General features: G+C 41.8%; 1 protein-coding gene across 1 annotated transcript; it reads left to right on the top strand.

Annotated features, from left to right (window-relative positions):
- Positions 1 to 39435: 39435 nt before the first annotated feature.
- col7a1 (collagen, type VII, alpha 1) lies at positions 39436 to 137859 on the top strand (the record flags this gene model as incomplete). The annotated part of the gene is made up of 118 exons (XM_079578439.1): positions 39436 to 39468; positions 39612 to 39684; positions 39759 to 39939; positions 40923 to 41079; positions 41626 to 41719; positions 42109 to 42267; positions 42494 to 42651; positions 43888 to 44017; positions 44083 to 44202; positions 45581 to 45736; positions 46133 to 46252; positions 46554 to 46703; positions 49082 to 49198; positions 50234 to 50380; positions 50475 to 50600; positions 51579 to 51725; positions 53118 to 53240; positions 53634 to 53900; positions 54127 to 54270; positions 54474 to 54602; positions 54707 to 54853; positions 54944 to 55072; positions 56932 to 57081; positions 57168 to 57304; positions 57658 to 57784; positions 57982 to 58125; positions 58232 to 58395; positions 58470 to 58511; positions 58847 to 58873; positions 58956 to 59000; positions 59398 to 59517; positions 59601 to 59672; positions 59745 to 59780; positions 59870 to 59923; positions 60000 to 60074; positions 60273 to 60386; positions 61625 to 61651; positions 61762 to 61815; positions 62837 to 62908; positions 63005 to 63064; positions 63589 to 63624; positions 63707 to 63751; positions 65515 to 65550; positions 65630 to 65674; positions 66077 to 66112; positions 66240 to 66275; positions 66406 to 66438; positions 67401 to 67463; positions 67544 to 67603; positions 68064 to 68099; positions 68351 to 68431; positions 71643 to 71678; positions 71821 to 71865; positions 73166 to 73237; positions 73341 to 73385; positions 73465 to 73500; positions 75119 to 75160; positions 75262 to 75342; positions 75643 to 75678; positions 75773 to 75808; positions 75877 to 75957; positions 76035 to 76070; positions 80510 to 80581; positions 80662 to 80706; positions 80885 to 80920; positions 81336 to 81371; positions 84153 to 84257; positions 84403 to 84468; positions 86852 to 86974; positions 88595 to 88622; positions 88714 to 88880; positions 89084 to 89209; positions 90185 to 90394; positions 90643 to 90678; positions 90756 to 90800; positions 90987 to 91103; positions 91180 to 91251; positions 91366 to 91410; positions 92004 to 92039; positions 96269 to 96304; positions 96381 to 96425; positions 96571 to 96603; positions 98673 to 98735; positions 98838 to 98873; positions 99239 to 99319; positions 99515 to 99583; positions 106943 to 106978; positions 107128 to 107187; positions 109731 to 109775; positions 110674 to 110709; positions 112802 to 112837; positions 113677 to 113736; positions 113838 to 113963; positions 114515 to 114586; positions 114666 to 114701; positions 117393 to 117452; positions 117519 to 117563; positions 117899 to 117934; positions 118090 to 118125; positions 119663 to 119719; positions 119852 to 119923; positions 120438 to 120509; positions 120631 to 120666; positions 121860 to 121940; positions 123547 to 123600; positions 124650 to 124703; positions 124768 to 124830; positions 124904 to 124966; positions 125343 to 125459; positions 130440 to 130517; positions 131240 to 131293; positions 131551 to 131599; positions 132501 to 132509; positions 134413 to 134475; positions 135385 to 135510; positions 136754 to 136906; positions 137552 to 137728; positions 137831 to 137859. The coding sequence occupies exons 2-118, from the start codon at positions 39612 to 39614 to the stop codon at positions 137857 to 137859; spliced, it is 9366 nt and encodes a 3121-aa protein (XP_079434565.1). The 5' UTR covers positions 39436 to 39468.
- Between the last annotated feature and the right edge of the window lie 6320 nt (positions 137860 to 144179).

The raw sequence follows: 144179 nt of genomic DNA, 5'->3' as shown, positions 1-144179 counted from the left end.
GTTCACGAAGCTGGTAGCTCGTTTGAGTAGCGGGATCTGCGGTGATGCCAAGGTGGTACTTTGTTGTGGGATGAAGATTTAGAACAAAAAGTGTTTTAAAGTGGAGATCTTCCTCCATCTCAAGTTCATTTGAACTAAAGTAGGCATCGCGCAGTCTGCAGTAATAAGCCTGTGGAGACTCTTGTCGAGTCTGCTTCACATTTAAGGTTGCAGTTAGGCCAGTAGTCAGGTAGTTTGAGAACTCTTTTGTGAGTGCTTGGCAAAGGCGACCATAGTCTGCCTTTGTGTGACGCGCCTGTCTATCAATGAAACTTCCCACATTTCTACTTGAAGTAAACCTGATTAGGTAAATTCTATCTTCTGTCGTAGAGTCTGGAAATCTACGCAGGTAAAAGTCAATGTCATTTAAGTAGGTGCTTGTGTCGTTAGCACCATCAGACTTGGGATCAAAGCGAATGACATGTTGTGCAATTTTGTCAAGATCTTTGATTGGAACACGATATCCACGCTCAAACTCACCAGTGGAGATCTTGACGGGATCGTTTGTTTCCTGTGAAGCATAACATTGATCAGGTGGCTCAGAGATGAGCTTGTCCAACCGCTGCAGGTGCGGTGGCTTGGGGTTCAATGTTAAGGCAGGTGGGGGAGAAAAGTCCCTGAAGAACTTGTTTGTTTTCTCCTGAAGTGTTCCCAGGGGATACACTTGAGATCTCACTCCTTGTTCAGGAGGATCTTCTTGCTCTCTTTTAAAGCTCTTTTCTTCCTCACTGATCGTGCGCTGTAGCGTCGTGTGATCTATTTTAATCTGAGCTGCTGTAAGCTGGCTCTGAATGTGAGTTAGTTTTGTTTTGTCCTTTTCTTGGTTTTCTTGGAGAATCAAAATTTCCGATTTTAAATCTCTTACCTCTAGGGTGGCTTTATTGAGAAGGCACTCAGACCTGTTAAGGTTGTGAGTCGTCCTGTCTAGCTCAGCATGGGCTGTCACTAGTTCCACTTCTCGTTCCGAGAGCGTTCTGCTAGTTTTGTCAAGTTCTGAATCTGCAAATTTCAGTTCTTGCTCTTGCTCGAAGAGTTTTTGTCCAACCTCTTGTTGTTGGTTTTCTAGATGTTTAGTTTCCTTGTCACTCATAAGCTTTGCATTCTCTTCTTGGAGAGAGGCATTTTGTGATGTAAGTTCATCATTTTGTCTCCTTGTGTCAGTTAATGCTTCTTGTGTTTGTTTAAGTTGTAAATGCATTGCAATTGCCATTTTAGCTAACAATGTCAGATTCTCCTCTTGTTTTCTTGTAAGTGATGTTATACTTACTAAAGATGTAATTATGGATTCAAGTTCAGAGGGATCTGTTCCCTGCATTTTGTCTACACAGTCAAGGACGTCTCCCTGGCCTGGTCTGTAGACAGCGGCTGTAGACAGGTTCTTTAAGTTTCCTGGAGGCATGTTGCTTTATCAAAGGTCTGACAACTTTAAAGTCTGACTTGACCTTCTGTGGGTCACAATGAAACAAACCAGTTTTAATTGTGCTTAACTAAAACCAGGGTTGATAGATGGAATGAAGCAAGACATGAAAGGGGAATGAGACAAAAATGAATGAGAAGAAAGGACATGGACATGGAGAGTGATTATTGAATTAAAATCAAATTAATTAATTAAATTCAATATCAAAATTTGACTTAACTGATTGGTGACTGTCCAGCAGTCAGTCAGTTAAAATTGATTTCAAGAGGTGGATGAAAATTCACTAAGTTTTACTTAGAGAGGGTAAATTTGAATTGAGCCCTTTAGCTTAAAAATTGTAAAATTTTATGCGTTACAATTTGAGATTGCAATTTAAATTGCAAGGCTGAGCATTGGTCTAGATAAAGGCAAATAAGAGCTTGTAGTGTGGCCACAAAACAAGTCATTAAGTTAGACCCAATCAGAAAAGACCAGTTAAAGCCGAAGACAAGTGTTAGTCTTGAGAAGGAAGAACAGTACAGTAACTGTTAAAGATGGAAAAGGACAATGTTTTGGCTTTATTTTCAATAAAACAACAGTAAACTAAGGTACAACTGAATGTGTTTATAGTTTAAGTTTTCTTGTCTAAGTTACTCAAGTAAAGCTTACTTACTTGGAAGAGAGCGTTGTGATCAAAGCTCACTTAAAAATCACTTCTGCCTCTGTCTCCTCCTTCACGGTAGGGGGCAGAGATAGTGGCACAGCCTTCGGTAGGCGGGCTCTAAGGAAGTGATGTCATTAAGACCGGCCCACTCTGGGGGGATGATTGACTCATTCTGGCGCCAAGGGCCAGGGGTGAATCATCTCCTTGACCAGAGCTGTAAGGAGGGGGGTCTTAGGGGTGTTATCTGAGCTCCTGCAGGAGGGGAGAACAGTTTTAACACCAATGCAGTGTAAAGTTACAATTTCTGGAAAACTCGCAGACAAATTATATTACTTACTGCAACATACAGGTAATTTTTAATACTGGAAAATTCGCAGCTATTAAAATTTGGTTACCTTAAGGCCTTTGAGAATTGTGCTTTTGATAGCACAAAGAGAACATGCATGTTTGAAAGTCACATTTAAAATAATGTGCTGCGACCTGTAAACGGTAGCATTGAGAGAGAGTTGCGCAGAGAGTTTTGTTTTCAATGGACACCTTTAAAATGCATTTTTCATTCTTTTTCAACAACTTTTTGATAAGATTGAACCTCAAAGTTTGCTTTGGAATGATCAGTGATCATTAATAACAGATAGAGTTTATGACGCCTCACACGGGGCACCAAAAATATGTAGGGTATGAGGGTTTATTAATCAATTAACAGACGGCATTAAATATTAAAGTGCAAACAGAATAACCTAGAAGGCTAACAGGATGAATAATCAGATAAAATGTTCTAAAATTGTATCTGAAAGTCAGTAAGGTGGTTATGTGAGTCTTATTGAGCTAGGTCTGTGAGATACGCTTACGACCGTGAGAAAGGTTTTCCACGCCAACTGTGGTCCGGCGATCCAAAGTTCTGGTGTCCGACGGCCTGTTTGGTCGTGGTCTCTCGGGTGGCAATTCTCAAGTTGATGCAGGCGAGGGGGTCTCTCTCCAGCTCCTCGGGGCCTTGGGGTTTGGATTGACCAGCTAGACTCAAATTGGTTTCGCTGAAAGCTCAGCGATCAAAAATGTTGTTGTCTTGTAGGAAAAATGCAAATGTTCTTAAAAAGAAGTAACTGGTAGTTACAAAATCACGTCAACTGACGGGCTCAAACTTAAAGTTCTTGTGGTCCATCTGAGACAAAGGAGAGGTCAGAGTTCAGCGGGGGATGTTAGCCATGTGCTCATCCTGCCGTCTCTTTCTCCTCCTCCTTCCAACTCAACTCAGAAGCGGTTTCAGAAAAGAAAAGCAAGGGTAAGGGAAGTTTCTGGCTATTTCTCCTTCCTTTATACCAAGGGGGCGGCCCCTTTTTCTCCGTGGATTCGACCAATCGACATTCAGTCCGTAACTCGATATGACGATCCCAAGTGGGAATGTCTTTGGGAGAGAATTCAAGAAATACATTTCTATTGCGATAAACACATTAACAACTTCACAACTTTCCAAACAACATTTCGACAGTATGTTTGTACATTGCGTCTTTGTTGACCTGGGGAAGAATTCATCATTAGAACAGATTGGTTGAGTTCATTCTCACTGTCCGTGAATTAAAGAATTGGATTATTACTCAAATCAGAAGTTTGAGATTCAGTCTTTAGTCCAATTCGAAGGTCAATAGAGAGTTCTCCTCTCTGGTTTTGAAGGTTAAAGGATAGATCGTCACAGTCTTAATTTCCTGAACTGTATTCGATCTTATCAGCCATTCACAAGACAGGAAGTGACGACGTCCCAAAAGTCATAAAATGGCCTAGGAGTTTTGGAGTGGGGGTTGAGCTGCTCTCTGGAATGCGTTAACAATGGCGAAAGGCAATAGGCGAACCTTCACACGCTACAAAAAGTAACTGAATTGATATTTTGTAATCATGCCTGAAGTCCTTCTTGACAGTTTCGACAGTAAATAATAGCGTTCGTACTTAGAGCAGCCGCTCTGAAGGTAGATGCTTCTATTCAAAATGCTTTTTAATACTTGAGCTGGTAAACATTCACTGTTTCTAAAAATAAAAAAGCTTTTAGACTCCTTTGCATTGAATAACACAAAACACTGTCCACTTTACTCCTTTATAATTAATTATCATAATTATTTCTATTATATTATTATAAGCCAGAATCTAGTCTAGGTTTAATGTTATCTAAACGTATGCTGTCCTGCTTAATTATTTGTCAGATGTTTTGATGAACAGACTGAGAAACGTGTTTCTAAAGTAACAGGACTCATGTTTGTGCTTTCACTTTCCCTTCTGTCACGCTGAGCAGAGTGGAGGCAGGTGTTTCATTTGGACAAAGTTTATTAGGAACTAGAAATGCAATGGCTGCGCCATTGCGATTGACTGCGGAATTGCGGGAAGCAAATGCATAAATTGCATAAACTCTTCAAATTGCATAAATTGCTTAATTTGCATAAACTAATTTGCATAAAGTGGTAAAATGCATAAAATGTCATGTTGCATAAACTGTATAAACTGCATAAAGTGGTAAAATACATGAATGGGTTAATTTACATAAATTATGTAAATTGCACAAGCTCTTTAAAATTCATAAATCCTAAATGGCATAAACTCTTAAGTTGCAGAAACGCTTTAAAATGCATTAACTGGTTAAATTCCATAAAGTTTCCCCATTGGCTGGATTCGCACATACACACCAATGCAAAAATTTCAAACTCCCGTATAAAAAAACTGGAAATCTGCAGGAGGCCAATTTTTTCTCAAAACCCACAAGTTGCAGAAGCTGAACATGCACAAAGTGCAGAAATTGCATAAAATTCAGAAAAAAGTGCAGAAAAGCATGGATTTGCGGCAGCCCCATTATAAGTCAATGGGAAAAATCTCCGACATTTTGGCCGATTGCGGAAAAACCGTAAGTTGCAGAAGTCCCAAAAGTAATAGCACCCTTCTCCTCAACATGCGGAACGTTTTGATGCATAACTTGCATAAATTGCACAAAGCATGAAGGTGCTGAAAGCTCTAGAAAATCGGGAAAAAGATGGAAGAGGAATAATAATAAAGAACATGAAAACCAATAATTGACTGCGGAAGAATTCCGCAGTCAATCAATTATGCAGTTCATTACCTTGACTTGGATGTTTACAGCGAAGGATTACCTCCACGTTGTTTCATATTCAAGGTATCAGCACCTTTTGCTGCAACTTTCCCACGACAGTATTAGCATGACGGAGGTCCATCAGCGACAACAACGCCTTGGTCATGTTTTGGATTCCTGAAGTGGTCCCACACTGCTGACTTCAGTCGTTTTTGGGGGGGCCGATGAAGCTCTGGGGAGAGCTTCCTTCTGCCTCGCTCAACTATCGGTGAGTTTAAATGCTGTTTGAGGCCTGCAGCAGCCAGTACGTCAGTGTGGAAAAAGGAGCTGTCGCATTATGATTATGTGTCAAAACATCCCCCTATTCCTCCTCTTCACTGCTGTCAGTGCCATGGCAACCAAGAGCATGGTGTTACACACAAGTGCAGAAGAAGAGAGAGCGGTAGATGAGCTTGTCTGAGACTAACATGAGAGCAACAAGAAAACACCACAGATGAAACAGATATTAGCTTTAAGCACTTTTACATGGTGCTTTTCGTCCCCAGTTTAAATGACAGACACACAAACACATACATGGTGAAAAAGGTGACAGTTCAGGGGCCGTGGCGGAGCGCAAACATTTCTGCTGGCCCGTTGCTGGACTAATTGTGCGGTTATATGAAAATAATGCACACCAGTCAGCCTTAGACTTCTCACTGACTTTGGTATAAAGCGGTATAACTTTCTCTCATGAGTCTCATCGCTCTCCATGCTGTGTTTGCTGGAGCAGGGTTCGTGAGCTGACAGACAGCCGGTGGATGCAGGTCGTCTCATTATCTGTTCAGGGGTTGGAATCCCCTCTCCTGCAGGTGCACACTGTCATTGTATCCTTGGGCAAGACACTTCACCCACCTTGCCTCCAGAGCCTGTGTACATAGGTGTATGAATGAGAGTGTGAATGAGTGAGTGGTTCTTTGCTATAAAGAACTTTGAATAAAAGCCCTATATAAAATTAGATCATTTAGTTTAGCTCATCTACCGCCCACGTACTGCCCATGTGGGGCCCAACAACGAGGCCCACTCTAAGCCCATGCCCACCCAAAACCCAACTAGCCCAAGTGAGGCCATATGGGCCCAACAGTACGTGTTTGCGGCCTGGTAGCTTCCCCGCCACATCAGCCACTGCTCCAGAATGCGTCAAACATGGAGAGAGGGCGAGATCTTAAAGCATTTAGGATCACGGCCCTGCTGGAAAGTTTTCATCACTTCCATTTACCCCTATTTTATTTCATTTCTTAAATTCTCTATAAATGCTCGGCTACGTAGAAGAGTCACTGCCGTGGTAACGACTCTTTAAACAACGACTTGACAGGATTTATCATTTCACTGACACGAGTGGCAACGTGAGGTATGTATCTTCATTTCTCATTAAGTCTATGTCGATTATTGGTCAAATATACATTCATACCTTTCTCAGGTATGATAATAATTGAAAGTTTAGACTAGTTAGTTATTTAGGTCACTGTATTTGTTTGTATTTGTATTTGTTTAAGTTAACGTTCATTAATGTCAGTTTGAGTGGTACAGACGGGTGCAGTAGTCATGTTTTTTCATGGTTCAGTACATATAACTACTATGACTCAGTATGTTTACGAAGATTATGTAGTTGTGCCGCATTTACGCAGAAACACACGATATCTGTAGTTTCATCAAAAGGATTTACTCAAAAACAAACAGTTGCTATGCACGTTCGAAAGATGTTGGTCTTCAAAATAAAGTTGTCTTGTGGCTCATTTTACCCCAGGATCAGGGTAAATTGAACCAGTTCTTGGGGTAAATTGAACCACCATATTTAAAGGTGAAATTGACACTAAACATCATAAAGACTTATTTATTACATTTTACTGTTTCCCATTACCAATTTTATTATTTTCAAAATATAAGGGTGGTTCGACTTACCCCACTCTCCGCCACCACCGAAAGCAGCCCAAAGTTGTACCCATGCCTCAGAGAACTGATCTGACCTGCCTTTGTTTTAGCACGTGCATTTGACACTGGGGTTTACACTTGGGGCGGAGGAGGCAATTGTAAAGATAAGTTATACCAAAGGCCTAAAGAGTGGTTGGAGTCCCGGAGATGGAGATGAACCGCTGACTAAGGGCTGCTATATGTTGGCATAACAACTTTTGTCTGCAATAATCTGCTGTCCACATGTAGCGGTTGACAAAATAATATGTGTGAGTTTCAGTTTCCTGCTGTGAAATACTGGAAAGGTGCGATGTCGAAAAAGAAGGCAAAAGAAGGAAAGAAGGCGATGACGGAGGAAGAGAAGGCGCTGAATCTCCAGGCCCAAGAGGACGTGGACCGTAAAAAGGAGCAGACGGTCACTCAGTTCCTTAAGGTTAAACACTCTCCTTTGATAACATAATAATACTGATGAGTTTTCTTATCATAAAGACAACTGGATTTCCAGGACAAAGTTGAGGAGGATGAGAGCAGTTCAGTGCTCAGGATGCGGAAGCTAAATGAAGGCTGGAGGATACTGTCCCGCGTAAGTGAAAATGAAGACCAGAGGAGACAAATAGATGAACTGAAGCAGTCAATGGAAAGGAAGCTGGGTGGCATAGACGACTGCATTCAGGCAAGTAGATCTCATGTATTCATGTAGAGTCACACACACATACAGAGGAAACATCACCAGATCTTTTCTGACAGCAGACACACTTAAAAAAGCCTGATGTTCTTTGTCTACTCTATTAAAGTAAAAAATAAAACAAAACATGTGTGTTATCTGATTTGTTCCAGAATATGACAGAGGAGCTGAGGGAGAAAGAGCAACACTCGGCTCAGGTTCACCAACATCATTTGATGCACATCTCTCAGCTGAACGAACTACAGAAGAAAAGAACGGGTTTACTTCAGCAGGAACGGGAGAGCGCCATGACCAGGATAAACCAATGCTACAGACTTAAGAGGTGAAAATGAAAAAGAAAAACATCTATATTTCACTCTCCACACAAAGCCTGCATTTGTGTTGCAATCATGAAAAAAAAAAAAAAAAGAGGAACTTAAACATGCTTTCATGAGTTGTCTCAAATGATTCAGTGAACGGAGACACTCGTATTCATGTCATTTAAAAGCAGCATTTGATGTGATCGCTGTAATATCACTTTGTGATTTCAGGGAGCAGATGTCATTCGAGGACACGTTCCAGTCACTAAACCTGGAGGCCAATGTCTCAGATATTCAGGACCATTATGAAGAGCTTTTAAGAGATACTGCGTCCACCTGCAGCTCAATAATGGACCTCCATGACAGAAGCGTCCAAGAAAACGTTTGTTGAACTGTGTTATTCTAAATTGTGTTCAGTGTCACACTCACAGAAGTTAAAATTCCTTCCATAAAACCTCTTTAGTTACTTTTATGATATATACATTGACAAAAATATGGTTAATGATACAAACATTATAAGAATTGTAAGAATATGGTTCCACGAACACACTTTAAAACTCGGGGAGACCGCTCCTTCAAAGCCGTAGCGCCCCGACTTTGGAATAAACTTTCTCTTGACTTGCGCTCATTGGAGTCAGCAGCTACCTTTAAAAAGCACCTAAAAACCCATCTGTTTGAGAAAGCATTTGAGTCCGGCTGATGCAATACTGACACCACTTGTATAATGAATGCTGAATTTTGAATTATTGCAATGAATATGCTGTTTTATAATTATGTTTTAACACTGTGAAGCGCTTTGTGACTCTGTGTCTGTAAAAGGCGCTATACAAATAAAGTTTACTTACTTACTTACTTAATAATCCCCAGTTTGCTCCGTTCCCCGTTCCCTCTGACAGACATTCTGATTCCATTCATTACAGGAGATAAAACAACGCACAAAATGCCTGAAGAAGCTGCAGCTGGACTTGCACATTAAAACTCTGCAACTGCAGGAGGTGACTGATGAAAATCAGAAATGCAGAGATAGATTGATCTCACGAAGAAAGGAAATGGAGAATGACGAGGTCAGTGCATTTTAGAAAATGATGCAAAACTGTAAGTTCTTCCAGGATTGCGAGGATGCCATGAGCCATGATGAGTCAATAATCAATAGTTATTCTTTCTACACTTCTCATTTTGTCTCAGAAAAAAATTGCAGCACTGAAATCCGAGGACTTATTGCAAGAGATCAACGACTCCAAAGTGGAGGCACAGCTCGTTGATTCTGCAAAAACAAATCAAACGCTCAAGGCCAAGGTTGAGCGGAGCAGAGCCAGATCAAGGAAGCGTCTGACAAAGCTTACCGTTCAGAGTGACAAAGCAGAGAGACGTGTAAAGAGTGTTATTGCACAGGTGAGGTCTGAGTTTGCTTTATTTTTTAAGCACAATACACAACATGTTCTAATCAGGTAATTGGCAGCACCTCAGAGTTTAGGGGCACTTGGAGTAGAAATGAAAGACTCAAGGAGTACGCAAGACAAGAAAGGTTGGGGACCACTTGTTTCACACTTTTGTAACCGTGTCTCTTTTTTGTCGTAGGGTGAGGAGGTTCTTCGAATGGCTGCGCTCTGTCAGAAAAAGGAGGACACACTGAACATGACTGAGGATCTTCTGGAGAACTGTGAGGAGGATCAACAAGCAGTTGATATTGCGGAGCAGGAGGTAGGATCCCATCAGCTTCTTCCCATGATGAAAGTGATTGTGATTTCTGATATAATTCTTGTCTCTTTAGAAGTGTGACTTCCCAGAGCTGGGTCTCCTCGCCCGTCGGAGGAGCAAGGCCATAGCACAGCGCGATGCTCTCCGACGACAGCGCGACCGCCTTTACTGCCAGAACAAGCAGCTGCGGCACCAGAAGAAGGAGATGCAGAGCTCGCATCACAACATGGAGATCAGGGGAGGCTGTAAACCCCAAAACACACCTTTAAATACTGCAAGTAGCAAAGGAGAGGGAAAGCACGCTGCAGCATCGAAAAGGGGAACACAAAAGAAGGCATCTTAATTTTCTTTAAAATACCACTGATGCCCTCTACTCTCTTACTGTGCAATGATAAAGCTATTTCGCTTCTAGGATGATGAAAAGTATGTAAATGTTGTGCTTCTTTATATGATATGCTATGTATGTGCTTGGTAATAATAAATACCATGCTTTTATTACAGGTACTGAATGTTGTGTGTATTTTGTTGTACCAAGAAACTTCTTTTATTTGAACACACAGTATTTAATACAGGTGTCTTTGAGTACCAAGTGGAGTATTTCTCCCTAAATCTTCTTCTTCTCTTTTAGTAATGTTACAGAGAATGCGATTACAATGTTTTGTAGAGGCACTTGCATTTACTTGAAGTTTTGGTTCAAGTTCTGTTGCTTCAGTTGCCAATAGTGTAAATCACATCTACACATTGATGCTCATTCATTTATGTGTTTTTTGTTGCTGTGCAATTCTAAAAACGTGACATTAAAATGTAATTCTCCTTTAGCCTTCTCTTTCGTTATTCTGTTAATTTTATAAAGAAGGATGTATTTTTTGTTGCATATTTCTAGGAATAAAAAATGGAATGAAAATAATAATTTGAGGATATGTGAAGAGTAAAATGAAATGATTTATATTTATGAATTCATTACTTTGTAAATCGTATTTAATTTTTAAGGCCAAACATTGTTACTGCTACATACAGTGCTATGTCATACACGTCATCACATCTGGTTCATCCTTGGGTGTAATTTCAAGACACTTGATGGTCCAGGTTCATTGGTTAATATGAGCAGCCATCACACCGCATTCTTTCCATGAATGCATGTTCTGTGTCCCAGAGATGAACATGCTGTGTCTGAAATGAATATCAACCCAAGAACAAAATGTAAAAGACCTGCTGAAGATGCTGAACCTGTAAAAGTCTGTCATTATCCAGAGTGAAATAAGTCCTGCTGACATGGGCTGAGAGGAAGAAGCCCTTACTCCAAAAGAAACACAAACAAGTTTGGGTTTGCAAATAAATTAAAAAAATGATAACAACTTTAATTTTTAGAGACATATCCTGTGGCCTGATAGAAAAAATAAAAAATTGGCCATAATGACTATGGTCACGTTTGGGTCTCTGTAAGGTCATTGGTGAATCTTTGTCCATGCACACAGATTGATTTCAGATGCCTTGTCCAGCATAGACACACTTCAGTCTAGTGACAGCGGCACAGAGAGTAGAGCGGGTCCTCTTGTGACCGGAGGATCGTCGGTTCGAATCCCTCAGGGGCACACTGTTGTTGTGTCCTTGGACAAGACACTTCACCTGCCTTGCCCCAAGTGTCTGCGTACACTGGGGGCGAACCGGGGGCATACACTGGTGTATGAGTGAGAGTGTGAGTGGATCCTTGCTGTACAGTGTGCTCCCCACCCCCCTCCCCTCACCTGGCTTTCCCCCGTCACCCACACCCCTCACTCCCCTCCACACCATAGACCACATCAGCATAAATATGATACAGCAAAGCAAACTTTTTGAGACTCACATTAACACACAAAAGTCTCTCTTTTTTTTTTAAATGGCATTTTAAACATAACAATTCCATTTAAAACTAAGTTTACAACACAGAACTTTTTTCCCCCCACAACTCTTGAACGCCTCACACTCACAGCCTCTAGTCTTTTCAAGCGAGTGTATTTCAAAATACGCTGTGGCGCTACAAATATCATGGAAAATGGTCTGTATTATTGGCACTCTTCAGCTAAATCCCCAAAACAGCGCGGCACTCGATGTGTTCATTTCAAAAGAAACCTTAGAAAAAATATCAGTCTCATTAAATTTACATCAACCAAGCTAGGACCTCTATCTTGTCTTAGACTCTCTATCTGGTTGGGAATCACCAGGTTATAAAAAGCAATAGTAGCGCATGCAGATCTTCTTTGTGCCGATGACAAATAGCTTTCTAATGGAGTCCAGATTCCCCTTTCCCACTTGTGCATATATGTCCTTCAACAGTCCAGACGGAGGAACATTAGCTGCTGTCATTGCTCCATATGAGAAAAAGCTGCTGCGACTTCTTTTGCACGTGATTTATGGACTAACGTGACCCAGGTGAGTATCAGTCTGGGCACAAAAGGTCGCCAAAGGTCACGGTGCAGGGGTCGTCTACCACAGGGGGTGCACGCAACTACAGGAGTCCGTTTTCAATTAGCCTGCTGTCGCTAGAATACATATGGCCACTTCAGACCAATCCATCTTTCCATTAGAGCGCGAAGAATCAAAGAGAAATCATATCTTCATCCAATACGAGCGCTGACATCTGTAACACTTTGTCACTCAGGGCCATGTGGTTTCTGTCTCCAGCGTTTCCACAGTCGATTTTCTGCTTTATATGACTTTGCAATGATGTGTGGAGAATATACGGCTATTATCTTAAAGATGAACTTGCTGTTGAACTTCTGGATGATACATTTGAAATATAATGGGAGACCTCTATGGAAAGATAGGAACACTTTATTAATGGTTTTAATATGGTGCAGTCAGGTATAATGAAAACAGTGGCGTAGATAATGAATATGGAAGTGAAAGTGTTTTAGTTGAGTTCCCCTCCCAGGATTTTGCCCATTCTGCAGGTTCACTTTGAGCTAACGGTATGCTAGCAACTTGATGGCGCACTTTAAACACACTTTCAGTTTCATGTTCTCTCTATGATAGAACAAAATCCTGGAAAAAATAAACATTGTAGAGAACCGGCTGAACAAAAAACAAGCATAGTGAAGGGGTTACCCCAAAATTGCGTGAATGTAACGCAATGCCATTCCAGGAGAGGTTTTTGACGAGGAAGTCGATTTACTCATATGTCTCGCCTTAAAGGAACAGGCCATCGTTTTTCCAATAGGGGAAATGTGGAAGAGCTTGGTCGCTTCTAACTTCCCCCGGTTTGGCCCCATAGAAGAGAGGAGGAGAGGCTGAATGCTAACAACATCTTTGGTCTTTTTGTGTGACTGAGCGCACGCACAAAGACCAGACAGGTACACATCAACTTGTCTAAGCTGTAAGAACATATCTCAGTATGGAAAAACGGTGGCCTGTTCCTTTAAATATACAGCACCAGATTTCTGATAGTAGTTTGGACAGCATTGGGTTGAGCATTTGCCTTCCAACTGAGGAATTTGTAGTTCAATTCTCACTCAAACTGCTGTCCCACCCTCCTGAATTAAAGCCGCAATCAGGCTGTAATGCACTGGCTCAGGGTGGGGATGAAACCTTCGACCCTTTAGTTGATAAGTGCTTAACCCCTTGAGCCACTGTTGCCCCTAAAAGCAGTAGTCCTTACAAACTTGATGAAGTGGGATTATCTTGATTTACTGAAGTGGATCTGGCGTCTGCATCTGTGCTGAACATGTGGAGAGCGAGGAGAGGAGTGTGGGACTGTTTGAGTTCTGTTTCCGGCTGGACGTCCCCTGTGTTTAATGTGAACGTGGGGCCCCGGGGCCAGAGCCTGCTTCCTGTGTGTGATGTGTCCCAGAACAGAGCACCCTGACACTGAGAAAACCAGACCAGAGACCCAAGAAAGGACTGGTGATTGGGTTGTAATATGCTAAAGCTTTTTAACCCTAATGAAAAGATACCTACAAACGTTTTATTGTTTCAGGCATGTTGGAGAAATTCAATGTCTTTACATTTTCAACTCAGCTTTTCAACTCAAGTTACAGCTATTTTATGTGATCAGAAATGAGTGCTGATTTACATATATTTGTGTAGGCTCCCATTTGTCCAGGAATGTTCAAATATTGATGACTGGACTGGGTTGATTGAGGATTTCCAGCTTCAATACAGAGATTGTGAAGAAGCTTTTGAAGATGGAAGCAACAATATTTGAAGATCTCTGCATAGGCTACATTTACATAAAAAATGTCATTCACCAAGAAACCGCTCTTGCACTGTGATTACTACCGCACTTCTGTCCGACAGCCCCAAGGCAGCTGTGGCTGAAGCTACCCTGAGGATATTTCAGGAAAATGCGGTTCATTGCTGGACTGGCTTTGGAGAAAGTACCCTGGACCCCCCAAGGGGAGGACTGACCCCCAGATGGAGCTCTCATCAGGGCAGTCTAATGTCCAGCTCCCCCAAACTGTTTACAGTGTGTTGTGCTCTGGAGAGGAAGAGTCCGTCTGCTCTGTCTGTCCTCTGCAGCATTTCAAACACTGGCTCCCAGGCCTGGGGCAAAGATCCAACACACTGGACTAAACAAATGCACATATGTATTTATTGCAATAACCGTCTTTTAAATTGTTTCATTCACACATGTTTGAGTGATCCTCATTGTTCATCGTGTCTAGAGCTCAGACTCCAAATCCAAACCATGTCAATTCTGTGTGGAGTTTACATCTTCTCCGAGAGTCTGCAGAGGTTTTCTTCAGGTGTTTAAATAAAGGTCAAGCAAAATGACCAACGAGGATCAGTAGCAATGATGTATTTATTTTTATTCCTCAAGCTGGTGTGTCAAGAATCCATCTGCAAATGAAGAAAATAATTGAGGAATAGCCTGGTTTTGAAAACAGAGCGGTAAGAGCAAACAACCCCATTGCATTTAAACAGAGGAACTGGCCACACTTAAAGGAACAGGCCACCGTTTGTCCATACTGAGATATGTTCTTACCTGAGCTTAGACGAGTTGATGCGTACCAGTCTGGTCTTCTCTTTTAAGTGTGTACTCAGTCACGCAAAAGATGTTGTTAGCATAAGCCTCTCCCAGCATAGGTATAGCTCCAAACGGGAGTGAAGCTAGAAGCTGCCAAGCTCTTCCACGTTTTCTGCTTCAAAAAATAGACATGTTTAATTTTGTGTGACTACCTGGATCATGTAACTACTCATGTAACCGGGGGGGAGAGGCTAAATGCTAACCACGTCTTTTTGCGTGACTGAGCGCACACACAAAGACCAGACAGTTACGCATCAACTCGTCTAAGCTCAGGTAAGAACATATCTCGGTGTGGAAAAACAGTGGCCTGTTTCCTTTAAACACTGGGAGAGAAAGGCGCACTCCTATTTAGACACATTTATCTCAGCTCTTTAGTGCCATTTTGACTTAACAGTATTCTTACATTATTGAAACATCTCTCTTTCCACTTTTGAGCAAATCTAGCAGTGACTAAAGGCTCAGTTTATAAATATGAAAGATTAAAGAGCTAATTTGGCCTTATTGGATGTCTACATTTTACACAATCCCCTTGATAACTATTTTTATCCGCTTTGCTCTCTCCACCTCTGCAGCGACAGCAGAGACTGCAGGGGCAGGTCTGGATTTGCTCCTGAGGTCGGGACAAGCTCAGACACAGCACTGAAACTGTGACGTACCGAGACACTGTGGTCACAACTGAGCATGTGTGGTACCAAATAAAACTGAACATGAAAAAGAAAAAGGCTGTTTTACTTGTTTAAAGGGGGGGTATTATGCAAAATCAACTTTTTAGAGCTGTTTACCATGTTACTGCATTGTTCTCTCATCAAAAACATATAAGCCGTGTTTCAAGTTGTTAATCTTCTCCGGTGGTCCTATATATCCAGAAAACGCTTTCCTCTTCTCTCTTTCTTGCTAAGCAAAGTGAAAACACTCGCCACAGCTTCACTACAGCCATAGGGCACAGACTTTGTTATCTGAAACAGTTGCACAGGGAAAGGGAGCAAGAGGAGGGGGTGGGAGGAGTTAATGGGGAGATTGCCTGAAAACCAGGAAGTGAAACAACTCGATTTTTAGTTTGGGCTGTTTTAGATCAATAGTGAAGACAGTGATAGAAGATGTGTTTGTGATTATGATCAAATCACAGCAAAAGCTACACAATGCTCGTAGCAGTTTCTCAATCAATATGAAAATGTAAAGAATGGGACAACACACTATTTCCAAATGCATTCTCTAATTTCACTCTATTTTGATTTGTCACGATGTATTAAAAACAACTTGATCACAGTAAAACATGCCAGTGCTAGCAGTTTGATGTAAAAAGTAAAAAGTCAGTCCAGACTCAGCCTGGAGCCCCTCTCCACATGATGCTGAAGACACTCACGTTACGTCACAAAGCGTCCTCAAAAACAAGGAGCACTGTCAAGCTTCCTAGAAAGTTATGATACCATTGGCGGCTGAGGCGCATGTTACGAAGCCTCCTCAACACAAACAGATGAAGGTGGGCGATAACGAATTCTGACTAAATGTGATGTAACGGCTGTACGAAAAGCCATTATTATCCGATCTGGGAAAGGCCCATCCTTTTCAGATAGATTTCCATGCACTTGTGTTACTTGGGCTTGTTTTGGGCTTGCTGCTTGTGTACAGCCATGAAAAACATAAATAAAGAAGTCCAGTCCACTCGCTTGCAGACTTCATTTACAGTGCCTCTCGAAAGTATTCATACACCTTGAACTTTTGCACATCTTGTCATGTTTACAACCCTAAACATAAAGATTTTATTTTTATTTTTTTACTGAACGTTCACACACAAGTAACAGACAACTGTGAAGTGAAAGCAAAATGATACATGATTCTGTTATTTTTCAAAAAATAGAAAAGTGAAAAGTGGGGCTTGCATAAGTATTCATACAGCATGCATGAATACTTTGTGGAACCCCCTTTTGCTGTAATAACAGCAGAAAGTCTTTTGGGGTTTGACTCTACAAGATTAGCACATGTAGAGACTGACATTTTAGCCCATTCATCTTTAAAAAACAACTCAAGCTCTGTCACATTAGAAGGAGAGCGTTTGTGAACAGCAGTTTTCACATTATTCCACAGATTTTTAATAGGATTTAGGTCAGGACTTTGACTGGGCCATTCTAACACATTAATATGTTTTTATTGAACCATTCCATTGTAGATTTATATTTGTGTTTAGGGTCATTGTCCTGCTGAAGGTGAATCTCCGCCCCAGCCTCAGTTCTCTTGTGACTCCAGCATGTTTTCCTCCAAAATGTCTCTGTATTTGGCTCCATCCATCTTCCCAACTATTCTTACAATCTCCTCAGTCCCCGCTGAGGAAAAGCAGCCCCACAGCATGATGCCCCCCCCTGTATATCTGACACTGGGGATGGTGCACTCATACATAACGTTTTGCATTTGGGCCAAAATGTTCAATTTTTGTCTCATCTGACCAAAGCTCCTTCTTCCACATGGAGCTGTGTCCTCCATATGACTTCTAGCAAACTTCAAACGGGATTTCTTATGGCCTCCTTTCAATAATGGCTTTCTTCTTCCACTCGTCCATGAAGGCCAGATTTGTGTAGATACGACTTATAGTTGTCCCATGTACAGATTCCCCCAGCTCAGTGGCAGGACTTCACAGCTCCTCCAGAGTTATCTTGGGGCACTTGGTTGCATTTCTCACCAGTGTCTCCTTGTTCAGTTTGTTAGTTTACGTGAACGGCCGTGTCTTGGTAAGTCTGCAGTGGTGCTATACTCTTTCCATTTCTGAATGATGGATTGAACAGTTGCTCCTGGAGATGTTTAAATCTTGGGAAATCTTTGTATAACTTAATGCTGCTTTAAACTTCTCCACAGCTTTATCCCTGACCTCTCTGGTGCTCCTGGACCTTCATGATGTTGTTTAGTGACCAATACACTCTGACCACAGCTCTGAGGGCCTAAAAGAACAGCTGAAATTATACTGAGAGTAGATTACACACAGGTGCCTCTATTTAACCGTTAGGCCAAGGTGTGAACATTCTGGAGTCGTTAGGAATGTTTTAAAGGCAATTTAATGCACTCAGAAAATGCTGTATGAATACTTATGCACGCCCCACTTTTCACTTTTCTATTTTTTGAAAAATAACAGAATCATGTATCATTTTGCTTTCACTTCACAGCTGTCTGTTACTTGTGTGTGAACGTTCAGTAAAAAAATCAAAATAAAATCTTTATGTTTAGGGTTGTAAACATGACAAAATGTGCAAAAGCTCAAGGTGTATGAATACTTACGAGAGGCACTGCATCATTAATCATGAATTTTGCAACTAGTGTTTTTACTTTGTAGTTGATATTATTTGGGGAAACTTTATAATTTGAATTCTAAAGACTACTGCTATTATATTTTGGGTCAATAGCGTCACTCTTTAAACACGATAGACCAGCTATTCACATGGTGGTGAATTCTAAGAGCCCTTAGAACACAAATATCAAAGGCAAATCTCTCTATTGCCCCCAATGCATTTCCCTCATGGGCCAAGAAAAGACAGTCATTTATGGGCTACAGCATGTGTGCCTGTGTCCGAGGGCTGAGGGCTTTTAAAGAGCAAATCATGTGACTGTGTTATAAAGCCCTCGCTGGAGTCCATTGAACGGGACAGAAAAGACCTCTCAGTGACAACAACAAATCCCCCAAGCCCTTTTCCATTATGGTTGCAAGCGATTTACTGAAAGAGTGATTTATCAGAGAGACATAAAGGCAAGCAGTGAGCGTGAATGAGAAAACTGACTGTCTTTGATACAGACTGACAACATGTATGAAAGTATACAGCCCAGCAGTGGCTTAAAGCGTCCAGCTGGCTCCATGCATCATATTAGTCAGTGGAGGCGGGTAGAAGCCAACATGGATTTATTTAGTCAAGCAAGAGCATTTTAAAGCAACACTTGTTCGTAGTCCCTCAAGTGTTAATGGGATGATTGGGGGGTCTTTCTCTGTCTCTGGTGTCTCTGGCCAGAAAACCACAATTGCAACTTCGATGCCACCGGGCCGGAGTCACCAATGCACATTAATGGAATCACGAAGAAGAAGCTAACAGGCTAATGTGCAAAGCTAACTGCCAAGTTTGAGTGAAAAAAATGATCTCCATTGTGTAATTGGATGTACAGTATCCCTCTCTCCCTTAGTCTTTTCTGTCAGTGTAGTATTTACTCTCACGGATTATTAATTCATTAATTTTCACCTACAAAACCACCTGAAATCATATGAATGCTTGTATTTTGATATATTTATTTTGTGAAATGTTACACAGTGTGGATTTAGGTTCTGGGTGAGTGAATGAGTGTTTGAAAATGAGAATAGGAATAAGTTTCCTTTCTATGTAGTGGTTGTGAAATGATATTGAAAAAGCTTTTGAAAGAACTAAGACACTAACAAACAACTAGACTGAACAATGTAAAGATTTACCTTTGACCTTTATTTAAGCAGAAAAGTCCGTTCCTGTTAATGTTAATTAATAATAAAATAAGATTAAAAAACAAACAAAAAACAAGGTGCAATTTCTTCCAAAAGCTATTCAATAAATATAACTGTCTACTTTCCACCTCTGTTAGTCATTTATAGACAATATTACACCATTGAGAAGCTAAACATAGACTAGACATAAGACATGCCCTGCCTCACCTGCTCCACCTCTGACAGTGTCATTAAAGGGACAGGTCTCGACATGAGGGGGGAAGTACCAAACAGGTAAACAAAACAAATAGAAACCAGGCCACAGATGACAGACATTTGCATACGGCAGAAATCGCACGTGATTGAAATGTTATGCCAACACATTCTATTTGTCTATGAAAAAATGTGTCAAGCAGAGGAGATTTTCTGGCTCAGCAATAATGTCTCTGCTGAATCAACTTTAAAAAACAAAACAAAACAAAACAAAACTTTTGTGTCGTTCTTGGATATATATATTTTTTTATTATCTCAAGAGTTAGGGCTCTAAATACTTGATTCCACCTCCATCAAATGTTTTCCATATTTCTACACCTTCCACCCATAATTATGACATTCAACTTGACACAGATGTCATTCAAAGAGAGAAATCAGAGATTTCCTGTTCCCAATTTCACAAGCGGAGAAAGGTCAACTCCACTCTTCTGAAAGGTCAACATTGAATCTCTACTGCCCTCTTGAGGTCGGAATAAAAGTATTTGGGGGTCTCTGAACCAACCGACAGACCGATAGCACTTTATTTGTATTTGTATGTGTTGATATTTGATGGATTTATTTTCTGCCTTCTTGTGATTTTACATAACTGTGAAGCACTTTGAACTACCTTGTGTATGAACTGTGCTGAAATAATACATTTTCTATTGCTGGATTATCTGTTGCACGTCATTTTGCCAAGCGGTCTGCAAATCCACGAGTCTGTCTGGCATCTGGTCTCTCTGCCTTTGTCCTTTGGCTCCCTCTGCTGGTGAAGGTTGAGTCTGTCTGGCATCTGGTCTCTCTGCCTTTGTCCTTTGGCTCCCTCTGCTGGTGAAGGTTGAGTCTGTCTGGCATCTGGTCTCTCTGCCTTTGTCCTTTGGCTCCCTCTGCTGGTGATGGTTAATGTGTATAATTACTTTGTTACAAGATACAGAACATTCTCAGCTTTCGAAACCAGTATTGCAGACATGGTTTCCTATCACTAGTGCGCGCACACATACACCAATAACCGTGTCTTTTCTGCTCTTTCTTTTAAAGATCCACGTTTCTGAACTGACTTTTGTGATGATTCTCGAAACTTCAGGCAACTATGTAGCTACGGAAATGTCCAGTTGAATTGAGTTATGTACATGTGTACCACCATGGATGACATCAATCTTTGTTGGAATATAGTAGCTACAGAAAAAGAAAGACATTTTGGATATTATTATTTTATATTATTTACCCTTTGAGTAAAGTTTCTATTGTAAAAAAAAAGTCAGTAAATGTCAAACGTTGCCTTGTTCTGAGGCTGAATCAAGCAGGAATTGGATACCAATACATTTCTCTGATCAAACAATTCATGTACTGTACAACTGGAAAATGTGGCATGTATGTGGGGGTCGGTGGGTGGAAATCTTTTTTCCCCAATGTGAGATAAATCCTTTTGAGAAATTGTTGTGTGAACTAATTTAGGGAGAAGAATGCTATAATAATCATCTAAACAACATCTTATTGTGTAAGTGACAATATACAATGTGTATACGCAGACAGACAGACGTAGATAGTGGTGAGAAAAAGTAAGTACACCGTTTAATCCATGCATGTTGTGAATGCATTTTTCCAGTAGTGCTGTGGAGAATCCAAGAGCTCTTTCACAAACCAAAGTTGAACAGTTTGGGAGGAACACACAACATCATGTGCGGGGGAAAAATGGAACAGCACCAACATCAGAACCCTCTCCTCACTGTGAAGTTTGGAGCAGGAGAATCAAGGTGTGGGGCTGTTTTGTTGCCTCAGGGCCTGGACAACATGTTATCATCAATAGAAAAATTAATTCACAAGTTTTATCAAGATATTTTGCAGAAAAACCTGAGACATTCACAACATGCATGGAATAAGTAAGTGAACCCCTGTATTAAATTGCCGTCTGACTCTTTTGCAACAATAACTGATTTTCTGTATTTGCAGATCAGACGCTCACAACGATCAGGATGAATCTTGGACCACAAAACTGCTGCAGTTCAGCGAGACACAGGCGGTGTACTTACTTATTCCACACTCTCCTAAATAAAACATGATATAATGTAAATGTTTGGGTGGTATTAGTTTAAGCAGACACTGTTTAATCAACAGACCACATTTAGTGACCAATTTAGGCAGAAATGTGAGAAATTCCAAACGGTGTCCTCACTTTTTCTCGCTACTGTACTTTAAAAACTTTTAAGTAGATCGCAAGAGTTCAAATGCTTGAGTTTGAAACCTCCCAGAGCGTTCTCAAGAGAAGCCATAAATCGTCAAACCCGTGACTACAGTTTCTCTGAGCTGGTTTTTAAGTCCTTCTAAATGTAGTTATTATCAAGGTATTTGCAGGACAGCAGTCACTGGAAATCCCTATTATTTCAGAAAGTTACAGGGGCATTAACATGATGAACAGCTCACTAACTACAAAACGCCACCGTGACAGCTAACCACGCCCTAACCACGCTGGCTGTCCATCCTAATCACAAGTACTACAACTAAACACACTCACTCCGTGTAATCTTGAGAAGTATATCATCCAGACGTGCATATGGTAAATGTCTGAAATACAGGCATACGCTCACGTTCCAGAGAGATGAAAGGCATGTAGATGTTTGTTTATTTTTTGAGACGTGCTATACAGATGAATGTTGAATGGAGTTGCTGAGTAGTTGCACTGGTGCCTGATGGGATTTATTTTTCTATATGGGAGATGAATTGTCAGGATCCCTTCAAACAAAACTGAATTGGCTAAAAGGCACACATCTACAAAGCCAAATCCTACTTTTTTTTTTTTTTTTTGCCGCAAAAAGTCTTTTGTTCTCAAGAGGTGCGATTAGTCATGGATCTAGTTCAACAAGTCCAGGGTTATTGACTTTTTGTACTTGGGTCAAGATTTTCAGTCAGCATAACAAACACATATCCCCTGGGGGCAGTGGTGGTGAATGTACTTGATTTCTGAAAGTACATATGACTGGTTGTAAAACATTTGAAAAAATGACTCATTTAGATGGATAACATCAGTTACAAGTTCATCAGTTTATCATTTTAATTCCGTTAAGCAGCTATTTTAATGAAGAATTGTTGGGCAGAAAAGTTATTTTTATTCAATTTTATAAGCTGCTGACAGGAAGTGACATTGAAGAAGATAAAGTTCAATAGCAGTTTGACTCATTTCCCATTGACTTAACATGGTTGGCACGGCAACAAAAAAAAATAAAATAAAATTGTTTACCTTCTTCCATGTCACTTCCTGTCGGTGTCCAATAAGGAAGTGAAACTATAAACATCACAACAATGACCAATCTGAAGAAAGCTGGGTACAATCGTTAGCAAAATCTTAAATATAATTGTGTCTAGCGGGTCATATTTACTTTAAGTTAAAGTACACATACTATACAGGCCTGATAGCACAGTAAAAGTTGCTCTGTCAGATTATGACTGAAGTGAAAGTACTGCTGTATTTGCTGTTAAATATTCGTAGTAGAAAGAACAAATCCATTAAAAAAAGTGTCACTTGTTGTGAGTCAGTGACATTTGACATCTGCACAGCGCCCCCTATCAGAATCAGAATCAGAATCGTTTTTATTGCCATGGTTTGAGAACAGGTTCACAACCTAGGAAGTTTCTCAGAGCAGACGTGCAACATAAAACATATAACACAGAATCTAGATAAAAATAAGCTATAAAACTTTACTCTATAAGGCTATAGGGGCATGCATAAGAATATTTAAATAAATGAGATAACTCCCCTCCTGGAGGGGTTTGAGCACCCGAATGATCCAGGGAGCTCTGTTGTCGGGGGCTTCGTGCCCCTGGTAGGGTCTCCCAGGGCAAACAGGTCCTAGGTGACGGGTCAGACAAAGAGCGGTTCAGAAGCCCTTTATGAGGGACCAGCAGGCCCGGTCAGAACCATGAGGCCGTCCTTCTGTGGACCCACCACCTGCAGGAGGAGCCATAGGGTCTGGTGCAGTGTGATTTGGGCAGCTCCAACAGCTGCACCCACGACCCGGAAACGGAAAAGTGGAAGAAGATGGATGGATGGATGGATGGATGGATGGATGAGATAACTATTAAAACGTGAAATATGGTAAGACGACAATAATTGACATAGAACAACAGCGGGATTGTATTTACAGATGTGTAGTAGGTATTGTATTGTAATATTTTTAAATGTATTAGAGTCAAAGTAGAAAGTTCTCAACAAAACTCAAGTTAAGTAAAGATCAAGTAAAGTAAAGATCCTCAAAATGTACTTTGTCACTCACTGACCACCTCCGCTTGGGATCAGTAAAGTTATTCTAATTCTAATCCTGATTTGTACATGCTTTGCTCTGATCCTGTGTATATAGGTTGGGAATATGACTTCACAAAACACTGGAGAAGCAGTGGTTATCGTTCAGCAAACCATCAAGGAGAAGTTTAGAATGAGATGATGTTGAAGCAAATACTACAACCAAATTCTTTGATCTTTACAAAAGCATCACAGACTGCTATTGTGAATCCACTCATCTGTGTTGTTTTGTCCCCACCTTTTCTGCAGGCGTTTGGACCCAGACGCACCTCACGTGTTTCTCTCAGATCTTTAAAGACTTCAGATGTTTGAGCCAAGATGGCCGCCCGGATCTTGCCTTGCCCTCCCCCTCCTCCTCCTCCTCCCCCTGGCCTGTGAGTCATCAGAGACACTGGGTTAGTTCAGACGGGTTGGTTTGGGCTTGTTACTGTCATTGTTAATAACTCCTCATTAACATCAGCTGTTTCCCGTCCTGTTTGTGTCTGCGTCCGTGTCTGCATCCGTGGAAATGGGTGAGTCAGATCAGAGTCTGCTGGAGCTCTGGAAACAGTCGCGGTCTGAGGGTGAGTTACATTTATAATATGTAGGATTGTTGTAGGCTTAATCCAAGGGGAAATCCATTTAATTCCACACTGTGACAGCACAGGTGGGTGATAATGACACTAACAAACATCTTTCTCGATAGCAATAATCAAGCATGTTTTTGTAAATCAATGTGCTTCTCATAATAAACTGGGCCTACAAAAAGGGCTTACACGCTTTACTTTTCACCAGGGGATTTTGCAGCTTCTTGATTTCGTCTTATTGATATGAACAATTTGCATATGTTCCGAACAACATTGTTGACCATGAAAACAATACATTATCCAACTCTATATGACAAAGCCCTATATGCAAAATAAAAATCTCACACTGTAGAATTGCTGAATGCGTTGAGTCACAAAGCACTAATTGTTTCTTATACCTGAAAATCTACATTGTGCTCTTGTTGTCCATGGGCAAGACACTCTACCCCCCAATTGCCTGCATGGTCCCTTGATATACAGTGATCTTGGGGCTCATATGGCAACATAAAAACATAGTCCTAGGGTTTATTGGTTCTCTTGTCATGAAAATATTTTAAGTATAAATTGACTTTTTAAATTAACTTTAGGTTTAAGTGAACAGGGCATATGATCAAATATGGTGCCTGCCTTTTTCATGCTGCAATTTCACTTATTTCACTACGTCCTCCAAAACCAACACATATATCATCACTTTGCACAATTCTTCACCATTAAAATGTGTGAGTTTCATCATCTCACCATGGTTAGTTTTCAAATGATGTAAAGAAATGTACCATGAATTTAGCCAAATTTAGATCTTTTTCAGACTTCAGAGAAAACAGAAAGTTGAGAGCTCGACTGGTCTCTGCTGATTGGTCAAATGCAATAGTAGTGGGATCTGTGATGTAGGGTGAGCTCTTCTGATTGGCTAAGGACTTCTTCACCTTACTGTTGTGCAGCAGACAGGCCATATTTAAAGTGTGCGGAAATTACAAGAAGTAGTCTGAACTCAACTCAGACTTGTGTTTTTTAGGAGTTGTGACCAGAGGCGAGTAGTGCACAGTAACATTTACTCAAGCATGTGTACTTGAGAAACTTTTTGAAGTAATAGTACTTCTTAGAGTAGTTTTGCAATATGATTCTTCTTACTTCTACTAACATTATAATGAAATATCGGTACTCTTACTAAAGTAAACAATAGTAACTTGTTCCCCAGTGAGTTAATCTCTAAGTAGCAAAAGCTTCTTGCAAATAAACTAAAACATAAACAAATATTTTAGCTACTCTTCCTCCTCTGACTAGTCATTCAACTTGAGGTGCAAGGCCAGAGGACTCGATCTTGTGGACCAAGGACTTGGAATTGACTACTGACCTCTGAGACTAGGCTCTTGTAAACACACTTGCAAATTAGGATATTAACCTCTGAACTCCCTCCTTAACTGAGCACATTTTCTCCAGTTTGGCATTACCCAAATCTAAATGCTTCCAACATGTGACACAAATGCGGTGACAACGCGACAAAGAAAGTTAGGATCAAATGAGGCCTTACATTGTTGTTCTCCAGTTGAGAAGCTTTTAGATTTGGATAAAGCTGAACTGGAGACAATGCACTCTATTAAGTAAGTAGTGCTAAGAATTCATAGGATGACACAGTTTGCAAAAAACCCCACAGAAAATGGGCTGAACTTGTGACTTTGACTTGATTTGAGGTGATAGTGACTCAGCTTGCACATTCATAACTGTCTTGGAATCAGACTAGACCTCAGAGAAATCGTGACACAGCTCTGGTTAGTGACTCTTTAAGCTGAGCCAAAAGTCAAATAACACTGACAAGACTAAACTTGGATTGAATGATTGATGAACAGCAACTGACCAGAATACTACATTTACAATACAATAGTTTTAATTAAGGAAACCTCAAACTGAAACTCTATGAACTCACACTGGTTTGTTGTATCATTCATAAAAATATCCACAATTCCTCTGAATATCTTTCCTCACATCTGCCTGGTGTCATTGCCCGTCTCGTTCTCCTCTTCCTGCAGGGGCGTCATGGCGGCGGGTCATTGTGCTGTTCATCACTTGGACAGGAGGTATTTAAGACCTCGCTTTGGGCTGTGAGGATTTTCCGATCAGGAATCCTGCATCATCATATGGACTCAAACAACCACTGCCTTCGGGAAGTCAAAGCTGACACACTTCTGTCAATGAGTGCACTTATGATCAGTGGCAAGTGCACACACAGGAAAGAGCGAAAACGGCTAATCTCTGGTAATCTCCACTTTACCAGTCACTCTATACTCAGTGATGAAAGCGAGTCTCGCCTGCCCTGGGGTTGTGCGCCGATAAGCGTTTCCCCAGTGGTATTTAAAAACCAGTAATGAAAAAAGATTGTATTTTACCTGGGGACAAAATCAGCTTTGTAAAGAGCCTGTTCACATTTGAGATTTTGGGCCCATTCTTCCTTACAAAAGTCTTCCAGAACTTAGAGATGTCTGGTCTTGCATGCACTGCTCTTCGGACATCCATCCACAGATCTTCATGGGAAAACCTTCAAACTGCACCTTTGGGGTCATCCATCGTGGATTTTCAGCTTATTTTGCAATTATTACCCATTTGATGGTGTTACGTTTTCCTTCAGTATGATTCATTCTACCAAAGAAATGTTGCCTGTCCCACTGGCTGTAATGATCGATGCACCGCCCGGCTTAACAGTTGGACAGAAGTTCTTTTCATTCACTTCTGTGCCCTTTTTTATCTTCAGCCTCACTCAATTCCAAACTATCAATCACCAAAGGTTCTGAAGCAGTTCCTTGTCATTCACAGAACACAGCGCTTATCTGACAGGGGAATAAAAGCTAATGCTTCACTTAATATTGCAAAAAAACACTTTGTAGAACATCCATCATGCCAGATTGTATATATGACAGTTTGGGCTCTGTTTCCTGTCACAGATATTGAACTGTCAGTTTCCACGGTCCAGAGCGATGCAGCTTCAACGGGACAAGTCCGCACCTGCTGATTGACGTGAGGTTGAAATATTTCGCTGGGAAAATAGAATGGTAGCTTAGGGTTTAAAAGGTCAAGCCGAGCCAGATCTCTGAGGGGGAAGGCCATTTGTTTGGACATTTCCAGCTCTGAGTCATAAAGAGTTCCAGAAAAGAACAAACGAACATCCTCTGTGTCTCTATGGAAAATACTGTGGGAAACAGCATCACTGAGGAACGACGAGGTCATAAACAATTTCTCTGATTCACAAACATGACTTTAATTCCATTGGATAAAAATGTAGAAAGAATTAAAGGCCTATTTACTGTGATTATGAACATTTTGCTAAGATAGAGCCATGTCTGGGGGAGCTCTGTAGTTGAAATATGTTTTCAAATGCTGAGTTTGGTCATGGCTCCATTTGCATTGGCTGCTGGAGGACACATCTGCTGCACATCGCTCCTCTGCGCTGTCGGCCTCATGTTTGACTTTCTTCAAAAGCGAAACAAAGATGAAATGTGCTCATACAAACTACCAGTGCTCTGCATGTTTGAACCAGTAAGGGACATTTGTTGTGAGCCTGGACCGAAGGGTTTTATTGAAAGTATGAATCAGATGAACCTAACGCCCAGAGGGGGACCTTTATCAACATCCAGGAATTTAGGCTCATGGAGTTTCTCTTCTTTCTCCATCGATCACTGAAACCTCTACATGTCAACAGCAGGGGGAAGAGCATACTTTGTCTCGTAGCATTATCTTAGCCTGGCTATTGCCAGACAAAATATCACAAGTTATGTTTAGTCTGGGGACCACCAATTCATTTTCTGGTAGGAGAGGTGTTGTTTACGATCGTCCATAGCTGTTCATTGGGTGCTACGAACGTCTATCATATGTGTCTGCAAGTAGCCACAGCCAATCGTATCATCGTATCTGATGATGTATGACGTACCCACTGTAAACGTTTGAGCTAAACTATTTAGAACACGGTCTAAAGCTTGATAAAAAGATGGAGTCACTGCTGTCATGTTGGATCTGTAAATAAACTTTTAAAAAATCTGTAAACAAACTACAAACTTCTGTATGTGAAATAGAGCGTCATTGTCTTACCGTCCCTCCTCGTTCTGTGATTGGTCCCCAAATCCATGTGAAAATTTCGGCCATGGTGCCCAGGCTGCAGTAAAGCATGGGTATTCCTAGGCTAACATTATCTTTTGCAGGAGCCCTAATCCAATGTGCTATAATGTATTCAAGTTAAAAGTATCTTATAAACCAAAAAATCACAGACATGCACCTAATAGTCAATGTCTTCATGGTCTGGGAGGGACTAAACTCCGGCCTGGAGGATTGTGGTTGGATTGTGGACATCTGAGTGAGTGGAGGGGCTTAAAGGTGCATTATGCAACTTTTTATGCGGAAAAAAAGTTGATATTTATGTGTATTTGACCAAGTGGCTGTTTGAGTGGTCAGCATGGCATCTTTACTTTCGATCATGGCGGTCGAACACTCCAGGATTTAAGTCAGTAAGTCAGTAAGTAAGTGCTTTATTTATGTAAGTGCTCCTCTGAAACGGTGCACTGCCTCCTGAGCTTGTCCCTGTTTCAGAGCGTGGTGTCCTGCACTGGTCAGCTCCTCCGCCTTCCTCTTACTCCTGCGCAGCTCCCTCCACTCCACAAGTCTTTCACCATCTTCTGGGAAGAGTTTAGTAGTTAATCTGTTTTATTCTCCAATGAACGTCCATTAGTCAGAACAATAGAAGGCATGTGTGGCTTAGCTGTGAGACTCGCCCAGATACCTCGTTTGTCCCTTCCTTGTTTCCTGTAGCTCCTCTTGTGGCACCTCCTCTGTGCTGCAGGTGTGGGGGCTCTTGGTGCCTCTTCAGTGTCTCAGAAGAAGAAATGTGTAGGTCTCAAATGGGTTTAGCTAATAAGCTAGCTGCTTTCTTCAGGACCATTCCTGGAGGGTCTTAGGGACCACTGTGATGGAGAGTTAAGTCGCCATGCTGACCACTCATACAGCCACTTTGTCACTATGAGGTCAAATACACACAAACATCAACTTTTTTCCCTGCACACATAGTTGCACAATTCACCTTTAAAGGGGCTATGTGGAGTTTGTCAGTTTTGTACTTGCAATTGCCCCCTCAGGCCAAACGCGTAACTGCAGCCTCAATGGTTAACCTAAATGTTTTGTAGGTACAGCACAATTACTGTTATTAAGATAAGATAAGATAAGATAAGATAAGATAAGATAAGATAAGATAAGATAAGATAAGATAAGATAAGATAAGATAAGATAAGATAAGATAAGATAAGATAAGATAAGATAAGATAAGATAAGATAAGATAAGATAAACCTTTATTAATCTCACAAAGGAGAAATTCACTTGTTACAGTCGGCGTTACTTCACAGTCTTATTGCACAGTCTGACAGCAGTGGGGATGAAGGCTTTGCGGTAGCGCTCCGTCCTGCACTGAGGGTGTCTCAGTCTGCCACTGAGAGAGCTGCTCAGCTCTTCTACAGTCCCGTGCAGTGGGTGGGAGGTGTTGTCCATGATGGAGGTGAGCTTGGCTAACACCCTCCTGTCCCTCACCTCCTCCACAGAGTCCAGAGGGCAGCCCAGGACGGAGCTGGCCCTCCTGACCAGCTTGTTCAGTCTGTTCTTGTCCCGCTCTGTGCTGCTCGGGGCCCAGCACACGGCAGCGTAGTGGAGAGCAGAGGCCACCACAGAGTCATAAAAAGTCCTGAGCAGAGGCCTGCTCACTCCGAAGGACGTCAGTCTCCTCAGAAGGTGGAGGCGACTTTGGCCCTTCTTGTACAGGGCGTTGGTGTTGTGGGACCAGTCCAGTTTATTGTTGAGGTGAACACCCAGGTACTTGAAACTGTCCACCTCCTCAATGTCCTCCCCCTGGATGTTCAGCGGTGTGTGCGGTAGTGGCTTCCTCGTGAAGTCGATCACCATCTCCTTCGTCTTACTGATGTTCAAGCACAGGTGGTTGCGCTCACACCAGTCCACAAAGTCTATGATGACTGACCGGTACTCCAGGTCGTTCCCCTTAGACACACAGCCCACGATGGCGGAGTCGTGGGAGAACTTCTGGAGATGACAGCTGTCCGTGTTGTATGTGAAGTCCGATGTGTAGATGGTGAAGAGAAACGGTGAGAGGACGGTGCCCTGAGGGGCCCCAGTGCTGCAGACGACCACCTCAGACTCACAGCTGCGCAGCCGCACATACTGTGGTCGGTCCGTGAGGTAGTCGATGGTCCATGCGGTGAGATGTTCATCCACTCCCGCGTCCTCCCGCTTACTGACACTACACTACTAGTCTGCTACTAATACTACACAATTTGTCTGGAGGTTATTAGATCAAGTTGGGTAACTTCAAAATATGATTATTTTACGGCTTGTTTCAGTGAAGTTTGTAGAAAACATGCACAGACACCGCTGTTTTGAAATCATCAACAACACTTTCCCCCCCTGGGTAGGATCTTTTGTCCTACCAGTGATTCTCTCAACATTGTCCGATGTTTACTCTGGTTCTTTGCCTACGCCGATCAGACTTGACTATTGCCCTTTTTGTCACACTCGAATAAACTCTTTGCTTCTTTATCTTAGTTGGGGTCTGGGCTGGAGTTTCGCCGGTGCTTGAAGCCGGTCTCTTCTTACTCCATCCTTCCAAAGTGACCTCTCGCTCAGCAGCTCTTCAGTATGGAGATACAGCTAACTCTACACCTGAGCGTGAATGACATCATTACGCATTACGCTGTTCTCTTCTTCGCCCCGAGGCACTCTCTATTCAAGTGAATTTACAGCCATACAGAGGCGGTGAAAAGGCCAGGGCTCGTTCTACTCACTAGGGCATTGCTGGAGCATGTATGAGGAGGAAATGTTTAATTTGTATATATGTATTTGTGGTTAAACTTCTGTACAGTCCCTTTAAATAACCCGAGGTACTGTTTAGGCTAGATGAACTGGCAGAAATAAATACAATTACTTTTTCATGATTAAATACATTCACACTGAGAAAATGTAAGTGTCTTCTTGTGTCATTTGTTCTAGTCACCTCGACAAAATGATTGTAAAAGTAGCTTCATGTGTTGAATGTAGTGCCTGCTGCTCAGTCAGAGCCCCATCTGACAAACTGACGCTGACAGTTTTATGTACGTGACCTGAACCCAAGGGCAACAATAAAGAGCAGGACGAGGAATGCGCACGTTATTCACATTTAATAACACAAACCATGTGTTATTACAAGAGTATCATTCAAATACTCACGAAGAGCGTGTTTTCCCCGCTGGTTTTACGGATGTATAGTTGCAAACATGAACAGAAAGAAAGAAAAAGAAACTATATGCAGCTCCTTTGTGCAGCTTTGGCAAGGATCAATGACGTCGCTGCACGGTGCACTTGTGGATGCGCACTCCGCCGGGCAGAAGCGGTGAACAGGGAGGGACGAGAAAGAAAAATGAGAGGGAGAAAGAGAGAGAGAGAGAGTTTAGGACTCCCTTCAGGCATCCGAGCAAGTCTGGACTGCTCTGAGCCCGTGCCAGGCCGAGGCGCAACGCAGCCACGACTGGAGAAAGTCTCATTTCACTGTTGATCTCTGGAGACGCAGCTCGACACTCAGGATTTTTACTGAATGACGTTGGCGCTATTTTTGGGCACGGAGAGGACACCTGCAGGCTGCGCGCGCGCCAAGCAAAGGACACATTTTCCAAGAGCTGCAGGTGGAGCGAGGGGAATGGGCAGACGGCAGCTCTAAGGACCCCGGCGCAGTGGAGACAAGTGCCCAGGTAAGAGCGCACCATCTCCCGCGGACACGAGACAGACCTGGCGGCGGTGCAAACTTTTTTTTTTGAATTAAGGTGAACTCGGAATGAACCAAGAATGTAGTACAGGGGGCATGCTGCGTGCACCGAAACAGGACTGGACATGACGCGCTGGCTGTTAACTTTTATAAGTGCGAGCGCGCATTATGCATGGTAAACGTATGCATTAATGACACTGGAGCACCTGAGCTCTATCCAAAAAGATGAAACCACTCCTTTTTTTTTTTATAACGCTGTGCCTCGCAGCCTTTGAGCAAGACTAAACATAACCGGTAGACCGCTTAATTCACACACACTTAGGGCAATGGCTTTCTGCACAGTTATCAGACATTCCTCGAAGTTATTAAAAAAAAGCTATGAAGTTCCCCCTCAACGTGGCTGTCACTGCCTGCATTGAAGCCTGGATAGAGGGCACAGTCTTCACTCTGGAGAACAGCCCCGGTGGTGACCTTAAATTAACTCCTGTGAGGACTTATTACCGGCTGTGCCATGATGCTGCACGCCTCCGCTTCCCTCTACGCATCTGCACTGTTTTCAATTGACTGTTCTTCAGACATCTGCGAGTAGTCTGCTGTGGTTTCTGGATGCCACTAAATCATCATAAAAAAAAAAGCGTGCAATGCGTGCATATTTCTCCAAATTCTTATAAAGGTTTGGATAGTTCTTGTTGAATGATGCTGATTGGCTTTGTTGGAGATATGGAGACGTTTCATCTCTTCTTGACTAATGCTGCTGATCACGTGTGATACTAACTAGACTAAAAATGTGATGTGTTTAGCCAAGAGACATGATCTAGTCTTTATTTGATGGTGGATGATAGGGGCTGAAATCAAACACAGGTGCAGGGAAACATGGTTACAAGCAGCTTTTCAGAACACAACAAACATAAGCATTTTCTCTACGCCAAACAATAAGGCGAAGGTTTAGGTTTAAGACAATGGTTCTCGGACTTCTCACACGGAGACACCGCAGATGATGCACACTAAAATTTGATTAAATTGGCTAAAATTGATGTAGGGAACTGGAGAAGTCGGGAAAACACAAGGGACATGTTAACAACAAACAGAGAGATTCACACAGTCATGGCATCAAATCCGGGAACTTGTTGGTTAACTCGAATCGCTCTCATTCAGAGTTGGAGAAAGATCATTTAGCACAACACAGGCATGACCACATGTCCGCCAGCAGCCAGAATGCAGCTGCTGCTTCATTTTAACATGGATTTCTTTTTGATGAAGCCACCCTGATAACTCTTTTGACCTAAGAATTAATTTCTGAGATGCATTTATTTGAATCTCTCCAAAATAAAAGAGATTAAGTGCAAAGCTTGTGTTTCCTGCTCTGCTGTTTTGCCGTTTTAGTTGTTCTTACATCTGTGTGTAATTGTAAGAAAGCAGAAAGACACAATACATTTGGAGCCAACTGAGCCATTCAAAAGAAAGAGTATGATTATCGATGGCCATGAACAGCACATCAGTACTGCAAACCAGTGCACATGGTTATTCTCTGATCTGGCTATTGATAAACATTGTAGTGTAAACTTAACAATGTTAAAAAAAAAGAAAAAAAAAGTCCCAGCCAACCACATGTTTCCCTAATCTTTCCATCTTTTCCCCATCTTTATTACTGTGCAAAGGCTTTTACTGTAAGTGTCACCATATCCTTTCATTCATGCTGTCTTTTTTTTAAGAACATGAACTTTCCAGACTCAATAAATGCAAGGCTGAGCTTGGGCTGGTTCGACACACTGAGGATAGTCGAGTTTGGAACTGAAAGAGCAGGAAAGATCATTGTCCGATGAGCTGTTATCAGCGCAAATTACAGATGCTGGACTTGACCCGAGGAGTTCAAAGTTCACAGTATCAAAGTCTGAAAAACAGCCCTGACTTTGGGGTATAGAGGGGAAAGTTATGCCGCATTGTTTTGAAAATCTTAAAGTAAGAAATAGCTCATTGCAAGTTTTGTCTTAATATGTTTAGTGTTTAATGCACCAAGGGTTTGCAGTTTTGATTGTAAGTATCTTCTATGATGAAGTGAATTGATGTCCTAAACATTTTACTGGGACCTTCAGAAGTAACTTCAGCTAAACAGGGGATTCATATCTAGGGGTGAACGAGCGGTTGTGTTTTGGGTGATCCTTGTCCATTGTGAAACAAGGGGGACTAAACTTTCCCACGGTGCACCTCTGCGTCACAAAGCAATGTTTGAGTCGTCAGTTGTTGCTTGTCCTCCTGGCCTCCAGTTGCCGCTCTTTGCCCTCACGTTGTTACAAATATGACACATTTAGTCCCATTACACTGGCTCACGTCCCAGCGCCCCCCCTGGGAGAAAGGCATTTGGACAGGGCAACTCTCCACACTCTCTGCTGCAGCGTTTTATGTGGAAGATTGTTGGGCTCGGGAGATGGGTTACTGGGCATTGCTCCTGAAAGTTCAACTATTTTTGAACATTTTTGATGGAAAATATAGATCCTCCTGCATTTTGTATTCAGCAATATTGAGCTCAAATTAGCCGTAATTAAAGCAGCACTAAGTAACTTGTTTACCTTAATAAATCCTTTCCGTAGTCCCTCTGGGGGTAATACAAGTGTTAAAGGAACAGGCCACACTGAGATATGTTCTTGCCTGAGCTTAGACGAGTTGATGCGTAACTGTCTGGTCTTTGTGTGTGCGCTCAGTCACGCAAAACGACTAAAGATGTTGTTAGCATTTGGCCTCTCCCAATGTATAGCTCCAAACGGGGGTTAAGTTGGAAGCTACCACGCTCTTCCACGGGCACGCACAAAGACCAGACAGGTACGTATCAACTCGTCTAAGCTCAGCTAAGAACATATCTCAGTATGGAAAAACGGTGGACTGTCCCTTTAATGGGACGATTGGGGGGTCTTTCATCTCCCCCTGTTGTCTCTGGCCCAAAAATCAATTGCAACTTCGCTGTCTCCGGGTTGGAGGCTCCAATACACACTAATGGAATCACGAAGAAAAAGCTAACGGGCTAACGGGCAAAGCTAACTGCAGGCTAATGCCAAAAAAATAATGATCTCCATTATCTCCAGAGATATTGGATGTACAATATCTCTCTCTGCAAAAATGCAACCTGCTACGACACCTGCAGTGCTGCTTATGGCCTCTAGGGGCATGAGTTATTTAGTACTGCTTTAAAACAGAATCAGTTATATCGCATCAGGTATCAGCATCTGACAACACACAATCTTTTCTAGACAGCTTTGGCATTATTGCCGTGTGCCACAATGCACTGTGGTTCAAATAGTCCACACGACAAGAACAAAGCTGTCGACAGGAGAGGAGACTCTTTGGCTCAGAGAGGTGGCGGTGGTGGGCCATACATGTACAAGATAATACCAGAATTTGTTCGCAAAACTATCTCTTGATTACCGTTATCAAAAAAGTCCCCAAAAAACATTGAGATGTTCATTTTTGTCACTATCACCGACCCCTCGTGTGGAGGCGTCCGGTCACGAGTCTGGGAAAGACCGATATTACTGTAAACTGTTAAGCTCGACATGTGCGACGAATTAGTGTGTTCTCAGCGCCTTCTAGTTTTAGATCCGGCTACGTTCCTCTCTAATCAACAGTTAGTGTAATGATCATGTGTGAAATTAGTTTAACGAGTGCGGCTGAAGGCTGTGGGTCTACACCTGCCCCGAACAGAAATAAACAATACCAGAGCAGTCACAAACGCAAAAGTCTCCAACTCGTGAGCGCCGTAATGTGGCTTTGGAGAGTCAAGTAAACGTCATTTCTTCATATGGACCGGACGTCCTACAGAGAAAACCCATCTACATTTGGAACACATTACGCTTTAGTTCAGAGAGCTGTAGGGACTGTTTGGTCTTGTGGCTTTTTAAAGCAACATTTACTGCAACATTTACTGCTGAACTTGCTTGGGGAGAGGTTTTCATTTAGAACATTTGACAAAGAAACTAGTGTTAAGCCAAATATTTGCGGAATTGTTGAGCTGCTTTTGATGTTGAGGTTTTCAAAGTCTTCTGTTTTTTTCTTAATGGAAGAAATTCTTTATTTTACTGGAGAGGCTTAATTTTGGAAGTTCCTTGTTGCTTAGTCAGACAATAACCAACGACAAACTCAAATATCTAAGATGATAATGGTTAAAGGATGAAGCGGGACAAAACAAGGTCTAAACCATGAGTCGGCCTATTATTTTAAATAACATCTGTCATTAGTTGACTTAAAAGCTCTATATCTATTTTTGTCAACTATGTTGTAAAGTCCAGACCTTTGTGTAGTGGTGGTATTTTAGTACATTTACAGTATTCCCCCGTGAAGACTGAGAAGTGTCCTTTTAAACTCATGAAGAATTAGGTTGTTAAAAATGCAAGTAAGTAAGAAGTTATGAAAAAAAAAAAACATCTAGCTTAGAGGGCTACTGGTTAAGTTTTTCTTGAAGCATTATTAAGGCTCATTCATACTTCACAAGACTCAAGAACTTCTTGTTCTTGCACCCTGAGCTGCAGAACAAAATGAAGCCACTTTTGCCTTGTAGCCATGGGCTCGTTTTGTAACTGACGACAGGTCCATGGCGACAAGGCAAAAGTGACTTCATTTTGTTCTGCAGCTCAGGGTGCAAGAACAAGAAGTTCTTGCATCTTGCGAAATATGAATGAGCTGTAGCTACTTGTAGGATCCAAACAATATATCATCCGGCCTATATTTCTGGCCGATGGCACTCAGAGAATATCAGCTATCAGCCCAAGTGTTTGTACTATTGCATATATGCATGCAAATATCTTGGCAACAAAAAGTGATGGAACTTTTGCCATTTTGCATCGGATAGAGGAGGATTACATGAGCCCTCCCTGAGCCTTGAAGATTTGTGTCCAAAAGTGCTCCCTCCTTTAACCGCTCTGCACATGTTACACTATCACCCCATTAAAGAAATACTTATGAAACTCGTATTTTTTTCATTATGCGTCCACTGGTCAGCTCATAGATATAAAAAGAAGCAGCATTTGTCCCTAACGTATGCGGACAGTTAGCATGCTAGCTAGGAACATTTTCACAGTCCGTTATCCTGCTCAATGTAAGCTTTCCTAGCTGTTAGCATTAGCAATCAAACATCGCATTCAGGTGAGGTCAAAGAATAGTTTTAAATGATTTATGAATGTACTTTTTACATTTTACTTAAGAATTAGCGTATAAAATTGGCTATGTCATATTCCGTTAAGTTACTGCTTTTTGTGAAATGGACAATCCAAATCCACAACATACTTTTGCACAGGGACTGGCTTCTCCATTAATGTGTATGGGGGATAGCACGCTCAATTCAACAGGTCTGGGAGCTGTTAATAGTATAGAGTTATATTAGTGTCAAAAATGTTTGTGCCAAAACATTGAGAATGACACAGTGACAGTGGCAGGTGCACATATGGTCAGGTTTATAACCGTGTTTACAGAAGCATATACTGTATTAGGAGAAATGTTATTATTATTACTTTTTTATTGTGCTTGTAGCTCCACCTACTTCAAGCCCAAACCGACTTGGTTTAAAGCTCAAGCTAAAGAAGTGTCTTTGCTACAGAACATTAAAAACAAATTTAGGGGTGATGGTGGCGCAGTTGGTAGAGAGGGTCGTCTCATGATTGCAAGGTTGGGAGTTCGAATCCTGCCTCATGAAAGTGCACACTGTTGTTGTGTCCTTGGGCAAGACACTTCACCCTCCTTGCCTCCAGTGTCTGCGTACATTGGTGTATGAATGAATGGGTGAGTGGATCCTTGCTGTAAAAGGCTTTGAGTGCCTAATGTAGGTGGAAAAGCCATATATTAGTTGAGACCGTTTAAATTTAAAGGTGCATTATGTAACTTTTCAGTGCATACTTGACCTTTCGGTAACCCAGTTGCAGTGGAGGTGGTTAGCATTACGCCTTTTTCTTCCATCACGTCAGCCTCAGTGACGCTCCATGGAGATGGTTCCATCAGTAGTGAAAACCTACCAGAAACCCTGAAAACAATTGATCATAGAGCGTCATAAAGTCCATTGGGGTAGAAAGTTAAAGCGCTATGTTAACCAACCATACAGCTTCGAGGTCACGGAAAGGTCAAATACGCGCTCATATCAACTTTTTTCCGGATAAAAAGTTACTTAATGCAACTTTAATTAAATTAGCAATACAACATCATATAACTACCATTAAAATCTTTACTATAGTAATATATTTTTAGGCGATTTGGGCGATGAAAAAAAATACATATTGGCCCAGGCCTATGTTTGTGGTATCGGACCACAAATATTCATTCACTTCACTCACTTCCCCCATGTGACATCTGATCAACAGTCTGTCAGTTTGGTTTTCCTGTTGATATTGTCAGACTCCAGTCCCTATAGCCCCATGGAGACGACTAGAGTCTGCTCCACATCTGTGAGCTATTAGTAAAAGCTGCTTCTGTGTGCAAACCATCTGTACACAAATATATTCCTGTTGTTAATGTAAAGCTCATCAGTCAGAGCGGAGGTTCTCGGACATTGAATGGGAAAATATATAAGCATAATAAGAAATATTGTTTTTTTGCAACATTTCCTGTCATTTTGAACCAAGTGAGAACCAAATGTTTCAGAACAAATTTTAGTGTCGTCTCTATTTCCAAAGTTTGGGCCTTTCCTGGTATAGCTATTAAGGATCACACTTTGGGTTAGTAGTATTTTTTGAGAACTCATTACTTTTAGGTCATTTGAAAATTGAATATAATACTTTCTTGTGGACCGTGTTTGATATGTAAGATTTTGACATATTAGCACGATGCAAGGTTTGAGAACACTTAAAATTATTTGTGCTTTTGCCTTGAGTATTTGCCTGAACAACATTTTCTTTTATTAGTGTTGAATTTGATGAATATTATCTGTACTTTAACTCTAGTAATTAGCAACTAAAGCCTATTTTACAACACAGTTCATTGCGTGTTTTTCGATTGTGCTGTCTTCCTTCCATGCGTATGATTATCAAAATGACTCTCAATTGTTAAATGCTTTGGGCTCTTTTCATTAAGAGGGAAGAACATGCAGCTTTATCTATAAGGCCTCTATAAGGTGTGTGCATACCGCTCATAACCAGAGACAGACTGAAGCAGCATGCCTCATATTCATGTTCTAGGCCTTTCTGCAATGTATTAGCTTTATATAGTTGTGAAAAATGTCCAGATCTAGTAAATGAACAAGAAAGTGCTTTTTGGTAAATATTTGACCTCTTAGTGGCCTGAAGATTGTATATTTTCATGTGTTCTTACATTGTGCTCCTTCTGCTACAGAATGAAGTATTGACACATTGAAGGTTTCACGAAAAGACAGTGGGATTGTAGGACAGTACAGACATGTAAGTGAAAAAATGTTTCCATAAAAATACAAGATGAACTGATAATCTCCAATACACAACTTACTTTTGATGTATTTGATTGTGGAGCTTGTGGAAACAGGACCTTACTTTCCTATTTATTGTATAACTTTTTCTGTTTTTAGATGTCAAAGATGTGGGGCCTATTCACAGCCGCTGTTCTGCTTCTGTCGACAGTGGATCAGGCAAACGCTCAGGGTAAAAAAGAAAAAGTGCACTGTGTTCACGCTTCTGTGTCTGTTTATGAATATCCCTGCGTTCTTGCCTCACAGGACGGTGCAGTAATGTTCAAGCTGCGGACATAGTGTTTTTAGTGGATGGCTCGTCCAGTATAGGTCGAGCCAACTTCCTCCAGGTCAAAGGCTTCATGGCTGGCATCGTCAAACCCTTCGCCAGTTCCGTCGGTGCCTCTGGGATTCGCTTCGGGGCCGTGCAATACAGTGACACTTCAAGGTGAACGAGCAGGTGTTACTGTATAGCGAGGGCTGAGAATCATAAGGGAGTTTCACTGCATTCATGCACTTTTGAGCAATCCTCGGTTAATCCTTTTAAATGTAGCTGTTTCTTCTTCTACGGTGTCAGCGCTTCGTTATGTATTTCACGGATACAATTGCTTCATTGTTAAAATCTGAAACTGTCCACCAGATTTTTAAAGCCCACACTCCAACATTGTAATAGTTCTGAGCTGTTTTGCTCAAAGTGAGTTTTTTTCCTACAACTGCCAGCAGGGTTAGCCCCAGGCAAAGTAGTTCATCAGCTCTAGCGCCTGTATTTCAATTTTTAGCATTTAAAGGACCTACCTGGCATTATTTTCTGTTTGTAGGGAAACATTCTTTTTGCCCCATAAAAGTATAGAGGTTTGTAACAAGAATTAGACTGATGTAACTTTGCATTGCAGTAGGATTTGTTTATGTTGTGAATGGCCAACCCAAATGGTCAATGTGACTAAAAGCGGTTTGCCTTTTTTGCCACATATTGACTCCGAATGTGACTGGTAAAAATGCCCATTTCGGCACCATTTGACTGCTCATTTGACCAGTTCATAGTATAAAATATATATATTTTAAAATTGTTTTTACCGGTTCATAACAGTGTTTGTCATTTTGCATGAATTTACTTCCTTATAGGTGCAGGTACTGACACAAGATGAGGCAAATCTTCCATTACTATTACCAAACTAGTTACCTACACATACATATTAAACGTGTCAAATGTGTGTTTAATCACACATTAAACACTCATATAGAGAAAAGGCTTGCTTTTCTCTATATGAGTGTTGTATTCAGTTTCACCACTTTATTTTTAATATATTTGTTCTGCCGAGTTGCTGAAACTCCCTTTAGTTTCTCAGCCCTATATCGCTATTATAGAGTGTCCTATATTACACGGTCTAGTAGTGTTTGATTTATCCAATTATTCCCATTTCTCTCCCCCAGGGTTGAGTTCACCTTTACCTCATACCTGAACGGCACGGAGCTCGTCAACGCTGTGCAGAATCTCAATTATAAAGGAGGAAATACCCGAACAGGAGCAGGGCTGAAGTTTGTGTCCGATAACTTTTTTAACACTGCCTCTAGCCGGGACGTCCCAAAGGTGACAAAGCTTTATTAGAAAAAATGCCTATTGCACATTGAAAGTATAATGTGAATGTGCTCCTCTCTCATACTGTTTTCATAAGAAATATTGAAAGAAAAATCACGTTTTGAAGTTGCACAAAATGATTGTTGCTGATACAGACTGATAAGGATTTTTTTTTCTCAGTTCAATCAATGGAATATTGTTTAGTAATTAGTGATACGTAAATCAGTTATTCTCAACTGGTGGTTTTCGATAGAACTTTTATTTCAATGTTTTCCATTTGAAACTGCATGGAAACACTATTGGTGTAGGTTAAAATGAAGGTTATAGGGTTGTTTTGATCATAATTTCAGTCTTAAAGGCATATCTACAACTTCTTCAATAAAAACGTATGTGGAAAATGCTATATTTTATACAATATATGACAAAATACATTTTTATTTTGGGTCGCGGTTTAATGGTGGGTCCCAAAGTCATACCTTTATTATTATTATTTATTATATTTCTTTTTTTCCCCCTATCTTTATCCAAACATGCTGTCATGTTTGTTTTGATGTGCAGATTACGATCCTGATCACCGATGGAAAGTCCCAGGACAACGTGCAAGATCCGGCCCAGAAGCTGCAGAGTCAAGGAGTGCACGTTTTTGCAGTTGGTATGATTTACTTTTTCAACTTGTTTATTTAGATTGAAAGATAAAAAGACATGATAATTGGTGCCACGTGGACTGTGTGTTCATGTTTGTATCACATCCTGATTCATTTTAGTGGAACATTTGATGTTGAACTTTACTGTTAGAGCATGTCATAAATAATTGTATAGCATTTTGGATTTTTGCAGAATTTTCACCTGTGTTTGTCTTCTTGCAGCATAGTAATAAAAATAGACTGAGTGTGTTCAAAACAAAGCTCAGGTTCTCTCAAAGTCATACATCGTACTGCAAAAATACCTTTACCTTCTTTTGTTAATCTGGAATTATCCCATGTACCCCGTGAAAGTGCTTCCAGTGGCTGGGTAATTATATTGTTCTGTTGTTCTTTGCAGGTATCAAGAGCGCCGACAGGAATGAACTGGCTCAGATCTCGTCTCAGCCCAGCGCGGACTTCACCTCTTTCGTGGGAGAGTTTAAATTACTGAGCACCCTTCTGCCCATCGTCGCCCCCCGAGTCTGCTCAAAGGCCGGAGGGGTCTACGCCAGCGACGGTGAGTGTGGGAAATGAACGGCCGCGGTTTAACAGGAGCGTACCAAAGTCACAAAAACATGTCAGCTGTTGAACCCACCGCAGCAGTCCACAGAGGCGTGCAGAGAGAATAGTTTTGAGAAAATAGGAATCAAGCACAAGTTTAAATGCTGCTTGTGACAATGATTTAAATTGTTCAATCACTCATCAATAATATAAGCTTTGTGACTATTTACTTTTATCTTTAGAGGCGTTTTCGGGACCGTCTAACCTGCAGTTCACCGGGCAGACCTCCGACACGCTGCGGTTCAGGTGGACGGCAGCCTCTGGTCCCGTCAGTGGGTATCAGGTCCAGTATGCACCTCTGTCAGGACTGGGACAGCCCATCAACGCCGAGCTCAGACAGGTAGTTCCAAAACACAACTCTAGTCATCTGCTGTGAAGTGAAATCGGAGACTCCCTTTAGTCCCACTGGGTCTCACATTATTTGCCATTATGCTTTTCGCTTCAAAGATATTCAGAGTATTCAGTATTCAGTGTAGTAGATACAGTCGCGTCAGGCAAGGGGGCGTGGCCTCGCCGAGGGGGAAGGAAACATAGACAGAAAGACAGTTCTTCACTCTTTTTAGCCATTTTCTGGCAGAATATAAACTTATTTATCACACACAAATAAAGTCAAGCTCAGTAGAAATGAAAAAAAAAAAGACAAAAACGGCAGTCATAGCTAGCGTTAGCATGTAGCATCATGTTCACATTCTCTGTTATTTATGTATTTATGGATTGTTGAACTACTTTTCCCCTCTCCATGTCTTTGAGTCTTTATTGGGTGATAAACTATAATAATAATATTCATAATTCAGCATTTGTTAAAGTAGTTTTGGAGTAATTATAGAAAGTTAATTTTTTCCCCCTCAAACATGACCATATATGGGCGATTCCAGAGGTGCAGACTGTCTCTATCCTCGGGCTGAACGATATTGAAGTAACTTGCGATATGCGATACGGCTGTGCAATATTGTGATGACGATATTATTGCGATATTTCACTCAACCATTTCAACACGATATGTTCCATTCTAATTAAACACAAATCGTAAGGATTTTCAGAAAATTGTATCAAAATGACACTTAAATGGGACTAAGTTAGTAAATGTTTAAGTAAAACACATTTACAAGCTCAGTGCATTGTTTGTTTTTGACTGACTCGGGTGTGGATCTCAGGGAGGCAAAGACTTTGGTGACATTCTGATATATTGTGGCTTCTTGCGATATGGATATTGCATCACCCAATATCGCAATATAATATTTTTGGTGATAAATTGTGCAGCCCTTATCTATCCCATCACAAAGCGTTGCGTTTCCAAAATCTAATTCCAACAAGGCATCTAGTTTAGAGATTTAGGATTTCAGGAAAGGATAGGTTTTCTTCTGTGTGAGTACATTTAAAACATATGCAAATCAGTTTCTGCTGAGACACGCTTTAGTGGCATCAAATGCAATATCGTGTGACGCTGATGAATATACAGAAGCTCCATTGGACACTGTTTAGATTTGATCACAGCACACATTTGTCTTGGCACTGTTTCCATAAGCTTCTGCGAGGCTTCTCCACTCATGCAGCCTGTTATTGTCACGCTGCACAGGAAACAGTCCCGGCTTCTCAGCGCACGTTCACAGCCCGAGAGCTCAGGTCAGGCACAGATTACCTGGTCACGATCATCGCCCAGTACCCCAACAGTGTCGGAGAGTCCACCTCGGCCAAACAGAGGACACGTAAGTCAGACAGAGTCAAAACCACTCAGACAAAACGGGAATATAATATATATATATAATATTAGGATCCATACCGGGAGTGGCCAACCTGCGTCTGATCCAGGCTGGGTTCTTCTCTCTGTCTGTGGGCTGGGACCGGCCCTCCACAGCGGTGCAGGGCTACAGACTCACCTATGGACCCAGAGGTAAGTCTTCCGAAAAAGGAATTCGTAATGCACTTCAAAAAAGAAGAAACAGTACCCGATCTCACAGTGAAAGCAGTTAACCTTATAGTGGCGGGCCCCGGACATGTTGAGAATGGAAAGCACTCGTGGCTCAGTGAGATTCTGTTCCCTCGGGCGCAGGCTGTCAGTGAGAAGGTTTATTGCCAACCATTAACTGAAAAAAATCAAAAACATTTAGTCATCACCGGAGCTAAATGAGCAGTTGTCTTAGATGTGGATCTGAGGTGCTGTTGTCTTTGGGGAGTGGCTCGGATTGTAAGTGTGTCAGAGCGTCTGCGTGTGATTCAGAAAGAGGCCCTTGGGCGCGTGTTTCTACAAAGAGACATGTGGCTGGAGTGCCAGTCTCACACGGAGAGAGCTGCATGCGACTGCTACAGGTTTGTGATCAGGGAGGATGTTTCCGTGTTGTGTTGATCATGTGTCTCATTGGGTGCTTGGAGTGTTGCCCTTCATACAATTGTCTCGAGAACTGTCTCCAAATTTCATGCTACAGTGCTTTTAGATCGAGGATTATAGTTGTAGAAATGCTACTTATGTAATAGAAATGCTCTTACAAACTGTAACTGTAAGACGTTTGTGTAACAGTGAGTTTAGTTTCAGATGCAGACGAAGAAATGTATTGAAATGCACTCCCTCCACGTTTTATCACATCGTTGCAACAAAATAAATTATGGAGTATGACAACATCAATATCGCACTATTGTTGACATTGTTACTAGGGCCCGACCGAAATGGACTTTTGAGGTCTCATACCGATATGGAGAGGGTTGGCATGGCTAATAGCCGATATTATAAGTATGTAACTGATGTCATTGTTTTCTCTAAAATACACTTTAGAATTATAGTAGGGTAAGTAAGGTTTCAATCATAGAACTTTACAGAAATATATCTAATACAGGTCGACCAATGTTGTTTTTTCTTCGGCCAGTTAGAAGTAGATTATTTGTAGATTATTGGGCAATATTTTGCGTTTATAATCCTGTGTATGAAGCTTCTAAACGTGTCAGTGTTAAACTGTGAGAGCAGGGGGCGCTGTATATTCATGTTTAGTAGTTACGGTACTTCAGAGGGAGCTTGTTGGAAAGACAAAAATATCTAGATTCCAAAACAAAAAAACAGGAAGTCTCACTTTCTATTCCGGATATATCGGCCCTGTTGTTGCAATCCTAGAATCTCGGATCATCTAGGTTTTTGAACTTCAATATACTTGAAATATAAAACAATTGAAATATAAAACATTTAACAATAAAAAAGATAAAGGTGTAATAACCTTTTTTGTGCTTTTGTTCTCAGTGAGGTGATGTGCTTGTTTGTAATGCTCTACAGTTCTTGTCTCTAGGCCAGCCCACTGCGGAGCTGCTGGAGCAGTCAGTGTCAGCAGACAGCACTTCCATCACCCTGGAGTCCCTTCAGCCCGGGACGGAGTATGTCGTCAGCCTGTACCCTCTGGTCCCACGGAGCTCTGCCTCGCCCTCTGTCCTGAACGCCAACACGTGTAAGTGGAGCCTGTACGGAAATAGTAAAGTTACGCTGTAATCGGCTAAATCGCATAACTTAGCATAATGCACATGAGGTAGAAGGAGAGAGTGAAGCTTAAACTGTTGCCACATTTCCACCTCGCAGAAACAGTCCTACTCACCCCGATTGTCCACATGCATGAATTACGACTGTATTCAACTTTGCCAGAAAAAAACCAGTTTCTAATTATTAACAGACAGTGCTTGAGTTTTTCACTCTTTGCTTTCACGATATACTCTGTGGAGGCAAACAATAGTGACTTTACAACACGGAAGTCTGTACAGTCTCACTCTCCCTACACAATATGATGCATGTTTTAATGATTTGATAATGTGCTGTATCATACTCTGTCTGATGTGTAATGTCCCCTCAGTGTCTCTGGAGTCGGTGCAGCAGCTGTCTGTGCAGACTGAGTCCGAGGGCAGTGTGAGGGTGCAGTGGGGCGGAGTCACAGGGGCCCAGGCCTATCGACTGGTGTGGGGCCCATTCACAGGTCAGACAGACTCAAATCAACTTTACTTACAGAGCACCATTCATGCACAAGTACAACTCAAAATGCTTTGAGTGCAAAAATACCACATATACGCAGAGAAAAGAAACAAGTTTTTTTTATTAGAGATGCAAAAACATCAGCGTTCACAGTGCAATGTTGATCTGATTGTTTGACAGCCAAATGAAGTCCAATTTGTACATTGTTTCTCCCTTTGAACTCACACTTGTCGTTTGAAACTGCTTTACCAGTCACCAGTGCACCACTCTAATCCATTTGACGTTTCGCTGCTGTGGTTTTCCAGGTCAAACGGTGGAGACAGCGGAGGTGGCGGGGGACACAAATTACTACATTTTAACCCGACTGGAGCCGGACACGGAGTACATCATCACCATCATCCCTCTGTACCAGGGCAACACCGAGGGGCCTGTGGCCACCGCACGATTTAAGATCGGTGTGTAGAAACTAACTTGTGGTTTTCTGTGGATATTTGAGCCGCCTACTGTATCAATTAAAACAGCCTAATCCTGAGTGAGTTACTACGGTACTGTCCGCTGTGTGTCATTGAAGGATGGGTCAAAGGCTGGAGAAAATAACAAAATCTTCTTTTCTTCCGTAACCTTGGTCTAACCCTAACTTTTGACCTCAAATTCAATGAAAAGTATACATTAGGGGTGTCAACATCTGGTTGGCTTGTAATTTGTCAGTGAGGTCCCTATCAAGTATAAATCTTCTCGATTGGAGCTTAGTTAGAGCTTGAGTCGGGGGAACATACCACAGTATTTCAGCAACATGGCCGATGCACACGACACTGACTGCGTTGTAGATTTACTATTTAACATTAACTGTCGTCACAATGTTTCTCATTGCATCAAACTGCAGTTTGTGGCTTCAGCTGTTAGTCCGTTCACTATGTTTAGATTTCCACTGTTTTCATGCAGAGTATGAAAACTATATATTTTTGGAAACTTCATGGTGTAAGCAATGAGAAAAACAACATTTTCCATTTGCCCTTGTCATTTGGTGAAATTGTGCAACTATACCACTTTTCCATTAGAGTAAATGGGGAGATCTGGTCATCGCTACGGTAACTCCATGAAACATATGACACGGTCTTCATTGACTTTTTTTATTGGAACGACCAAATGGAATTTTCTGCCAAATTTTGTAATGTCGTTGTTTACTCCCCATATAAATGTTTCTATTGCTATTATCACACTTTTTTCTTTTTCTTTTTTTTTTTGCATATCGGAGCAAATGGAAACATTGTTCTTCTGATTGCTTATTTAAGAAAGTTTTCAAAAATGTATAGTTTTGATACTCTCCACAAAAATCCGGCGAAATTACATAGAAAACCGGACAATGCCTAAAATTCTTTTTTTATTTTGGCTCGATTATACTGTTTCTAAAAATACTTGTTGATGCTTTCTTAGAGCTGCTTTGTAATGTTTCCTTTTCCCAGACCAGTTTTCTTCCTGTCTTTTTAATGTCGTCCCAGTGGGAGACCCCAGAGATGATCAACCGCAGACTGTCTCTGTCTGCTCATGTTTTGCTTTAGTGCAGGGGCATTTCCAAAGCCTGGGAGTGGAAGAACACCAGAGAAATCACAGTTTGAATGACCACACTCAGCAAATACTTCAATTGTTTAGGTCCACCATTCATTTTACGCCCACTTGAACCAGGAGGTTGGTCAGGATTACCCGGCTGGAGGTGGCCTGCTTTTAAAGTCGAAAGGGAGAAAAGCCACACTGAACCTAATGTGCCATTTGGATGTTTGTTTCCAAAATGGCTCAGCGTATTTCCGTCTTTTTCGCATCTGCTTTGTGTCGAAACACTTTTGCCGTCACTTTCGACCTGTCCTTCTGAGTCACAGCCGCTCCGGAGCGCGACAGACACGAACACTATTTCAAAGCCGTTTCATGTTCACAATCCTCCATACGGTAGACCACAGCACGTCTGCGCCAGGCTTTTGTTTATTCCTGTTTAAACCAGCTCTACATCACTTGTTGTGTCTGCACCGTAGGATATCCATTTGTTATTAGGAAAAAGGTTGTAGTCATTAACAAGAACCACATTAGAGGAAGAAGGCATTTTGTTCAATCAATATTAAGGGCTTCGGTGCTGCGCGGTGATTGAAAGAGGATGTTTCTCAGGCGGCCGAACAAGGCGTCGACATGTTGCAAGGATTAGCCTGTGCTGTGCATTTGTTTGTTTGGACGAGCCTCAGCATCTGTGAGAAAACACAGTCATCTTTCATGTGGCGATTTCTTCCCCCGCGAGGCCTTCGTGTGCCGAGTTTGCATGTTCTCCCTGAATACGCTAATTCTCCATCTTGAACTGACCAAACCGAGCTCAAGGTTGGGGGAAACCCACTGCTCCTGACAGGCCACCACAGTGGGTCATGAGTCAAATGCACAAACAGAGAAGTGTATATGCTTCCGGTTAAAGTGCATATTAATGAGCAGATACCTGGTGCTGTAAACATGGCTCAAGGCTAATTTCCATCCCCTGTGCCATGTGACCATCATGACACACAGGTCTGTCTTCCTGTCTTGAAATGTTTAAAACAAGAACTTTCTGGGTAATCGCATTTACACTGGGCACTTCTCTGGCAGCAGCTTCGAGAGTTCGAATCTTGATTTTGACAATTTGCTGAATGTCTTTCTTCGCTCTTTATCCCCTTAATCTAACCTTGAAAGAAAAAAATATAATTTCACTAGCATGGTCCTCTAATAAATGTTTTGGCTAAACTTTAAAAGATTAAAGTAGCAATATGAAAAGTCATCCAGCAGTTGAAATAAATGACATGCCTTTCATCATGTGTCTCTCCAGAGCGTCAGGAGCAGCAGCAGCTCAGAGCCGACACCACTGGTCCCTCCTCCATCAGACTCACCTGGAGGTTCATCCAGTCGTCCAGAGGCTACCGGCTGGAATGGAGGGCCGGGGAGGGTACGATACAGTATCAGAGCCATTGTAGGGCTACACAAAACAGACATAAATGATCATCATATAATTAATAGAATTTGTGAAAAGCATTCCACTAACAAACAACAGAAATATATATGTAAAAATCAGTACATTTGATTTAAGTTGTATTTCAGTCACACAGGTCTTCCATATAGTTTTAGAAACTACAAGGTCTTGGCTTTCAAATGAGGTATCACACCAGCATATAGGCTGTAAGATCTCCAGTCAATCCACTTTGAGATTTGGATATAATAATAATAATAATAATAATAATAATAATAATAATAATAATAATAATAATAATAATAATAATAATAATAATAATAATAATAATAATAATAATGCAGCGGTTTTACATAGCACTTTTCTGTACACTTAAAGCTACTAAGCTACTATCGTAGCCACAGCTGCCCTGGAACAGACTGACAGAAGCGAGGCAACCAGTCTGCGCCATCGGCCCCTCCGACCACCACCAACCACTCACTCACTCACTCACTTCATTCATCCCAGCTTCCTGGTGTTACCAAACGGTCTCCCATCCAAGTACCGACCAGGCCCTTCCCTGCTTAGTTTACGGACGGCAGAGCAGGCGGTATGGCCACAATATGCATAATCTCTGACCCTAAGATGGTAGATAACAGGATAAAATGGTTCAAATTGTTCAATTTAATGCTGGTAATGTTTACCAGCTTTTTTTGTATTTATTCACGGGTTGGCCAGCATAACAGCAGTACAGCCTAAGACACTATAACAGACAGCCTTTTTTTCCCTTCTTTGAATAAAATAAAGCAAAACAAAAAAATAAAAAAAAGGGAAAAAACATATAGACATACATACATACAGTAATATGCACACATACATACACATACATACAAACACACATATACATATTTTACTCATTCCAGTAATCAATCTTAGCCGGCAATGTTGATTGACAATATGACACTCTGTAGATTAACGCACGGGAAGCTCTTATTGTATCTCAATAACAACTTACTTTCGCTTGCACATGTCTAGGGGGTCGTGTGCAGAGCCTGTCTTTTCCCAGAGGCAGCACCAACTACGATCTGACCGGACTACAGCCGAACACAGAGTACATCATCACTCTGTACACGCAGTATGAGGGGAGGGAGGAGGCCACGCCCGTGTCCACTAAACCCAGAGGTATCACATGATCAGTGGTGTTTAGAGTGTTCAACTGTTTCTGTCCCTTCTTTTAGCTTTTATTGAAAAGTCCATTTTGAACCTTTTGTTGCAGAGGATCAGCCTGTGGGGCGAGTGTCAAACCTGCGCGTGGTGGAGTCTCTGGGCAGCACAGTCAGACTGGGCTGGACCGGAGTCGCCGGGGCCACACAGTACAGGATCATCATACAGAACACTGATGGTACTCCTACTTTGTTTTGTTGCACTCTGAATCATTGCCAGTGTATTACTTTCTTATGCCGTCATGTTTGTTTTGACGTGCAATAAATCATGTGTTCCTCTGATTGGTTCATCTACATTATTCAGGCTTATCTCTGCAAGATAAGAGATAAGATTGCAGTCGTACTGACATCAGAACGGTGGTTTCAATCCAATTCATTGTCATGTAGTAGATTTGGCAACATTGTAAACATGACATTTGTGAAAGAAAAACAGCCCGTGCACTGTTGTATGTCAAAATATAGCACATTTTTCTTCAGAGTGAACCAGGAAGTCAGAGGCTAAAGTAGCACAGTGTTAGCACGGTCTAACTGTCTTGCTACGAACTCCGGCTGAGACGAGCTCCTAATTAACTCAATGAATAATGGGGAGGTGCAGGAGGGTCTGCGAGAGCTAGAAACACATAGGCAACAGCTGAGAGATACAACTCAACTACCTACAACTTTCATGGCTTGAAAACCGAGTCATTCAGGCAGTGCAACTTTCTCTGTCCATGTATTGAAATTTCGTTACAGTTACAATTGCCTACTACGCAATACTGATTACAGAGATTGGAAACATAGATCAAGATCAAGGACACATTATCAATCTGGCACAAAACAGGGTTAGATTTACCAAAACATAGAAAAGTAAATGATTTCACTATATGCATTCACCTAACTCACTATAGGGTCAGAATAGAGTTTTGTCTTTTCTGAACAATAATTCCAGACATCTCCCATGTTTTACTTTATGCTATGTACCACTACTCCCCTTAGCGGTTTTGACGTCACAATCCCGAGCTTTGTCTAGAAATGCAAGGTATTCAACCTTGCAAACAGCTCATTTGCAAATCAAGTTCCGTCAGCAAAAGTTTTATTACCTGTAAATTCATACACGCTTTGTAGTGGATACACAGTAAATGATCTGTATATATGTTCTTATGTTCTGTTTATGTCAGACGGCAGTGATGAAATCCGCACTATTCCCGGAAACCAGACGACCCTGGACCTGCGTGACCTCATAGAGGCCGTGTCTTACGGGATCAGCGTCACAGCGCTGGTGGGAGACAACGCCGGAGATCCAGTCACTGTTTACATCAAACCAGGTCAGAGCCTTAGAAGCAAGGATGTGCTAAAATGGAAAGTATGACCTGCACATTATCAAGTTTTTTCATAACAGAATACGTAATGAGGGCCAAATGTGAGAACACAAGATGTGAAGACATTAACTAGATTGTATCATGAAGCTTTTTAATGGAATGGCATCTGTAGCACACAAAGGCCTTTTTATTATTCGCTTGGACCCAAGGAAGAATAGTGAGAGCTTCACTGCACTAATGGGGATCCTGTCAATAAAACATAAAACATAAACATATGGGCAGAGGCGAATAGTACTCAGGTACATTTACTCAAGTACAGTAACAGTAGCAGAATATGTCAGTCAGTTATTTAAGTACATGTAAATGAGTAATTTTACTTCTTAGCGTAGTTACTTTTCTACTTCTACTTGTATTTTCAGCTATCTGTACTCTTCCTTGAGTAAAAACAAAAAAGTCCACAGTGAGTGAATGTCATTTTATGTGAGGCGTCAGTGATGTCTCTTTTTAAAGGGATATTTCAGGATTTTTGACATAGGGCCTCATTTCCCAGTTATCCAGTGTTATTGATTTCTGGAGATATTTTTTTATTCTTATTCATGCCGCTCTTACATTTGAAGTGTTTAGTGGCGCTAGGCTAGTGCTAGGCTAGCACATGTCTATGGTAACTAGTAGCCTGCATTAAAAACCTCTTAAAAATCATGGGGTAGTCCTCCAAATGTTGCCATATCTGATTTGTAGAAAGCTCCTTTGTGAATTCCACGTGCAGTAATGCGGCCACAGGTAAACAAACTACTGTACTGTAACCGAGCAGATCACTCCACCACTGCATAGCTACAACCAGGAAGCTGATGCTGCTCAAATATAAGTTCTTTTAAATACAAAATGGTTATATTTCAAATATGATTCACTCAACACAGACATTTATATGGGTAGTCTGGTGTTATAAGTGATTTGCCTCAGGTGCACTGTGTTTAGGTCAGACTGTTTTTAATGCAGGCTAGTTTCCATAGACATGCACTAGCCTAGCACCACTAAACTCTTCAAATAAAAGGACTATAAATAGATATAAGGAATTATCTCCAGAAATCAACAACACTCTGGCTAACTAGGAATTGAGGCCCTATGTCAAATGTTCTGAAATATCCCTTTAATCATTGGTGGGAGAGATGTGCACTTAAATCTAACGATACAATACTCTGGAACCGACATAAATGCAAAATGTCGACAGGAGGGATGACAGTGGTGTTGACTCTTGAGTTCCTGATACTTTACACATAATGTCATGAATGTGTGTGATAATCTGGTTTGTGCTGATCAGAAGGAGAATGTTTGGCAGTCAGTCTGACACCAGTGAAGGAATAAAGAACTGAAGAGTGACTTTGAGCGTTTTACTTTCAGAACAAGTGGTGGGTCGAGTGACCAACCTCAGAGTGACCCACAGCTCCAGCAGAAGGATCCGGATCACCTGGACCGGAGTCAATGGAGCCACAGGCTACAGAGTCACATGGAGACCGGGAAATGGTATTTCAAGCACATCCAGAAAATTCAAGAATCCACTGCGCACTAACTATCACCAACATTGTTTTATATGATGAACCCCTATTATGCTTTTTGCAGATGGTGCCATGTTATGATTGTGTAAAGAATTGAATCCATTGCAATTTGCCAATAACGACTGCTAAACATTACAGTATTTTGAAAAAATCAACTTTTTAGAGCATTTTACCATGTTACAATGTTCTCTCATCAAAAACATACCTGGAGCTGTGTTTCACTTCTTTAAGTAATCTTTACTACCAATACTGGCAAAAGCATGAACCCCCTATTTAAGGATTCTATGACAATAATCTTTCATCCCTTCTTTGTTGCAATTTCTTGTGGTCAATATATTCTTTCCCCCCTCTTGTCCCGCAGGTCAGGAGCAGTCGCGTACAGTGACCGCAGACAGCTCCTCCTACACCATAGACGGGCTGTCCCCTGACGTTGCCGTGGTGATCGGTGTGTCTGCTCTGATCGGGGACCGTGCCGGGGAGGTGGCCACTCTTTCAGCGCGGACGACCACCAACGCAGGCTCGGTGTCCGGGCTGCGGATCGTAGACGTCACATCCCAAAGGATCCGCATCAGCTGGGCCCCCTCCTCCAGAGCCACGGGATACAAGATCACATGGAGGAGCGGCGATGGTCAGAAGTTTTTACTGATTCACGAGATACACGAGACTTGTGCCAGCAAGTCTGGGCATTTGTAAATTAGAGCTGAATTGCTTCACCTGTTTCTTCTATTTTAAATTTTTCATACCGAACCTTACGTGTCCAAAAACCCAAATGTATGAAATTGTGGATAACAATTATATTTGTCAATGTTAAAACCTTGAGTTATGATGTAAAGGCTGTTCTGTTTTCTCTGCAGGTGCTGAGGTGACTCGTACTGTTGCGACCGACGTCTCCTCCTTCACCATCGATGGACTGCAGGCGGACTCGGCCTATAGCGTGTTGGTGTCTGCTCTGAGCGGCTCCAGAGAGGGCAGTCCGGCCACTCTCACTGTCAGGACAGGTGCACATTTTTCTATCATTGACCATATTTATTGCGATACTTGCTCCTTGGGCTCAAAATAGACAAATGCACACATGCGCCCTCCTCAGGACATGCAGTGGAATGTGAAAGTTTAGGCTCCCTGGATCAACATTTGTACTAAAGTGAACAATGGATTGGACTGATGATAAATGCACAATCTTACCCTATGTCTTTAACCACAGAGTCGGACCAGACGGTTGGGACAGTGACCTCCCTTCAGGTCCAGGAGGGCCGTGGAGAGGTGGTGCGGGTCACGTGGGTCGGAGTCCAGGGGGCGACATCCTACAGAGTATCCTGGAGGAGAATGGACGGTCTGTTGTTGTTCTGCTCTATGTGTCATAGCCCTTTGTTTTTTTCCTCATTTCTCATATTTATCAGATGTGCTTGTGCTCTCGTTGCTTCATCTTTTCTGCAGGAGGAGAGGAGCGCAGTCGGGAGGTCAGCGGGGACCAGACTGGAGTGGATTTGGATCAGCTGGACCCGGGGGTTCAGTATGAGGTCCAGGTCATGGCGCTGGTCCAGAAGCGAGAGGGGACGCCAGTGTCTGTCAGAGTCACTACACGTGAGCCGAAACTTTTCCATAAATTGCCTTAAAAGTTTGGAAATCTTTGTGTTTTTTTTTAACCGTGTAGAATCTTCTCTTCTGTTTCAGCCGGTTCCACCACAACTCTGCCGACCACGAGGGTGCAGGTGTCAGAGGTCACCCAGGACTCGGTGCGTTTGGCGTGGAGTCCTCTATCTGGGGTCACCGGCTATATTCTTCGATGGAGAGACGAGACCGGTACAAAATCTGCTAAACTGATAATGATTATTATTATATCAGTTTGACATTTTTGACATTTTGGCCACATGAACGAGGAGAAATGTCAAATCTCCAGCTTTGTCTGACGAGAACAGGATTACCCACAACCCGAGGTTCGATTGGGATAGCGCGATCCAACGTTCCCCTGAGCCGATCAGTGACCTGCCCGGGCCGATTGGAGTCAGACTGGAGCAGCATGTAATAGCCGAGCTGAATCAAAGCACATTGACTTGGCTTCAAGTTTCTGTGCATGCTTTCCCTAAATGTCAGGCTGCCGAAAGGAACATCAACACAACATTTTACTGCTTCCAGCACCATAGGCGTCTTTCCGTTTTCCAACCCAGTTACGCCATGATCCCGTCCCCCACATTGTTCTAACTCTAACCAAATCCCTTTTCCTTACCCTAACCCTAGCCTTAATCCTAACCCTAACCTTGACCTTAACCCTAACCTTAACCGTAACCCTAACCTTAGCCTTAGCCTTAGCCTTAACCCTAACCCTAACCTTAACCCTAATCCTATCCTTAGCCTTAACCTTAACTCTATCCCTAACCTTAGCCTTAGCCTTAACCTTAACCCTAACCTTAGCCTTAACCCTAACCCTAACCCTAACCTTAACCTTAACCTTAGCCTTAGCCTTAACCCTAGCCCTAACCTTAACCCTAACCCTAACCCTAACCTTAGCCTTAGCCTTAACCTTAACCCTAACCCTAACCCTAACCCTAACCCTAACCTTAGCCTCAGCCTTAGCCTTAGCCTTAGCCTTAGCCTTAACCCTAACCCTAACCCTAACCTTAGCCTTAACCCTAACCCTAACCCTAAACTTAGCCTTAACCTTAGCCTTAGCCTTAACCCTTACCCTAACCTTAGCCTTAGCCTTAGCCTTAACCTTAACCTTAACCCTAACCCTAACCCTAACCCTAACCTTAACCTTAGCCTTAGCCTTAGCCTTAACCCTAACCCTAACCTTAGCCTCAGCCTTAGCCTTAGCCTTAACCCTAACCCTAACCCTAACCTTAGCCTTAACCCTAACCCTAACCCTAAACTTAGCCTTAACCTTAGCCTTAGCCTTAGCCTTAACCCTTACCCTAACCTTAGCCTTAGCCTTAGCCTTAACCTTAACCTTAACCCTAACCCTAACCCTAACCCTAACCCTAACCTTAACCTTAGCCTTAGCCTTAGCCTTAACCCTTACCCTAACCTTAGCCTTAGCCTTAGCCTTAGCCTTAGCCTTAAACTTAACCCTAACCTTAACCTTAACCCTAACCTTCATTCCTAACCTTGAACATTTTTAAAACGACAATATTAACTTCATAAAGCCAACTGAACAAGCTGCATTTGGAGTGACATCCAATGAGAATTTGCTGGGACGTGGCTTATGCCTTAACTTCTAACTTATGAAATAGAAATGAGGTGCACTATTCACCTTATTCCGGAAGTTCACGTGTGCGCCGCCATGAATTGTGCCCGCCCCTTTTCTCCTTTCAGTTAACATGGGAATGGAAAGGTTCAGATAAAATCAATTACTACACGAAAACAAAGCCGTTTTAGAGAAACGTTGCAGTGTTGACTTGTTGGTGTCAATGAACATTGCATATTTTGCACAAATCAATCTACTAAACATCACATTTGAGTGGTGAACATTTTCCCTCGTTCTCCGTTCAAACCGGTTCTCGCGCTCTGCCGGAAGTGTCCATACAACGGAAGTGCCGAGACAAGGCATCTAGCTGCATGTATAATGAGACATGACTGGTTTCATTGGTTCTGTTGGAAAAAACTGAGTCCATTCTTTCGTATAGTTGGACCAGACTTTACATGTAACTCTCTTACTCTCTTAGACACAGGGCCTGGTCTGTCCATCACCCTCCCCTCTTCTTCAAACTCCTATCTGGTGACTGGACTGCGCTTGGGACGGAGGTATCGCTTCACCCTCCAGCCGACCTTCGACAGCGGCCTGGGTGCAGAGACCTTTGTCGATGATCACCCAGGTATTATATCCACGACTATTCAAAATGTGGTCATTGATTTGATTTGTTTTGGACTCCATTTCTAATCTTTAAACTTCCATCCCCAGTCTGTGCAGGGGGCCGCTTGGATGTGGTGTTCCTGGTGCCCGCGTCCACAGACAGAATCAACCTGGCGAGGCCCATGAGAGCTCTGCTGACAAGTGCTGCTCGCTCAATCAACACTTTTGGGGAGAGAGACTCACAGGTGCTATTTTTCCACATGACATTCAGCAAAACATATTCGGCCATGTTATTTTACTATTTCATTTTGTTAAGGTGTTATTTACATGTCATATATTTTCTGGAGTGAGAAAAATGTTAGACTCTTTAAGTGTTCTGGGAATGGAGCGCTTTATTGTTACCGTATGTGACTGTTTCGTCGGTTTAATTTGTATAGAACCACAGGCTAGTGTGTTTGGAACATTTTTGTTGGATTGGTCAGGTACATAAAATACCAATAATGGCCACAACTCAGAATGAGGCATAAAATGTGTTTGAAGATGCTACTTATTTACCGTAAGTTAACATGTGCCACTTTATTGTTTCCATATGTATCAGATGGGAGTAGTAGTTTACGGGTACAGGCCTAAGATCTGGTTCTCGCTGAACCGCCACAGCAGATCGGACACTCTGCTGCAGGAGATCCAGTCCACTCCCTTTGACGAGGGCCCAGGGAATAATATGGGTGTGTAGACTATTAATTTCTTTTTTTAAACATGAATCATATTCCACATCATCCCACATAAAATAGAGAGACGGGGGGCAACCTAAAGACAAATCAAAGGGGAAGGAGATGGTCAACAAAATATCTAGAAATCTCTGGACATAGTACTTGTCTTGTAAACTCTTGTGTTGTTCATAGCAGTATGTCTCCCTCTTCAGGCCAGGCAGTGAACTTCACCACCCAGTACCTCCTGGCCCCCTCGGCGGGACGCAGACCAGAGGTTCCAGGAGCTGTAGTGATCATTGCGGACCGCAGATCCGAAGACAACCTCAGCCTGGCTGCCAACTACCTCAGAGCCACAGGTTAAGACTCAATTGGGTTCATTGTTTCTTTGTACATGTGTGATCATACCATACGATGTGGCACACAGTGGGATTAATATGTACAATCATGACATGTTTCCATCAGGAGTGACAGTGTTGGCGGTGGGGGTGAACCAGGCCGACACAGAGGAGCTGCGCAGAGCGGTCACTGACGCGCAGAACATCCTCTACGCCACGGACGCTTCGCAACTGGACTCGCTCCACACCCAACTGTCCGACCTGCTCTGTGACATCGCACGCATACCGGAAGTAAGTCAGCAAAACGGCACAGGTTATCTGTTTAAAGCACTTTTCATTTAATATTCAAGTCTTTTTGTTCTTAGGTGATCCCAGGGACTGACCGGTGTGCAGTCCACTGCCCGAGGGTGAGACACTGAACAAACAGAAGGAATTAGTGGAGTCACAGGCAGAGCTATAGATTCTTACTTTACCTTTTTAGAGTTGCGTAATTTTGGGCGAATATCTATAATCTATCATTTAAAGTGTGTGTTTGATTTGTGCTTAATTGGGCAGCCCAGATTTAAAGTCTCCCTTAAATTATTAATGCTTTGTTTGATTTATGTTTCCCTATTATGTGAACTTTTTCATACCATAATCTGGTGATCAAATGGTTATAAATACTAATGCACCAAACAATTCGATGTTACGTGTTTGTCTGAAGTCCGATCTGATGTGTAACGTATTTGCGAATTGTCTCTAGGGCGACAGGGGAGAGCGTGGGGAGAAGGTACAACATTTTCCTTTATAGAAATGAACTATTGAGCATCTTTACATTTCCAGACAAAGTTGAATCCTGTTGGTCTTTTCAGGGCGAGAGAGGCAGAGATGGTGTGGAGGGACGCAAGGGGGAGCCTGTGAGTCACTCATGTCCATTTTGTTTGATCATTTTGTACTATAAGATATCTTAAGCAATGCGTGGAACCATAATGCTACCAGTGAGTAATATGAGTGATGTTTTATGTGCATAGCCTGCATTATGAGTACGTGTTCAGTAAAATGTAATTAGCCATACAATAAAAACAAAATACAATAGAATAACATAATGGAAATGGAAATTAGAACCTAGTTTGACCCGCTTTAGTCCTGATTTGATCTTGATGTAGACCTGCTGCTACTTGAAAGGTCAAGTTTTCCCTGTATGGATGATCCTGACAGCAATACCTTCTGGTTAATTAAAAGTTAACGATCTCCCGCGGTTGTTATCGACTGAACAACCCGATAATTAAAACCACTGTTGCCTTGATGTTCTAGGGTCGGGACGGTTTACCCGGGAGAGACGGCCTCAGGGGTCCGGAAGGTCGCCCTGGTCCACCAGGCCCCAGCCAGCCCTTTGGACCCTCACCTGGAGTCAAGGGGGAGAAGGGGGAGCGGGTGAGTGCAAGTCCTGTAGTGATGGAGGAGGTTACTATGTGCAGGTGTTTTGGGACAACGGGCCATTTTTCTTGTTCTTTCAGGGATTTCCTGGAATCGATGGCAGCTCCGGGTTACCAGGGCGAACAGGCTCTCCAGGAAATGCGGGTGTCCCAGTGAGTATTGGTGGTTTTACAGGGCAGTGAGTCTGAGCTGAATCCATGTAAAGCGTTTGTTGGTCTCTTTAGGGTTCTCAGGGTCTTCCAGGCGTCAGAGGGTCTCCAGTGAGTTTTACCCTTCCTTTGTGGTTGTTTCCTTTTGCTGCTGGACTGACAAACTTGATATCAATGGAGTCTTCTCATTTTTTTTGAAGGGTGAAGCCGGTTTGCCTGGTCAAGCTGGGCCAATGGGTGTCAAAGGAGAGAGGGTGAGAAGCCGTATAAGTTGTGTGCCCTTTTTTTTGGAGAGTATCCAGTCATTTTGAGACTTTGTTGACATTTTAGGGTGAACCAGGATCAACTGTGTCCGGTGGAGGTTTGCCAGGAAGAAAAGGGGAACCGGGCCTCCCAGGAATATCAGTAAGAACCTGCGCCTGAAAGAACACCTGAAAGGAGGTCGAATGATCTAAATCTAATAGCAAGTTTTCACATTTCACATTTTTAGCATGTCCATTTGTCCTTGCCCAATGTTACAGAATGTTTGCAAACTATTTGGTTTCCTTTTTTTGTAATAACATTTCCCACTAAAAATCTTTCATGTTTGTGTTTCACGCAAAGGGAACTCCAGGCCGTCCCGGATCCGACGGGGCCAAAGGAGCGACTGGAGCCCCGGGGACGCGAGGACAGGACGGTCGTCCCGGGTTACCAGGCACACCCGGACTGTCCATCAAGGTTCTCCTTCTAATGTTTACAATTTCATGTTCTCGCAATAAAAAAAAAAGTCACAGATTAACCTCCATCATAACCAAGCAGTTCGGCCTCACCCAAATCTAAAATGTTTCTTGACTGGAGAGCTATAGGCCAGTGTAACGTCTCATTTGAAAGCTAAGACCAACAAAACTGATCTAAGCTGATCATTTTCCTTGCGTTGTTACCACTTTTTCCATCGCCTTTTGTGGCTTTTTGGCACATTTTTGCCAATTTTTCCATTGCTGTTTTATCATTATTTTGTCGCTTCTTTGTTGCTTTTTTAATGTTTTTTGTTGTGCTTCCGTCCTCGTTTTTGTTGCCATTTTGACTCTTTTTTTTCAAGAAGCTTTTAGATTTGGGTAATGACAAATGGTAGAAAATGTGCTTGGTTCAGGTGAAGGTTAAGAAGCTAAGAGGTTAAATACATTACCATTGTGACTAAGTGGTGGGTGAAATCGACAACAGTTATCTCACTATTTTGTGCTTTTGCTCATCAGATGACCCACCAAGTTTGCAAAGAATGGTTGTGTTGTTTTGTCTTTGTTTGATACTCCACTGATGATTAGTACAGCTTTATACACATTTTTGAAAGATAACAGTACTGTGACATACGCTCTGATTAGTTGAGCTGCACATGAAACAGTTGATTTTGCTCCACAATGACCTTGACATCAGAGCACATGTAGCAAAGTGCACTGAATTTCAAAGCGTAATTTGCACACTCAAACACAAGGTGGCAGTGTTGAGCCGTTCACATTGTAGCATGCGCTGCACCTTCAGCCATTGAACCCCTCATCTTTAAAGTCATCTTTATTATTCATGGTTTCACTGTGTTTCTCAAAATGCACTTTTATATTTCCAGCGTCGTCATCATCATTGTAGTTTTTAGTTTTTGGTTAAAAGAAAAAAAAAAGTGTTTTGGAATTAAATATTTTTTTATCCTTTGGGACCTTCTTTGAAGCTGGTTTCTATGGTTACTCCTGAATCACCATTTCGTTATTATAAATCAGCATCCGTTGTTTGGAGATGAGCGTTGATCCAATCTGTCCCGTGGATCTTTGAAATATATATTGATGCCCATGTGTTTTTAAAAGACACAGAATTGAGGGAGTGTATGAGAACTGACTAATTGTATAGTAGACCAGTCTCAATTGGAAGAAATCCTGATTCATTTTATCTGTGCTATCAAAACGTTTTTCCTCCTCTTTCGATTTGTACAGGGGGACAAGGGCAGCGCCGGAGAAAGGGTGAGTCACACGCTCTTGTCTTTTCAGAAAAGTCCCGGGCGTAGTGTGGGAATCATGATCCGAGTCTGCTATCTCTCTATCCCGCTCTCCCTCCCTGCTCTCTCTGACAGGGGCCTCCAGGAGGCGGCAGCGGTGCGGCCATCAAGGGCGACAAGGGCTCCTCGGTAAGACTCTGTCAATCAATCAGGGATGGGGAAGGGGAGTGGGGCGAAACAACAATGCAACAACAATGTATTAAAACACAGATTAAAATGGGTCGATGTTTCTTTAAAGCGATACTGCGTCACTTTTCGCAAAATTTAAAATAGAAAATACAAACATTGGTTTCATTGTAGTTGATATTATTGGTTAACCTCTTAAAAGGACTATACAGAGTTAAAAAATGTTAAAATTATTTATTTTCCTCCCCCTACATGTTCAGCCCAGACCTATTCACCACAACTGCCTCTAAAATCCTGCACTGTCACTTAAAAAGGTGTTAATTTGGGTCTGAAGTGCCGTCATGCATGAGCAGTTACACGTATGACCTGAGGTGGCAGTAGTGAGTATAAGGTGGCCAACTTGCACCTAGCCCCTTTAACTCCCGCCTTAACCAAGCAAATTTTTTCCAGTTCCCAAATCTAAATAGCTTGACTGGAGCTTACAGCCTATAGTGTAGCGCCACCTTTGAAATCTAAGGCCTCTGTCCATCCCCACAGGACACTTTTCATATTCACTCATTCTTAGAGATGCACCGATCCAGCTTTTTTTGCTTCCGATGCTGATACTGGGGTTTTCAGTATCGGATCCGATATTAACCAAGAGTCTTTCTTAAAAGTGGCTGCTGTGAGGGAAAAAAGTGAATGGTCCTCTTTTCTCCATTGTGAGATCAATAAAGTCTTATCTTTGCTTGCAAATGTTACATATCAATTATATCTATTAATAAACAAATGGAAAAATATTGTTCCATTCTTTATTGTAAGGGCTGTTGGACTTTGGTAAACATCCTTGGGTATTTGTTGCCAGCTGCGATCAAAAATATGCCTGTGGGGGTTGAAACTAGCTCTGCGATTCTCAAGGTTCTGAGCTTCAGACTGACATACAGCATGTCCATATTCAGGGTTTGTTTTAGCGAAAGGTGTGTTTTTAAAATGAACAGGTATCGGCAGTAGCGGATAGCATTATATATTTATTTTATCTTATCAGGGCACTCCAGGACTTCCAGGGTCGGTGGGCGCTAAGGGACAAGCAGGGTCCCCGGGCTCTAAAGGAGACAAGGTACGGATAGATTTGTCATATGACTTAGAGGAAGCAGCATATATACTGTATACAATTTCTTATCTGTGAAAAACTGCTGTATGGATGCTTTTTTAGGGGGAGGTGGGGGCTGGACTACCCGGACCTCCAGGCGGACAAGGAAACCCAGGGGACAGAGTGAGTGCCATATATACACACATAGTATCTCTATCATAGTATAGCAGGGGCCACTGACTGTACGATTGCCAATGTAATGTAAAAATATTTTTGTGCAATTCAGACAAGTTAGAAAAACCCACAGTCATAAATGTGTTGAGTTAAGAGCTACATATGCCGGTCATTAGCATATTAAGTAAAAAGCTGTAGACTTTGATGATATAAGGCGAGGGAAGTTTAGTAGGTGAAAAATCATACATCAAGTTGTTAAAGAAATAAAAAATTGGATGAAAAGCGCATCATTTGCAAAGCTAAACTAAGGTTTGAACTTTGGTACAAAACACAGAAATAATAATCTGTTCTTCTCTTTGGAGTTTACTCCAAAAGAGAACTTAAGTTGTTTTGTCCTGTTTTCTTTTCGAGCATATTACAGATACAAAGCCAAACAACACAAACTTAAATCTCCTATCTTTGTCCACAAACTTTGAAAACAGAAACTTTTGAGTCGAGGAGCCTTACATTTTGATGATGTTTTTATCTTGCAGGGTCTGCGCGGTCCAAAAGGGGATATTGGCAGCAAGGTAAAAGTGATTTCAAATGCACAGGGAGCATCTGTAGATGTATTTTGAATGAAGCAATAACCCCAGTGTCCTCTGCTCACAGGGGGACCGAGGGCAGCCAGGAGAGCCTGGGACAGAGGGGGACAGGGTGAGTCAATGAGGACAAGGAACTTGAGACAGTTGGGTCCAGAAGTGCTATCTTTTCCCGGGTCTCAAAGATGTTTTACAATCTCAGTATTGTTCAACACTCAGGGTCAGACACGACGCGCTATATTGAGACATCTTTAAATATGGATGGTGCAAACAGTGTAGAATATAGGATGAAGCCATTGAGTGTATCGCTTCACACTGACGAGCAAGGTTTGTTGAGTCGACTGGGAAAAACTGCAATGGACAGAAAAAGCATTCATAACATAATCTGCACATGTTGGTTTTGTCCTTGAGTCTGTTGAGCTGAGTTTAGTGGCTCAGTGATCTGTGCTCTTACCGTACAACCCTCCCTGTGTAGAGTATTCCTGTTCTCCTGTATGGCCCATCAACCCAAAACATGCACTATAGAACATTCCTCCAACTGGATACTCTTAAACCCGGCCGGCACGGTGGCCTTTCTGTGGAGTTTGCATATTTCTCTCATGCGTATGAATCCTCCAGCCAGGTGATTCTGATCCTGCACGTGGCTTCCCACTGCTCCATTGAAGGATGGGTCAAATGCAGAGGACAAACTTCGTTGTACAGTTATAAAATGACAATAAAGGCACCGAAATCCCAACCTTAGTTCAAGATCTGGAGATGGTGAGCAGCTTTGAAGGATTGAAGATGGGTCAAAACCTTTAACCTCATGTTTAAATATTTGATGTCTTTTTTTCCCTCAATTCTGTAGATAGTTTGTGCCTTAAAGCAGAACTAAGTAACTCATGCCCCTAGAGGCCATAAGCGCCACTGCAGGTGTCGTAGCGTGTTACGTTTTTTACTCATTCATTGTCCGTGAGAGTAAATACTACGCTGACAGAAAAGTCAACGGGAGAGAGGGATATTGTACATCCAATTACACAATGGAGATCATTTTTTTCACTCAAACTTGGCTATAAAAACATCTTATTATTGTTATTTATTACTATGTTTTTTGGAGTTTGAACCTCTAGCTCAGGGGTGTCAAACATATGGCCCAATTAATCCGGCCCCTGCCCTGTAGAGCATAAATTCCAGAGTACATAAAAAAAAACAGTCTGTCTCTAGCCCATTCCTGTGCAGCGTTATACATTTTTAAAGAACAACCAGAATGCTCATTAGGGGGCATTACATTTAAAAAAGGAAAGAGTTCCACAAGTGTCCAGCAGAGGGCACTGACATAATAAGAGCTCAGGATATGAACAACACATTATATAGCCACGTGGTAAATGGACAGTCTGCCCCAGGGCGGCTGTGGCTTCAATAACAGCTTACCACCATTGAAAAAATGTTCTCTATTATATGTGGCCCGCGATCCGCCGTGGGAGCTGAATTTCGGCCCGCGACCCAAAATGAGTGTGACACCCCTGCTCCAGTGCAATGTTTTCCTGGTGTCGCTCAGTTTGGCCTTTTGCAAAATTCAATTCAGCTAAATTGATTGTTTGTCATAAAATATCAAAATACATGGGGTGGGTTCATCTGCTTCAACAATAATTACAAGCATCAATAAGTCTATATTTTTCAATGATCGTGATTGAGGTTGCCAGACCGATACATGTATGGCTGTATGTGTGGATATAGCGCTGGTTATGGAGTGGGATCCATAACAGCTTTTAACCCTTTGTCGGTTTTACATTTACGGTTCAAGTTACACCAAGTAATGTTAAAACATGGTAAATAACATCACACAACGTCAGCGTTTCTATTTTACATCAGAATGAAAACAGTTATCTGCCTTTTCAGGGGGAGCGAGGTCCAGCTGGAGAGACTGGGGAGAGGGTGAGTCCAGCCCTTGGTGTCACAGCAGCAGTGCTTATTCTGTTGTTTTTCTTATTCTGATAATATATTGTGATTTCAGGGGCTTCCCGGCAAGCCAGGCCTTGCTGGAACACAGGGCTTAAGAGTGAGTGAATAATAATGATCATTACATTGTTGCGTTTGCAGTTAGTTCTGCGATTTATGTTCTAATAGCCAGGTCGTGTTCACTGTGTACATTTCAAACATAGCCAGGAGCCTTCACATTCAGGAGAAGAATGAAACAAACAACTGAACACAGAAGAGTCAGACACATTGTGAAACATGTTTCTCAAGGTCTAAACTACAGCAGGCTTCATACTTTCTAACACCCCATGCAGACAGGCAGGATATTTTGTTTGCAAAGGAAATTGTACTCACTAAATACTGTATTAGCCACTTCTATTTAATGACTGTTCCTGTCCTAATTAAAAAAAAAAAAAAAAAAAAAAAAAAAAAACTGATTCAGTGCCTCTGTGACTCACAAAGGAATCTTCTCATTTGTTCTCAGGGCTTACCGGGGCTGAGTGGACCACCTGGAGAAAAGGTGAGATGCATTAAATTAAGTGCATTCATTCAGAGAGAAACAGGGACGTGATGTCGTCTGCAAACGCCTCATAAAGCCGCCGAACCTTGGGCTGAAATGAAAAACTGAAATGTCTTTGTGCGTACAGGGAAATGATGGTGCACCGGGGGAGCCAGGCAGAGGCGTGAGTTCACCAACGCAAAAAGCAATTATAAGGAACATGTTTAAAATGGTTCATCTGTGCAGCCTTGATTTTCGTAAGCGCTGAATGACCGTGACGATGATGTGATTTTTGCTTTATTTCAATCTTGCAGATTCCAGGTTTGTCTGGAAAGAAAGGAGAACAGGTGAGGAGTAACAATGGGTTATCTACAGGTTCTAGCGTATGTGTAACATATGAATAATGAAGTATAATAATGAGTATCTAAAGGCATTGTATAGAACAGATACTCAGTTACTTGAAGTTGTTGAAGTAAGAGTGGAAGACAAAGCATTTGAAGTAGTTTCACAACAAAATAATTATTTATTTACCTCTTAAGCTCCACCTGAACGAAGTACATTTTCTCCAGTTTGGCTTTACTCAAATCTAAAAGCTTCTCGAAAAAAGCGTCAAAATAGCAACAAAAATGAGATGAAAACGAGGATGAAAATGAAACAAAAAGGCCACAAAGAGCAACAGAAAAGCGATGAAAAGGTGACCAAAAAGCAACAAAAGAGCAACAAAAATGTGTGAGGATAACCTAACAAAAATGCGATGGAAAAAAATGTCAAAAAAGTGACAAGGCGAGGAAAATGGTACATTGAGATGAGTTTTGTAGGTCTTAGCTTTCAAATGAGACTGGCCTATAGGCTGTAACCTTATGGATTTGGGTAAAGCTGAACTGGAGAAAATGCACTTGGTTAAGGCGGGGGTTAAGAGGTTAAAGGGAGGTATTATGCAAAATCGACTTTTTGAGCTCATTAACAAGTTACAGTGTTGTTCACTTGTCAAAAACATACTTGGAGCTGTGTTTCGAGCAGCAAACACATCTTTGAGTAGTCTTTGGACCTTCACCAGTGGCTATTCTTAGCACTGCAGGTCCCAAACTGCACCTCATGAGGTCCCAAATATCCAGGAAATGCTCAGCTCTCGATCTCTTGCCAAGCTGTGTTTCAGCTGTTTCAGATCAATATGGCATTTTACAGTCAGAAAGTGATTTTGATACCTGGAAAAAGCATAATACCTCCTCTTTCAAGGCTTTGTGCAAGTTTAAACTCTTATTGAAGTCGTGTTTCAACATGGGTGTTGCCATGATTTCCTCTGTTGCAGGGGGTCCGAGGGCTGCCTGGTCTGGACGGTGTGAAGGGAGAGACAGGAGAACCTGGACTGAAGGTGTGTATCTGTGCTGGTTTTATAATGGTGATTATGGTATTTTCATATTATTGTACATGTTCACTATTTTCGTTTTTTAGGGGGAGCCTGGATCAGGAGGAGCAGGAGGCGGAGGAGGCAAAGGAGAGCCCGGAGCGCGAGTAAGTTTGCCAACAGATAGACAGAACAAGATTCCTACAAGATTCCAACAGCAGCAAATGGACATTCTCGTCATTAAAGTAACATAATGAATCAACCAAGGGGATAAACGTATCAAAATGAGGATGTGATACACTCATTTACATTTGGTTTCTATCCCGCTATTTCGTGAACGCTATTTTAAAGAACCGATTCCATTATGAAACAAAAAAACGTGTGGTATTGCTTGATGTCTTCCATTATTTATTGTAGATGCGTTGAATACATTTTAAGTGACTGTGTTTTTGTCCTGTCGACTCGGCTCCTAAAAACCCTCTGCTCTCAGCGGCCGTGTCACCCTACAGACACCAGCCGCACCGTGTTTTATTCATGAGACATTTCCCTGTGTCACCTGTCTGCAGAAGACATGTCCAAAACCTGCTCCGCGCCCACATACATTAAACATCATCGTGTCTCTTTCAGGGACCTCCCGGAATCAGCGGGAAACCAGGGGAAAAGGTAAGCAGGTCTTTCTACACTTTAATTATCCAACCAGGAATGCATGGGTAGTGCAATTTTCTGTAAAAGGTATATATATATATATATATATATATACAGTATATCAGAGAAGCGAACAGGAAAGGCACCTTGCATACAACGTTGCCAGATCCTGCTGCCAACGGTTCCCTGCGTCATCTCTGTAAGCTGGCGCCCAAGATAGAATTAAAAAGGGTTTGTTCACGCTCTCTTTGCTGATGACTCATTTTCAGGGCGAACCTGGTGAAGCCGGAGAGAAAGGAGACGGGGGCAAACCAGGGATCCCCGGAAAGGCCGGACTCCCGGGAAAACCAGTGAGATGATCATAACGAACTTTCCTCTTTATTTCCACACATCTTATTCCCCACACACCGAGGGCCGCTGACATCGGAAGTTCATTTATATATTCAAAGTGGACATATCATGTATAAATATGGTTTGTAGACTTGGACACCTCTCTGTTGATGTTTATGCCCTTATGGAAAACTTAATGAGCAGTACCTTTAGTGAGTAGCGCATGAGTTATTCAGTTATGACTTGTTTGAATGGTGTGAACATGGGAGAAGGACCTAGATATAAATATGACATAATACGTGTAGGAGACAAATTGTATAATTTATAAGATTATTCAATATATATTTCAATATTCGTGAGATAAAAAAACGAATAAAAAAAAAACATTATATGAGAGGTCGATTGATGTGGGTTTTTCTAAGGCTGGTGAACATTTTTTGGGATTTCTATTGTCCGATGCCGATATGCACAACTGATATTTTCGACCGATATTTTGGCCCGATTTTTCCAAATGTCTGGTCTATAATCCTGTCAAAAACAAATCCTTGGCCACTCCCGCAGTGACCAATTTGATTTTATTACTTGAGGTGATTCAATCATAGTTTCTGCCCCTGCTTTGATTATTTGCCGTTAGCCATTAGCATTAGCATACGGCAATTTGCGTGCCGATCAAAAATGCAAGTTTGTTTGTTTGTTTGTATACTTTATTAACCTGGCTAACTCCATGCTGCTGTGTGCGCTCGAGTCATTTCCAACTGCACAACAGTCTGGGGACCATGGCCCAAATTTTCGCATGGATTTGGGAACCAATCACAGAGCGAGGAGGGACGGCAAGACGATGACGAGCTATTTGATATATGGAAGCTTGTAAATTATTTACGGATAAAAAAAATAGTTTATTTACGGATCTAACATGACAGCAGCAGACACGATGGTATTTTTCGATCAAGCTTTAGACCTTGTTCTAAATAGTTTAGCTCAAAAGTTTACAGCGGGTACGTCATACGTCATCTCATACAATGATACGATTGGCCATGGTTACGTGCAGACGCATGATAGACTTTTTTTTTTTTTTCGTATCGCCCAATAAAGGACTATACTATGGACGATCGTAAACCACACCTCTCCTACGAGAAAATGAATTGGTGGTCCCCAGACTAAATATCACTTGTGATTTTAGTCTGGTGTTAGCCAGGCTAATACTTTATTGTCCCCGTAGGGAAATTTGTCTTCTGCATTTAACCCATCCATCGATGCCACTGGGGGAAACCATAAGGAGCAGTGGTCGACGGCCGTGCCGCGCCCGGGGACCCATCTCCATGATGTGGAGCCAGGCTGATGGTCAGAATCACCTGGCTGGAGGATTCACCTATTGCACATGTTTTTAGTGGTAGGGGAAACCGGAGTACCCGGAGGAAACCTACACAGACACGGGGAGAACATGCAAACTCCACACAGAAAGGCCCCGTCCTGGTGGGAATTGAACCCGGGACCTTCTAGTTGTGAAGCGGAGGCGCTGACCACTGCGCTACCGTGCTGCCCAGTTAGATTTATGTGGAGGATAAGTTACATTTATGCGGAGGATAAGTTAGATTTATGCGGAGGATAAGTTAGATTTATGTGGAGGATAAGTTAGATTTATGCAGAGGATAAGTTAGATTTATGCAGAGGATAAGTTAGATTTATGCAGAGGATAAGTTAGATTTATGCGGAGGATAAGTTAGATTTATGCAGAGGATAAGTTAGATTTATGCAGAGGATAAGTTAGATTTATGCGGAGGATAAGTTAGATTTATGCGGAGGATAAGTTAGATTTATGCGGAGGATAAGTTAGATTTATGCGGAGGATAAGTTAGATTTATGCAGAGGATAAGTTAGATTTATGCAGAGGATAAGTTAGATTTATGCGGAGGATAAGTTAGATTTATGCGGAGGATAAGTTAGATTTATGCGGAGGATAAGTTAGATTTATGCAGAGGATAAGTTAGATTTATGCAGAGGATAAGTTAGATTTATGCGGAGGATAAGTTAGATTTATGCGGAGGATAAGTTAGATTTATGCGGAGGATAAGTTAGATTTATGCGGAGGATAAGTTAGATTTATGCAGAGGATAAGTTAGATTTATGCGGAGGATAAGTTAGATTTATGCGGAGGATAAGTTAGATTTATGCGGAGGATAAGTTAGATTTATGCCGAGGATAAATCTAACTCAGCGATTGAATTCTCCAGGTTCTGTGCTTCAAAATGACATTGAGCATATTGACTGAGACTTAGTGAAACTGATGTCGCTCTTTCCAAAGCACAAAGAGTCTCAGAGGTATCAGCTTTTATCAGCGCTAGATCGGCCGATAGCCAATATTGTAAAATCGCCAAACATCGGTCTGATGTATCGGCCGGCAGATATATCGGTCGACCTCCACATAAAATCCTATCTAGATCATGTACTACTCTGGGGAAATACTGTATGTTGTGGGAGTAACAGACAAGGTTAACGAGACATCTCAGTCAAATGACATCATTGTTACGAGTCCAGTTACTAATCCACTTACTCAACTGAATCACTGAGATGCCCGACTTTTCCAGAATGAGGGCTGTAGATATTGTAGAGTGGGTGGTGACTGTTATTAATCTTTTTGGTCACGTGGGGTATTTCTATGTGGACCTTGCATTTGTTCTCTCTGAGTCACTGGTTGAAGGATGGATCAAATGGCTCAAACTCAGAGAACACAATTTCAGCTTTTTCTGCTGCTTTGTGAGAAAGAACACGTTGAGTGAATGAAGGAAATGACTGGTTCAGGACAAGACATGATTCAATGTGAAAACATGATTATAATCTCTAAAAAAGGCCATTTTCCATGATATGTCCCCTTTAATTGGGATTAGGAATGACACCATTCTAGTTTGTCGAATGGGAGTCTCCAGCACAAACGTTTGCATGGTCCCCAAAACAAATCTAACATCCCTGGATATACACGTGGAAATCCTACTAAATTGTATATCATAACATCTATTTCTCATCGATTTATTTCTATAGACTCTCTCTTCTCTTCTCTACATGCTTCTCATTCTAGTGGGCCCTAAAAGGTAAAATTGTGTCTTCTGCCTTTGGCTCGACTCCGCCTGTATTCTTGTCAGTGCTGCTGGGTTGATATAGTAATGTTGACATTTCATGCACCTCTATGATTGTCTCCGTTGGAGCGAGTAAATCATTTATATTGTGTGTGTTTCAGGGGGAAAAGGCAGAGAAGGGCGACGACGGCATCCCTGTTAGTATTACTGCGCTTTTTCCTATATTGTTTCTTGATGGAGTCGATTGGATTTTTGCTGAAACCTCGAGTGCTGTTCTTTGTTGACATTGAGCAAAACAAAAAATGTGTGCGCTGGGCTTGATTTGTTTTTTTTTGACAGGGGGAGTCCGGGCTGCCGGGGAAAACCGGAGAGAGAGGCCTGAGGGTAAGTCAAGTTCATCTTAGTTCAAAGAGCACGTGCAATTAAAGCAAATAGATTTTTTGATCCGTGTTTATTGTGCAGACAAGGGCAGGTGACTTTGACGAGTTCATTTTGATTCATTAATTACAAAGATTTTAAAGGTGCATTATGGGCAACTTTTTATGTGGGAAAAAAAGTTGATGTTTATGCTGTTTTAACCTTGTAGTGACCCAGTGGCTGTATGAGTGGTCAGCATGGCGCCTTTGCTTTCAATCACGGTGGTCTCTACAACGCTCCAGGATCACTTTTTTTTTAGGTTTTCTGGTGAGAGGCTCCGTCAGCAGTGAAAACCTTCCAAACAGTGAATCCTGGAGCGTCCTAGAGACCACTGTAATGTAAAGTAATGGCTCCATACTGACCACGCACACAGCCGCTGCATCACTACAAGGTCAAATATGCACAAATATCTACTTTTTTTTTTTTTCACATAAAAAGTTGCATAATGCACCTTTAACGCGCTAACATTTTTCTCGCAATTAAACGCATTTTCCAAAATCCCCGAGCCAGAACCTTTCTATTGCGTCTCTGGTACGCCCGGAGATCTGACGAGCCACATCTGCTCACATCTGCTCACAACAGTGATGGACGATACAGACGCTGAGGACTCTTTGAAATGTGATTAATTACGATGAATTAATTACAGACCCTGTAATTAACTCGATTAGTACAGACAAATCTTAGAAATGTCAAGTCTTCATTTTATAAATTGATAGTTTAAGTCATCTGTACAGAGTTGTTTTTTAATAAATGTTTGGCTTCTCATCCTAAGACCATCCTCAGGTTTTTTGGCTTCCAAACTAGGACATTATACTGATGCCAATCTCTAATAGTAAAGAGTCAGCTTCAATTTGTTCACTTTAAAATCTGCTCACCTTGATAATTGGCCTAATTGTTCTGTCTGGAGTGAGTAGTTTCTCACTGTAGTGGTTTTCTATTGTTCGGGATTGGATGTTATGAAATAGAAGTTTGGGACAAAGCTGGGACAAGTCAACAAAGATTATAGATTGACATTAACCAATATTAAAAAACAAAATGTAGAAAAGAGCCACGGAACAGCTTTGTTCCAGTGTTCAAATATGATGTATTTTACATTTGAAAACCTCCATTGGCTTCTCATTATGGAATGCCCCAGAAATCTTTCTCTATTGAGCAGTATTCATAGCAGCAGTTTTTGTACTTTGAGTCGTAGTAACACACATTTTGAAGTCGAAACAACTTGTTTGCTCTGCCACTCGCCTGACTCCACATATATGTTGATCTTTAGGGTCTGGCCGGACAACCAGGGCGTCCCGGGGAGAAGGGCGATGCCGGAGACCCCGGGGAGCAGGGTCGAAACGTAATACACTTTCATGTTTCATCGCTCAGACAGAACTTCAATATCGTGGTGTGCTTTTTCACTGAAGCGGCTGAGCATCTTATCGACCTGTGTTCGATCTTAGGGCAGTCCGGGAGCCGCGGGGCCCAGAGGAGAGAAGGGAGAGCAGGTCAGTGCCTCTCCGCGGTCCTCTTCTATTGATGGCACTGCTCTGAAATGATTTACACTCTTTTTATTTATTTTTCAAGGGACTCGTAGGACCTGCCGGACCCCCTGGAAAACTGGTATGTTTTGTAGTGTGGTCGATGCAACCCCTTACTATTGTTAAAAGAAGATTAAACATAGAATATAGTTCTCTGTGGCAGCCCAGATTAAGGGATACAACTATAAAACTGCATCTCTTGTCTGATAAAATGCTGCTATCTTGTTAATGCACACTACATATAGAATTTTGCTCTACAGATATTGTGATACAGAAAAATACCTTTGAGTCGCTGTGCAGGCCTTATCTTTAACATAAGCGGCCACTATCTCACTGTGGATGACTGTTCGCTGTCACCATACAAGTATGTTAGCCCTTCTTAGTACTGTAAGTCTATAAAGTACTATGAAGTGGATTGTTTGTGCCAGTCCTAGGCCTTAGAATGCAGAGTCAGGCAATTTGGCCGTTCTGCTCTCACAAAATTTCATCTGATGAGCGGGGGAGCGACTGAATTTTGCGTTGCATCATGGGTAACATTCGACTTCGCAAATTCCGGCTCTGTCTGCCGTAGCGTTTTTGTTCGTTTGCTCCTTGCTTCGTCTTTTTCTAAAAAAGGAATACAATTCTGTAGCTGATATTGTATGATGCAAACTTTGACTGTTCCGACTCCCTACATTTGGAGCTCGTACCTCCCGCCTGCCTTCAGCGGACACTCACACACACTGCTCCGCTGTACACAGTGTCCAGCTAACCGCTGCCCCCGGTGTCTGTGAGCTGTCCCTGGGAGACTATGGTCAAAAGCAGCCATTTCATAAGCACTGACGGCCTCTGATTATCTCTCTGCCCAATACAACTTCATCGTGTCTGTGTTTTCAACGTGAGAACATCAGACATGTCAAAAAATAAGTCCGTAGCCGAGCTGCTAACCGCTCGCCCCGCTAGCATGCATAGATCTGGTGAAAACAAGTATTATGCACTAATAACATCAATAAAGCCGGGAACTATATAAAGCAGCCTTTCAGATGATCACACACTGAGCCGGGCTTGACGCATTTGTGGTTTATTTCGGACTTTTTTATCAACAATGAGCTGTAGGCGATTGTAACAAGCTAACGGGGCTAACCTGGAATAACCATTGTCCACTGGCACAAATAATCGTCCTTTATTCGGACGTACGGGCTGGATATGTGTTTAAATACTGGGGAGATTACGTAGATCGTGTGTATAGCTATAGTTAAAGATCCACAGGACATGGCAGTAGCAAAGAGGGACTAGTTAGCCCCAAAACAGCAGTTCTGTTTCAGTCAAGAGCTCCTTCCTACGCTTCAGAACACATTTAAAATCACTCGCCCCTGACGTCTAAATCAATCAGTAGTTTTGTATAGCCCAATGTCACAACAGGAGTTGTCTCACAGGACTGCACCAAATATTAGGCAATAAAACAGAACAGAAAAGTCTCCATTGCGTTCGTCTGAATGCAGTCTGATAGCAACAGGAAGTGCGCTCCGCAACAAACGGTGTCATTTTTTTATCACAGCGCCCCTCAGTGGATGAAATTTTGGGAGAGCAGAAGGCCCGAATTTCCAGCGATTAGCGCTCGTAATATTTAAGAAAATGCTCAGATATATATTATTCATAGCGCGTTGTAAAACGTAATCACAACAAACTCGTCTTAATGTTCTCTTTTGTTTCTGTAACAGGCTGAAATCCAGGGCGCTCTTAAAGGAGAACGAGGAGAGAAGGTAATGTTGAAGACTCACTGTACTTTGTATATCTGTTTTCGATGCTGGGACAACTGTAAAAATCATATTTGAGTGAACTTTTCGGTTTGGATTCATTACAGGGCGATGATGGAGACCCGGGGGAGCACGGGGGCAAAGGGCAGAAAGGGGAAGTTGGACCACCGGGTGTTGCTGGACTGAGAGTGAGGGAAAAAGATAAAACAGTTTTATTCTGGCTTTTTTTCGAGTACTTTCGGACGTCTTAGTGTTGGTGTTGGATGTTTTGTAATGTAAGTAATGTATGTATGTGTTAAAAGTAGTCATCACAACACATGATCTCATACGCCTTTAGCAGAATCAATTATTTTAATCATTAATCATAATTCTACAGTGAAGTGGTCATTTTTTGTGGAATAGTTGGAGGAAAATGATAATACAGACACCACATGTTTTGTTCACTGTACGTTGCACATTGCGTCAGATCCGTCTATATTTTTCTCCAGGGACCAGAGGGACAGCGGGGACTGCCTGGAGGAAGAGTATGTCTGCTTTTTCACTTTCATTCTGTTTTTAATCTCAAAAATGTATTTAGACTATGAAGAAACATGATTTCAAACTAAATTTTTCCTTCAGGGCGATGCAGGAGAAAGAGGTTCCGCAGGAGACAAGGTATGAAATTTAAAAAAATAGACAATACGGCGACGGTAAAGTATGACTTCATCTTGACTTCTTGTCAGGGTGAGAGAGGTGCGTCTGGGCTGGATGGTCGGCCTGGTCTGGACGGCAAACCAGGAGCTCCAGGAACTCCGGGACTCAGGGTACTTCATTTATTACTATTATTGCATACGAATTAACCTTCAACACTCTGAGCACTGCAATTATGTTTGTGTTTCAGGGTGATCCAGGCAAACTAGGAGATCCCGGCCGAGATGTAAGATTTCTTTTTTTTTTTTTCATAAATCATGTTACCATTATGAGGAAGAGTGTTTGATGGGCTAATATTATACTGTATTATCCGTCAGTCAGCCCCATGGCAGCTGTGACCGAAGAAGTTGCTTCCAAATGTGACTGAGGAATGACAGAATAATGCAAGTTGTCTTGATATGGGCATAGAGTTATAATAAAACTCCAGGCCAAACCAACCGTCACTTTGGCAAATGTGGTGCAAATCTTGTGATCCCGGTTACACAGAAATAAAAAGCAAAAGCAGCGTTAAGGCATGTGGACAGTGAGCGAGCCAGCTAGTCCAGTAAACTTTCCTTTCATTGGCCTGCTCAGTGTGTTTCTCCTATAGCCGTTAGCCATTTAGCCATTTAACCCAAGTTATGAAAGATCCAGATGTTTTCAGCTGTTACAACCCATCAACCTTCATGTATGAATGTACAGACCTTTTAAGATTTTATATATATATATATAAAAAGGACCTCTGAGCTAAATGCTAAATCATATTCATATGTTAACAATGGGGAAACCACAGAGATAGTATAAATGCCATGAAACGGACATACCGCGCCATACTTTAGTATAATGCCTGGCTTCACCTGTCATTTGTGTGGGGGATAGAACTCTTAATTCAAACAGTCAGGCTAACAGAAGTACGCCTTTGTAGGAGCAGTTTCAGACCGATGAGTGGTTAACTGAAAATAATATATAAAGAGCAGAGGTGAGTAGAGGAGCCAAAAATAATCTCTCAAGTAAAAGCAACTTTATTCTATTTGACTTGAAGTAAAACAGAAGTGACTCAAATATTTACTCAAGAAAAGGTTGTGGTGAAAGTAAGGCAAGGCATATTTATGTATACCACACATTTCGTATACAAGGCAACTCAATGCGCCTACTACTGTGAGTACTCAGAGGAATGGGTCTGCTGTGTACATTTTATATTTCAGAGTAAGGCAAGGTTTATTTGTAGACCACATTTGGTACACAAGGTGCAAATAAGATGCTTTAAGTTTTATGAATTTAGCAGACTGAAATTCAGCCTCACTGTGTTTAGTCCTTACTCTGGGCACCAACAGAGAGTGGAATCTTAAAGAGGGGGTATTCTGCTTTTTTCAATCACATAGCACCAGTCTATAGCACACTACAGTGATGACAAAACCTTCTGTCGGTCTGTAAATGCAGTAAATTAGAATAACTGCCTTGTATAAAATGTCTCTCCCAAAATGGCTGTAGTGAATGTCTTGAAATAGGCCTCTGTCTCTTTAAGAACCTCTGCCCCTTTCCGACACGCCCCCTCCACACGCTGTCTGTGGCATCAGTGGGGAGGGGGTTCTGCTGAGGGCGTCTCCAGGAGGTGGGGGCGTTCCTAGGAGGACTCAGGCAAACCTATCCCTAAAATGGCCGCCATCAGAGTTTTTACAGATTACTCAAAAATATGTGAATGTGCCAAGGCAACACTTCAGGCATGTGTTTAATGAGGGAATGACATAATAACATGATGTAAAGCTTGAAAAAGTCGATTTTGCAGAATACCCCCCTTTAAAGTTCATGTGACACATAGACACAAATCTTGCTAAAACAGTTAACACAATTATATTTCAGATTTTGCTTAAGATTGTACCCTGCTTTCTTTAGCTTGGCAATTTTTGTGATGTTTATAGTTTCACTTCCTTATTGGACACTGACAGGAAGTGGCAAACCATTTTAAACTGTTGCCGTGGCGACCATGTTAAGTCAACAGGAAATGAGTCAAACTACTCTAGAACTTTAGCTTTATTTATGTCACTTCCTGTCAGCAGCTTTACCTCTTAACCCGCACCGGAACAGAGCACATTTCTCCAGTTTGGCTTTACCCGAATCTAAAAGATTATTGGGAAAAGCGGCAAAGTAGCGGCAAAAAAAGAGACGAAGACGAGGATGAAAACCCAACAAAAAATTCACCATATTTGAGTGACACAAAAGTGACAGTAACGCAACAAAAAAAGCCACAAAACAGAGATGAAAACGTGACAATGAAGCAACAACAAGAGAAAACATCTGAGATCAGTTTTGTAGGCCTTGGCTTTCAAATAAGGCGTTACACTTGCAACTGATGTTATCCTTCTAAATAAGTCGTATTTTCAAAAGCATTAAAACCTGTCATATGCACTTTAAACAGTAGATATGTTTGTATATATATGTATTATATGTCCTAATGCCCTGAACCCATCGGCCTCACGTCACACTCCACATTGAAGACAGCGACGCTCCTGTCACTCAGCGGCTGGTGTTGCATGTGCCACAGCAGAGTGTTTTTAGCTCTGAGCTGCAGATGGCAGTGTGGAGGTGTGAGGAGTCCTGAACGGCATGAGACTCGCTTTATTACTAATATCCGAAGTAATAATAGCTCAGAGCTCTGGTCAAATCAGTGATGAGTGCGAGTAAACGGCCTCCACCGAAGGTCAGATGTGTCAGAACGCCTTGGTCTGTATTTATCATCCGGCTCATATTCATTCTTTAAGTGTCCATTTCTCTCAATGTAGCTCTCCACAATAATTAACCTGAGACAGTCTGGTCACGTCATCGCAATATTAGGTTAATCTTCTCAATGGGCCGACGACATATGGGCAGTCACACCAGATACAAGATCAGACCCAAAATAGAAGCATCATTAGCCACTGTGGTACTTCATTTTGTATTAAGATGTATTTACTCCATTGCTCCACTGATGCTATCTGGTGCATTTTTACATCCCTCCGTTGTCATGCTTTTTAAGTTATGGTTCCCAGATAATCTCTTATAAAGAGCAGTGAGACCAATCTCTTGGAGACGCTGTTAGTCATGGCTCCTCCGCATCACATCTGCCAATACAAGTGAAAAGAATTTATTACTACGCCCTTCAGGACCCAGAGAACCTTAGACCTGAGATGAATGTATGTGAAGGAATGCATCATGGGAACTGACTTGCCTCGTCCTCTCCCCTAGACAGTGGCACAGTTTGGAAGTAGTTAGAAGATGTAGCTTCTGGTTTCCGTTGAGGATTTAGCGTCGTTTTGGGACTTCTATTCTCACTCTACAACTCTGTGCCATTTCATGAACCAAATCTACAGTGTGATCATTTGTTTGGTCCAGCCCTGATTAGAGGACACAAAGAAGACACAGTATATTGCAAAAGTCTTCCATCTGGCTGAGGTTTACATATTTTTGTTAAAGTGCATATGACACATAGACACAATTTTTGCTAAAACATAATTAACACAATTATATTTAAGATTTTGCTTAAGATTGTGCTCAGTTTTTTTTTAGTTTGACTATTTTTTGTGATGTTTATAGTTTCACTTCCTTATTGGACATCGGCAGGAAGTGACATAGAAGAAGTCAATGAGTGCTATACGTTTGTTAAGTGGTGACGTCACAGCTCAACTTCCGGGTCGGCAGATGTCCGAGAAACTCTTTAATACCACAATCAATATTTCTGAAATTCAACAGAGAGTTACTGAACATACATATTTATCAGGCCCATTAGCCAAAAATGCTGTACCTACTGCTGTAAAAGTACTATTTACAAAAATCGGTACTTCCGGGATAGCGGACAAAAATGCTAACGGCGCAGCAGCTACGCTAACCCCGGAAGTAGTGGCTTTAGTAAATAATACTTTTTAAATGTTTTTTCTCGCATATTTGCCAGTCTGCTAGGCCCCGGAAGTTGTGACGTCACACTTAACAAACGTATGGAACGTCACCTTTATCTATGTCACTTCCTGTCAGCAGCTTCAAAATTCAAATAAAAATAACTTTTCTACCCAACATTTCTATTTCTACCCAACATTTTCTATTTTCAAAAGCATTAAAACCTATCATATGCACTTTAGCACAGCCAAAATAAAATGCATAGTGTGTAAAAAGGTTGTGTTCAATTTACAATTTTTTGACACAAAATAAAATTGCGTTTTTGTTTAGATTTAATGAAATAAACTGTGTTGAAATGGCTTAAAAAATAGTTATTTAAAGCCACACCAGGTAAAATTTTACCCAATAAATAAAATTGAAATAGTAGCATTTGTTTTATGACAGATGTTTTCATCATTGAAAAATACCTCATAAAAACATGTGCTTTTGCTGTGAGCGGCTCAGCTCTCCTAAGACATGACTGTAACCTTACAGGGAGTGGGGACGTCTCCAGCTCGTCTCCATGGAGAAGCAGCAGAATATGAGATTCAAGCAGGTTATAGGTCCTCATCCAAATCCATTCTTTGATTCCCCACTGCAGTAATAGTATTTTCTGTGCTGAGCTGGTCATAGGAGCATGTTTTGTTTCGATGACGTCATGACAACAGTAAAGTCCAAAATGTTGCGCAGTGTGCCTTTAATTATCAGGTTTTTCTTCTTCTTTTCTCATATGCAGCTATCTAACAGCCTCTAATGCACTAAAGTATGTGTGTGTTTCAGGGATTACCAGGACTGAGAGGGGAGCAGGGACCCCAAGGCCCCCCAGGTCTTACGGGTGCGGCCGGGACACCTGTAAGGGCTCACTCAGAGATTGTACATGACTGGGTTTAGAAATGCGATGTTCTTCCTCTGTGTCTTTGGTGTTTTATCAGGGTAAAGCAGGTGAAGATGGAAAACCAGGTCTCCCCGGAAAAGAGGTATTTACGCTCAACTTAAAAATGTCACTTTCTGCCTTTTCCCCCAAATAGTGAGCATTCTTAGTTTACGATTGGATTTGCCATTTTCATATCACAAGGCATATGAATAAATGGAAATTTGGTCCCAAAAAAAAAAATAGAAAGTGTAACGCTGCATTTCTTTCTCTGTACTTTTCAGGGTGAGGATGGGGAGCCTGGAGAAGATGGGAGAAAGGTGTGTATCTACAAATGACATATTAGACGGTGTAGAGATAGTGGCGCTGGGGAAACGACCGGAGGCAAAGGTGAGATTGAAGAGGCTCAGGAGAATGCAGGGGATTGGAAGTATATAGTAGGACATCAGTTTTGGAGGTAATGGAGGATGTGTCCAGATTGAGACGGTTTGGACAGAGGAGGGAGAGAGGGAGAAGTTAGTTTGTGTGAGAGAGAGTAGTTTAGTTGGGAGCGGATTTTCTTAATCTTTTTTACAGTGATTACATTTAGTGCCACACTGTTGGATCGTTGCACCGATATCCTGCCACCTTATAACCAAAGTGCTCTCAAATGTTTGTAGCTTTATTAGTTTCCTCTTGCTCTTATTACAGTCATTGTTTCCTCTCTAACCCTGACCGCTCTGTTTTGCTTTACAGGGCGACAAAGGAGAAGTCGGGGCGTCTGGTCGAGATGTCAGTTTGCTTCATTTTTCTCATTTTTTTTTTTTTGGGGGGCTCTGTGCTGTGTGTCCTGACTTTGTGCACCTCTCACTGTCCTGTTGCTCCATTGATCCCCTGCTTTCACTGGTTTTTATTACACCTCACTTCACTGTCTGGCCTTTTTCTCACTTTTACTTCCTTCAAAGTGAGGGAGGGAACATTTCAAAGCTCGTGCCGTGGGCATGTTTGATAAAGGTGATGCTAGTGTCTCACAGTCAATGAATCAGTCTTGAGTCCTGAGTATTGCACAAGGTACATAATACACATACAGTACACGTTACTTTTTTCTATTACAACACAGCATGAGGATATAAAGAGTTAATTTGCAAAAACAGATATCTCCACTCTGAATTATTACAAAATGTTTGGAACTTTTTTTTTATCACTGAATTGATTTTTTTCAATAGTTTTTGAAAATGAACTCTTTGTATAACATTATGCAATAGAGCTAAAAGCAATAGTATTTTGAGTATTATTGGTATTTTGATGAGATTATTGGCCTGACACAAACAATTTGAAATTTGATGTGTTGAGGCTGGAATTTTTGTTTTCGTAATGGAACGAAATTAGCTTTGTCCTCCTTTAGTATGTAAATGTATTAATTATAATTTTGATTTGGAACAATTTTATGAACTTACAGGCTAGTTTTGTAGCATTTCTGTCAAAGGAACCCTAAAAAGTGACCCTGCGAGTGGTGAAATGTACCAGTAAACTCATTCCTGTGAAGAATTGGTATGCCACAAATATGTTAGAAAAGTTAAAAGTTAATTGACTCTGTGCATAACTTCAAATCATAACAACGCCGCCCAAGAAGTGACTTCCTGTTTCGATCCACCACGCCAAAATAAAAGCACCATCTCATTCATTAGTTCAGCAGTTCATTAGCTTTCTTTCTGCCTAACTATTAACAGACGAAACACTTAAAATGTGTGTGTTTAATTATGTTCTTGTAATGTTGCAAGTACCTGCTGAACTGATCATTGAGATTTGTTCAGTTCTTTTATTGGCGTGCTGGATCGAAACAGGAAGTCACTTCTTGGCCGGCGTTGTTATGATGTGAAGTTATACACAGAGTCAATTGTAATCCAAAAATCAAGTATAGGGCCTTTAATAAGCTGCTTATTAATACCTTTACAAGCACATTGTTAATGCCCTATTAACATCTTTGAAATATCTTATAGATTGCTTATGAAACATTTATAGGGAGATTACAAATGCTTTTCAATGCCTTATTAATAGTTAGCTAGCACACCTTAATATAAAGCTAAGTTACCGAAACAATTGCCCTCTTTAACCCAGTCTCTGCTTCATTTCTGTCTTGCTTTTTTGTCATTTTGCCCACATTTCAGATGTTGATTATTATTCCAGTCTGCCTTGCTTTTATCCACTGGACCTGCACCTTTGTTAAGCATTAACTATTCATGTTTTTGAACCACCGGCAATTTAAGCTCTCGCTTTAACCCTACGTGGAATTTTTCGGTTTTACTTTCTGGTTCACAAGCACTAAAAATAGTTGCGAACTGCGAGGAGACAAAATGGATTTCACTTTACTACGATTAAAAAACGAACAACAGGATACAGCCTCTCCAAGGCTATATGCAGAGAACATTAGGTGAAATTTGAATAGAAAAAAGAAACGCACGTCTTAGCATTTATTGCAGCACTTTACGCTCCTCTGGTATTTATCAGTGGCGGGATAGGCGGCAGCATTGACAATTCTATCACACGCTCATTCACAGCGGATCAATAGCCTCCTGAAACGAGCCTCCATATAAATTCAGCGAGCGCTAATGAGGGAAGCTTAGACTTTAAAGGGAGAGCCACTTCTGAGAGCAATCCGGAGGAGCACCAAATGTCACGCCGATGTTTTCATGTGGAAATTCAAATTAATTATCGGCGAGGAGGAGCCGGGGAGGCACGCAACCACCTGCTTTCATCTCGGCGGCACAGATTCCACCACAGCCCGCGGTGCGATGGGAGGTCAACCTTATGCACAAGTGGCAGAGGAGCGGAAAGCGGTGTAGCAATGTAATCAGCTAAAGGATTTTTTTTTTTTTTTCATTTGACATGGCAGCTTTCGATAGGTCCATCGTGTTCCACTGGGATGGCGGCAGGTCAAGTCAGTTGTTAATGCGCAGATTGTTGTCAAGAGTATTGAAGATCATGGACCAAATCACTGATAAAAAATCTTTGGTTTGGTCACATTACTAGTTATAACTTATAAGTGACAACAAGTACAAGTACAGACAGTGATGCCAGCAACAAGTTACTTTAATCTGACTACTTTTTTCGGTAACAGATAATCTAAAACATTACTATTTTCAGAACAGTCTCAGATTAAAGTTACTTTTCCAAGTCTGTGTTACTGTTTTGAAAAAATAAAATAAAATAAAATAATAAACACTTTTTTCTTGCAACAAAAACGTAGACAATAGAGGAGGAGAGCGATGGAAATACGTCACTTTTCTTGTTGATGCTACTGTTAAAATGCACTTCCAATAATGCGAGTATTGGCAAACCCGTGTCATTTGCATTTTGAGACAAGGGAGGTGATATCAGCAGCTGATTAATGTTACTTATAAAGTAACTTGTAATCTAATTTAGTTACTTCTAAAATCAAGTAATCAGTAAAGTAACTAAATTACTGATTATTCAAATGGAAATAAAAAGGGCTCAAAGTTAGTAAATGTCACCAAGTCATTGAACTACTTTACATTTTCCTTTGTAGTGAGTGATGTCTGTGATTTTGCTCAGGGTCGGGATGGACTGAAAGGAGACCGAGGTCTGGCTGGACCCGCTGGCCCTGCGGGACCTCCAGGACCTGCAGGACCGGCCGGAGCTGCCGGCCCTCCTGGACAGGTACTGCATGAGTAAACGCAGTCTTTAATTTAGTAGACTGCACGCTCTCTATCGGACATAACTTTTTTACAACTTTGATCATTGCAAGTACAAACATGAGAAAATATCCAGTTCCTCCATGTGGCTAACGCAGTCTTTATTTCAGACGGTCTATGTGAAAGGAGTTTCACAAGCACCCATCCCAGGTCCCCAGGGGCCTCCAGGAACTCCAGTAAGTACAACTCTGTCACAAACTCTCTACTTTAAGTGCACAGTTATTTCCCAAATATGAACACAAATAAACACGTTCCGTGGATAATGCGATCCTGAACTCTGCTTTTGACTCATATAAGCTCTTTTTAAATTCAGTAATTCCATGATGATTTAGGAAACTTAAAATATACCAACTGTGAATTATTATAAATGAAATGATTAAATAGAATCCTGATGTATTCTTGGGATTATAGAGTGAGTAATGGGCATCATTTTGTAGATTTTAGTAACATGTGATGCTCCTTTGTTGCTCATGGTAAAAGGCCTAAGCGTGGAATACAGGGTATTAAGTAGAAATGAGTCATAATCTTAACCCAGTATACATACTGATTACCTTGAAACGTGGTTACTATTTTTCATGGTAATGATATGGACCCTGGGCTGCAAAATGCCCTCCCAACTTCAGGAAAAGCTGCCATTGTGTCTAAAAGCAAGACACAATTTTAGTCTAAACTGTGAACATATGGAACATATCGCTTTGGTTCAATGGCGACTCCTGCTGGCAGTGTCTCCCAACCGGGGCTAAGGACAAGGTTTAAGAGGAGGTGAAAGTGAAAAGGCCAATGGTTTCATTGTTGGCAGTGTTCATGTAGTTTAGCATTATTTTCATCACAAATAAATATAGAGAAAAAAGTGTGGTAATATATTTTTCCGGAATTTATAAAAAATGATTGTAAAGGCACGCACACCAAAGCAATAATCTCCTGTTGGGAGTGTTTTTTGCGGACAGCGACACACGTTTTTGGTGTGAATATCAGCTCGGTGAAGATAGTTTCGGGTGATTGTAATTATCGAGTTGATGTCTCACTGTCGCCGTACAAGAAGCACTAGTGTTACCAACTGGCCAGTGAATCAGCTGGTCTGTAGAAGGAGAGCTTTTCTCCTGTGTTTTTGAGTTATGGGACTCACTAAATTGGGCTCCCCTGTGCTAATTGTGTGTCAAGCTTGATGCGCACTGTCTGATTAAAGCAGTACTAAGTAACTCATGCCCCTAGAGGCATTGAGCGCCACTGCAGGTGTCATAGCATGTTGCGGTTTTTTACTCATTATTTGTCCGTGAGAGTAAATACTACGCTGACAGAAAAGACAAAGAGAAAGAGGGATATTGTAGATCCAATTACGCAATGGAGATAATTTTTTTCACAACACTGTTTAAGTAGCGCTAGCCCCTTGTTAGCTTTGCCCTGTTAGCCTGTTAGCTCCTTCTTCGTGATTCCATTAGGGTGTATTGGGGCCTCTGGGTCGGAGCAGGGAATGCTGGAAGTGTGGTTTTCTGGCCAGAGATGAAATCCCCCAATCATCCCATTGACACTTGTATTACCCCCAGAAGGACTACGAAAAGGATTTATTAAGGCAAACAAGTTACTTTGTACTGCTTTAAATATACAAACTTCTTTGTGACAGAAAAAGACAAATAAAGGCGGTGGGACTCCCTGGGAACACGATTCACTCACCAGCGACAACCACCACACGGCTTTTGAACGGGAACCTGAGGCATTGTGTTGATAACTTGGCCTTGGTCGTGGGGTTTGGGATCACTTCGATGTAGATGTTGCTCTTAGCAGGTGCTCATGGGAACTTGTCATGGGAACACTTAGTTTCCTTTATGAAAGAGGCAGTTCCAGGCACTCATCAAACTGAGTGAAGGCTTGATTTTAGGATTGGAAGCTTTAAAAAGCACAACAACTCTGCCTTCTTCAGGATGTGAAGGGTTATTGTTCACACCCTGAGGAATGTGTCGGTGTGCTTTATAATATTTCCTGAAATAAATAAATTTGTTCACTTTTGCCATGGCTGAATTCCTGGACTTCATCTTTTTGTGCCTGTTAAATAGGTGTTTGACCACTTTCTCAATAATCTGCTGTACAAACGATAGTGTTTCTACAAAACCCAAGGCATGCATGTGACTTAAAGTGGGGGCGAGGCGCTGCCTTAACAGAGGAGTCGTCAGATGAATCAAAAACACAGCATGATCGTGAAAATGTGAAATCCTTTCCTATAATGTGCAGAACGAAATCTAATCCCTTCATCTTAATCTGCGATAATGATATTCCAGTGTCACCTTCAGGTTCCGCCCCCTCACATCCCCATATCTTGTTTCATGTATGATCTTTGGACGCTATGATGAAAATATGTTTAATGCATGTTTTGAGCCTGTGTAAATATGGACGTGATGTTGAGTATGTGCTGTGTTGTCTTGTTATCTCGGAGCAGCCCTTGTGCATCAGCAGTGACATGTGTTTTATCTGGCTCTCTCTCTCTCTCTTGGGACGTCCCGCTGAGAGGCTCCTCCCTGTCTCCTATCGCTCACGTTTTATCACTGTCCTTCCTCTGTCCTTCAGGGGGTACCAGGGATCCCGGGAGCAGCGGGGCAGCGCGTGAGTCCGCCTTGTTCTCTCATCGATCCAGCTCCGAGCTCGAATAAAAGCCGGGGGGGGGGCGAGGCCCAGCATTATCTGCAGCCTGCATTTTTAAACACATTTGATTTAAAGCAGAGATGCACCTCTGATCCCGACCATTCAAATTAGCTATCGGTGAATGTAGACTGAGACCATTAGCTGGCTTCATTGGTGACAGATTTTTATTTTTTTTTGCCTACAATATACTGTATACCATATTCAGTCGCTAAAATGGATCACATTATTGTACTTATAATGCGTTTTTGTTTACTTATCTATTCGACACGCTTCTGGCTTTTTTATATATATAATTTTATTAGTGGCTGGTATGGGGATGCAGTGCAAAGGACGGTGCAGGGAAGAAAGAAATAATAAGTTTATAATGATTTGTATTTAAATTGGATTTACCAACTGCCAACCAAAGCCGAGTAAGAAAACCTCACTCCCTGTCATAGGTGTGGACTTTCAAGATGCTACTTAGCCTCTAGTCACGTATTTGAGACTTGAAAATCAAATACACTGCATGACCAAAACAAAAAAGTTCCCACCTGGATTTAAAGGAATAGCCACCATTTTTAAATACTGAGATTTGTTCTTACTTTAGCTTAGACGAGTTGACATCTCAGTCACATAAACAAAGCACTGGTTGCTTCTAACTTCACTACCGTTTGGAGCTATAGAGGAGAGGAGGGGAGGCTTAACTTATTATTTCTATAGTGCAAAAAACAGCGTGATTAAAAATATGACACCTTGCCCAGCATTGTCACAAAAAAACTCTTTGCACCCAGGCTTTAAAGCAGTACTATGGCGGTGCAAAGTCACCATAGGAATTCCTTTTAGAATTCCTTTTTTTTGGAGTTGCCCCTGGCCAGCAGGGAGTGGTATTGCGGCAATGTCAGCTCCGCGCCATGAGGACAAAAGACAAGCGCTTTCCTCAACCATTCGTCAGGTTTAGGTTCAGCAACACTACTGTATGTGCCCAAAGAATGAGATCAGCTGACGGCCTGAACATCCTGAATGACCAGCTTATTCCATCATTGGCTTTCTTCTTCCCTGATGGCATCAGGCTCATATCTGGAAAGCATGGGACCTCATTAACCTAATTAAGGATCTCTGTGATGTGCTGGAGAAGGCTTTGTGGTCACACTCTCCCATCATTAATACAAGATCTGGAAGCAACACTGGATCTTTTGACATTGCAGAAGCTAAATGTAACAATGCCACAGTGACTCTGGGCTGTCATCAAAGTTAAAGGTGCTACAACCAATTTTTAGAGTGTGTGACTTTTTCATGGCATCTGTCTTTTGCTCAGGCAGTGTAAAAAGGATTGAGCTTGAGATGTTAGTTGATACAATGGACTATAACATGAGACTTGAGAAGCCCAACTCACAACAATGTCTATCTCCCTTCACATTAACACAGTCTGTGCTGTATTGACAGCATTATCAACTATGAAGAAAATGCATGGGGGAAAGTGATCCCAACCTGAGTTGCATTTCCTTAGTATTTATAGGTCCTAAAAAGCCTGAGAATTCAAAAGCCTAGGACTTTAGACTTAGCTCAGTATTTCTCAAAGCCTACTTATCAGTTAGTATGACAGCTTAGCACACACATACACTGGTCTCGAAGGGTCTAGAAACTGTCACAGAGATGGAATGATTGCTGGCTGTGTATTTTCACTTTCAGGGAGAGCGAGGACCCCTCGGCCCGAAAGGTGATGCTGTAAGTTGTATCTTCTGCATTTACATTAAAATGAATCCATTCTTGTGGCGAGCGCTGAAAGACTGACATGTTTTGATGGACAGGGAGACCCAGGAGAGGACGGGGCACCGGGCAAACCCGGGACTGCAGTGGTATGACTCAGCGACGTCACTCGACTTGGACCCGCTGCCTCTTATTTGCATATTCATTGTTATATTTTTGCATTTTCCAACAGGATGTTCAGAGAGCATTGGCAGGCCTTGGGATCATGGTATGTGAATCATAAAAATCCCTTTAGTAATTGGTCCCATTTGCAGGGAAAGATACAATAATACAGTCAAATAGTGGAGATTATGATAATCTTTTAATAATACCATGTGACTCATATGCTCTTTATGCTGAAGGTCTGCTCATCTTTCTCCACACAGAGAAACTGTTTATTTGTGTCTGTTCTAAGTGTGTGGTGCCTTGTAGGTGTCCGACCTGAAGGTGGTGGTGGATAAGAAGGACCTCCTGGCCCCTCGTCCTGAAGCGAAGCCGCAGAGAGGAGACAAAGGAGACAGAGGAGAGCAGGGACCCAGAGGCACCGCCGGGGAAGATGTAAAATCCCACTTTTATGACATACTATCATTTAACTTACACAGAATAAGCTTTAAACCAGGGGTCTCCAAGAGTTGATGATTCAATCTGGCCCATCACTTTTAGAGCACAAAGGTCTGAGTATGTCAAAAAAGAGCAAGTCTCTAGCCCATTTCTTTGCAGAGTTATGCATTTTTAAAGAAATAACCAGAATGCTCAAGTGGGGGCAGCTTAAAGAAAGAAAGGACAGAATTCCACACGTGTCCAGCAGAGGGCACTGATATAATTAGAGATCATGTTACAAACAACACATTATAGCCACGTGGTAAATGGACAGTCTGCCCTAGGGCAGCTGTGGCGACAATAGTAACTTACCACCACAGTGTGGAGTGAATAATGACTACAATGTTGTAGAAACGTGTGACAGAGGCTTGTAAAGTGCAATGCAACTGTAAGTTACAGGCTACAGTCCGGCTCATTATTATTCATTTATTGAGAAAAGTTTCCTCAAGAGTATTTTTCCAATTAAAACTTATTTTATTGGAGCTTTTATTATGGACCCCAGCAGCAATACATCCCGGATATATTTTTGTCCCCAGGAAAATGTACTTGTTTGCTTTGAATTGTTCATGTTCTAATATTGTACAACAGTGTTTCCCAACCAGAGGTACGGGGGCATCTGGGGGCATTTGAGCACTTATATTTAAGATTAAAAATAGAAAGTGTAACGATGATGATTTAAATGATGTTTTAGGTATGTTTGAATTTGACAGCATTTTATCTTCATTTTGAACATAATACTTTATATAAATACTCGAGTTTAAACTTGAGTTTAGTTGATCACTTTCTAAAAATATTGGCAGGATCCTTGAGGTAGGAGGTACTGAGAATAAATGAATAACTCAAGGGGTAGCTAAGTAAAGAAAAGTTGGGGCCCTCTGCTGTACAAGCCGGTGATCGGCGTGAGTGTGTAAATGTGTCCCTGTGGTGGATCAGGGCTCCCGAGGCTCCCCCGGGGACAGAGGGCCTAAAGGGGAGCAGGGCGAGCGAGGGCCGGCCGGCGCCGTGGGTGCTCCAGGGAGAGCCATCGGTGAAAAGGGACCTCAGGGACCAGCAGGACCTGCCGGAGAGCCAGGGAAACCGGGCATACCAGGAGTCCCAGGACGGGCGGGAGAACTGGGGGAAGCTGGAAGACCCGGTGAAAAGGTCAGTCCAAAATATACTGTCGATGCTTTGTGTTGTTGGCTCCGCTGTCTGGGAGAGAAATTAGTGCCATCTACTTTATTTTGACTCTGTTATGACATTGGAATCAAAGCACAGCTGGATAAATGAACATGACAACTCGCAATAAAAATAGATGCTGAGGAGGTTCTGAGAGCTTTAGTGCCATGTTGTTTTTCTCATTAAAATCGACAGTGTTATGTTGTATTGACGCTGCTGAATGTTGACTGCAGGGAGACAGAGGCGAAAAGGGGGACAAAGGTGAAACGGTGAGTGCATCATGGAGCGAATCCATAAATTCAAGTCTGTGATTAAGTGTGGAGTGAACGCTTCTTGTTTTAAACAGGGCAAAGTGGGGTTAACCGGAGCAGCTGGCCCTCCAGGTCAGAAGGTGAGATTACATCTTCCATATTAACAACCGAGAGTCCAGAGTGAAATAGCAAACGCTGGACACTGGTGAAGTAAAGAAACACATATGTCTTTTTTTGTGTTTTAGCAGCACATAAACCTAACGATTGTTATGTCATTGTTTTCTGTGTCTGTCCATGGTAAAAGCCTTGATTTATTTACTCTGCAGGGAGCTTCTGCTGAGTCGGTGGTGGCTGGTGCCCCCGGCATCAGGGGTCCTCCCGGAGCCATCGGGCAGAAGGGGGAGCCGGGCACGATGGGACTGTCTGGACCCAAAGGAGACCGGGTACGTGCTGGGGACATTTCTATCATCTCTCTGTCGTGTTTGCTGCAGTGGCCATACGGTGTTATAAATCTTCCAGGGTTTTTCCGGAGCGCCGGGTAACAAAGGGGACAGAGGAGAAGTGGGAGAACGGGGACGTGACGGTTCAGCGGTGAGTTTACACACACACAGATGAGGATGTAGACAGAAAACATCAGAAGAGTGGGTGTTTGTTGTGTCGTATATAAAGAAAGTCACACTAAAGAGATTTTGGGACTTGTTACAGGGTGTCCCGGGAGAGCCAGGCAAACCGGGCCAGGATGGGAAACCGGTGAGTGGGACTTGTGAATTCAGTATAAAACAGCATTATTCAAAATGTAGTATCTGTTATGTAACTAAAGCCAGGAAGCACAAATAACAGCGCTTCAGCAGCAGTAGAAGAAGAAAAGGCCAAAGTAATATGGGGTTACTCAAACCTGCATGAATAAAGCAAAAATACATTCCCAGGTATGTTTTGACCCAGGGACAATGCTATAACTTGGAAAGATAAAAACTGAAGCTGTCTTATGTAACTCAACGATATGGCGTCATAATGTGCAATAAGTCCAGAGTGTCTTTGAAGTAAGCGTTAATACTGCTTACAACAGTATACCAAAAGAAGAGGATAACTGTTTTATTTGTGTTCTGTGTCCTTCTGTGTGGAGCAGGGCCTCAAAGGGCCTGCGGGTCCTGACGGCCGACCAGTGAGTAAAACTGTTGCCGAGATGAACCCGCTGCACTGCCCTCAGCCCGTGGAGCTCTGTCCTCCGCGGCTCAGCACAAAGCTTCATTCAGCACAAACCTGCAGCTAACACTCTGTCCTTCCTGTTTCCTTTTGTATGTTGTTCGTCTCCCCCCTGTCCCTGTCCTCTCTCTTCTCTGTAGGGGATGCCTGGGTTCCCTGGAGTGCTGGGCAGACCGGTAGGTTGGCTGGGGCTTCAGCTCTGGCGGGACGGGATGGGCAGCTGGGAGATGGGGTTTGGGGAAGCAGAAGCACTTTACGCTTATCGGGTCACTTAGAAAAGAGTTGTGAGTTCAATTCTTACTTACTGTTGGTTTTCTCCTCTGCCTCCAAAAAGAAGTAAAAGTTGTGCCATGTAGTGGGATATGATGGGATGGACTAACCTCTATTAGCCTATATTAGATAAAGACCACCATAGAAGCATTATATCTGCTGTCACAACACACAAAACACCCAGCAGTGCCGCCGCTTGTTATCACACTGTGCGTCGGCCACTAAGTGCTTCGAGGGGCACCGCATTCAGGCCGTCGTGATTGAATGGCATTGTGTTTGTGCCGCTAAATTATTGATGCATTTGACAAAGAACAGGCTTGTATTCAATGAGAACGAGGAGACAGAAGAGTTACAGAAATGTGTGCCAACGCAACCGGCGATACAGCTCATGGAGCAGTGCCTGTGAAGTGCACGGAGACCTCAGACAAAACGCAAAGAAAGAAAGAAAGAAAGAAAGAAAGAAAGAAAGAAAGAAAGAAAGAAAGAAAGAAAGAAAGAAAGAAAGAAAGAAAGAAAGAAAGAAAGAAAGAAAGAAAGAAAGAAAGAAACTTGCATGGTTAAAAATATTTCACCTTCCCCAGCGTTGCCACATGGGTCATAGCAATTTTTAGAAAAAGAAAAACTCTTTGGAGCCAGGTCCCATTAGAATCAATGCTCGCAAGTGTGTCTTGGGGTCACCCCTGGCCACCCGGGGGTGGTATTACAGCAATGTCAGCTCCCCACCATAAGGACCATAGAGAAGAGCGATCCTTGCCCATTGAGAGAAACCAGGTTCTAAGACACAGACTGTATAAGTCCCCGACCCACAAAGGCAAGTCCAAGTTCCATGATTTCTATATGTTTTATACAATCGTTATACTAAGCGCATTGAGTTGCCTTGTGTATGAAATGCGCTGTATAAATAAACATGTCTTACCTTAGCTAAAGCTAGACACCTGTAAATGAAAAACACCTAATACAAGCCTCTATTAAACCTAATTTCAGTCATTCAGAGTCAGACTATCTCAATTCAGTTGGAAGTTAGATGCAGATTCAGTGTTGTTAAAGTAGCATAATCACAGCTGTGGTTGGTCACAAACCTGTCTGCAGTATTAGCCTCAGCATGATGCTGAAGTGGCCTGTGTCATACAGTAAAAGCTGAACCTGTTTACACCATCCACTGCGGTGATTTAATAATACTCTCAAAGAAGAAAAGCAATAACTAAAAGCCTCACCTTGAAGACGCAGGTTTACAGACTGCTGATGTGATGCTTATTCTTTAACATCTTTTAGACTGCACCTATCCACTAACAGCTTTATAACTAAATATTCCCTAAATGAGTGTGTGAGGGAGTCTCAGACCACGACTTCAAGTCAAGTCTTAGGGGACGAGTCACAAGCCCCAATCTCTGTTCTCCGGGGGCACCTCAATTAACAATGAAACTATTAAACCAGTGCATCTAAAGTCACCAAACATTTCTGCTTCAGGCACCAAAATGGCCCTGACACCTCAAAAGTGATGACACCCAATAGGCCTGTTGTTGGCTACGTTTAGAGAAGGAGAATGGATATTGTGTCATTCTCGTAACCCTGCTGTTTTTACAGCGCCATTGAAAAATAGGTGGAATGGGGGACCTACCCCCGAGTCGTTCAAAGGCACACGCGAACTGAACACAGTAAGTGGTAAATTGTACTCCACTTAAAGCTCACCCTGTGTTGTTGGCAGCCATGAGCAATGAATATGATACATACTTAATCTCTCAGTCAGATATTAAAACTGCTTCAACGTCAGATAAAAAATAAAAAAAAAGACTGGAGACAGAGTGAAGAGATGCCAGCAGCAGCAGACTGCCGTTTCCCCTGTGCCATCTCCACTGAACCTCCGCCGGCAGCTCATCATCTGGATTTGCACTGTGCCATGTAGCTCGCAGGCCTGCTCCCCTCTCTAATCTTATTTCATTTGTATTGGCAACGTCCTCATGAGCTCCTCAGATAGATGCTGGATTGTCGCCTCCACATGAAATATTTATGTAGAACACCTGTGCCCCCTCCCCTCCCTCCATGAGTCCACGTCAAACTCAAGAGCCCAGAATTTCCAAAGTCGGGCCACGGCATTAGCAAATCTCAAAGGCTGAAGTTTGACCAAAATGAGCTGTCCTCACATGGTTTTATTATGTTAGACCACCACAAATGCATGGGATATTCATTTAGCTGTCTGTTTCACAGCCCAAATGCTCCAGGACGTGTTGGCAACGTGCACCCCATCATTGGCAAATTGTCAGGAAAAAACTGCAGTTACTTCAGTCCTGTTCCAAAATGCAAATAAAAGGAAAACACCCTGATGTGCAAATGGAGAGATTAAAGAAGTCAGCTGACGTGCCAGGCTCCGTCTCCTGGTGGATTTCAGTGTTGGGGAATACTAAATTGGGTTTTTTGACGGCGAATCATTGCGTATTGCAGATTTCCCCTGGTCCCTTATCATGCATGCAGCTGCCTCCTGTTGTGTGCTCACTGTAACGTTTCTACATTGATTCTGCAGCTTAACCGTGTGTGCGAGTCTGTCTGTTCTGCGAACACCAGTCCTCATGCATGTCATCATTTACATGTGATGTTGTGTTTGTGTTTGTCTGTGTAATGTCTATCGTCCTGTGTCTCTGTTTCCTTGTACTACGCCGCTGGACAAACCTTCTGTGAATAGGGTTGGGCAATTCATGGAATACATTTTATTAATCATGTTTTAATCGCAAATTGGTGATAATGGATAAATCGTATGATATTATAGGTTTGTTGTTCTCTGACATGGTTTAATGTTCAGGTCTAGGAATCATAGAAATGCCTTTAGCTATCTGAGCCTGGACCTACAAATGCGTACTATCAGACAACAGCTTCCCAGACACGCATTCGTTTTTGTCCCAGGATGGGAAAGGCCAGTCACTCCCTGATTGGCCAGTCTCCGACATAGCAGCTAATGATAAGTGGCGCTCCAACCATGATGTCACCTCCACAAGACATGGCTATCTTAAACCTAACCCTTACACCGGACCGTAATCCTAGCCCTAGTGACGTGTTCCAAACTAACTCTACCTCACCTTAGCCCTAACCCTAAGGATAGTGGAGTTTGCAAAAGGTGTCATTCAGGCATGAGCACAATTCTGTTGATATACAAATGTGCTTTTCCCATCCTGGGGGGAAAAAAAAAAAACCTCAGCCCGTTCCTGTATTAAAGTATGGCGGGGTATGTTTTGTCCGTTTCATTTGGCATTTATATCATTTCTGTGGTTGCTCCAAAAAGTAGAAACGTAACTGAATATGATTTAGCATTTAGCTCATTTAGCTTTTAGGCGCTAATTCTTTTCTATTGTAAAATCTATGTATATATTACTATAGATAAGAAATCATTAATGGATATCATTTGTTAATGATTTCTAACTAGGCTTTGACCTTGCCTAAATGTGGATAATGCTAATGCTAACAGCTGTAGGAAAAATACATTTAACAGGCTAGCAGACTTAGCCAGCTTGCTAACTGTCCACATACGTTTGGATGGAACACTGCTACTCATTTTCATGGTTAACTTTCATGGTCTTTTCCCTTTCTGGAACACCAACAAGCTCTGATTTAAAGTTCATAGAAGATTTGAAATCATTATCCCTCATGTAAATCAAGACTATATATTTTGTCCACATCGCCCAGCCCTATTTGTGTAATAAACTCCCTCTACTTACTATACAATGGGTTTAGGGAATGAGACTATTATGTTGAAGCCTGATACTGATATTTTTTTTCTTAATAAGTTTTTAACAAAACTACACATAAATAGAGACTGTAACAGAACAGAACACACACTTTATTTATTTTATGGTTATATGATAAATAATTATTTGGCAATCACAACAAAACATGGCTAGTATTTTATGGTGATAGTACGGAGACAGAGCCCAGTTAGCTTATGCCTACTGTCCTATTTCCATCATATCACCCATCATTACTGTGCTAAGTGAAACCATTTGTTCTTTCATTTCTAACCATTATCATTAAAGAATGCATTTATTGGATTTACTATCAGACTGCTACATAATAACCTCGAAATATTTGTGTCTGAAATCTTTCCTTTCATACTGTATCTGTATGAACGCCTTTCATCTCGTCGTTGCAGGGAAACCCAGGAGAGCCGGGCATCAGAGGGCCGACCGTAAGTGCCATCGACAGACAGTCACGCCGTATTTCCTCTGCTCATTAACAGCTTTATGGTGCATGCGTTTAAACAGGGTCCCATGGGTCCCAACGGTCCCCCGGGTGCTCCAGGTGTGAAGGTGAGTACCTGTCGAATGGTGATAATGCAGATTCTCTTGATTTTTGGATCGAAATGAACCAAGTGGGGGCGACTCCGGCTCAGAGAGTAGAGCGGGGTCGTCCTATAGTGAGGAACAGAGGATTTACGGCATGTGTGTTTTACAGGGAACTCAGGGAGAAGCGGGCGTCGGCGTGAAGGTAAAATAATGAGCAATAGAAACTAGAGGTGAAAACAGTGCTTGAATTGTTTTTGCTACTTTAAAATGCTATACAGGATGCGTAGCATGACAGTTTCATTACAACTACTACCTACTGCCCTGCTTCCAGTATTATAACTGCTATATACTCTACAACTACTCCCTCATTTTATCACTTCTGTTTCTGTTATGTTGCTCCTGCTCCAACTGCTGTCACTGCTACATACACAACATAATGCCTTCCTATAATAACCACCACACCAGCAGCCGGACTTAAACTACCTCAACCTCGGGCTACCACACTGATAGGAAATCAACTTCTCCTGCTGAACACTGTCCCACGCCTTTTCATCTACGCACACTCAAACCATTTCCACTGGATAGCACTGTTGTTGTGTCTCTGCTGTAGGTAGAGCGTTGTTATTCCCGCCGCGCTGAAGGCTGCAGGATGATGTGTCATTTCTACTGCCGTCATTAATACTGCAACTACTACTACCTCCACTTCCCCTTCTCCTGTCTCTAGAAAGACGCTTCCTATATGTTTTGGCCCAACAATTTTACTGCAGTGTTTTTGTAAAACATTTCAACACGGTAGGTTCAATTGAACTGTGACCAAACAAGACAAAATAAAAAATCCCAAATCAGTGCTAATACAAGAGTAACTGGACTAAATGTGAAACATCAACAATAAAACTGAACTTTTGTTTATTTCTAAAGGCCTTCTTCCTTTTTACTAGTAGCGAAATGAAATGTTTTGTTCCTCCTTCAGTGTATAGAGAAGACTGTCTATAGGCTAGGCTAGTTTTTGTTAGCATTTCTGTAAAAGTGGCTATGTTTGCATGGTCCGCAAAATCAGGTAACTGGAGGAATCAGATAACCCGATAATCAGATTCTCTTCAGAAATCGGAGAAACCAAAACTCTGGGTTCTACGTGAGCCAGTCCAGATTTGAATTGTCTCCACCGCTCTATTTGCGCCTCCATATTTGGACGTGGAGTCAAACTGCTCCATGTGGCGGCAGCTTCTTGCGCTCGGTGCCGAGTGGATACAGCACAGGTTCAGTAACTCAAAGGTCTAGAGTTGAAATCTGGTTTGCTGTTTATTGTTTTCTGAAATAATTAAAGAAATTGAAACACAAACAGCACTCTTTAATGTCAGGGTGAGGAGAATGAGAGACAATAATCAGAGCGGGGACTCAAATTCACAACGATAAAGAGGTAGTAATGTTCTATGTTAGCCTGGTCAATTATCTTTTCCCTACATGTACGTCTGGGTCTGATCTCAGTGGCAGCATACTTTGGTTGAATTTCCACCTACCATTCAGCGAGAGGGGGGAGGTGGGCGTTGTAGGTGACGTCAAGCATTTGCGCCGCATTTGCTGGTTCTAGTTTGGCAATGACGGCGGATGCGAAAGTAATGGAAGCTCTTCAATACCTTCTAGCTTGGCTCCCCCAAAAAAATGTCCGGAAATTGAAACTGATGGCTGCTGCCCCCGATTACATACGTCACGACCAAACGATAGTGATTGGGTAAAATCAGATCCAATTGTTTCAAACTCTAAAGGAGTTCACCCCTCCCACCTGAAAACTGAGCTCAGTTGTGAAGATCCAGACCCTCTGTACGAAATGAGTACGAGGGTATGCTAAGACCAGGCTAGCTCTGTATGTGTCCAGCAGACTAAACAGACAGACTTTCTCTACAAACTCATTTCAGATTTATTTCATGAATAGCTTTATTTATTTATTTGTTTTCCCTGTTATTATCACAGATTTAGGGGCTTTAAGTTTTTGCAATACATTTTGTCGCCTAATAATACGATAATATGGCAATATATTGTACAGCTCTACTCGTCCAACACTACTCCTATCTTTGCTTCTGCTACCAAATACGACTACTACTTGTATTACTACTACAGTATTATTTCTACTGTTAGTGCTGCTACTACTACTACTCAAACTGCACTGATCTGGGATTGCTGCCCGTGCTATTCTCGTTGTGCTGAAGGTTGCAGGTTGATGAGCACAGACAGGTAATAGACCTCACGTTCTTGGGTCATTCCTCTTGTGTGCAGGGCCCCCCAGGAGCCCAGGGGAGCACCGGTCTGCCGGGACCCGCAGGACCTCCCGGAGCCGTGGTAAATGTCCCCATAAATCAGCGTTTCTCTCTCCCGCACAAACATTTCTCTTCATGAAATCCATTGCAAACCTCTGTGTCTTGTTTCTGTCTGTGAGCGCAGGGGCCGCAGGGGCCTCCAGGGCTGCCCGGGCAGGTGGTGAGTACAGCGCGCTGAATAAACACTGCATCAAATCATATTTATTTGGAGTTGAGCCATTTTAGAGACAAAGTAATTAAGGGGCAGGAAATGTGTTTTGGGAAATAAATGGTGGACGTATTGCCTCATAATTATATGGTTGGCAAGTCATTTGAAGCAGTTTTTGTGCAGTTATTTATTGGAATGAATACAAAGCACACACCGTAGTTTAGGGGGATTTGAAAATAATTTAAACTATTCCCAATGTCACTAAAGGTGTCAAGTTGTTGTTTTCATCCCTGATAGGAAAATATGTGTTTTTTTGGAAACGTTTGCTTTCACTACACAGTTCTTTTGGATATAATATGATGTGATGTTAATGTCAGGGTGAAGCGGGCAAACCTGGGGTCCCGGGACGAGATGGAGTGCCAGGCAAGGAGGGCATCCCAGGACTGCCAGGAAAACAGGTATGGCTAAAAAAGATTAGAAAGTAATAATTTAAGCAGAAGTCCAGCATTAAGTAACGACTTTATGTAATTCACACACCTTTAGTTTCATTGTCCTTCCCTGTAAGCAGAAAATACATAGACCTGCCTGTGTCTACTGTAAGGCTATATGTTCACAACCTTTGTCTGTCCTTACTCTTACTATTCCACTCTCAGGGCATCGTTGGACCCCCGGGACAGTCTGGTCTGAAGGGAGAGCAGGGAGACAGTGGTCCTCCTGGGAAGGTGAGGCCCTGAACAGTCGGCAGGCTGTGCATTCACTTTTTGATGCTGTTATTTTCCCCATATGAACTCCTGCTTTCAGTCAAAAAGACTTTGTGTGAAAAGTTTTCAATTCTATGACACAATCTTTTGATTTTGCCAACTTTCGATTGAACTGAAAGACACTGAGCATCGCGGTTTAAAGAAAAGCAAAGGGCTAACTTTTCAAAGTCAGAACGTTTTTTGTGATGGGGGTTTGATCCTCAGTCTATCAGCTGAATAAGTGAGTGTGAAATGGAGCTCGGTGGCCCTGTAGCCACAGCCCGCTTTGTTTTGCTCTGCTGTAATGCTTCACATCTTTTCAAATGTTGTTTCTAAAGTTCGACGAGTGGAAACAACTCCCCTGGCCTGATATTTTGGCAAAAGTCATTGCCTTTTCAGATCAAGGCTGTACAATACCAGAGAAAATACAGAATGAGTTAACTGTGACATAAAACAGAAGAACATTTCTCAGTAAATCTAGATCCAGCAAAAATATTATTTATTTGTTTATTTGACACTAAAAAAAAGTATGTAATGGTAAATGTTATGTGCCTTAATTTACCAAATTCCCAAGCTAAAAAGTGAGTGACTAAACTAAGATTATTCCGTTTTTAGTAGTGTGTTGTGTTCCAAATAAAGCCAAAACAGGTGTCGCTTTTTCTTAAATAAAACAAGAATAAAGTTTATCTCAGGCCAAAACATCATCATCTGATGGCAGGAGACAGGAATACTGCTTGAGTCTTAGGAATGTTGATTCAATTGTTGATAGTTTTTCAGCCCCATTTGTTATTATTAGAAAAGTAATGCATTATTAGTCCTCCCAGCTGAGCTCATGTCTGATACTACTATTACAGACTTATATTTACATGAAAATAATTTTGATACATTGCCTGTGACCGACAGTGCTATCTGTCCATATAGTGTTGTATTTGGCATGAGCCCCGGGGCAGAGCTGCGTTCACAAACTCATCTCTGGACTAAATGAGGCTCTGATGTGAAGAATCCCACGAGGTCCTGGTCATTCGGATGAACCTGGCTCGGTTTTATGACCAAATGTTGCGGTTGGATATTGCTTTGTGATTCTGTGCTCCAGGCTAAGTATTTGTAAGGCATGCTGTTGCTGTGTAGTAATACTGATAGAATGTGTATTCTTCAGGGAGTTGCAAACAAAGGGCGGTAAACGTTTCAAAACCTGAGCACAATTTTGTTGTATGGTTGTACAATGACAAATAAAGCACTTCCTTACTTACTTATTCTGGTAATGGTACCACATTAATGAGTATGAGTACAAGCACTTGGTATCGAGCTGATATCTGATGTAATGCATCCCCAGAGTAAACAGGATTAGAAATGAGTAGCCGGGGTTTTGTTACATATGTTGGAGAAAAAGCCAAATGAGTTGCCAGTTTGAGATGGTTTGGGCATGTATAAAGGAGGGATAGTGAGTCTATGGGTGTGCCATGGTTAGAGCTCCCAGGAAACAGACGATCGAAAAGAAGAGCAAAAGGACATTTATGTATATACTGAAATATACCTATATATATACCTGCAGTATTTATGAGTTCCCAAACACCACACGAGACCGATCTGGTGCCGCTTGTGCTGATCTGTTTGAATGTGACCCACCGGTGGTGCTAGTCATGTAGCAGTAATGCTGTGAGTGGGCAGGTGTCAAATTTGCGCCCCCCCCCCACTGAAGCCTTACGAGGTGCTGCTACAAACTTACAAACACACGTAACTTTTTCAAAACTAAGTATTTAGTGACTTGCCTGTGATTGGCTAAATCAAGGCGAACTTAATCCAATCAGCAGCAAATTCAGAGCCTCTCCTCAAGCGATCCCAGAGTCAGTGCTAATGTTACTGGCACAGGAACATCCAGGTCAAAAGAGGACATGAAGTTAGCTGTGAGGGACAGAGGAGGAGGTTGGATGGAGTATTTTCCGCAGGGACTCCTGGAGGGACCAGTTGAGAGAAGCATGTGCTAAACGAGTGTTGAAAGTCAGAGCGCTGATTATGAAAACATCCTCTAGTGTTTAGTGAATATTTGGAGCAGGGATTAGGCAGTTATTTAAAAACCTCAGCTGTCTCAAGTGTTAATCACAGCTTATTAAGAACAGACTGGCTCAAAAAGCTCCGGGGAGAAAGGAGTTATATTTGGGGAATATAGTTAGTCACTAGTTATTTTTGTTCAGCCAACCATTGTGTATTGACAAAGTCTGGTGCAATGCAGGGTGTGGAGTTATTTCACACTCTGTCAGTATGTTCTGTTAGGATGAGGGAGGAAGTTTATAATAGAGAGGGCCATATTATTAGATACAGCTAGATCAAGACTTCAACAACAACTAATGCTTTATTTTTGTTATTTTGCCATGGGTAATTTGGAGATTTTTTTTTATTTTATGACTATGGTTATTAAACTGTGTTCATTGTATTTGCTCTAATTTCGCATAGTGTTTGCTGCTGCCTTTAAGCCCAGGGCATGTGGGTTGGTGGGTCAGCAGGCCCAGGCTATATGTTTTTCACTTTTAGCCGCAGAGAGGCTACAAGCCCACATTCACCTGTTGTTTTTGTGGACGGGGCTGTGTGACCATTTGAATAGTTTGGATAAGTTTGTTTAGTTTCCGAAGGATAAATGACAACTAGAGTTACAGTTTCTTTTGGCTACTTGTGCTAATAGTAGTACCTTGTGAGTTAAAGGTGCAGTACTGGCAGAAGCTGTTGTACAATTTGGTTGACTATAGTGTTGGTATTTGCTTATGTACAGTAGTACAGTCGTGATTTAATTAACTTTATTTACTTTAATGAGAACTGCTTTAAAAGATGTGCTTTTCTTTTATCAGTGATCTTGTCTTGAGCATATACTGAAAAGCTGAAGCTGAAATCTCCTTGTTATTGATGTCTAAGGTGACTGTGTGTTTGCACACAGGCTGTCGACATGTGTTAATAGACATTGGCTTGGTTTGACAACACTTGTGCCAGTTCTGTCAATGAGAATTGCACTGGGGTCTAATTTTAGCTTAAGGTGAAGTTAAAGTGACAGACAAGGTCATACATAATATAGCTGCATAATGGTGACAAATTACTGTGTTCGGACCTGAGTTTACAACACTAAAAAGTCATACTTTTGTGTGGTATTAGGACAGCAAAAATACCAATACACTGCCTGACCAAAAAACAGTCACCACCTGGATTAAATAACTTCTGATCTGGGGTTGCTGCAGTTGGTTCAGTAACACTATGTGCCCCAAATCAGATTATCAGTATTTGTTTCATCAAAGGATTTCTACTTCCCTTATGGTGCGCTCATATTCCAAGATGACAATGCCAGGATCCATCAGGATCACACTGTGAAAGAGCAGTTCAGGGAGCAGGAGACATTGTTTACGCACATGGATTGGTACCCGCAGAGTCCAGACCTAAACCCCCATTGAGGATCTTTGGGATGTGCTGGAGTAGGCTTTGCACAGTGGTCACACTCTCCCAACATCAATACCACAGTGAATGCGTACTGTCATCAAAGCTAAAGGAGTTAGTACAACATATTAGAGCGAGTGACCTTTCTTTTGGTCAGACAGTGTACTCTGCCATGGCTTGGGTGTTCACCCACAAATCCAAATGACAAGTCACTTCAGTTACTAACCAGACATGCTTCATTCTACCCTGGGGCTGTAGCTGTTTACCACCACCAAGTATGGAGAGTGAATGAATAATGAATGAAGTTCTAAAGCGACTTAAATGTGACTTACAGTATGTTCACTTGAGTTATTAGACTGTCTGCTGTTCATTTACTGTTGGAGAGGTGTGCTCCATGCTTCTTTCTGCTCATGACTTTGTCTTCATTTGTATTAAGTACATGATTAGTAACCTGCTCATGCATAGCACTGACCTTGTTTTCCACAACAGTACACATATAATCTGTCATGCATGTTACACTCATTTCATACAGCATCAAATTGTCATGTCTTCCTGTGTTCATCTCTCATCTGCACCTGCACCTCCTGCCAATACCATTGGGACCCGCACACCGCTTTGAGGTCTACGATGCAAATTATTATGGGTTGCCAACCTCACACTGTTAGATGAATTGAAATCGCAGCATCCTTTGTTTGTTGATGGGACTGGTCATGAATTATGGATCCTTGGCTTACCGACGTAAACAGAAACATCGGCACAGATTGCGAGGTTTGAGCCTTGGACACAGTAAGACGGTCAGGGAGGTCTGTGGTTTTATGTGCGGCCCGGCCAGGATCCTCCGTCTGCTCGTTTACCGAGTCAATTGCTTGCAACAGGGATCGAAACACCAGCTAAACCCCACAAATGCTGAAAGTATTGTCGATTCATGGCTCCCAAGCTATGAAAATGCAGATTGTTGCCAGAACAATCAGAGCCATACTGCAGAAAATTATACATCGCCAGATCCTAATGCTCAGCTCAACCAACAATGCAATTTCAGCTGTGGTTTCTCAAAATAAAGCATTTGTAAGTGGATCTTATGTATTTAAACTTCCTGTTTGGCTACCTGGAGTCAAAGCAAAACTCCCTAGCAGAGTAAATTCACATTTTTTCAACAAATGACAGCAGGATGAAGTAAAGGCTTGTGTTTTATTCAATTTCCTGGGTGAAATTACCAAAACACCAAGGGCTGAACCTTACCATTGTAGCTCAAAGTAAAGACCCATATTCTGCCATTGCTAATGTTTTACATTATATGTCAACGCTAGATGTCGCTTTTTATGTAATTTTGTGTGTAAAATAATGAGAAATTGCTTTAAATACAGTGAATTATTATGATTTGGGGGGCCTTGAGAGATTTATCAGATTGATAAAGGAGGCCACGATGTCCCGGAATTTTGAAATTGCTGATCTAGTGGGATGTTCTGTCAGGAAATGTAAAAAATAATTCTCAAAATCATCTTGGGGGCCAGAGGTTGTGTGAGAGACTAGACTTCCACTGACAAGTCCGCCACTTAAAAAGGTATACAGTATTTTAAAAAGTAAAGTGCCTGCACATTCTTCTGATTTGTCAGATGCCTGGGCAATTTTCTGGATGGGCCATATGAGTGGTTACTGTTATATTTGTTACTGTATCACTATTTTGTGCATATAATTTAGGAATTCAAGTGTTGATATTTCTAAATCATTGTTGGCGCCCAAACTTAAATATTTGTTGGACCTTAGTTACACCATAGAAGTGACCCTGCAGTTGTTCTTACACGAAGGAGTTACGGATTCAAATAAAACACACTGACACAAATTGCGAAGTGTGTTGGACAGGGCGCCTTGGAAGAGAGCAACACTGTCAGCGAGTCCAGTGCCAGTGATACATACTGTAGCAAGAGCAGGATCCTCCATATGCTCCGGTGCTGCGGTCTCACACTCACCCACACACGCAAGCAGGTGACAGCAGAGATGATGGGTCCGCAGCTGCAAGGATATTTCACACTGGCGGCCAGCAAAAGGAAGGTGTTTGTCACAGAAATGGAAAAACAAATGGTTGAAGTGTGAAGGCGCAGGTGCACAGCGGAGGAGAGGTGGTCTCGCTTCCTCCCAGTGTGCACAAACATGAAAGACTTCAAAAACGGGGATTGGCGACTCTGAGTGACCCTCAGTGAATAAATGTGATTCTGAATAGCAGTCGGCATAGCGATGTAGCCCAAACATTGTGGACCCAAAGTATAGTTCATGGCTAAAACCTCTTTCCTCTCACAGCAATAAAGAATGTGTTTGAGCAAAGTCTATGGAAGCTTCAATGATGAGGAAAATGTTCTTCTTAATTCTCCATATCCTCCTGTTTTCAAACCGTGTTGGAGATAATTGAGTACAATCTTTCAGGAGCAGCGTTTCTAGCTCTCACAGACCCTCCCACACATCCCCATTGTTCAGGTGACTTTACACAGTTACTTACACATTTGCAATTGGTAAAAACATATTAAACCAACTGTGCATATGATCCATTTTTTTTTCTCTTTAGATATTTTCTCTACAACAAGTAAATAAACGCCCGCTTTCAGATCAGCTAAAGAGCAACTCTCTATTTATTGCTCTGAGGACATACATTGATCTAAGAAATGTCCAGTCCTGTTCACTCTGAACACAAACGGATGTGTTAGAACAAAATGTTCTGATGACACCGCCATCTTTGGCTTGAAAGAACCAGGACATGCAGGGGTATCTTGACAGGTTCATGGAGTGGTGCAGGGCTCATCACCTTGTTGTCAATTCAAAAAGACGGAGATCATATTTGATCCAAAGCAAACAGGCGACCATAGTCCTGTTTTTACTGACGATGTTTCCATCAAGCAGGTAGAATCATATAAATACCTCATTTTTTATTTTGACAGCTGCCTCACATGGCACATGTGGACAATCTGTGTACGAGGAGACAACAGTGCATTTATTTCTTGAGGAGATAGTGCCTCTATGGGGTCAGCAGCAAAATCATGCTTGTATTTTAACAGGCCATTTTGGAGGGCGGGGTACAATACGGTATCCAGGTTTGGTTTGGAAACCTATCGGTGCAGTCAAAAACAAAACTTTCCAATCTGGTGAAAACAGCACAAAAGGTCGTAGGTGTGACCATAGGAAATCATCAGGCCCATGTGGCTTTGCATTGCCCGCCCTTTCTGAGAAGTCTCTGGCCAGAGAGGCTCAGAAATCACAAATGATCCAACTCATGTATTAAGAGTGAGTTGGAGATGCTTCCTTCTGGCCGCAGGTCCAGGCTGCCAAAATGCAAATGTAACAGATTAAAAAATCCATTCATACCGTCCTCCATACAGTTTGTAAACTGAGAATGCGTCGGAACATTTTATTGTTATTTTATTATTCCTGTAACTTTTATTGTTACTATGTGTTTGGCTGTGTTGACTGTGTGGATGTACGAAGCAGCACCATGTACTCAAGACAAATCTCCCTATTGTGGGACAATAAAGTATATCATATCATAAATGACATAAATGGAAAAATGGTATAGCACCATTTAAAAGGTATGACGGAAAAGTCAATCAGAATGTAGAGTGAGCCCCACTCTTTGGGTTGCCAGATACATCCTAGCACCCAATGAACGCTCTAAAGATAGATTCTGTGCTTGAAGTAGATTTGTCTGTCTGTCCATCCATCCACACGGTACTATGAACACAGACGTTTTGAGTTGTCATTGCAGTCCCACTTTTAAACCATTAAGAACACGTACACATAGCCTTCCTTAAAAGAGAAGGTGAGAAATCCACCTCCTTAAGCATCAAACACGTGTAATACTTCACAACCTAAAAACCCACTCAATCTCTCAAAGTACCCTGCATAGATTACACAGCTAATTGTGATTTCATTTCCCTTTCTCAGGCTGTTGCTGGACCCCCGGGACCCAAGGGAGAGCGGGTGAGTCACTCTTAAACTCCATTAACATTCAGCCTGAAACTTCCTCCCCGGCTCCAATTAAACACTATTTAAATCCATTTACGTGTACGCTAATCTGATGTAGCTACTGTGTTATTACAAAAATGACTGCACATTAAATTCTGTTCCAGGGTCTTGTCGGTCAGTCACTGGCTGGTCCAAGAGGGGAGACAGGCTCAGCGGGAGACAAGGTGAGTGAACACATTTGGACATCAGCTACATTTAATGAGAGGTGTTTCCATTCAGGTTTTGAGCTTCCGATCAGATTTTTTAACACTTCACGCTGGACGATACCCGTCCCATATCCCAATACATTATCTCCGAAATAATTATAATCAATTTCAAACCTAATGTCTATTATAGTAGTTACACCAGGCTTTCTATAAACAGGCAAGGACATTTTTAATTAGAAGGTAATGTTAAAAGCATTTTGCATTAAAACAAAATAACTTGATTGAACTTGATTGCAGCATTTTCAGCCCATTCACAAAATGACAGCAGCTATTATTGTTACAGCTCCATTTGCTTTTCCAGGTCCATCATACAGTGCCTCTCGAAAGTATTCATACACCTTGAACTTTTGCACATTATGTCATGTTTACAACCCTAAACATAAAGATTTTATTTTGATTTTTTTACTGAACGTTCACACACAAGTAACCGACAACTGTGAAGTGAAAGCGAAATGATACATGATTCTGTTATTTTTCAAAAATAGAAAACCGAAAATTGGGGCGTGCATAAGTATTCATACAGCATGAATGAACACTTTGTGGAACCCCCTTTTGCTGCAATAACAGCACAAGTCTTTTGGGGTTTAACTCTGCAAGATTTGCACATGTAGAGACTGACATTTTAGCCCATTCCTCTTTACAAAACTGTCAGATTTGAAGGAGAGCGTTTGTGAACAGCAGTTTTCAGACCTTTCCACAGATTTTCAATAGGATTTAGGTCAGGACTTTGACTGGGCCATTCTAACACATTAATATGTTTTTATTGAAACCATTCCATTGTAGATTTATCTTTGTGTTTAGGGTCATTGTCCTGCTGGAAGGTGAATCTCCGCCCCAGCCTCAGTTCTCTTGCTGACTCCAGCAGGTTTTCCTCCAAAATGTCTCTGTATTTGGCTCCATCCATCTTCCCAACTATTCTTACAATCTCCCCAGTCCCCGCTGAGGAAAAGCAGCCCCCCCCCCCACGTTTTGCATCTGGGCCAAAAAGTTACATTTTTGTCTCATCTGACCAAAGCTCCTTCTTCCACATGGAGCTGTGTCCTCCATATGACTTCTACAAACTTCAAACGGGATTTCTTATGGCCTCCTTTCAATAATGGCTTTCTTCTTCCACTCGTCCATGAAGGCCAGATTTGTGTAGATACGACTTATAGTTGTCCCATGTACAGATTCCCCCAGCTCAGCGGCAGGACTTCACAGCTCCTCCAGAGTTATCATGGGGCACTTGGTTGTATTTCTTACCAGTGTCCTCCTTGTTTGATCTAATATTTTAGATGGGCGACCGTGTTTTGGTAAGTTGGTAGTGGTGCTTTACTCTTTCCATTTCTGAATGATGGAACAGTTGCCCCGGGAGATGTTTAAATCTTGGGAAATCTTTGTATAACATACACTTACGCTTTACACTTCTACAGAACTTTATCCCTGACCTCTCTGGTGCTCCTTGACCTTCATGATGTTGTTTAGTGACAAATACACTGCGACCACAGCTCTGAGGGCCTAAAAGAACAGCTGAAAGTATACTGAGAGTAGATTACACACAGGTGGCCTCTATTTAACCGTTAGGCCAAGGAGTGAACATTCTGGAGTCATTAGGAATGTTTTAAAGGCAATTTAATGCACTCAGAAAATGCTGTATGAATACTTATGCAAGCCCCACTTTTCACTTTTTTATTTTTTGAAAAATAACAGAATCATGTATCATTTTGCTTTCACTTCACAGTTGTCTGTTACTTGTGTGTGAACGTTCAGTAAAAAAAAATCCAAAATAAAATCTTTATGTTTAGGGTAAACATGACAAAATGTGCAAATGTTCAAGGTGTATGAATACTTTCGAGAGGCACTGTATAATGTCATAAGCACTAGGAGCACATGGCTAATTATTATGCATGAACACGCACATACCGAGAGAGCTGTCATTGCTGCTGTTGGATAAAATTTTGCCAGAGTTTCTGACTCCCCTGTAAAAGTTAAATGACAGCACTGCAAAAGTATCAAGGATCTTTTCCCTACTATTCTTGTTTTTAGCGACTGCAGAGTGTCCTCAGTGAGTTTAGAAGCGGCCGCTATCAGCTATAGTAGCATTAGCGGTAGCATTAGTGGATCTCTCCTTCTGTGGTTCTCCCCGTAGTTTCTCTTTTCTCCCCCTGGGTTTTTGAGCTCGTCACCACCTGCTGCTGACACTTATTTGGACGTTGTGTTTGCCTGGATACTTCATTCGCCTGAACCTTACATTGTCTTCTTTACTATTCTGTTTTATTGCCTTAATGTTGCCTCCGGTTGTTATATTGGGCCATACAAAACCATTGATTGATTGATTAGCGGTAGCATTAGCCGTAGCATTAGCCGTAGCATTAGCAGCGCTGTGGTAATTAAATCCGATCATGTCCGATACTCTCAAACTGCATGGATCGGCTACTGATACTGAATATAAAGGCATCCCTTTAATAATTTTAAAGGGATAATTTAATTAATATTTAATACTTTTGTTGTCTCTCTTTTAGGGCGACAGAGGAGACAGAGGACTAACTGGCTCCAAAGGAGAACGGGTGAGTTTTGAATACTAGCTTCAGGGACAGTGCTGCCATTTTACATGATCCTGAGGCGACAGTGGGGCGAGAGTAGAGGCGATTGTCTCATGAGCAGAAGGTTGGGGGTTCGAATCCCGCCTCCTGAAGGTGCACACTGTTATTGTGTCCTTGGGCAAGACGCTTCACTCACCTTGCCTCCAGGGTCGGCACACATTTGTGTATGAATGAGAGTGTGAATGGGAGAGTGGATCCTTGCTGTAAAGCACTTTGAGTGCCTAATGAGGAGACGCGCTACATAAGTTGAGAACATTTACAATTGACCATTTACCATCCTGGTTTCTATTCCTTTAAAACCTTCCAGTTAGGTCAACACGATGTACAACGCTGGTATTTGTTGAATGTGATGCTTGAGTTTGGGCAATCACAGTGGCCGACTCCTGGTGTTGACTGCAGGCTTTTCTCTGCCTCATATAATCACTTGAGTACAAGATAATATCTACACCTCATGAAAACTTATTTCTCCAATGAAAAGTTGTTGATGACAGTGAAAGACACCATTATATGCAAACACTCGATTGGCAGAGCTTGTCTAAGTATCTTTCGTCCCTCCAGATGCAGGTGACAAACAGAGAACAAGATTAGTTTTGTTGAACAGAGATAATGTCGGCCATTCCTATTTCATGTTCTGATAAAAATGAGATTTAATAATGCAGTGTGTCAAAGCCGTGCTGCCAATCTCCCCTGTAAAAATAAATAACCCCAGGCAGATGAAAGGTCTGACGGTGCCTATTCAGAAGATAATGCAAATCGATATGAAATTTAATATTAATACACCCATTTAAATGGCATATGTAAGCATTGAGCAAACCTTTTTCAGTGAAGATGGATATTTGCTCTCATGAGTTGTTCTCCTCAGGGCGTGGCCGGTGCACCTGGAGAGGCTGGAGAAGACGTAAGTATATGTCAAAGAATATTTTTACTTTCATTCAAGAAACTCCTGGTATACTTCTTGCTATTGCGTCTGATCCTATGCCAACATCTGTGACTCGAGGCTTTCCAGCGGGACAGCTTCAGTTACAACAGTCCAACTTTATTAGTGTGTGAAAACATTTCACCAATCCCATTATATCAAATATATATATCAAAGTTAAACTTTGTCAAAACAATTGACCCCAATTGTACCTTCTGTAAAGAACACTCAGAAACTCAGTCATCTTTTTTGGAAGTGCATATTCACAAAGAACTATTGGAAAGATTGCTTGCAATTTATAATACATACAGACTCTGGATTCTTGTTAAAGTACAAACATATTGTTTTTGCTTTTCATTCAAAACATGTAACTGAAAGGAAAAATGTTAATCAACATAATTATTATATTTTGCTAATTCTACATCCACTAATGTAAGTTTCATCTTCATCTCTATTTTTTCCTGTCCTCAATGAAATAGAATTGTACTTGTCATCTATCTCAAAGATCTTCAACAAAAAAGCAATTAGCACACATGATAATTGTTTATCTCTGAAGATTTTTAAATATTTCAGGATTTTTTTTTCTTTTTTCATCACTGTAATTTGTGCTCTATGTACATCCCCTGGTATTCTTATGTTCTTATCTTATCTTCTTATCTTGTAATTGTTCGCAAGATTTTCATTAAATAAAAAAAGATATATTTTTTAAAAATATTACACTAATGCAAACTAACAAAGAGGAATCCTATTGTGGTAGCTATGGTAACCGTCAAAATGCTGAATGTTTCGACATGGTTTATGGTTAATATCTCTGTAATGATGACAAGCCTTATTATGAAACTAATGACTTTAGTTTGTGAATCCAATCACTTCCAAATAAAGATCAGGTAAAAGTTTGGAGATTTATTTTCAAAACGGCGTCTCTGCCATTGAATTGCATCGGCACCTGTTCCAACTGAAAAAATATGACTGTTATGATCACAGCCTATTGGCGAATCCTGCAGCAATTTTTCAGATAACAAGGTTCTCAGTAGAGAGAAAAATATCTCAGTCTTCATGAGGTTTATGTGTACAGTAAATTCACCCTGTGTACCTCAGTAACATTCCTTTTTATATTTACATTCTTACCAGCATTTTTGTTGTTGTTTTGCTTTGATGTGTGGTTCTCAACCTTTTTTAGTTGTGACCAATATAAATAACGCTGCTGTCGTGACCTCCAAGGACATGTTTTCCATTCAAGCTTTCTTGTGCCCCCCAGTAGAGTATGTAATTAGATTAATACAATGTTTGGGTAGAAGCTTCCTTTACTGCGCTGAAATGGCACGGTACCTAAAAGCATAGTGTAATAACATGGTACTTATGGTAATGGCACCGAAAGAGGACGCACACCTAATGTATCACCTTGTAATGTGATCCTAACCCAAACTTTAACCTTCTCTGAAGAATTCAAAATAACCAGGGAACAAGGTTAGAAACAGGGCTGCCAAATGTGTCTATGTCATCCGTATTGATGGGCTGTATAATAAAACGCAACCCATTATGTTCTCATATCTAAGAAAGTGAACGGTCTTTAGAATTGTTATTGTTATGTGCACACCCTGTCATGTGATGAGTATACATTTGAATTAGGAGCAGCACTACCTGACAACCAAATCAAACTAGTTCATTAATAGAGGGAGCCGTAATTCTGAACAAATATACACTCATTGGACGTGATTAAAGCAACAGCACCATCATTTTAATTAAGGTGTAAGAACGTGATCGGCTTGTTGCTACGTGATCAATTTCTTTGTTACCCATTGAGCGATCCATCTACATCTAAAATGCCAAAGGACCGTAAGACGCCCTTTTCTCGAGGCGCCCTGTGTATTTGAGGCCAATCTTCCGAGATAATGGAGCTTTGATTATGTGTTATCCCGGAGGTTAATGAAAGATTTACATGTAACGACAACACGGCTAAAGAGGACGGATGAGAGCGTCTGCCGCTGAATTATGATGACGGCAGTAATCTCTCTTTGGCAAATTAGAGAGGAACAAATACTCCATCTGAATTTGATTGTGTGTGGCTTTTCAGGGACCACAAGGATCCCCGGGGCCCAAAGGAGATAAGGTACGATATGTTTTTTTTAATGCCATGTTTGTGTTTTGCATTATTCAGATTATGGCTCTTTCATGGGAGTTGAATTTTTGGAATCCTTTCATTTCAAAAAGTTGTTTTACTTTCTGATTCAATTTTCTTAACTACAGACTGTAGACTAGACTAGCTTCATATCTAGTAGCAGTAAGTGGGCTGCACAGGGGCTGGACAGACTCCCATGGTGGAGATTATGAACAGCAGTGGTGCCTCCCCAAGCTGTACCTTACTACTAGACTGCCGTACTAGACTACTAGGAATATTTTCTGCTACTGTGGGTGACAGTGTTTGTAGGTTGTGCTGGTGTTTTTTCACGTTTCTGAGGCGTGGAGTTTGCCCCGCGCTGTTTAATAGAGTGGAACCCATCGATACATTCTGGAGCTGGATAGTGTTAAACTCACAGTGGGAGAAATAGATTGTCATTTGTCCTGCAGAGCGCTCAAGAAGGTTAGTATAACGTTAGTGTAGAGAAAAGGAGAGCAAGAGGAATTGGCTTCAGCCCCTTCAGGCTCCCGGAAAAAAGCACTGGCGGCTGTTGTTTGAGCGCAAGATACCAACTTCGTCTTGAGCAAGGCTGTTGTTGCGCCAGGTGAAAGATCGGGTTCTTAGACTTTGAAACATTTTTTAAGAGTGGGACTTGAATTTTAATGTGTGTGTCTGTTAATAATACTTTGCCTCACAATGACAGTAATCATTCCATTTTGTTGCCTGCCATGCTGTTTTGTTGTTTCTTGTTCATTGTACAACAGAATTATATTGAATCTGTAAAAAGTCTTTGAAAAGATCAGATTTGGTCATGAACGTCAACTTTGCAGGGGGAGAGAGGCTTAGGAATAGCCGGGCCAGCAGGACGCATTGGACCTCCTGGTTTAAAAGTGAGTAACAAAATGCAAATTCTACAGTTTCTTCTAAATTAGTACTGTAATTCAAAAAAAGAGTGTTTCTAAAATGTTTTCTCTCGTCATTTGTTTCTTAGGGAGATCCAGGTCTTCCGGGTCCAGCGGGTCCTCCGGGTCTCCAGGGAAAGTCCGGAGACAACGGTATTCCCGGAGTCAGAGGAGAAAACGGAGCGCCAGGACCCCCGGGACAACCTGGAGAACGGGTCAGTCACTGATTTTCAATGCACTGCACTTCCACTTGCGTCAGTTGGTTTCAGATTCAAGCATGTGATGATTCCCTTCTCCCTGGTGGGTCAGGGCGGGGTCAGCATTTATGTATCAGCTGTGGTACAGAATATTAAACTCAAGAAGCATTGTACACTATATCCCAGAATCAGGGTTGTGTCTGGGACAGGTATAGAACAGGCCAAAACAAGTTAAAGTCAATTTTGCTCCTAATATATCACTAAATTATTACGAATATGGGGAAAGGACTATAAATATGCACAGATGTATGCATGGAAGTTCACCAAAAGGCTGAAATTACAGTCCTCAATTCTCAAAACGAGACCTCTGGTGCTACCCTGGCCCCATTGAGACACCCCAGTGCAAAAATCTGGACACATCCCTGCCCAAGAATTCAACAACATTTACAAATTATCAACAGTATTTTATCGGCATCGCATCTTAGTTAAACATCAGAAGACTATACAGTTTAGTGCTTCCACTTGAAATCTAACAGTATAAATTGTAACATGTGATATCTTACTTTCAGGGTCTTCAAGGTTTCCCAGGTCGAGCTGGAAACCCCGGAACCCCAGGTCCAGCGGGCGCTCCGGGAGATTCTGTGAGTCCAACGCACAACTGATTATGAACTGATTATGAAGCTGAGCCTTTGTCTTATTGCCTTTGTGTCTGTCTTGAAGGGTGCTGCTGGTACAAACGGGTCCAAGGGAGACAAGGTAAAGAGCAGTAACAGTTGTTGGTCTAACACAGGGGTCAGCAACCTGCGGCTCACTTTGTCCCCCAGTGTATTGCTTTATGTGTTTGTGCGCTGCTCTCATGCATCAGCCCGCTCTCACTGAATCAGTCTCTTTATGAGTGAACAGGGAGTATATATTGAATGTAGTGTTTATCATTCATAAACTCATTCTCATTGGGACTGAAGGCTATCTCTCAAACGACAAATCGAATTAATGTCAGGAGGAGAAGCAGCGCAAAGCCACGAAAATCGCCACCTCATGAGGCGCTGAGTGAATCATAGCCACTCTCACAAAATACAAAACATAAAGTCACACATGCAATATAAAGGAGGAATTAGCCGCATGTAGCGATTTATGGAGCTGTCGCCACAGTGCAGAGTGAGAAGAGTGAAGGTGCAGAGTGAGAAGAGTGAAGGTGCAGAGTGAGAAGAGTGAATGTGCAGAGTGAGAAGAGTGAAGGTGCAGAGTGAGAAGAGTGAAGGTGCAGAGTGAGAAGAGTGAAGGTGTAGAGTGAGAAGAGTGAAAGTGCAGAGTGAGAAGAGTGAAGGTGCAGAGTGAGAAGAGTGAAGGTGCAGAGTGAGAAGAGTGAATGTGCAGAGTGAGAAGAGTGAATGTGCAGAGTGAGAAGAGTGAATGTGTAGAGTGAGAAGAGTGAAAGTGCAGAGTGAGAAGAGTGAAGGTGTAGAGTGAGAAGAGTGAAAGTGCAGAGTGAGAAGAGTGAATGTGCAGAGTGAGAAGAGTGAAGGTGCAGAGTGAGAAGAGTGAAGGTGTAGAGTGAGAAGAGTGAAAGTGCAGAGTGAGAAGAGTGAATGTGCAGAGTGAGAAGAGTGAAGGTGCAGAGTGAGAAGAGTGAAGGTGCAGAGTGAGAAGAGTGAAGGTGCAGAGTGAGAAGAGTGAAGGTGCAGAGTGAGAAGAGTGAAGGTGTAGAGTGAGAAGAGTGAAAGTGCAGAGTGAGAAGAGTGAAGGTGTAGAGTGAGAAGAGTGAAAGTGCAGAGTGAGAAGAGTGAATGTGCAGAGTGAGAAGAGTGAAGGTGCAGAGTGAGAAGAGTGAAGGTGTAGAGTGAGAAGAGTGAAAGTGCAGAGTGAGAAGAGTGAATGTGCAGAGTGAGAAGAGTGAAGGTGCAGAGTGAGAAGAGTGAAGGTGCAGAGTGAGAAGAGTGAAGGTGCAGAGTGAGAAGAGTGAAGGTGCAGAGTGAGAAGAGTGAATGTGCAGAGTGAGAAGAGTGAAAGTGCAGAGTGAGAAGAGTGAATGTGCAGAGTGAGAAGAGTGAAGGTGCAGAGTGAGAAGAGTGAAGGTGCAGAGTGAGAAGAGTGAAGGTGTAGAGTGAGAAGAGTGAAAGTGCAGAGTGAGAAGAGTGAATGTGCAGAGTGAGAAGAGTGAATGTGCAGAGTCAGAAAAGTGAAGGTGTAGAGTGAGAAGAGTGAAGGTGTAGAGTGAGAAGAGTGAAGGTGCAGAGTGAGAAGAGTGAATGTGCAGAGTGAGAAGAGTGAAGGTGCAGAGTGAGAAGAGTGAAGGTGCAGAGTGAGAAGAGTGAATGTGCAGAGTGAGAAGAGTGAAGGTGCAGAGTGAGAAGAGTGAAGGTGCAGAGTGAGAAGAGTGAAGGTGCAGAGTGAGAAGAGTGAAGGTGCAGAGTGAGAAAAGTGAATGTGCAGAGTGAGAAGAGTGAATGTGCAGAGTGAGAAGAATGAAGGTGCAGAGTGAGAAGAATGAAGGTGCAGAGTGAGAAGAGTGAATGTGCAGAGTGAGAAGAATGAAGGTGCAGAGTGAGAAGAGTGAATGTGCAGAGTGAGAAGAGTCAAGGTGCAGAGTGAGAAGAGTGAATGTGCAGAGTGCGAAGAGTGAAGGTGCAGAGTGAGAAGAGTGAAGGTGCAGAGTGAGAAGAGTGAAGGTGCAGAGTGAGAATAGTGAAGGTGCAGAGTGACAAGAGTAAAGGTGCAGAGTGAGAAGAGTGAAGGTGCAGAGTGAGAAGAGTGAAGGTGCAGAGTGAGAAGAGTGAAGGTGCAGAGTGAGAAGAGTAAAGTAAGAGTAAGAAAGTACTTGAGTAGTTAGTGAACTGTTTGAGCGTAAAAGTCTGATTCATGTTTCAGTTGTGACATAAATTATGAGAAACAAAACATGAAATAATGTGAAAATGTTAATATTTTTAAAGTTAAAAACACAGATGCTTCCTGAAGTAGTACTCAAGTAGAAGTACTACCCACTTCTGGTTACAGGTGCTGAAAATTGCAGCCCTATGAATAGATTTCTGGTGGCTCCATGCTTGATTTTACCCCAGTCTTGGACAGTTATTTTGTTTTTTTGGTAAACTTTCTTCTTGGCTATTGGTAAGAAAACATGATGGTTTTGTGGTCCCAGCGCTATATTCAAAAGGAAAAATCATGTATCCCCAACAAGCTTTCACCAGTTTGGATTCTCAGTGTTTGACAGATGTCTTTTGTGTGAGAGAAAGAAACAGCTTAATAATTCTTCTCCTGGTTCAGAGCGTTCACCTGCTTTGGCCACACTTCCTCTCACTTACAAACGTCTCCACCTCCGGGGACACTTCAATCCAACAGCCTTTCATTTTTACACCGTTTGAAAATGTGAAGGAAAATAACAATCTGATGAAAAATCGAATCTGCTAAATAATTATGCATGCACTATACTTACCTTGCCTTGTGTGTGTTCAGGGCGAGGTGGGAGTTGGGACCCCAGGTGCCAGAGGAGAGAGAGGAGAACCCGGCCTGAGAGTAAGACCCTCTCCTTCGTCTAAATACAATCTCATATTTTGTGTAAATATATGAACTTGTTTTTAGGGAGAAGACGGCCGCTCTGGTGTTGATGGGGAGAGAGGCACTTCAGTAAGTTTACAGAAATACTTAACGTCTACTGAGGGAAACTGGCTTTGTTTTAGAAATGTGTATGTTCTACTAATGTGTATCCTGACCTATACCATTCCAATACCAGGCGATAACTCATTTATCCACAACCAACTGGGACACATTCTTTTGTTGTGTTGAAAATCTCCGAGTAACCCTGCGCTCACTATTTAATCAACACTCCAGCTCCAGGAGTAATCGTAGCAGGATTATTTATTTCTGCTGTGGCTGACCAAGCACAAAGCATCCCTGGGATTTCACACAAATGGTCATTTTTCATCTTGGTGCTGTACGTAACGCTCTGCTTTGTCCATCAGGGCCCCCCGGGGATACGAGGCACTCGAGGTGACAAGGTGAACCCTCCCCTTTTTGCCTTTCCTCCTCTCATATTTTAATGCCGTCATGTTATCTGCATGGCCCAAAGCAGTTCGCCCATGTAAATTACTGAATTAAATTGACACGCCTGAATGAAATGTTGAAGTGCGCTGCCGTTTTTTTCTTTCCTCAGGGGGACATCGGGCCACAAGGTGACAAAGGAGAAAAGGTTGGTGCATCTTAATATCCAATCAGCCTCCTCCAGCTCAGCTCTCACTGTGGTAAAGGCGGTGCAGGAGAAAGCTACTTATTGTGCATTTTCAATAGGCGGATTAATAGCAACAGTACACTTAAGCAAAAGAACACATTACCTAGACATAATGACTAATGTATGACAAGAATGTTTACATTTTCAAAGTCTGTGTCAGCTTTTAGTCGTCTAGACATGTTTGATAATGCAAGATTCGGATTACCAAGTCCAGGTGACTAACTTTAAAATCTTTTTTCCTATGAAACACAGCAGTTAAAGCAGTACTAAGTAACGTGTTTATCTTAATAAATCCTTTTTGTGGTCCCTGTGGGGGTAATACAAGTGTTAATGGGATGATTGGAGGGTCTTTCATCTCCTCCTGGTGTTTCTGGCCAGAAAACCACAATTGCAACTTTGCTGCCACCGGACCCGAGCAACCAATACACACTAATAGAGTCATGATTCTGATTTTGATGAAGAAGCTAACAGGCTAACAGGCTAATGGGCAAAGCTAACTGCGGGCTAGCTCCACTTTAAACAGTATTTACAGCCAACTTTGAGTGAAAAAACAATTTCCATTGTAATTGTAATTGGATGTACAATATCCCTCTCTCCCTTTGCCTTTCCTGTCAGCGTAGTATTTACTCTCACGGACAATTAATAAGTTAAAAAATCGCAAATTGCTTCGACACCTGCAGTTGCGCTTATGGCCTCTAGGGGCAAGAGTTACTTAGTACTGCTTTAAGAGCCTTCACAGACATGCCATTAGGGCAGTGGTTCTCAACCTTTTGGAGCCGCGACCCCCATTATAACAGGTAAAGGGGTTCGTGACCCCCCGCCCGGGTTTTACCGTGAAAAATAGGAACATTAGCCGACATAATTCTTAAAAAACAAAGAAAAAAACAAATGGCTGAAATAAAATTCATCAAACTATGATCAAATAATGGCATTCTGGTAAAGTAGCAAACACATGCTACAATAAAACAGTAGACTATATGCTAATGAAAATATGTATATTTTATCTAAATGATCTGGCGACCCCCCAAATTTGTGACTAATTCTTCAAATGTATATGTGGCTAATATACTGAAGAGTGTAGCAAAATGAGTATCACTTCTACATTGATATTATTTGTTTGACACTCGGAAGGTTGAGGATTCGGTTTATAAATGAAAATAAGATTAGCTGTCAATAACTATGCGATTTCAGCATCCATCTTCATTCCCCACAAACCCAGTCAGTTCGGGAGAGATTTGGAGATGCTCTGACGGCGTTGGTTGAACTCACAAAAATCCTTGTGTTTTTTCCACTGTTTCGTCTTGTAACTCATTAACTTTGAAGGCTAAGTGTTCCCTTGTTGCTTACTGTATGTGATGCTGTGCATATCCAGCCCACAGACAGGTGTCGTGATGAGGAGATGATCCGTGTTGTTCCTGTCTTGTCACATCCTGCCTTCAGCTGGTGTAAGCGCCGTATAAACATGTGCCAAAACAAATGGTTGTCTTGTCTTCTGCAGGGAGACACGGTGCTGGTGGGAGGACCTCTGGGAGAAAAGGGCAACAAAGGGGAACACGTGAGTTGATCCAGAGAGATTCTGTGTGTTTAGGATTCTGAGAAGTTATGTGAAGTCAGAAAAGTGAAAATGATTTTGGCAAAACTTTACAGCATATACTGTATTATGTGTGGCTGCACTCTGTGTTTTTAGGGTGACCGGGGGCCGAAGGGTATCCAGGGAGAGAAGGGTCTAAAAGGCCAAGCGGGTCCAGCAGGAGAACAGGTGACTTTTTTAACCTCTTGCTTAACTTAAGGCTTAATAAGCCTTAACTGAGCACTTTTTCACCAGTTTGACTTTATCCAAATCTAAAAGCTTCTGGACTGGAGCTTACAGCCTTTACCTTTAGGCCAGTGTAACGCCTCATTTGAAAGCTAAGACCACTTTTTTGTCACATTTATGTCGCTATTTTGACTCTTTTTTTCAAGAAGCTTTTAGATTTGGGTAATGCCAAAACTGGATCAAAAACGAAGATTTGAAGACACATTTCTTGTTTTTGGTTGATGTCTCGTCTCTGCACAGATCAATGAATGTTACTCTCTTTTGGAGCCCATTCTCAGATTGCAACTATATGACATTGGGAGCAATTAGTGTTTTTACTAATAGAAAAGAAATGTATGTTATGTTGCTATCAGTCTGCTACATTTTAAAATAAAAGTAATATACTATATAAGGTCTGAAATCTTTCTGAACCCACTCTATATAATAGTGACTGATGTCTGTTTTCTGTATTCTGCAGGGCCTGAGAGGAGAGCCGGGTGAAGGAGGCTCCACCGGTTTCCCTGGAGCGCGGGGCCCGGGTGGACAGAAGGTATGTACATACAGCAGATGTCTCTCATCATCAACCTAAGAAAAGTCATATATTCAGAAAGTGAAGGTGGAGAGAACTATTTTCTTGCTATAATTACTATCATTGTGTTTTCTCGCCACAGGGAGAAGCGGGCCAGCCTGGAGTGCCTGGAGAATCGGTCTGTTCATTTCACGTAATCTTATATGATATGTTATAGCCTTGAGTGATGAATGATGTGGGGATGGCGGAAGTTAATGCCGTAGTATGGTAATTATGCCATAAGGACATAAATATATATTAACATAAATATATTAAATAAATGGGGAAGGTCTGTCTATTGCCTGTCTATGCCGATTTTTTGGGGATTTGTATTGGCTGATGCCAATATGCACGGCCGTTATTAGCATGATGCCATTAGCATTAGCATGCTGTTGCTGGCTGCGACATTTTGCACGACGATCATAAACAACATTTTAGAGGTTAAAACTAACTCTCCAGGTTCTGTGCTTCAAAATGACATGCAGCATGTCCGCACTGACTGAGGTTTAGTGAAACTTGTGTTTTAACAAACTTGTAGCTAACCAATTTTCATTGCAATGTTTATCTGTTCCCCTGAGGCTTAGGAAGTTGACAGCCCTGACGTCGCTCTTTCCAATGCAAAAGGGAGCTCTCTATCACGTTCGGTCCTGGAGTTATTAGCGCTAGATTGGCCGATATTGTAAGATGTTCAAATATAGGCCCAATGTATCGGTCGACCTCTAGAATTCATGCTGGAAGCCCAGTCTCCTACAGAGCATGTTCCCAAAAAGGACAAAAAGACAGAAAACTCCACCCCCCTGAGTCAGGCGGAGCGACAACATGCCTCTCAAAGGCCAGTAAATCTAAAGCTAAAACTTAAAAACTACATATAACAACAAAACAGCATGGTTAACAACAGGAAACTTGTAAGTCTTGCTCTGTGTACTGTCTACAAGTGCATGTTTGTATGGACAGAGGATCAGCAGGACTTGGGCCCTTCAAGACTCAAACAAGTTTTGCTGCTCCCTGCGTCGTCACTAAAGCATCCGATCTTTACCTTAATTAAACTGAAGTCCCTATCGAGCCTCTGATCTCAATCCCAATCCTAATCATGACGCCCTAACCCTGAGTCTGTGGAGAAAACGGCAGAGGTACCGGAACAGCAGGCACAATCCAAAAAGTAGTAGTTCCAAACCTGTTCTGTTACCCAACTGCAGCCTATGCCATTTGCTTCATCACATACATTCAGACTGTGATTTTGATCCAATCGCGATTTATCTTGAAGCCCTAGCACTGATGCTCGGCTGGACCTCTTAATATACAAGCATGCACTGTTTCTAATTTCCATTTCAGGGTCTGCCAGGCAAAGACGGACTCGCCGGACTCAAAGGCACAAAGGGGGAGCTTGGCATCAACGGCGTGCGAGGCATCAAGGTATTTTCCTTTTCACTGCACGTGTGCTTTTCTGCCTCCCTCCTCCACCTCCTATAGATTTTGTGCCAGGTCCAACCTTGACACATCTTTCAGGCATGAGCGATGGCGGTCGCAGTTCGATAATAGCGTGAAATTGACGCGTATTTCAAGGAATTAAAAAAACAGTTTGGAGAGTGCCTCTTCGGCCCGAAAACATGTTGCTCGAAGGCAGGTGGAGGGGTATTTGCCCACCCCCCGTTAGTTTATTCGGATTGCTGGACAAACTGAGTGCAGGTTTGGGAGAGCGGAGGTGTGGCGGTACATGATGGATACAATGGAAGGACAGACAGGCTGTAATTTAGTTCTAATAGCCCCCGGGTCCAGCCAGCTCTTTATACAGGGAAGTCGTAAGCCTAGCAGTTTTACCAGGCATGTACTACAGCCTTAGAACGCTAGGTTGTATAATCTCATAATAGGATACTTCAGGTCATCATAAAAATACATGGTCGGTACATTGACGTTTTATTCATTGTCCTCATGTGTAGAATGAGCATAGCCCTATTTACCCCAACTGCCGCCAAAATCCTACACTGTCACTCAAAAAGTTGTTAATTCGGGTCATGCACGAGCTTAAAATAGACACTGCAGCTACGCGTAAGACCTGAGGTGGCAGTAGTGAGTATAAAAATCGTAACTTCCATCTAGTACCTTTAACAACATGAAGTGTTTGGAAAAGAAGCTGTCATGTTTGGGGACGGCCTTTGAAAGCATAGCGGCCTCATCTCCATGGAGACAAGCTGGTGGCGTCCCGCTCCCACCAACGTTTACAAGAGATTCACTTCCCTAAATAGATCTGTTGTTGAAGCGACTCTCTTGCAAGAATTGGGCAAACTAGCCAGCCTTCACACTTAGATGGCGATCGTGAGAAAATGCCCAAAAGCCAAATGAAAAAAAGCAAAGCAAAGGCCAAAATGTTTTCTTACCACATGTGGGAGAAACACATAAGACATACTGTATGTCTAGTTTTGCCTAAATCCTTTTCCACTATTTTTCCACTTCTTTTGCTGACTTAAGAATCAAGAAAAAAACAAGTTATACTTACTGTTGCAATTTCCTGTCCATTGCCATTTGCCAGCGGTATTTACTGAGCCGTCATTATCCATACATTTATCGTTTCTTTCTTTAGTCACCATTAAAGCACATGAGCACCACTAGAAGCTTTTATAGAGGAGCCATTAAACTCTTAGCTGGTGAACAACTGAACATGCTTGCTCAAACTATAGTTTGCACCTGTTGCACCAGACATGAAATATAAGACATCCTGCTTCGTATCAGGGCTGCATTTTCCCCGAACGCTGCCCCTTTGTTCTCAGAAAAAACACACTAAACCGAAGAGTCGAGGTTTCTTTTTGTGCGTCATATCCCATTCCTGTGCCAGGTGTAAGTGCCCCTGTGTGACCATGTGAAAGAAACATTTGATTCTGCAAAAACACCAGTCTTGTCTTTTGTCATCTTTCTGAGCGCATACTCTTTTTTTTTTTTTGTAGTTTGTCTAAAAACTAAAAAATGTGACTTCGGTCATAATGTTATGAGGCCGACAAAATGACATTCCTCTGTTTGTTTCCAGGGAGACAGAGGACCCAAAGGAGTGTGTGGAGGAGAAGGGCCCAAAGGAGACAAGGTAAAACTCTGAGCCACTTTGAAACTTTCTAAATGGTTAAAGCAGAACTAAGTAATTTGTTTACCTTAATAAATCCTTTACGTGGTTCCTCTGGGGGTAATACAAGTGTTAATGGGATGATTGGGGGGTCTTTCATCTCCCCCTGGTGTCTCTGGCCAGAAAACCACAATTGCAGCTCTTCCTGCCTATGGGTCGGAGGCCCCAATACACACTATTAGAATCAGAGGAGAAGAAGAACAGGCTAACGGGCAAAGCTAACTGTGGGCTAGCACCACTTAAACAGTATTTACAGCCAAGTTTGAGTGAAAAAAATGTTGTGTGTTGTGTAATTGGATGTACAATATCCCTCTCTACCTTTGTCTTTTCTGTCAGCGTAGTATTTACTCTCACGGTAAATTAATGAGTAAAAAAATGCAACATGCTACGACACCTGCAGTGGCGCTTGTGGCCTCTAGGGGCATGAGTTTCTTAGTACTGCTTTAAGTCTTTTGATTAATTTGCCCAGGTGAGGATTGTTTTGCATAACAGTTGTCTATAAACTTCCTCACAGCAAAACCTCTCTCCCGCCAGCTTAGCACTGAACACATCATTGGTGGATAGGGTGACCTAATGCGCCAGTTTCTGAACGTATATCTGTCTTTCTCTTCGGGCCATGTCCTGTGGTCGCCCAACAGAGCAAGCATTCGAAGTTCTCTCACGTCTGATTAACGGCAGATAGTACCCAATGATTCGGCAGAAACCTATAGTCTTTCTTAAGCCTCTCCATCTTGCATCACGTCCTGATTATGTTTGTTTTGAAGAGTTTTTTGTCTGACTGGTTACTCCACCGGTCATCCCCGACTAAAACTCCTGAAAATGGAACAGAGTTACGTAAAAAATGTTGGGTCGGTGCCATTTCTGAGCATTAGAAAGCTCTACAGTAGTTCTATGGCCATGTTAGCTATGGCAACCGGCTACCTATATTCACTTCGAAATACATAATACAAATCAAACGCACATTATTGTTTTTGTAAACATTTGATGGACTTTTCATATTCATTTTCTAATAGGGTGATGGTGGTTTCCCTGGAAGATCAGGTCTCCCAGGAAGAAAAGGAGAACAGGTAATATTGTACGAATAACAAGGCATGGCATCTAGTAGATTAATTTTTATTTTTTTTGTCTAAGGGTGATGTTGGGCTTCTGGGAGCTCCCGGTAGTCCGGGGAAAGAGGGGCTTGTCGGACCAAAGGTTTGTCCAATACAACAAATGAAAACAGCATCACCTGTAAAGGTCAGGACTGAAGCCGTCTTTGTGTGCGCAGGGAGAGCGAGGATTCGACGGACTGGCCGGACCCAAAGGAGCTCAAGGAGAGAAAGGAGAACGGGTACGTGCTGGTTTAGAGCTGATAAGCCACATATGAATGAGCTACTGTCATGTTAATCAGAGCCTTGCGTGTCAGCTCTGTATCCTCCATGAAACCGGTCCGTACGTGTGGTAGGGATGTAGCAATAATAACAATATCAAAAGTCACGCTATTATTATGAGCCTTTATTATATTTTGAATGTCAAGCTCCTGATTCAAATCCCTCATTGTATTGCAACTGCAGGTAGGGGCATTTACCATGACCATTTTTTTCCCATTTGAGTGCACCTAACATGAAGAAACGGTTGTTAATGAAGTCTAATGTATTATAACTGAATGGGAATGGGAATCCATCTTGCCATGATGTACAGACTGATTTTATATTTGTTTCACACAGGGCCCACCAGGAGTCCCGGGGCCCCCAGGACCCAGAGGAGCAGACGGGGCCTCAGGTCTGACCGGACCCCAGGGACCGGCCGGAACCCCTGGACCAGAGGGACTGCAGGGACAGAAGGTGACGATACAAACTGTACTAATATTTACAGTACAACATGCTGTTGATTGGTTTCAGACGGCAAAGCAACCCTCTACCCCTTTGCTGAAAGCCCTTGTGCTCACTAAATAGATTTGGATCATAATTATTTCATAAATAGAAGATTATCAAATCAGATATGTAAAATAAAATACAGGAGGTCTATCTGGTTTCAGAGGCAGTAATCTAAACCTCTCTCAGCTCTCCAGGGTCCTTCCCGTCTGCCCCATGCTCCCTTCACTTGGGCCATAAAAAGGATCAATCAAATGGAGCTCTGCCCCACACTGCCCTTTTTTACTGACAGACCTTTTGCTCTTTCTCCCTTCAGATGAGATTTAACTTTTTTTTCTTCAATCATTATTCTTAGTTTCCTTACTAGCTTAGCTTATAAAATTAGTTTCAAAATCTTTGCTATATTTATTGCTGTGTTTTATTTTAAGAAACGTCTGCTTTCAGTGGATTAGGAACTTAGTATTGTCTTATTTGGTGAACTCTTGTCTCTTATGATCTTCATAGTAATTAGCCGAATTACACGAGCGATCGCTGTTGTTGTTTGCTGGATGTTTTGGTGAATGGGAGGCAACAACTGATCCATCCAGGCCTCTAACGATGTTTTTGCCAATCATAGAACTAGTATTATTAATTTAAAACATCAAATTGTCAACAGCATTTTCAAGTAAAAATCATTGAAAAATCACTATTGATACTTAAATATATGTATAAAAAAAGAATATACAAACAATCTACAAAATCAGTTGAGGTATTTGCGGTAAAAGCCAGATAAAAAATGTTTTTTGCGACTTGCACTGAAGTTGCCACTCTAGTACTTAGTGAGTGTTCCACAGTTTGAAATGATATATTATACAATAAATATAACAATGAAAACAGTCAAAGTCAATAAACAGGAATGCTACTATTGTCCTTAATAATAATCAAATGATTTTCTTGTTGTAGAGTAAACTTCATTTGGCACCACAGATCTACATTGTAAACCATGTGCACTTTTGTGTGTCTAAATACTGCGTATTTTCCTCCAGCGCTAAACAGGAAGTCAGAGGCCAAATTAGCACAGCGTTAGCATTGGCAGTCGCTCGTTCACGTCTCCACTCTGTCTCGCTATGAACTCCGTCTCAGAAGTGCTTCTGAATAACTCAAGTAAACAATCTGGATGTGCAGGAGGGTCTGTGAGAGTCTGTGAGAGCCAGCCACAGCTGAGAATTTACTCATCTACCTACGACTTTCACGCTTTGATAACGCAGTTATTCAGGCAGTGCAGCTTTAAGTGTATTTTTTTTCGCTCTGATAGCTCTGATCATTTTGGCACTACGCTACACTGCGTAACATTTCACCCAAAAGATATGACAAAATTAGCGCAGCGGTTAGCGCCTCCGCTTCACAGCTAGAAGGTCCCGGGTTTGATTCCCACCAGGACGGGGCCTTTCTGTGTTGAGTTTGCATGTTCTCCCCGTGTCTGCGTAGGTTTCCTCCGGGTACTCCGGTTCCCCCTACCACTAAAAACATGTGCAATAGGTGAATCCTCCAGCCAGGTGATTCTGACCATCAGCCTGGCTCCACATCATGGAGATGGGTCCCCGGGCGCGGCACTGCCGTCGACCACTGCTCCTTACGGGTTGCCCCAGCGGCATCGAAGGATGGGTTAAATGCAGAGGACAAATTTCCCTACGGGGACAATAAAGTATACAAACAAAAATTAAAGCATTCATTTTATTACAGATATTTTCCTAGTTGAAAAACACATAAAAATGACCAAACAAACGTGTGCTGTTGAGCCGCTCATCTCTCCTCCGACCTGACAGGGAGCGGGACGTCTCCGCTCGTCTCCATGGAGATGTTGACTAAAGGCTGACAAACATGAGATTCACATAGCTTAGGTCCTCATCTAAATTTGATTACCCACTGCTAAAGTAGCTTTCTCTTTGTCGGGCTGGACATTGGGAGCATGTTTATTATTGGCAACAGTATAATCCAAATGTTACACAGTGTGCCTTTAAATGTCAATGATAATCAGTGCATGTTGTGATATTTATGAGCTCTCTGTGAAATATTCCGCTCAAAGATGATGAAATGTACATAAACATACATCAGTTTCTGTTTCAAACTGTGAAATATCAAAAGTGTGATTTCAAAAGATAATCATATTTTCCCTTTCAAATATCATTAAAGCTCATATTACAGTAAATAATTCATTTAGATGCTACCACAGAAAGATTCTTTTTCTTAAACTTACATCTACCTTTTGAATGCACCACAGCAGCATGTAGCTAAAATCCCCCAAAAATCAATCCCTCTCGCTCGTCGAGGTCATGAGTGGCCGCTTGAGGTCTGACTCACTGTGAGAACCAAACTCCAGCCTGGGATGAAAGAGACCGGGTTCATTTGTATTCCTCTGCTGTTTTAGGCCGTTTCACACGCACCTGTCCGAGGTTTGTTTGATTTTGGTGCTGCCTTGAGGTGATTGACAGCTCCTGCGGGACGTTTGGCTAGACCTGTCCACATAATATTCATCATAACAGAAATATGGATAAGAAAGAGTAGCCAAAAATGCACTCAAGGAAGAAGGATGTTTCTTCAAGATGGCAATATTCAAAGTAGAAGTAAAAAGTAGTTTAGTGTTTAAATAATTTAAAGCAGCACTAAGTAACTCATGCCCCTAGAGGCCATAAGCGCCACTGCAGGTGTCGTAGCATGTTGTGTTTTTTTACTCATTAGTTGACCCTGAGAATAAATACTACGCTGACAGAAAAGACAAAGGGAGAGAGGGATATTGTACGTCCAATTACACAATGGAGATCATTATTTTCACTCAAACTTGGCTGCAAATACTGTTAAAGTGGCGCTAACCCGCAGTTAGCTTTGACCGTTAGCGTGCTAGCTTCTTCTTCGTGATTCTATTAGTGTGTATTAGTGACTCCAACCCCTAGGCAGCGAAGTTGCAATTTACTTAGTATTCCCTTAAAGTTAGGGTATGTAAACGTTTTTTTGTTTTTTTCATAAGCATGTCCTATTGGCTGATTTATGAGGTCAGCGTGCTCAAATCAAATCCCGGTGTTACTGATAACAAACACATACAGTAAATTATAATTTTTTTTGATCAACTTTTTATTGGTGCGATGCCATTATTGCAATTTACAATAATAGTATACAGGCATAGCACATTTTTTTCCCCCCATTTCTTTTTCCCAATCCCTCTTGAGATGGGCATCATATCTGTTGAATCATCAAACGAAACCCAAAAACAGATACACTGAAGGAAATTCCTTAAGGAAAGATCAAAACAAAACAAATGGAAATGAGAGCAAAAGAGAAAAGGAAAGAAAAAAGAAAAAAGAAAAATAAAAATATATATAATAATAATAAAATAAAATAAGATAAAATATAATATGACCCTGTCCAGGATATACAACCACAAGTGCATTGATATGTTATTTGAAATACAAAGTGCTAATTTCCTCCGTCAAAAGACATCTGCGGAAATAGCAAAATATACATAAAGAATATGTACAATATGTAGAAACTATTCACAACAGGATACGTACAATTATGTACAATGTACAATAGTACAGGCAGAAAAAGGAACAAAAAAAAACAAATGCAGTTTCTATTCCACCGCCAGTGTAGACAGTAGATTGGACCAACAAGTAATATTTTTACATACAGTAAGACTTAAAAATACATAAATGACTGTGCTGCTGATCCACATTTTCACATGCTACTCTTTTTTTACACAAACAAACACTCATAGCGTATCCTACAGCCATTACCTTTAAGCGCTTGTAGCATGATTTCTTAAATGGAATCTGACGGGCAAAACATTATTTAGCACAAACATTTCGAAAGTCACTTTATACACCTGATTCAAACCAAAAAAATGTCATTTTTTTTCGAGCCGTTGGTATTGTAAGAGCTAGAAATGAGCTGAAGGTACAATTAACAAATGAACCATCAGCTACTTCCTCTGTTTGACAACTTTCAGTCATGAGCTCTTGAAAAAAAAAAAAAAAAAAGATTCCCCGCTTGAGTTGCAAGTCGGCTGAATTTCCAAACTAATTATGTTCATGTAGCCCCAAAAAGAGGCCAGAGCTGCTGACGCAAAAGCCCAACTTAGAAAAGCCATCTCGGAAAAATGATGTTTGCATGCATATACTGTGCTCAATGACTTATTCAAAGCCAGAATGATCATGTTTTAAGTAGCCTATGGATTTGTATTAGCATCATAGTTATCATAATATAGACACAGAACAGGGAACAGGAGAGAGAGAGAGAGAGTTGATATTGCATTGAGCAAATACTGTATATGGGCTGGTGTGTGAGATGCCCCAATTTGCAAAGCACTCACCATTTGAGTGTTATTTATAAGCACTTCAATCTCAAAAGACCCAAACCCCTTTTCTAGCCCTAACCAGACAAGGGGACTTTGCACCGTGCTTCTATGGCATGCAATTATGTGCTTGGAATTTGTAGAAAATGAAATACAAAATAAAACATACATAATGTGGTGAGCTGGACAAACAAAAACATATACAGAGCCTGGACCACGTCTCCCACCCCCACCCAACTTATGACAACCCATAAACTAACCTCAAGGAAATGAAAAGTCGAAAACATGGCATTTGGTCCCAGCGGACCCAACATGACGGCTAAAAGTGTACAAAAAACTCAGGAAGCCTGCAGGGAGCAGCAGCTGAGCTCCAGTGGCCAATTTATCAGCAGCTACAGAGTGCTGCAAAAAGGAAGAAAACAAAAAGGAAGAAGAAGATTATTTGAATAGCGCCTTTCACAAAGCGCTTTACATGAGACAATTTGACGTTCACTCCATACTCGGCGGTGGGAAGCTATGTGTGTAACTTCAGTTTACCCTGGGATTTGAAAGAAGTCCAAATAGTATTGGCTTATGTGTCTTGCAAATGTAACTCAGTCTATTGTTTGCTGTGTCTTGTTCAGGGGGAAAGAGGGCCATTAGGTCCGGCCATGATCGGCCCCCGGGGGATCCCAGGAATCCCAGGAGACCGCGGCGAACGAGTTAGTATCACGTGAACTATCACACATGCTTTTTCTTTTTAAAGGTTTCATTTTTTGTTGTGATGTATTTAGTTTGGATCATAATACACTTGACAAATATGCAAAACCAATCCCTTTTTACTTGCAGCTGCCACAGAAAAATCAGTGGTGGTTTGGAAAACTTAACACTTCCTTACACAACTGGGTGTAGTCCCGCAGCGGACGCTCAATATTGTTGCGCTAGACTTTGTACTTTGTAATCATTTGTAATGATATAGTATTCTGGTCCACGCGATCCAGACCAACAACTGTGAACATGTTCAACTGACCTTACTCAGGGGCTCCCAAACTTTTCAGGCTGCTGCTCCCAAAATAAAAAATAAAACGTATTGATGTTTGTTCTGATTTCAAGCAGCAAAGCATTTACAAATTTGTTTTATTACCAATTCATTTTTCCAATTCCAATTCAATTTAAAATTTAAAATAAAAGATATAGTAAATTCAGTGCAGTCATGTTTGGAAACCACTGACCTAGCTCTGGTTGAAAAAAGACAAAAATACTTTCTTTATTGTATTTAATGACAACCAATGACACCAGCATGCTCTCAGCTCCATGTTCTGATTTGACACATTTGGAATCTTTTGAGGTCAAGCGCTGCATTGCCCCGGGTGTAATAAATTAGCCCACGCTGCTGCCTCTCAGTGGGCTGTATGTAAACTCAAACCTGTCCATGTTATTTCAGGGGGACATGGGCCCAGATGGAACCAAGGGAGACAGAGGAGAGCCAGGCATGACGGTCAGTGTATCCTCCCCACCTCCGGGCGAACTTTGGACAGTGTGACTTCAACCAGCACATGGACGTGAAGCTCAACATGAGCTTATATTTCATGTCCTGTAGTGATGTCGGTAACTTTGTGTGGTGGCGCGGGACACTTTCTGACTGTAGAAACCCAAGTACTTTTCCAGACATGTGCTGTTTTCTTTAAATTTGAACGATAATCAGCCCTGGTTTGGAGACATTACTGATAAATTTTGTGCTTTTGTACTTTGTAGGAGGATGACGTCCGCGAGTATGTCCGCACTGAGATGAACCAGCACTGTGGTGAGTCTGACGCAGCTGAAGATGCTAATTTATGACCAAAACGTCCCCAAGCTGAACCTCAGATAAAATCAACATCTATTTCATGGCCCAGTTTCAATGTTTTCCTCTGTCGCAGGAAAAAGAAAATCACTTACTACGGCACACAGCGTTTTCCTTGAATAATGAGGAAATGGTGCTAATGATCATTTTATTGTGACCCATTTACATGAAGGAATCATAGACCATTTGCTTGTCTAATTTTAGGTTGATTTGGTTTAGTTTAAAGATGGCGCTAATGATGGAACGCTAATGACCTGGGATGGAACATTTGAGAAACCACCGAATGTTGGATAATCTTTTTCTATAATCGAGCAGCCCTACCTGTAACATATTTAGCACCCACAGATAAAGTCAAGTCAAAATCGGGTTCATATAAATCTTTTGACAGATTGATCAGTAGAAGTGGAAAACAGGCACTTGGAGCTAGCGTTAGCATGTAGCATGAAGCTAACAGTAGGATTTATGATTGGCCACTCCTGTTGTGTGTTCAAATGTGGGCCGTTGAACCACTTTGACCTTCTCCGTGTCTCTGTATCTTTGTTTAAACTGTCAGTAACTATCTATTGTATGGAGAGAATCATAATCAGCAACTGTTTACATTGACCTAGTATCTTCTGGTTAGGGCTCTGCCTCAGACTCACTAGACAATATTTTTAAGATAAGATAAGATGGTACTTTATTGATCTCACAGATGGAGAAATTGCAAGAAATATGCAAGAAATATTTGCATTGCTGTTAAGAAAATCAAGTCTGCACAATATAATATCAACCAATGAAACTGCTTAAACTGACTGTGATGTTTTTTTGTTTTTTTTCCCTCTTGTGTGTCTCCTGTTCCTTCCGGTCCATCTGCCGGTCCCAGCGTGCGGAGGTGAGTTCGTCTCTAAACAGATACCGTTGGGACTGACTGTGGCATGACTCACACTTCACATATGCTTCAACAGCCCAGACGTACGCGAGTGAGCGGAGCAATCAGGCTAATCTTTCCAGCTTTTGAAAAAGCACCAGTGATTGCCTGTATTTGCATATGTGCGCAAGTGCCGTTTGACATGGTCTAAATGCTTGGCTAAAACGTGTAGGCCTCATTTATAAAAGGTCATTATAAATGATTCAAGTGCATCATTTATCAGGATATAGTTTTATATAGTCACAAAGGTTCTCTGTCCAGTGTTCTACACTTCTGTTTGGTCCTTCCCTCACATCTTCCACTACTCATGTAATTCTTATGACGGTTTAGAGTCTCATACAAATAGATCGATGTTTGAAGGTTGTGAGCAGGCACTGAATCATGGACGGTTACACGTTGAACTACTTCAGATTTAAAGACTCGACTGGAGAAAACATGGAGCTTTTGGTAACACTTTATAATAACTACACCTTATTTAGCCTTAATAAATGATGAGTTATAATAATAATATTGATAATTAAATAATGATAATTAATTCACTGTCATAATAAATACTTAACTACTGCAGTTAATGCCTAGCTCATAATGAATAGTTCTTCACATACTTCACTTAATCATTGTTAAAGGGACTATATGGAGTTTAAAAATGTTAGAATTATGTATTTTCCTCCCCCTACATGTTCCAACAATGTCCTTATGTGTAGAATGAGCCCAGACCCATTCACCACAACTGCCTCTAAAATCCTGCACTGTCACTCAAAACAGTGTTACTTTGGGTCTTAATATAGAAGCTGCAGTTACACGTGTGACCTGAGGTGGCAATAGTGAGCACAAAATGGCTAACTTGCATGTAGCCCCTCTAAGTAAAAATAAAAACTAGACAATTACATAGAATTCAAATATTATTCCAATAATAATGTTAAAGAAATATCGGCTTGTTTAATACTAGCCACCCACATAATCTTGACCCGTCTATTTATTTGTGTGAGACACAGCTAATCCCTCATGGAGTAATAACAGGAGAGGAAGACCAGGGGCCATCATAACCCATGGCAAGGCAACTACTGACACAGAAAGAAAAAGGAAACGAGATGTTTTCATCATGAACAACTGATCTGCTGTTGGTGCAATTTGTCACAACATTGACAGAATCCACAACACTGGGATGAGGCGGCCTGTTGATAAATATGCAGCGATACTGAGGAGCGGCCTCGTGTTTGGCAACGGTTTAACACCTCAAAGGTTAATGACGAGTGAGTCAGGCCGAGTGTGAGATCTCTGCTTGTGACTGGACAAAAGTAGGTCTGTCAGTAAAGTAGGTTGAGTCCAGAAAGCATTAAGTGTGCTCAAATGATCATTACCAAACACGCTTGCAAAAACAATAAATAAAGTTGATCAATATATTGGCGAAGTATTGTTATTGCAGTACTAGTTGACAAATCCATATTGCATGATGCCACTATTTTTGGCTCACATAATCAAAAACAAAATGTATGGTAACATAAAGGTTGATAAAAGTTTAGTTTTAGCCATAATTTTTTGCCTCACTTGATATTTTAGCTGCGTTTTGGGCCCAAATGTGTGTATGTCAAGCCTTACAGAAGAAATGCTTAATAGAATTACAGTACACAAAGCATGACACTGACATCGGCGAATGCTCATAACATTAACATTATGGTCACCTAGGTCATAATGTTTTGCCTGAACAGTGTATATTGCATCGAGATAATTGACACTGGTGAACGTTGATGCTTTGGGACTTCTTTAATACCTGGACTATAATGTGAAAACTAACTAACTCCTCTTCTTCCTCTCTTAATTTCTGCCTATCCTTTGGCTTGTGTCTTTTCCAAAATGGTTGTTCCAGGTTCCGGCCCGGTCAGATCCCGGCCTGTCCCAGAGAAGCAGGCGTCTCGAACAGGGGAGGCGGGTGAGTGTGCCCCCTTCGGCTGAGGTTCAAATGCACATGGGTCTGTATGCTTGCCTATTCGAAGCATGGGAGGGGATGGAGTTGGAGTCTTTTAGTAACATTTGGTGGTTTTCCAGTGTGGAAAACAAAGGGCTCCACTATTGTTTAAAAAAAAAACACAGTTCATAATGAGCTAATGGTCCGATTACACTGAACTGAATAGCACTGTTTCTGTCAAAATGTGTTGTCATCATGCATTACTGTGCACAATAATGCACAGACTGGATCTTAGACAACACTGTTATCTCTTTGAGTACAATTATCTTTTGGAAAAATATAGATTTTTATTTTACTTTATCCAGGAATTACATGGTACCTGGACAAAGAATGTTTATCAAGTTATTAAACATTAAAAAACATATTTTGGTTTACATAGCATTAAGAAAGGGCGTAACAACAACAAAAAATTAATTTAGAGCCATACTACTTCATGAGCATTATTTGAATTACACCTGTTTTTAATGTTGAAAAATACAACAAATACTGAAAAAACATTCCCTTACAGTGTTTGAGTTTGCAGGGATCGGGTCATCAATAGCTCGTCTCCATGGAGATGTTGCTGCTTTACTTTGACGTTCAAGTACAATAGGTCCTCTACCAGATACTTTATTCTGGCTGATCATTGGGAACATGTTTGGAATCTCTGTGTATTAACTGTGCCCTCACAATGTTCCACAGTGTAGCTTTAATCTGCAGACCCATGACACTTGCCCTGACATTGTATAGTTATATGAAAACAAACATAAGTCTAATGCGCAGATTTCAGCCTGTATGTAGCTGAAAAGGTGAACCTCCCTCTGCTGGTAACCTGCCTATTTAAACGCACTTGCCTTACTTACTGTACTGTACACCGGTCGCTCTGTCCCGCAGGCCGAGAGCTGCGTGTGGTGATGAACACAAACGATCCGGACTATGAGCACATCTACTCCATCGAGGCGTACGACGACCCCAGGGACGAGCTGCTCTTCTTCAGCCCATCTGCCAACGGGACGAAGGGTACGATTCCCGCTGAGCAGCGCACTTTCAAACACTCCGAAACACTCAGGGCTCTGTGCAGCAAGTGGCACCTTCCCACACACGCACGACTCACCAGCAGGCTCCCATCAGTGTCTGAGGACTTTAAATGTCTTCTTCAAAGTGAAAATGGTGTCTCGAGCAGGGAGAGCAAATGCTTCGAAATGACTGTAAGGAAACTGGTAAAAGCAATGGAAAAAGACAAGGACTTTATAAACTCGACGCGGCCAGCATCAAATACAAGGTTCACTAACAACAACTCAACTTACAGCAAGAAGAGTTTGCATGTTGTCCTTATGTCTGGGCGGGGTTCCTCAAAAACCACAAGCTGACAATAAGCCGAATGCCCATCTCGGGTCACCCGTTACATTATGGGTAATGGAATTTCTTTGGGCTACCAAATAATTTTGATAGTTAGTGTAAAGCATTGAAGAAAGCTCTGATTTGGACCATTTTAACCGCTGGAAAGTTGATGATGGAAAGCGTTTTTGTCGTTGACGTGGAGCTTGTTACAATATTAGCATAAAGTCTATTTTTACATCCAGGGCTGCGAACAGAGATAGACAGAGACTGAAAGAACTGAACGGCCGTTCATATGTAGAGATGCTTCAAAGTGACGACCAGTCCTTGTTCACATAGTTGGAATAACTATGTGAGAAAAACTTTTTTGACCCTTGAGAGCGACTGTTGGACAAAGTGCAGGGTCTGAAATTGTGGCCTCATGTCTTTTTTTTTTGTCAATAAGGAAGTGGACAGTAAACGAAATCTTTTTTATCATTATTGTGACCAGAGAGATCCACGTACACATATAGGCTATGCCATCTAAATGTACATTATTTGTATTTTTTTTTACGAGTGATCTGATGGTGTACAACATAGCTAGTTAATCGCTAATTTGACAGATTTTTCCCTGGCTTTCAAGATATTGACAACATAAATATTTGCAAGAAATGTCACTTGAGACTCATAGTCTTTAAACAAATGCCCGTAAGCCTTATAATTCACAGTTATGGCTCTTCTCACTTCAGTGTTCACGCTTCACTACCTGAACTCGTTCACACATTTCAATGGAGGAGTGGTTTGTTTGGGCCGTAATTAGCAGCCTGATCGACCCACGCATGCGCAGTCGAGATGGGCATTCGGCTTATAGTAATAAGACAGTTCCAATGACTGTAGCCTGCCGCACCTCTGTGTGCGTCTAATACTTCTGTGTGTGCGCCGACAGATGCTGCCGTCAAAGAAGCGTCAGAGAAAAAGATCGACAAACCGTCCAAAGCGGCTGCGATTCCGAAGGCTGTCAGCGGTCAGAAGTCAGACACTTCAGTGAAAGCAGTCAAGGCCAAAGCTGTCAGGACCAGGCGCATGGCCAAAGGGAAAGGTACAATATTGTTCCAATAAAAAGTATTTGAAGAGCTGCCTGTTCAGTCTGTCATGTCAGAGGCCAGAAAACATCTATTACATTCCAAACACTCTTTTCAATTGCCTGCAGAAATTCTATATGTGCTTCAAAGAAAAACGTTAAGATGTGCTCAGTCAAAACAGGGACATACCGTTTATACCGGTCTTTGACGCTTTTGGTCAATCTCTCCTGATAAAAATGAAAATATGTTTTTGTGTGTGTTAGGCTTCAATTTCTTTATATAAGTTAGTGAATATTAAGCCAGTGCTGAGTCTGAATGAGTCTGAATGAGGTTTTTAACATGGTCTATTTACAGTCAGCTAAAGAGAATTCTTAGGGAAACCTTCGGGAAAATGGCAGCCGTTTGTTGGAGAAATATGTGTGCCAAATTTCAGGTTTGTGCCATCAGCGGATTCATTTTGGCCAAACATTGACTTGAGGCGCATTGCTATAAAAATGTTGTGTTTTCAGACGGGGCCATGTTAATGACTTGGTATCCACCTTAGAATGTAAAAAACCTGAAGGACGTAAAAAAAAAAAAACACCAGTGCGCCTGTTTTAGTGTGTTATTGTTCTTGCATAAAGACGGGTTAATGATTCCTTGCCTCTTTCCGTCCTGCCCAGACCCAGAGGAGCACTGCCTGCTGCCGATGGAGGAGGGCAGCTGTGGGCGCTACACCCTGCGCTGGTACTTCAACAGCGTGGTCCAGGCCTGCAGACCCTTCATCTACAGCGGCTGCGAGGGCAACCTCAACCGCTTCCTGCACCCCGAGGACTGCGAGGAAGCCTGTCTCGGGAAAGGTGATGAAATTGTATTGTGCTCGGGTTCTGTTTGGCAGTAGGACAACAGTCATAAAGAAACGTGGTTTAAGCTGCTGATTCACCATTGTTTTTGCCTTACAGGTCCGAGTCCTTTGAGAAGAGCGAGATGATAGAAACAAGACTGCTCCTCACACGCCACTGTTCAATAGAGAAATGTGTCAAAAGCCAATGCATATTTTTATTTATTGTTCCTTTAAAACAAACTAAAGAGTGTTGTTGTTGTTGTCGCTTTGTTGAAATTGCACATGTGGATTTATGCTTTCATTCCCACATCCTTCTCTCCTCCTCTCATCCTTCTTCTCTCGACACTGGTCTGTAGCTTGAACGAGTGCAATTTTAGGCAGATTTTTCCGTGCGCATGTGTTCATATATAGATTACTACAATGTTCACTAGAGTAGCAGGGGGCACAGCCTAAACTGAAATAGGTCGCGTTCTAGAAATAGTTCTGGTCATAATGTTGGAGGGCTGATACAACTCTATGGGAGAAACACAGTTTTTGTAAGAAATCTTTCAAAAGAAAATTGATAAATGTATCAGTATCACTTGCATTAGAACACAAACCCGCCATATTGTTTTTGTGGCAGAAAGGAGTTTCTACTGGCAAAAATCACACTCATGGTCTATATTGAATATTGACTCCACTTTTGGGCACCTTTCAGAGAAAATAAGTCTTAAGTTTATTTGTGCGGACAAAGAAGACAGTGAACTTTGAGACAGATTTTCCTTTGGACTATCCAGTGATGATAATGGGTGGATGGATGGATGGATGGATGGATGGATGGATGGATGGATGGATGGATGGATGGATGGATGGATGGTGGATGGATGGATGGATGGATGGATGGATGGATGGATGGATGGATGGATGGATGGATGGATGGATGGATGGATGGATGGTGGATGGATGGATGGATGGATGGATGGATGGTGGATGGATGGATGGATGGATGGATGGATGGATGGATGGATGGATGGATGGATGGTGGATGGATGGATGGATGGATGGATGGATGGATGGATGGATGGATGGATGGATGGATGGATGGATGGTGGATGGATGGATGGATGGATGGTGGATGGATGGATGGATGGATGGATGGATGGATGGATGGATGGATGGATGGATGGTGGATGGATGGATGGATGGATGGATGGATGGATGGATGGTGGATGGATGGATGGATGGATGGATGGATGGATGGATGGATGGATGGATGGATGGATGGATGGATGGATGGATGGATGGATGGATGGTGGATGGATGGATGGATGGTGGATGGATGGATGGATGGATGGTGGATGGATGGATGGTGGATGGATGGATGGATGGATGGATGGATGGATGGATGGATGGATGGTTACCATAGTTACCGCCATAGAATTTTCAGTTGCCCACTGTCTCTATTTAGGCTCTATAGGATGTTGAGATGTCAGCAGACCTATCTCAGTTTTCGCAGGGCTCTCAAGTCTCACGCATGTCACGCGTTGATAAACCTTTCCAAGTTTTGAGTTTTGAATTGCTTTGTTGTGGCAAACAAATATATTTTATCTTGGCGACTCACATGACTCCTCCCTCCCTGCTCCAGTAAGTCTGTTTGTCGCTGGTCGGGGATGTTGCTTCTGTCTGTGTCAATGCCGGTTCCTGGTTCCAACTTCCAGACAGAACAGAGCAGGAAATAGATTTTGTATAAGGAGGTCTACTGACTGCTGCAGATGTAATGTAAATGTCACCATGAATGAAGATAATGCACAGCGCAGTTTCAAACTTAGTGCCCTTGTATAGTTGTTACCGCACTTTCCCTCCACCTGCGGCTTGTTAAAACCAGCATCAGGGTTTCCGCAGGACATGAAAAATCATTCAACAAATTATTCCTAAATGTATACCTTAAATCGGATTCACACTGGCATAAATAATAAAGTATATATAAAAAATATACTTTTTCCTTAGAGACAGTCCACTCAATGGCATTGCTCAACTATTCATACATTCATCAAAAACACAAAAACTAATTCAGCTGGGTGCAAGTTGGCCATTTTTTTGCTCACTACTGTCACCTCAGGTCTTTACACGTAACTGCAGCTTCTATATTAAGCCCGTGCATGACGGCACTTCTGACCCAAATTTACAACATTTGAGTGACAGTGAAAAACTGTTTTTTTAATTGGCATTAAAAAAAGCACACACTTTCTACTTTCTACCTGTAGAAATGATAATTATCGAACATCACTTGAGAGCCCTGCCTTTCACCAAATAAGTAAAAACGCTAAACCCTTGACTCTTCTAACCTAAGTTTAAAGGAAGAATATTACATTAACCGCCAAACAACTGCATTTTGTGTCTTTATTTTAGGGGCAGTTTACTTTTTTTTCTTTTTCATCCAAAGCTGCTGAAACATAACACAGGTGAATAATGAGACTGGCTTGACGCTCGATAACTGACTGTATCTTTTTCAACACTGACACTGATGCTAAATTTATCTGGACTTTATCATGAAATCACCACCAGGCGCTAAACCAGTGCAGCCCATCGCGTCTATTCCTGGTCTGTTTCTGCCACTGCTCCGGGACATGTTATAATTACAAACACCATTATCCTGATGGACGCTGCGCTACCTTTTGTATATGAAGAATCCACGCCGATATTTTTGTACATATAAAGTTATATTTTTAAGGGTGTTCGTTTTGTTGTTGTTTTCTGACCAAAGCTGCATGTTTATCTGCAAAACAATGGTGCTAATTTTTACATTGTCAGGAGAATATTAAGCTAAATAAAATGGTTTAATCAATTGCAGTTTTGTAAAATGTTGGAGCATTTCTAAGCTTTTTTTGTTTTTTGTTTTTTTAAATAAAGCACACGTTTGAATACATGGATTTAATGTTTTTGTTCTAATGAAGCAAAGGTGAAATTATTCAGAAACCTGGCAAAACTGTGTGAAGGGTTCAGGCCTGGTATTGACCCAGAAAAACTCCCTTTCGAGGACGAGAGTCTGCGGTTAGGTTTGGCCCAGGCAGATCACTTTTGGCACTATCATGTTTTCCATTTCCGTCTCACAGGAGGCACAAAAGTCTCTTTTTCACGACCAGAAATGATATTCACTCCAATGTCGAAAGACTCCATGAAGCGTACTTGTGTGGCTCATATCCATCCTGCCCTCCAAGCCAAACCTCTCAGAACAGCGAAATCCTATCGGCCAATGGAGCCGAAACCTTTGTTTGGTGGACCTGAACGTGGGCTGTGCCTGTGCTGCAAACCGTACGGGCTATCTTTTGTTAAAAAATGCTTTTGCATTGTTGTGGAAGCCCATGGACAAAAGTAGATAAGTGGGGGTCAGCTCAGGATGTTTTAGCCCATTAGCAGTGAACATAGGGTGACCAGATTTCCCACTTTAAAAACTGGGACCCAATGAGAATTTGTGGAGGGAGCCAACATGGGACGTATTTTCCCCCCACCTTTTTTTTTGTCTAATGTCAATTTAATGGAACAATCAGCAGCGCAGCAATAATTGGTGCTTAGCTCGAGCTATTGACGTACATATGGCCAAAATCATGAAGTCGCAAGTCAAAAAATGGCTGCTTTGGCCGTGGGAGTGGTGGAAAACCGGGACAACTGGGACAGAAATTGTGTTTAACTGGGACCAATCGGTGGTTTTGGAGAAATTGACAAAGACATGGGACAAAAGGGCTCAAAACTGGCACTGTCCCGGGTAAGCTGGGACATCTGGTCACCCTAAGTGAACATCAAACTTTGGAAAATCAATTCATTAGGCAGGAAGTGTGATAATTGCATCTCCCCATCAGCAATCGGTACTGAAACGTCCAAACACTCTAATGGTAAATTTATCATGAAGTCTAAATCGTCACGGTCGGCAGCACTTTGCCAACATGAAAGCGTTTAGAAAGAAAAACGCTGGCATCGTGAATACACAAAGAGCTCTCAGATAACGTCTCAATGAGTGGGGTTAATGCCGCCGACCAGGACAAATCCAGTGCTAACAGTGCAGTGCCCGATGCAGCTGTTAGGATTTGATCTGCATATTTTATTAACGAGAGGATTTTCTGCTCATTGGTCATGGCTCTCGGTCTCCTGAGCGCGATGCCCTCGCATGATTTCCCAAGACAGGACCCAGACGCGTTCAGGATGAATGTTAACCTGGAGAGGAGCGACAGTGCCACTCTTGTCGATTTACTGCCGAATACATTCCACACATTACAATTGTTTTGCAGGTTATTTATCCATTATTATTATATTTTCCAGATTTTCGGCAGCTTTCACAACTTTCACAGTTTCAGCAACAATAAAAACACAAGAAAGTAAAGTTATGTTTGGACATGTTTCACAATAAAAACACTATAATACAACTAATTGGGGATTTTCAACAGTTTCAAGGACACTTTCAAGGATTTCAGGGGTTCCATGGTTTCAATAGTATTTCAGGAGTTTTAAGGACTTCAAGAGTTTCAAATATTTTTCAAGTATTGTAAAAGTTTCAGGGCATTTTCAAGGATTTTTCAAGTAACTTATTCTGCCGTCAATCGCAAAGGCCATGGCAAAAGTTTCTAGTTTCATATTGGGCCACAGTTCAAGCTTTATGCAAAAGGTGGGAGGGCTGCAAGATTAATCGTGATCGTTATTGGAATTTGCATGGTACAAATTAGAAAATCTCAAAGGCTGCAATTGTATAGGCATTGATTTACCATCGTAAAGGTTTTGAGAAAATGCATCACTTAATACAGTTTACAATACAATAAGCCTCATACTTTTCCCCATATTTATTTTACTTTCTGAAATTATGCATCTGATAATACACCATAATCCAGGTCAGCCCTCTTTCAAAACAGTCCACAGTGAGAACATTATGTGATTCTGAGGGGCACTTTGATTTTGCCACTTTAGCTGATTAGGATTCCATTTAGAAGGGAAAGAATGGATCTGCAGCGAAGTGGTTTAAGACTGGGAGAGATGTGGAATCGGTGGTGATTTTAACATTGACTTGTAAAATCCAACCAAACTCAAAACCATTGACGACTTCACCGACACAGTTTGTCAGTTTGTCTCAACGATAACGAAACTGAGCAGAGCGACGTCACATAGCTCCACACTCATTCATCACATCTGGACAAAGATTATGGGAAATCAAACTCAGCTTACTTTAGAGGAGTTTATACGTGCATTTCACAACTTTCCAGGAGCAAAACTGAAGGACAAAGTAACATAATATATTCTATGAAATGAAGACAATGCCCTTTGTTGAAGCGTACCAGAACCAGAAACTTTAAACTGTCTGGTCCTGCTTTCTTTCTTACAAGCCATGTGTTATTACCTAAAATTGATTACTGCCGGCTCACAAGCACTACAATGGCCTCCTACATCCTGGATATGAAGCCGCGCTGACATTTTAAGGTCTGATTTTTCACAGATCATTCTTGCACCCCTCCTCCACTGGAACGATGACTTATTCGGAGCACTGTTTAGGACTATACTTAGCTTCACAATATCACAAGTGTCTGTACAAGCGCCTCGGCGGGGAATAAAGAGAGATGTCGTATTTAAAATAGAAAAGACATGTCTGACCTTAAGTTTCCATCAGAAGAAGCGGGACGACTTAAGCACAAACTGTCTGGAATCGAAATAGATGCACGAGTAAGTCATGTTGTGTTCTCTACTTCTTCACTGCCGTTGATAGAAAACCTGTCTTGCTGTGACTAAAGTTAGCTTTGATATGCTCTCCATTTTGGCCTTCATTTTGTTGACTTTTCATGTTGATTTTCGCCCTATTCATGGTAATGAGCACATGTGGTGTGTGAAATTAACATTACTCCTCCTCAAAAGGGCAAATAAGCAGGAAGGAGGCACAGTTCTCCAGGGCCTGTCCATCACAGCCCCCAGCTAAAACCTTTAAGTTCCATATAATAATAAAAAATAAAAAAAACACACAGCTTGGGTAAAAATATGACACTCTTATTTGGGTTGTCACAGGAAGAAACACATTTTTAGACCAAATAAAACTCAAAAAATGGAGCCAGGTTTTTAAGTGTTTTTTTGGGAGATATGAAGTCTGCATAGAATGTTACAGAGTTCCTTCTGGAGTCGCCCGGAACAACTCGGGCATAGGTTGGCAACGTTTGGCCCGGGGACCAAATCCAGCCCTCAAGCATAAAACATCTGGCCCTCAGGATCATTTTGAGAAATATTATTACACAATTCAGAGCTCAAATATTGTACTCCAATAATACTGTCAAATCCTTCAGTCATAACAACCCATTTAGTCATGCTGTGTTCAGCACTTGCATTTGTGGAAAGGGGTGCTTTAGTTTGGGGCTACAAGTGGGACGTTTGGCCCTTGGTATTTTGACGACAAAGAAAATTGGCCCTCCACCAAGTAAACTTGTCTACCCCTGCACTATCCCAGCCATGTCAGCACCTCGCCA

Source organism: Gobius niger, assembly GCF_951799975.1.
Source record: "Gobius niger genome assembly, chromosome: 20".
Taxonomy (NCBI): domain Eukaryota; kingdom Metazoa; phylum Chordata; class Actinopteri; order Gobiiformes; family Gobiidae; genus Gobius; species Gobius niger.
The sequence above is the reverse complement of the archived record's forward strand: the minus strand, read 5'-3'. Positions and strand labels throughout refer to the sequence as shown.